The sequence below is a fragment of the Atractosteus spatula genome, chromosome 5 (assembly GCF_055471065.1).
Source record: "Atractosteus spatula isolate fAtrSpa1 chromosome 5, fAtrSpa1.hap1, whole genome shotgun sequence".
NCBI lineage: Eukaryota > Metazoa > Chordata > Actinopteri > Semionotiformes > Lepisosteidae > Atractosteus > Atractosteus spatula.
Genome location: NC_142710.1, coordinates 8,792,395 through 8,914,290, shown reverse-complemented (window position 1 = coordinate 8,914,290; position 121,896 = coordinate 8,792,395). Strand labels below are relative to the sequence as shown.

Sequence of the window (121,896 nt, the reverse complement as noted above, 5' to 3'; positions counted from 1 at the left end):
CAATGTTTCCTCACTGCTCCTCAATGCTATCCACTGCTCCCCACTTTACCTCACATCTCCCCACATCTCCCCACTCCTCCTCAGTGCTCCCCACGCGTCCTCACTGCTCCCCACTGTTCCTCACTGCTTCTCACTGCTCCCCTCTGCTCCCCATGTTTCCCCACTCCTCCTCACTGCTCCCCACTGTGAGGGGACAGTATGAGTGTGTGTGGGGGGACAGTGTGTGTGGGGCAGAGTGTGAGTGTGTGTGGGGGGACAGTGTGTGAGTTTGTGTGAGTATGTGTAGGGCAGTGCGTGAGTGTGTGTGAGGCAGTGTGTGCCCCTCTTGGGTGCAGTTGTGCTGTGTCTGCATTAAGAACAGGCGTGGCCTCAGGACTGTGAACAAAACACCAACAAGAGAGACTGACAGAACAGGTCTGTGTACCTGCTGACCCTTCCCTCCTCTGAAACACAGCACCGTCAGGACCACAAGCTGACACCCACAGACTCACACAGCAGAGAGACGGGACTAGTTCAGGAGGACTAGTACAGACACACTGACTGAACACTCCAGTACATTAACACTGCACTGAGAGAGAGGGGTTAATACAGACACACTGACTGGACACTCCAGTACATTAACACTGCACTGAGAGAGAGGGGTTAATACAGACACACTGACTGGACTGAGACTCAACATAGTAAAACAGCAAGGACGTTTAAGAGGTCAATACAGGACTCTGGGAAAAACAGACACAGGTAGAGAGTAAAGCGAGATAAAATCAGGCTGGTGTGACAGAATTCTGGAGAGATACCACAGCTCCCGGGTGGAGACAGAATCTGAGATCTCCACGGACGCTCACAGCAGGACACCCCCGACATGAGGACAGTGCTCTGTCTCTTCGGCGCAGCTCTGCTCTTCATGGTTGGTAAGTGATGAAAACTGTGCTAATGAACTCACTGACTCTGTTGAAGCTCTAGAGCGTCTTTCCTCTGGTGTCCTCCAGTCTCTCGACACCCTGCAGAACCACAGGCAGAGGAAGTGAAGGCTGAGAAGTTTATGTGCAAGAGAGGAAGCAGTTTTTCGGGGAGACTCCAACTCTCCCAACGTAGTCTTGAACAGAAAAGACCGTGAAGGGACATGATTCAAGTGTTCAAAGGCCTCGAGGGCAGTGACAAAATCAAGTCAGAGGATCAACAGTGACACACGAACCAGAAGGCACAGGGGGAAACCAAGTGCAGTTAAAACTGATAACAGGAGACGCATCTTTGCGCAAAGGGTGGTGGGGGTGTGGAACAAGCTGCCCAGCCCTGTTGTTGAAGCCGATACCCTGACGTCTCTCAGGACACAGCTGGGTGAGAAACTCCACTCAGGAGAGGACGCTATTCTTTACACAGATGGTGGTGGGAGTGTGGAACAAGCTACCCAGCCATGTTGTTGAAAACGATACCCTGGCTTCTCTCAAGATACAGCTGGATGGGATCCTGGGATCAATTAACTCCTAACTACCAAACAAGGCACTGGGTTGTTCTCAATTAAAATATACATAGATTTTATATTAGATATACATCGTTAGTTTCTCTATATAGCAGAATTGATGGGCTTCTTTCATTTGCTGATTGCAGCCAAAACGATTATTCAAATAATTAGATCAACTAAGTAATGACAGGACACGGGGACCAGAACTGGAGCTGTCCATCCTGGAGAGGGACAGACAGGCCCAGAGCTGGAAATCAGAGATAAACCCCAGCTCTGGGACAGGTGACCGGAGTCCTCGTCACAGGTCGTCAGTCGAGAACTTCAGCTCCTTCCCCGGCTGCCTCACCCACTGCTCTCCTACACAGACAGCGAGTCGGAGATTCCAGAAACACAGCTCGACATCAGGGTGACATGTGACACCGCAGAGCTTTGTATCCATCGGCACCGTTGACATCATTCATTATGTCTAATAGCAATACTGCTGCTCCTCCCACAGCTATTGACTACTACCACTGCTCCTCCTACAGCTATTACTACCACCACTACTCCTCCTACAGCTGTTACTGTCACTACTGCCCCTACAGATATTACTACTACTGCTACTACAGCTGTTACTGTCACTACTGCTCCTACTCCTCCTACAGCTATTACTATAGCTGTTACTGTGACTACTGCTACTACTCCTCCTACAGCTATTACTACTACTGCTACTACAGCTGTTACTGTCACTACTGCTACTACTCCTCCTACAGCTATTACTATAGCTGTTACTGTGACTACTTCTACTACTCCTCCTACAGCTATTACTACTACTGCTACTCCTCCTACAGCTATTACCTACACTACCACCACTACTCCTTCTACAGATATTACTACTACTGCTACTACAGCTGTTACTGTCACTACTGCTCCTACTCCTCCTACAGCTATTACTATAGCTGTTACTGTGACTACTGCTACTACTCCCCCTACAGCTATTACTACTACTGCTACTACAGCTGTTACTGTGACTGCTGCTACTACTCCTCCTACAGCTATTACTACTTCTGCTACTACAGCTGTTACTGTCACTGCTGCTACTACTCCTCCTACAGCTATTACTACTTCTGCTACTACAGCTGTTACTGTCACTACTGCTACTACTCCTCCTACAGCTATTATTACTACTGCTACTACAGCTGTTACTGTGACTACTGCTACTACTCCTCCTACAGCTATTACTATAGCTGTTACTGTGACTACTGCTACTACTCCTCCTACAGCTATTACTATAGCTGTTACTGTGACTACTGCTACTACTCCTCCTATAGCTATTACTACTACTGCTACTACAGCTGTTACTGTCACTACTGCTCCTACTCCTCCTACAGCTATTATTACTACTGCTACTACAGCTGTTACTGTGACTACTGCTACTACTCCTCCTACAGCTATTACTACTACTGCTACTACAGCTGTTACTGTGACAGTAACAGCTGTATTAGCAGTAGTAGTAATAGCTGTTACTGCTACTCCCCCTAAAGCTATTACTTCTACTGCTATTACTCTTCCTACAACTATTACTACTACCACTACAGCTATTACTTAACCTACTGCTACTCCTCCTATAGTTATACCTAGTGCTTTTACCACTGTTAATAGTTATTACTACTACAACAGGTATTACTTCTGCTGCAAATATTACTTTTACTATTCCTATTACTACTATTGATATCACTATAACTACTGCTACAATTATTACTGCTGCTTATATTACTATAGTTGCAATTATTACCACTGGTAATACCACATGTGCTACTGATAGTATTATTACTTCTGCTGATATTATTACCACTGCTGTAATTATTACTGCTGCTTACTGTATATTTATATTGTTGCAATTATTACTAATGCTAATATTACAACTGCTACTGATATTATTATTACTACTGCTACAGCAATTATTACTGCTGCTTACATTACTATTGTTGTAATCATTACTACTGCGAATACTATAACTGCTACTGATAGTACTATTACGTCTGCTGATATTGTTACTACTGACAATCACCACAACTGCTAATACTACAACTGCTACTGATATTATTACTCCTGCTAATATTACTATTACTACTGCTATAATTATTACTGCTGATTATATTACTAGATATTACTTTAAGTAGCTTTATCAAGCCATTATAAACATAGCCATTAGGGTTGAGGGATCAAGTAAGAAGGATCTGAGCATGAGCTCACAAGTTCAGCCAATGTTCCTCCATAGCCTGGTTCAGACTCCTTCCACACAGAGGGAGGAAAACAATGTAAGGCTGACTCATTCCCAGCATGCTCCACTGCTCCCAGCATGCAAGATGTGATGATGTCATTAACAGGCGGCCCTGCAGGCAGCCCTGCACTTTAGCTATTATCCACAGCTCAAATGGACTGCTGTGCCTCTGGATCGTGTTCTTATAGCAAACGTGGAGGTAATACTGCTGTTTGTGGCTCCAGTGTTTCACCAGCGGTTTGTCTTTCATTGTGTTTTTCAGGGACTGACGCTCAGAACAGTGGTGAGTCCTGACTCCGATGTGTTCAAAGAGAGAAACTGATGGCCGACACGCAGCGCACTTCAGTCTCTGTACTTGGAGACACTGAACGGAGCTGCTAGAATATCGTTTATTGCCCTTCATTTCACAACAGAGCCTTCTCGTACATGGTACACTATGTGAGAGTTGGGGTACAGCAGCTGGAGAACAGGAGAGTAGGGGTACAGCGCACAACGCAACGGGAGGTGCAGGAGATTTGGGGGACTGCACACATTACAGCTGGGGTATGGGATAGTTGGGGTACAGCACACACTGCAGCTGGGGTACAGGAGAGTCAAGGTACAGCACAATCACAGCAGAGGTACAAGATGTGGATTACAGCAAACTCTAAAAAGGGGTACAGGAGTGTCGGGGTACACAAAAGCTGGGGTACAGGAATCAATGCAAGGGGACAGGAGAGTCAGGCTACAGTGATCCCCTTCTATAGATGTCATGCTCACATCGTGAATTGTGAATTCATTTTGAAAAAACCAAGAGAAATGTCCAACTTCCTTCCAGTGTGTGGACGGGCACCCCTCAACACCCGCATCGTAGGGGGCCAGTCTGCCCTTGAGGGCTACTGGCCCTGGCAGGCCAGCCTGCAGCTGAGGGGGAGTCACACTTGTGGGGGATCTCTGATCAACAATCAGTGGGTGCTGTCTGCTGCGCACTGCTTCGCAGGGTAAGGAGACACAAGAACATCTTAACTAACCGTGAAATAAATGTAAGAGCTATTCTAACTACAGGATGACACTTGTCACTGACACTAACACTTTCCCTGTAGTATCATTGTCAACCCTGAGGAACCGGACCACTGGTGACAGGAGACAGACTAACACTGTACTGGGACATTAGACTGTAAAAAGGCGCCGTCCTTTGGATAAGACATAAAACCGAGGTCCTGACTCTCTGTGGTCATCAAAAATCCCAGGGCATTTCTCGAAAGGAGTAAGGGTGTTACCCTGGTGTCCTGGCCAAATTTCCCCCTGGTCTTTACCCATCATGGCCTCCTAATAACCCCCCTCTCTGAACTGGCTCCATCACTCTGCTCTCCTCCCCACTGAGAGCTGCTGTGTGTGAGCAGACTGGAGCTTCATCCAGGTGGGGGGACACACTGGTGGCAGTAGTGGGATTCCCCATTATCTGTAAAGAGCGTTGAGTGGAGTGTTTAGAAAAGTGCTATGTAAGTGTGAGAACTATGAATTATTATTATTTACACTCACAACTGCTCTCTCTGTGCAGAAGCAGCGTTCCCAGTAGCTGGGTGGTGTATCTGGGCTGGCTGAAGTTGTCTCTGGCCAGCACTAACAGAGTGGCCAAAAGTGTCCAGCAGATCATTGTTCACCCAAGCTACAACCCCACTACCTTCAACAACGACATCGCCCTGCTGAAGCTGAGCAGCTCCGTCTCCTTCACCAGCTACATCCAGCCCGTCTGTCTGGCCGATAGCGGCAGCTCCTTCTACACTGGCACCAGCTGCTGGGTCACTGGCTATGGCACGACTGCAGGTGGAGGTGAGTCCCCACTGCTGCCAGGGCTGAGCAGACCGACCAGACCCGAAGAACGGCAGAGCAGAAACAGACCTGCGCGCTGAAGACAGAACCAGAGCAGCACAGCAGCTGCATCTTGCAGAGTCTGTGTCACTTTAGGCCACTAGAGGGTGACCTTAGGACACTCCATCCATCCATCTATCCCTCCATTTTCTAAGGGCTTCATCCAACTCAGGGTCGCCGGGGAGCCAGAGCCCCTCCCAGCAAGCAACAGGCAAAAGGCTGGGTACACCCTGGACAGGACACCAGTCCTTCACAGGGCACACACACTCACAACAGGGCCAATTTTAACCAGCAGCCATATCACCCTGCAGCTCAGCACAGGCAGCGCCACTGGAGCTCAGCAGGAGTGAGTCTGGTCAGTACCTGGCTGGGAGACTCCTGGGAAAGCTGAGGCTGCTGCTGGAAGAGGTGTTAGTGGGGCCAGTAGGGGATCTAGGGTTGTTCCAGATATCTGCGCGAGAGACTGACTGAACCACCTGGCTCTGGGGTATTGAGACCCACATAGACTAAGGTTGCTGCTGGAAGAGGTGGTATTGGAATAGGCTGCACTTACCCTGCAGTCTATGTGGGTCCTAATGCAACAGTACAGTGACAGGGACAGTAGACTATAAAAAGGCGCCGTCCTTCAGATGAGACATAAAACTGAGGTCCTGACTGTCTGTGGTCATTAAAAATCAGAGGGTGTTTCTCGAAAAGAGTAGGGATGTTACCCCGGCATCCTGGCCAAATTTCACCCTGGTCTTTACCCATCATGCCCTCCTAATAACCCCCCTCTCTGAACTGGCTTCATCACTCTGCTCTCCTCCCCACTGAGAGCTGCTGTGTGTGAGCAGACTCATTCAGGTGGGGGGACACACTGGTGGTGGTAGTGGGATTCCCCATTTCCTGTAAAGAGCTTTGAGTGGAGTGTCCAGAAAATTAAGTGTGCTATTAAGTGTGAGAAATTGTTTAGTTTTCCCAGAAGCACCCACCCGCCTGTCTTTGGACTGTGGGAGTAAACTCAAGCGAATATGCAGAGATCATACAAATCCCACACAGACAGCACCCCGAGGTCCGGGACTGAGCCCGGGGCCTCGGCACAGTGAGGCTGCATTGCTAACCACTGTCCTCCTTGGGGACACTCCAGACAGAATATAACAGAACACATTCAACTCATAGACTCACAAAACAATGAGATGCAGATGGTTTTCTACAAGCTGGCCAAGCACACAACAGGGAGGGACTCCCCTGCAGATACCCTCAGCACTCGCTGGGGAAAGAGGTGACCGGGAGCCTTTCGTCTCTTGCAGGCTCTTTGCCACAACAAGGTGCCCTGCAGGAGGTGCAGCTGCCAGTGATTGGAAACCAGGAGTGCAGCTGCCTGAACTCTGAATACAACATCACCAGTAACATGATCTGCGCTGGACTGAGACAGGGGGGCAAAGACTCCTGCCAGGTAGCACAGGCACAGCCTGCCTGCCTCTGAGGTTCTGTCCTCTCTTATGCTTCTTACTCTTTCAGAACTGGTGTGATATTTAAATTGTAAAATGTGTATACGAGTCTGCATTAGTTTTAATAAAATCTATACAGTATTAATGTCTGTATTAATCTCTCTGTCTGAGGAGTGTCTCTGCGGTCTGTATTAATATATACTGGGGCATGAGGACCCACACAGAACTGCAGGGTGAGTTGTGAGGTGTGGGGTGACATAGGTGCTGGCTATATGACTCCTACTGTATATGTATTAGGGTCGGTATTAATCTCTCTGTTTGAGGAGTGTCTCTGGGGTCTGTATGAGGGTCTGTATTAATATCTCTGTGTGAGGAGTGTCTCTGGGGTCTGTATGAGGGCCTGTATTAATCTCTCTGTGTAAGGAATGTTTCTGGGGTCTGTATTAATCTCTGTGTGAGGAGTGTCTCTGGGATCTGTATTAATTTCCCTGTGTGAGGAGTGTCTCTGGGGTCTGTATGAGGATATGTCTGTAAGGTGTGTGTCTGAATTAGGTTTATATGTGGCTCTCTGAGTTCTGTTTGTCCCTTTGTCTTTTTAGTCTCTGTTTTTAGATTCAGGGAGTTTAGTTAATCAAAGATTAGTCAATCAATCATGACTGGAAGTTCATAATACATCATAATACCGTACTAGCAAAACTAGTGCTCACTTTAACATGCTGCACTTAACCCTGAAATCATTATTACTAGCGGTGAGAAAGTGACATACATAATGAATGTTTAACATAAAGATCGTGTAAATAACCCAAAAGCAGACTACTGTACATGCACCGTTGAGCTCAGCAGTTGAATCCTACACAGGCAAGATGACCTGAAATGAAAGACAAAGATCTGGAAAACCACCCGACAACCTCTCCTCCCACTCCCTCTCTCCGCAGGGAGACTCCGGAGGCCCCCTGGTGTCCAAGCAGAGCTCCGTCTGGGTCCAGGCTGGTATTGTGAGCTTTGGACAGGGCTGTGCCCGGCCCAATCTCCCTGGGGTGTACACCCGCGTGTCCCAGTACAAGGCCTGGATCCAGGCCCAGATCGGCTCTTCCCTGGCGCCGGGGTTCGTGACCTACACGTCCTCTGGCAGCAACACCGACAGCTCCTACAAGTGCACCGCGTGCTCGCCCGCCATCGCGCCCCTGGCACTGCTGCTGGCGGCCGGACTGCAGGCGCTGCTGTAGCTCACGCCGAACACCGCCGACGGAAGTGTACCGCAGTGTGCTGCAGTGAGCACTAGTGCTGCTGGTACTGTGTTATGATGGGTTCTTTCATCAGTAAACTTCAAATCATGATTAATTGACTAGTTTTGTTTTTATCTGCTGAGCTCCCTGACTCTAAAAAGACTCCAGGGACAAACAGAACACAGTGAGCCACATATAACCCTAATTCAGATTCACACCTCACACGGAGAGATTAATAAAGATCGACAATAAAGATAGACACTCCTCATACAGAGATTAATACAGACCCCAGAGACATTCCTCACACAGAGAGATGAATACAGACCCCAGAGATACTCCTCACACAGAGAGATGAATACAGACCCCAGAGACACTCCTCACAGAGATTAATACAGACTCCAGAGACACTCCTCACACAGAGATTAATACAGACCCTCATACAGACCCCAGAGACACTCCTCACACAGAGAGATTAATACAGACCCCAGAGACACTCCTCACAGAGATTAATACAGACCCCAGAGACACTCCTCACACAGAGAGATTAATACAGACCCCAGAGACACTCCTCACACAGTGATTAATACAGACCCGAGACGCTCCTCACACAGAGATTAATACAGACCCTCATACAGACCCCAGAGACAGTCCTCACATAGAGAGATTAATACAGACCCTAATACAGACCCCAGAGACACTCCTCATACAGATTAATACAGACCCCGGAGACACTCCTCACACAGAGATTAATACAGACCCCAGAGACACTCCTCACACAGAGAGATTAATACAGACCCCAGAGACACTCCTCACACAGATTAATACAGACCCTCATACAGACCCCAGAAACTTCTCACACAGAGATTAATACAGACCCCAGAGACACTCCTCACACAGAGATTAATACAGACCCTAATACAGACCCCAGAGAGACTCCTCACACAGTGATTAATAAAGACCCTAATACAGACCCGAGACACTCCTCACACAGAGAGATTAATACAGACCCTAATACAGACCCCAGAGACACTCCTCATACAGATTAATACAGACCCCAGAGACACTCCTCACACAGAGATTAATACAGACCCCAGAGACACTCCTCACACAGAGAGATTAATACAGACCCCAGAGACACTCCTCACACAGAGATTAATACAGACCCCAGAGACACTCCTCACACAGAGAGATTAATACAGACCCCAGAGACACTCCTCACACAGAGATTAATACAGACCCCAGAGACACTCCTCACACAGAGAGATTAATACAGACCCCAGAGACACTCCTCACACAGATTAATACAGACCCTCATACAGACCCCAGAAACACTCCTCACACAGAGATTAATACAGACCCCAGAGACACTCCTCACATAGATTAATACAGACCCCAGAGAGACTCCTCACACAGTGATTAATAAAGACCCTAATACAGACCCGAGACACTCCTCACACAGAGAGATTAATACAGACCCTAATACAGACCCCAGAGACACTCCTCACATAGAGATTAATACAGACCCTCATACAGACCCCAGAAACACTCCTCACACAGAGAGATTAATACAGACCACAGAGACACTCCTCACACAGAGATTAATACAGACCCCAGAGATACTCCTCACACAGAGAGATTAATACACATCCTAATACAGACCCCAGAGACAGTCCTCACATAGATTAATACAGACAGACACTCCTCACACAGAGAGATTAATACAGACACTTCTCACACAGAGAGATTAATACAGACCCCAGAGACACTCCTCACATAGAGAGGTTAATACAGACCCTAATACATATAGGAGTCATACAGCCAGCAGCTGTCACCCCACACCTCACAACTGACAGCCCCACTGGAGCTCAGCAGGTGTGAGCCTGGCCAGTACCTGGATGGGAGAATCCTGGGAAAGCTAAGGTTGCAGCTGGAAGAGGTGTTATTGGGGCCAGTAGGGGGTGCTCACCGTGCAGTTCTGTGTGGGTCCTCATGCCCCAGTATAGTGACAGGGATACTAAACTGTAAGAAGGCTCAATCCTTCGGATTAGACGTAAAACCGAGGTCCTGACTCTCTGTGGTCATTAAAAATCCCAGGGTGTTTCTCGAAAAGATTTAGGGGTGTTACCCCTGTGCCCTGGCCAAATTTCCCAATGGTCTTTACCCATCATGGCCTCCTAATAACCCCCCTCTCTGAACTGGCTTCATCACTCTGCTCTCCTCCCCACTGAGAGCTGCTGTGTGTGAGCAGACTGGAGCATCATCCAGGTGGGGGGACACACTGGGGGGGGGGGGGTGGAGGGGATCCCCATTACCTGTAAAGAACTTTGAGTGTACAGAAAAGTGCTATAGTGTAAGTGTAAGGAATTATTACAGACCCCAGAGACATTCCTTACATACATAAATTCAGTCTCCAATATATTGTTCAGTCTCCAATTTTATGCAAGAAATGTGCCACTAAGGGCTTTTAATTAATGCTTCCCCTTCTACACATATTCCAGAATTTAAATATCACACCAGTTATGAAAGAATAAGAAACAGGAGGAAAGCCACAGAAACACAGGGGCAGGCAGACAGACGCGCTCTCGTGCACCACGCTGGCCCCTGCATCCACCTCCACTCTGCTCTGAATCGTTTCTTTAGAGAAGGGAGATGAACAGGCAGGTAAGATAAGATCAGATCACTTTATCGGTCATATACAATCTCTTGCATTAGGAATGTGTCTTTTCGCATACCCCAGCTTGCTCTCCATGAGACACACAGACAGCTGAAGCTGGGGGTCAGAGCGCAGGGTCAGCCACTTATACAGCACCCCTGGAGCAGCTGGGGTGAAGGGCCTTGCCCAGGGGCCCACCAGAGTTGGATTCCTCGGGTGGTTGCAGGATTTGAACTGGCAACCTCCCAGCCACAGGCGCAGATCCTGAACCACAGTGCCACCGCCCCTTGAAGGGCGAGGGGTCAGGAGGACACGAAAGAACACTCCGGGAAAGGAGGCGTGCGTGCGTTAAATCCCCACGGGTCGCTTTCCGGACGTGAAAGCCGATATTGCTCTCTGGTGTCGCTTTACAGTGTTGCTACAGCCGTCGCCACAGGAACAGGGACACAAGCCACCGGAAGTCGTGCAGCCGTGTGGCCCCTTCGTAGTGGGTCAGCTGCTGGCTGACGAAACCCCAGCGCCCTCTCTCTGCACCGAAAGGACAAACCCCCTTCTTGGCTCATTCCAGAGCCCTGACCAACACCGTACCCGCTGAATGCGCTCTTGAAAGCCTTCCCCCGCTTCTCAGGAGAGGGTCTGGCCCCTCCTTATAAGATAGAGAACGTGGACCCTCACAGCAAAAACAACGGACCCGAGGGGTAATTGGGTTCCTTCTCTCCGTGCTTGATTTTAGCGGGCGTGACCCCTGCTGTGGCTATCACAGTTCTCGCTGCGGTGGGAGGGAGTGGTTCACAATTGCATGACTGGCCAGCAGTGGGGTGGGGGGAGGGGGATCCCCCAGTTGCTTGTCTTTATCCTCACCCATGTCACAGGGCTCAAATGAAGTCCTGGTCCCGCAGCACCCCCCCGCCGCCTCCCGTGAGCCTGTACCGGGTGTCGCACCCTGTGAGGTTTTCTTCGATGGTGCGGTGAGGCTTGCCAACAACTTCCGTCGTGTGAAACAGAGCAGTTACCTTCATCGCCCAGCGTGAGTCGGGAGGAGGCTTAGGGCTTGCTTTTCTGGAGCCGTGCGCTGGGTCAGCCCTGCCCAGTTCCATGCTTGGTCATTTCGGTCAGTGAGTCTCTTCTCACTTCTGTCGGCACCTGCAGGCATTTTCATCTCGGGGTAGATCCATATCTCCGCACCTGTGCCACAGTCTAGACTCTCTCACGCAAGAGCTCTAAAAATGGGGACTATTCTCTCTGGCAGGTTGCTGGGTAATTTTCTCTTACTTGTGGGCGGCTGCAGTGCTGTAGCAGTTCAGCTACAGAACAGCGTCCCTCTTACAATAGGGGCTGCTGGGATAGGCAGCTATAAACCAAATGATCAGGACATGACATGACAGACTTGTAGACCAGTCAGTGGGACAGAAGAACAGACAGCTGGGTGTTCAGCCTAACTGGCAAACTGCTCCTGCCTCCTCTCCCACTCCCAGCTTTTTTAGCTGTTGACTTCCCTTTCTCACACCCGGAGACGGTTCCACAGCCAAAACGTTTTCTTCTTTTCAGCATGGGGAAAAAAAAACCCTTTAACTTGTCCCTCTGCAGCCTACGCATGCTGATGCAGCTACCCATCAACTATCTTAGTTACCATTGTCCTACTCCCCACAGCCTTTGTGCAATTGTGGTCTCCTGTCTGCCCCCCCCAGGCTCTGGAATTCTATCCCCAAGGATGTCAGAGAAGCATCTGCCCCGAGCTCTTCCAAATCAAGACCCAAAACCTTCTTCAGAAGGGCTTTTATTGAACAGGTCCCACGTGGCCCCCAGCTCTCCTACTGTATTTCAAACCCCCCCATCTCCCACCTCCTCTCAGTGTTTATTTTTTTAGTTCTGTAAAGTGCTTTGAGAAGCACCTATATAAAATAAAACCTATTATCCTATTGAACCACAGAGGAGCACAAACATGAACACTTTGGGCAGGAGGAGGTACCCCACCCAGTGACGGGAACAAGTAAAGGTTTATTCCGTGATGAAAAGAGGAGAAAAGTGGGTGGGTGCCCCACAGCCGAAACGCTTTTCTCCTTTTCAGTGTGGAATAAACCTTTGTTCCTTTGCATGCCGACACAGCTCCCTACTTGAACTCCTCCATTAAGCGGCAGGCCAGCTGACTACATACTACGGAGACACAAAGGCCGCCTTACAGAGCCTGGTCTCCACCCCAGGGGTGTGTAGCCAGGTGGGATTAACAGACCTGCGCGATGGGCTGCCCAGCCCTGACCTCCTCACTGCGGTGCTTCAGAAACCAGAAACGGATCCTCTTAGGCCAAGGGAGTGGACTGCGGTGAAACCCACAGCTCTCGGGACTGAACCCCCCCCAGCCAGGACAAGGTCAACAGACCAGCGTGACCAACCCCAGCCAGCCAGAGCACAAACACCAGCACACGAGTTCTAAACGTCAGTTTATTTTTTTTAACTGATTCACGCAGCTGTTCCAAAACAGCGGGAAAATTAAAAACCAGCAAGTTTACAAAACACTGAACATCGGCAAAGCGGACGTCTGGACGAAAAGTTCTGGAGCCACAACTTAAAAACACGCGGTATAAAAAAAAAAAGAGGGGGGTAACTACAGAGGAGGGCGGTGGGGGGGGGGGGGGGGATACTGGTCCCGGGATCTCGGAGAGGCGGTCAGTACGGCCGGTCCCGGCGGTCCTGTCTGTGCTCGCCCCTGCGGAGATGGGAGACAAGCCAAGGAGGAGTGAGCCTCGCGCTCCACACGCAACGGGAAAGCTCATGGCGGCGGCACTTCTTCCCCACTCACCTGCCGTCCATCTTCCCCGGTCCGAATCCGCCTCTCTCGCCGCCGCCGCGCCCCCCCCGGAAGCCCCCCCGGTCTCCTCCTCGGCCACGGAACCCTCCTCGGTCGAAGCCCCCGCGGCCCCCTCGGTCACCCCCAAATCCACCTGCCGGGAGAGAGAGAGGAAGGGGGGGAGAAACAGGGTTTAGTGTCCTGCGCCGAGACCGATACTACAGTATACCGCAGTGCAGACACGGAGAGGAGGAGGAGGAGGGAGGGGGGACGGCTCTCTGCTGGACTGAGTCACAGGGAGCAGAAGAGTCAGTTTCGGCACCTGGAAGGCACTTTGCATGAAGGAGACGCAACAGAAACAGCGCGGTGAGCGGAGCGCAAAACCGGACACCGCTGAGAAACAACACCAATCCAGAATTAAACACCGTCATCCCACAGTCCGAAGGCGAGACTGGTCGTGTTATGAGTGTGTTCCCTGTCAGGAAGAGGTGGGAAAGGCCTCCAACACGCTGCTCAAGCCCCAGGAGGGGGGGGGGGGACAGAAAGAACGGCAGGAAGAGATTACCCCCACAGCCAGGCGCCCGGCGGTGCCACTCACCTCCCATCGGGGGCAGCCCCCCCACGCCCTCCGGCTTGGGCGCCTTGCACTGGTTGCACTCGTTCCTCCAGGAGAAGTTCAGGTTCCCGCACACCCTGGAAGACACGAGCAGGCCGGAGCGCTGAGCCAGCGGGCGGGGCGACAGCCGGAGCCACAGGAGGGCGCCCACGTCCTCTCAGCCCCAGCCCCGCTTGCAAAACACCCAGGCGAGCCTCCTTCCCTCTTCATACGCACGACGAAACTCATCACGCGCATCTTGAAAGTCATTCAAATTCTAAAGCGCTTTGGACGAGATTGGGAGTGAGTCCCGAGACTCCAGCAGAGCAACTGTGCTGCTTCGAAGCCTGTGAGCAGTTTTCTCTTCGGAGAAGAGCAGGAGAGCTTTCACTCTCCTCTGACTTTTCTCCACTTTGAACTGAAAGCCCCCGAAAGGACACGTTAACTCGGACCCGGGCCCGACCCGCAGCAGCCCAGGCCCAGAGCTCGAGCGGGGGGGGGGGGGGAACCACGCGCGACACCAAGGGGCTGGAGGGGACAGGGACGAGCCCGCCCGCCGCCGGGATCACGAGAGACTCACGGGTTCGAGCACTTCCAGTCTCCCGCCCTCTGCTGGCCGCCGCCTCCTCCGCCTCCATTGTTGCTGGGGTACCCGCCGCCCCGGCCCCCTCCGAAGCCGCCGCCGCCGCCGCGGCCCATGGGCCCTGCAGGAGAGAAGGGAGGGAAGGTGTGAGCGAGCTCGGCGGCGGCGCTCCCAGGACGAGCGGCGCAGGGCGCGGACAGGCCGGGCGCTCACCTCCTCGGCCGCGGCCTCCCCTCATGTTGCCGCCTCCCCTCCCGAAGTCAGCCCTGCGCGTCGCGAACGACACCTTGATCGGGTTCCCGTTGAACTCCTTTCCTGGGGACACAGAGAGACAGAGAGAGCGCTAAACGGGACATTTCTCCGACTCGGAAAGGGAATGTCGTCTTCATCTGGAAGAGACGCCAGAAACCCCCCCCACTGCAAAAGTACAGGGCATGATGAGCCACCCAGCCCCCGGACAAACCCACTCACCATCAAACCAGTCGATAGCCGCCTTGGCCGAGGGGGGGTCATCAAAAGAGACAGTGGCCTCGCCCTTCAGTTTCCCCGTCTCCCTGTCGGTGTACAGATTTATCATGGGCAGACCAGTCTTCTTATTGATCTGAGAGGGAAAGAGAGGGGTTAATACACACACTGACTGGACACTCCAGTACATTAACACTGCACTGAGAGAGAGGGGTTAATACAGACACACTGACTGGACACTCCAGTACATTAACACTGCACTGAGAGAGAGGGGTTAATACAGACACACTGACTGGACACTCCAGTACATTAACACTGCACTGAGAGAGAGGGGTTAATACAGACACACTGACTGGACACTCCAGTACATTAACACTGCACTGAGAGAGAGGGGTTAATACAGACACACTGACTGGACACTCCAGTACATTAACACTGCACTGAGAGAGAGAGGGGTTAATACAGACACACTGACTGGACACTCCAGTACATTAACACTGCACTGAGAGAGAGGGGTTAATACAGACACACTGACTGGACACTCCAGTACATTAACACTGCACTGAGAGAGAGGGGTTAATACATACACACTGACTGGACACTACAGTACATTAACACTGCACTGAGAGGGTGAACTGAAAACGTGGGGACAAGGCTACCTTGATGATACCAATCTGTTTGAAGAAATCAGCCACCGAGTCCACAGTGCAGCTGTCTCCCAGCCCCTGGACGAAGATGGTGTTGTTGTCCGAGTTATCCTGCTCCTGCACTGTAGGGGGAGACGGAGGCTCAGTCATTCAAATTCCAAGTGCTGGAGGGTCACACAACCGATGAGCTAAGGTAACGATTCCATACACGAGTCACAGCACAGGGTTTCCTCAGCACGGGGGGGGGGGGGGGTTTAAAGGGAGTACTTCCTGCATGCAGGTTTGTTTTGGGAGGGGGCAGGAGGTGCAGGGAGTGGTTTTGAAGAGCAAGAAGAGCTTCGACATAGCGAGATGATCAAGCTGCGCCGGGAGAGGACGTCAACATCTACCCATCGAAACCCCCCCCATCCCGTCCCGAGACGCCCGGACTTACTCGGGTTGGGGCCCCCGGGTCCCTGGTCTCTGGGTCCTTCAGGAGGAGACAGAAAAACAGAAGGTGAGCAGAGAAGCAGGGGGGCGGCGGGGCAGCAGAGTCCTCCACAGCTCCCCTTCCCACCCAGTGTCACACACTCACCCAGCCCACACCCTCGCCCCCACTCGCCACCCGCCTCCCCTTCCACTCGCTCCATCCACACCGCCAGCCTGCATGGCACGCAGCGCACCCGTTTCCGAAACAACCGCCCAGTAGGGGGGAAAGAAAAAAAAAAGATATATTTCCACGCCTTTTAAGAAGGCATCCGTTTTTCACTCTCCTAACGTATGGACACGAGACGCATTCCTGACTGCTGGCCAGCTCTTGCTCTGCGTACTTGGTCAACACCATGCCTCGGATCCACTCGTGAAGAATGGGTGCTCTCTGGCTAAACTATTGGTGAACCCACCCCTAATTGGGAAGGTCCGTAATACTTTTATATTTTACATAAGCCCCGTGTTTAAACGTTCCCAGATTGACACCAGCAGTGCGGAGCTCGGGGCAACCGTCCGCACCCCGAAGCCCTGCGGAGGATCATGCACTGGACTCTTCCAACAGGAACACCGTGTCGTTCGGGTCGCCACATGTCGAAAAGCAGCCAGTCATCAAGCAGGTTTTAACCGAGCCCATACACCGAACAAAGCAGGTTTTTTTTCCCCAAAACCCAGAGAGAAAAACGCCCCTCGCACGGGAACGTAGCCTTTAACGCTATTTCTACAGACACTGCGCAGAAAGATGAATTGGATCCAGCCATGAAACCAAACCAGGTGTGTTTTCTTTTCCATTTACGTCTGTATTTTGTAGATCTTGCACCAATGCTTTATCACACATTAAACTCCACACAGACCCTCTTAGAGCTACAGAATTATAAGAGACAAACAGACTATTTCTAGGTGCGGGTTTGTTAAAGAACACCTTCAGTTTCTGTTTTTACCTAACCCCGTGTTTGACTTTGACCCTGTTTTACAAGAAATGTTCAAAGGCTTTAAGACCCTGTAGGAACAACAACCATAAATCTTGTTTTTTTTTTAGCTCCAGTTTGTCACAACCATTCACCCGTTTGATAGTAAAACCTGCCTGAGTCAGATCTAAACCGTCACATTGCCACACCACCTCGTTTCTTTTATTGCAAGGTTTCCTGTCCGACTTGAACTCCAAACCCTTCGTGAATTGGCCCCACTCTGGGGACAGGACCCACCAACACACCAAACCAATAATTTCTTACCCCCAAACCAGGAAGATTGAATAGCTTAAAGAGCCGTTAACACACTTTAAAGGACTCCAAACTAGAAGACATTTGGGCTGTACACACAGAACTCATGCAGACCTTGAAGATCCATGAGGCGAATCATGCAGGCTGTGCACCGAGACCTGATCAATGAGACCCACAACATTCCCTCACATATGGCCCTGCCTATCCAGTGAGAAGTGTTCATTTCCACTGCACACCATGTGGAAGAAACCATCCTGCAGAGCTTCAGGGCAGTGAGCAGAGAGGTACCCCCCTAGATTTCACCAAACTCACTCCAAACCTTTGTGGGGAACTTCCAGTGTTGCACAGGAGCTACACCCAAACCAGTACCGAACGGGAAACCGGACCTCAACCCCCGCCGGCAGCCCCAGCGCTCTCCCTTTCCTCTGAGCGCGCTGCCGGCGCTTCTCCCAGCCTCCCACTCGTCGAGGGGACGCCCGCGCTGGACCTCCCTGAGGACGGTCCCATCTCGGGGCCAGAGAGGTGCCGGGGTGGGACCGGACGCGTTCGCGCCCGCGTGGAGACGGCGATCCAGCGGTTCGGCCTCTCCGCCCTCACAACCGTTTCCATCTGTCTGACGGGAGAGCAGCCCCCTTCCCTTCCCCCCCCCCCACCACAAAGAGGAGTCTTCGCCGGTGAGCCTCGAGTGGACAGTCCTCCCTGGGACACTGGCCGGCTCAGGCAGCGCCCTCACGGACCCAAATGGTTGGCGTTCACAGACCGTGCAAAGCGCCACACCCTCTTTTAAAGGTCCTACGTGCGGGCGGCTCGCGCTGTTACGCCACCTGCCTACCACCACCAGCCCGCTGGGGCTTTAAACCTCCCCACACCGTTCAGAGATCCCACGTTGACCGTACCACCTGAAGGAGTACCGACCCCCCCCCCCCCACACACACACACAAAAAAGTGGCATGCACCAGGATCCACAAACGGAAGAGGCTTTCGCACTTGTGCGCTGAAAGCGTCCAGTCTTGGGGCGTCTCGAATGGAGAAGTCCTGAACACACAGATCGCACTGAACTGACCCAGAGTGCATGCAAGGATGTGTGGAAGCCCCCCCACCGCCCTGTGACTTTCAGTGGGTGGCGTGACCCCAACTGCGGAGGGGCAGTCCGGGGGCCCAGCACCACCCCCCCACCTTGACTTCATTACCCACCCACCCCAGGCTGCTGTAGTAACCCCCCACTGCCCCTCACCCCTCACTCCCCCCCCCAACACTCATACACCCCTCCCCTCCAAACACAGTGAAATGTCGAGGTGTTGTTTCTTTGACTTACCACCGTACTTATTGAATCCTCCGCGATCACCCATGCTGATGGAGACACAAAAAGTGAGACGTTTTGAAGGCTGGGGCCGGTATTGGTACCATCTCATCTTTTCTTTTTCCTCACAACACCTCCTTGCGCTCGCCTCTCACACACTCTCTCTCTCTCTCTCCCTCCCTGGCCCTTAACTCTCTCCTTCCTCCCTCCTCCTCCTCCTCCTCTCCCCTAAACCGGCCTTCTCCTTAACCAGCGTGTCCCGGAGAAAGGGCGCAGGTGCTGTGCCGCACCGGAGACCAGGCACACGGGCCTGCGCCCCCACCCACCTCTGGCTCAGGTAAACGCTAACGGGAGGGGGTGGGCGGGGGGCTCTCAACCCTTCGACCCAAACCAGGAAGCTGCACGTAAACCTTCACAAGGGACGACCCCCTTTTAGAAATTGGTTCGTACTTTTGAGCCTTATTCAAGTAACCCGGCTTAATGCCTCCACTTCGACTGAGATGTGCGTTTAAGTGAGCATTTAAGGTATGGCGAGTATGTTTGTAACCAAAAAAAAAATACCATAACCCCATTTGTACTCATTTCAGGCTCCTACAGGGGTGTTCTGGATATTCACTGATACCATTAATAACCATTTTTACACATCTGGTACAGCACTTCTTTTCTTTAAACCTCAGTGGAACATTGCACCCTGAAACACTTTGAGACTGCCTTGACCCTCTGATTGAACCCCTTTCCCTTCTCAATCTCACTCCTCAAACCCCAGGAATCTTAGCCCAAGAGACAAGGAAAGGCTTTTGTACAACCTGTAGGGGAAAAAAATGGAAAAAATCCCTGCGACAAGAGATGTAGAGATTCATTAACAGAGCAAAATAAACAATACTGCATTGGTACTGAAACAAAGGGAGCTCTATATAGATCAGAAGATTACAGACGCTTCTAGGTTTTATTCCAATCCACCTGAGCCACTTGCGGTCTTAATCTGAACTCATGAACACATCTGTACCCCTGACTGGAGACACTACAGCGCTGAAGGACAAGGGCTCTCAGGGGCTGAACTGAGCCAGTTACTGTCTTCATGAGTCCAGACTCTCAGTGACCTTTAACCCCTGACTGAAGACACTAGAACACTGAAGGACTGGGGCTCTCAGGGCTGATCTGAGCCAGTTACCATCTTCATGAGTCCAGATTATTCAAAAAGGAATGAACTACATAGGAGCCACATAGAAAGAAAAACCCCAAAGACATCAGGCCCTGCACTGCCAAAACAGCAGCCACTACCTGGGCCCTGATCCCCTTCAAACTCTTAGTCTTCACTGACAGCAGGGGTGGTCAGCTCAGGCGCTCAGCGGCCACATTCCTGCAGCTTATCCACGGGCAGGCGATTCAGCAAACTGAGCCCCAGAGGTGGAATAAAACCCAGAAGGCTCTGTGAAGCTCCAGCACTGGAGTCACTCACCCCTCATCCAGGCAGGAGGGAGACGCTCAGCCTCAAGAAGTGGGCAGGCAGTGTCAGTCGGTGTGTGTGTGTGTGCGCGCATGTGCGTGCGTGTACGAGCAGGGTTCTTAACATCTCAGTTCTTACTGATCGACCACATCGGAGATTTCTCTCCCCCTTTCGTTAACACGCTATACAGAAACTGGACCAAGATGATTTTTAACAAGCCATCCCATGACCGTTTCATCAGGCACCGCCCTGTTCAGAACCGCAAGCTGATTCTTTCACAGCACCTTCGAACCCAGAGCAGACTTTACTGTACCATCGCTGGGAGCTGGTCATCAGAATTTCAGTATGATGGGTGGTTATTTGGTGTGTTCCCCCGAAAAAATACCAAAAGGGTTTCAGTACAGCTGTGCACAAGCAGTGCTGAACCAGTGTCTCTGCTGTGTAATTTAGGCCTCGTTCGCAATGAGGCACGTGCCCTTTCTTGTCAGCTACTGAGTTAACACCCAACTCCTCGACCCAGCGCACTCTCAACACACTGGACTTTTCAACATCAGGCTCTGGCAAATGGGGAAAAAACCTTAATGACCTGCTGGTCAAAACTTTTAAAAGTGGGCAGACCAGTGAGAATTTAAGCAGCCTGAAAAGCACAAGTACCCAACAGTGCATCACAGTGGGAGGAGAAAAAAAAACTGATAGCCTATGAAGAAAAAGGTAAAAGATCAAAGAACAACAAATCAATCCACAGATGATGGCGTTTTAGGTTTCAGAAGACATGGGTTGAATTTCTTCCCCCCCCCCAACAACGTTCCCTTTCAGAAAGTCTGAACCGCCGAGTTTAGATTCCCTTATTCTCCTATTGACGCAAACTCGTCCTGCAGACGGGCGCAGGGTTCAACCAGCTCTACTGAATCTGTTTCCCATGAAGGAGGCCAGTGTCTCCGAGACCACCGAAGCAGACGTGAGCGTTAAGACTCTTCTCCGGCGGGACCTCGGGTACCCCTCACTCTCAAGAGCGCGGGGGGGGGGGGGGGAGGGGGTTGACCGGCAGTTTCCGGGCTCTTCAGCCGTCACACTTTCCCTCACCGACACGGGGAACTCCTCCCCGAGGCGGTGTTCGGACGTCAGCCCCCCCCCCCAACCCGCTCCGAACTGAAGCGCGTGTAACTTGTCACGCTCGTCACCTCTCACAGCCCACGGTGTAAGGAGGAGAACTCCCAGGAAAAGACCAGGCAGCTGCAGCTGGACCCACCCGGTCATGAAGCGTATCTGAACCCCAGATCTGTGCAAGGTTACTGGCTGTGAACCCCAGTTTCCGCACAGCGCAGTGGAGTCTAAACCCTTGTGTGTCTTCTTCTCTTTATGCCCAGGATGCACCCCCTGTGGGGCCCGTCCCCGTCCCCCCCCCCAGTGTGGAGCGGACGCCAAGTGGACCTACCTCATCCCCCCACGGCCCCTGGGCCCGCCCCGGCCGCCTCGGTCGAACCCCCCTCCGCGGCCGCCGAAGCCGCCAGCACCGCCGGCGCCCCCGCGCCCACGGCCGCGGCCGTCCTGCCCGCCGTAGCCGCCGTCCTGCCCGCCGTAGCCGCCGCCGCCGCCACCCATCGGGGGGGCGTCCTGGCCGTACCCTGCGCAGGGAAGGGGAGGGAGAGTCAATACAGGCACTGGCAGGGCAGAGCAGAGCAGAGCAGAGCAGCAAGGAAACGAAGGACAGAGCTCACTGGAGCTGTGAAGGTCAACAGGCCCTGACCGGACACAGCTGGACTTCCAGGGGACACCACTTTTCTCTATCACTCAGACAGCGTCCTTGGATTCCCAAAGGAGCTTTGTACACTAAATCAGCATACTAGTGAACTCAAGAGTCCTCCCAGGAGGGGTGTCTCACTGGACACTACTGGACTCCCTGAAGAGGGACATGGACACTACCGGACTCCCTGAAGAGGTACGGGGGGGTGTACCTCACTGGACACTACTGGACTCCCTGAAGAGGTACGGGGGGGGGGGGGGGTACCTCACTGGACACTACTGGACTCCCTGAAGAGGTACTGGGGGGGGGGGTACCTCACTGGACACTACTGGACTCCCTGAAGAGGTACGGGGGGGGGGTGTACCTCACTGGACAGTACTGGACTGCCTGAAGAGGTACAGGGGGGGTACCTCACTGGACACTACCGGACTACCTGAAGAGGGACATGGACACTACCGGACTCCCTGAAGAGGGACGGGGGGGTGACTCACTGGACACTACCGGACTCCCTGAAGAGGGACGGGAGAGTGACTCACTGGACACTACCGGACTCCCTGAAGAGGGACATGGATACTACCGGACTCCCTGAAGAGGGACAGGAGAGTGACTCACTGGACACTACCGGACTCCCTGAAGAGGGACATGGATACTACCGGACTCCCTGAAGAGGGACGGGGGGGTGACTCACTGGACACTACTGGACTCCCTGAAGAGAGACATGGACACTACCGGACTCCCTGAAGAGGGAGTGGAGAAGGAGCCGTGAGAGAGAGAGCTCACCTCCGCCCTGGCCGTACTGGCCCTGCTGGCTGTAGCTCTGTGGCGGGGGGGAGTTGTAGCTGGGCTGCTGGCTGTAGGGGGCGCCACCGCCGCCCCCGCTGTGCTGGCTCTGCTGCTGCTGGCCGCCCCCGCCGTAGCCGCCCTGCTGGCTGCCGTAGCCGCCCCCGCTCTGGGGCTGGCCGTAGGTGGCGGTCTGAGAGCTGCTGCCGTAGCTGCAGAGGGAAGGGAGGGGTCAGGGTTCACACAGCCACGAGGACAGGACAGGACCGGTCCACACTGGACACTACTGCCCACAGCGAGCACCTCACACTCCCAACACTGCCCACTGCCCACAGCGAGCACCTCACACTCCCAACACTGCCCACTGCCCACAGCGAGCACCTCACACTCCCAACACTGCCCACTGCCCACAGCGAGCACCTCACACTCCCCACACCGCCCACAGCGAGCACCTCACACTCCCCACAGCAAGCACCTCACACTCCCCACTGCCCACAGCAAGCACCTCACACTCCCAACACTGCCCACTGGACACTACTGCCCACAGCGAGCACCTCACACTCCCAACACTGCCCACAGCGAGCACCTCACACTCCCAACACTGCCCACTGGACACCACTGACCACCCCACTGCCCACAGAGAGCACCTCACACTCCAACACTCCCCACTGGACACCACTGACCACCCCCACTGCCCACAGAGAGCATCTCACACTCCAACACTCCCCACTGGACACTACTGACCACAGAGAGCACCTCACACTCCCAACACTCCCCACTGCCCACAGCGAGCACCTCACACTCCCAACACTCCCCACAGCGAGCACCTCACACTCCCAACACTGCCCACTGCCCACAGCGAGCACCTCACACTCCCAACACCGCCCACAGCGAGCACCTCACACTCCCCACTGCCCACAGCAAGCACCTCACACTCCCCACTGCCCACAGCAAGCACCTCACACCCCAACACTCCCCATTGGACACCACTGACCACCCCACTGCCCACAGAGAGCACCTCACACTCCAACACTCCCCCCACTGGACACTACTGACCACAGAGAGCACCTCACACTCCCCACTGGACACTACTGCCCACATGCAGGACAGTACGTTACCTAGTTGTAGAGGCGGCAGTGGACGGCTGCTGGCCATAACCAGGGTAGGAAGACTGCTGGCTGTAGCTGCTCTGGGGGGGCTGGCTGCTGCTGTAGCCCCCTGAGCTGTAGGACTGGCTGGACTGGTTATACCCCTGAGAGGGAGGCTGGGCTCCATAGCCACCTGGACAGAGGGAAAGGGTCAGCGTCAGCAGCAGGCACAAGCCGGACACCCCATCATAAGCAAAAGTGAAAGAAAAGGCACCAGACATACCGGTCTGCGACTGGCCGTAAGTGGAGCCGTAGCCGCCCTGGCTGTAGGGGGCGGTGTTGCTCTCGGTGCTCTGGCTGTAGCCCCCATAGCCCTGCTGGCTGTAGGCCTGGGTGGCCGGCTGGCTGTAGCCCTGGCTGGCCTGCCCGCCGTACGCGCCGTACCTGATAGAGAAGCACATGGAGCGGTCACCCCTGGCCTCGGACACGGCACAGAGGCTGCACCCCGGGCAGAAGGCTCTACGGGGTCTGATTTCTTATCTCCCAACCTTCATTCGGCTGCCCCTGGTCTACTGCCCATCCCCACCCCCCCACACGAGCGACAGGGCTTCTTCACCCTGGGCGGGTGAAGAAGGGCGGAGCGGTGGCTCTGTGGCTCAGGGTCCGCGCCTGTGGCTGGGAGGTCGCCGGTTCAAATCCCGCAGCAGGCAGAGGAATCCTACTCCATTTGGCCCCTGAGCAAGGCCCTTCACCCCAGCTGCTCCAGGGGTCCTGTATAAACGGCTGACCCTGCACTCTGACCCCCAGCTTCTCTCCGTCTGTGAGTCTCTCATGGAGGACAAGCTGGGGTATGCAAAAAAACAAATTGCCAACCCCTGATCCACTACATTCTTAACCCTGGCTGTTCTTCCTTTTAGCTCCATTCCTCTTATCGTAAAACCCCCTGGATAAATCATTTTTAAAGTCACTGTATAAAACACTTTAATCAGCTGCAGGCTGCCACAGTTACAGTAGAAACGCAGAGTCACTCACCCCTGGGGCGCAGTCTGGGAGTAATCTGGAAAAACAAAGAGAAACGGGGGGGTCAGTCATTTAGCGACACTTGCACTGTTCCAGGTGTGAAATGTGTTTTTACAGGCAGAAAATTCACAACACGAAGCAGTCAACCAGACGTGCGAGTATGATGAGAAAAAAAGACAGACCTGGACCTCTTTTCGCGAACGTAATTCGTTCCCAGAAACCTTTTTTGCATAGTGAAAACTCATACAAAGAAAAACCCATTTCCAACATCTCCTACAAAGAAAAACAAGCCGTTCCAGACCCCCAAAAAAGTCCCCCTTCAACCATTTTCACCAAAAATGACAAAAGAAACACCAAGGACTAACGCTTTTTTTGTGGTTTACTTTTTATCTGATAAAATCCACTGCTTATCTAGTTAGACACCAGAAGGAGCACTTCACTTGCTTTGTGAGTAGTGACACACAATGGCCCTTTCCTCGCCCCTCCAGGGCCCGGGGGAAGCAGGAGCACACAGAAGCGAGCGAGCAGGCGAAGCCGCAGTGAGCCGCGGCGCTCCGCGGGCGCTGTGCTCGCTCCCACCCACGCCAGACCCGGCAGTGGAGCGCGACGGTGCCAGCACCCGATACCAAACCAGTCGCCCGCCTCCTTCCTCTCCCCACCTGCCCGAGGTTTCGAAATGTTTCTTTGCATCACGTCTCCATAGCTTTGAAGTGGCCTTTGCTACTCAAAACGCGCGTGACAATCCGCATGATTCATAGCGGCAAACCGTACGCTCGTGAAAAGGGGGGGGGCAGTCATGAAAAATAAAATACAATCCATCGAGCACACGAAGCAGGTCGATGGCCGCAGGAATATAAGAGAACTTAGTTGTACTGCTCTTGAATCCAGGTGCTCTAAATGGAGCTCAGTGACTATACCCCCGGTTGCTCGGCGGTGTAGGGGTGCTGCATGATCAATTTTGAAAAAGCATGTTGGGAGAGGGGAACACGCTGCCCAGCCCTGTTGAGACCAATACTCTGACTCCTCTCTTGACACAGCTCAGTGAGACACTCCACTCAGGACAGGAGGCTCTTCTGTACACAAAGGGTGGTGGGAGAGTGGAACATGCTGCCCAGCCCTGTTGTTGAAGCCAATACCCGGACTTCTCCCTTGACACAGCTGGGTGATGCACTCCACTCAGGACAGTACCCCGAGTTCTCTCAAGACAATGGGATGAGCACACACAGCCAAACAGACTAGACTAGACAGACTGTGCTGATTAAACTGTTCTCACTTGCAGCTGCTTTTCAGCATACGTATTAAAGCAGAACTGCAACAGGTTTTTTTTATTTTGGGGTTAGAAAGAATTTGCAATGAGTACATTTCTAACCACGTTAAAAGTAAAAGGCACACAACTTGTAAAACCCGCAATTGTATCACAAAATAGACAATTTCCAGGTCTGCGATTAAGAACGAGTGAGGGGGGGACACCCAGCGACGTGAAGCAGCCTTATTACATTGTAAACACGCGGGCTTGTAAACGCCCATTTTTATCCAACAGAAACATCGTTGACTGGACATTACTGCAATATCGCTCTCGGCTTTGAGATGGTTTTGGCGACAAATACTACTTGTTAACGCTGCACAAGGATCACTTTGGAACATCCCTGACGTGAATCGTCCGCTGGGCAAGCCTGTACTGATTTGCTCTTGCATCACCCTCGTCATCACGGTGACTAGTGAGCAGGAAGGGCCGCCGCCTCTCCACCGCAATTCACACGAACCCTCGACAACGCGGCGACCCGCCGTGTTCACGATTCCGTGCTTTAATTCGGAACTCCTGCATTTTTGTTCTTCCTTACACAACGCCGATGAACTCATGTCGTCACCGGGGGGTAACGAGCGGTCTGAGAAGCCGGGGCAGCAGCGCGGCGATCGCCCCCCGCCCCCCTCCCCATCTCCGCGCCGGCCGGAAGCGGAAGTCGGCGGCTCCATCTTGAGCGGGATGACCCGGATGGAGGCGCCGCTCCGCGCGGCATGGCCGGTTCCTCCCCGCCCCCCCGCTACACACACCTTCTTCCCCGCAGCAAATCCGGGGGGGGGGGGGCTCCCTCAACCCCGGGGCCCCCACAAAATCACACCCCGGCGGCCCGGACACCTCGTTCCCGGGGCGCGACACCCCGCGCCAGCTCGCGCACAAAAGGGGGAGACAAGATGGCGGCGGCGGCCGCGGAGGGGCGACAGCCCCGCTTTTGTCTCGCCTGCCTCTCCCCCTTCTCTCGGGGGGGGGGGGGAACAGCCGCCAGCTCTGCCCCCCGCCCGCCAGCCCAGCCACCCCAGCCACCCGGCCGGCAGGAAACGGACCCGATCTCAGCAACAAAAAAAGCGCACAACCAGACACACAAAGAGCCGGGAGGCCGGGGCGAGCGGACCGGGGTCTGACGACCGCCCCCCCCCCAGGCGGAGCCCCTGACGCGAGGAGAAACCCACACGCTGAGACCCCGAACGGTGTGGTTCTTACGCGTTTGTTTCCCGGAGCCACGACCCCGGCAGGCGGCCACCCGGCACCCGCGACCCGGCGGCCTCTTCAAATTCAGACGTCGAGACCTTTCATTTCCACACAGCGGAGAACCGGAGAAGCCCCTCACGGCGGACGGGGGAGGGAGACGCCGAGAGGAGCCGGACAGCGCAGGTTTGAAATGAATTAGACCCACCGGCTAACCGCCTCTTTCCCGCAGGCGGTTTAACGGCCACGAGTTCGCACAGCAGGCGGCGAAGGCTACTTTTTTTTTTAAAACAAATAAAACGATTGTATTTTTTTTAAAGAAAAAAAAAGGTAATAAAGTGGTGTTTTGGTTTTTTTTTTTACTTACCGTTGGACGCCATGGTGGTCGGGTCGTCTTTGTGCTCCGCGACTCTTTCGCCCGCGCTTTTCTTCCCTCAAACGCACAGACTGCTTCAGAAGAAAGTAAATACGGGAAATAAAGAAAGCCGATGAGGAGGGGGGGGCGGGGGAGGGAAGAAGAGAAAGAAATAAAAAGAAACTTCGAAGGGCGCCGAAGACCACACAGCTCCGCAGCTCGACACTGAGGACAAACTGCGTCAGTGGGCCGCCGCGCGGAGACTTTTAAAACCTCCTGCTGGACGAGACCACTTGCCTTGAATGCCTGGGGGGAGGAGGCGGTGGAGTTGGGAAACTACCCAAATCGAACAGTACCCCCCCCCCCTCCCGTCACCAGAAAAAAAGATGTCCCTGCTGTTCGTATTCCCGTCTGAGAACAACAATTCATTTTTTTTAAAGTTTGTCTCTTTTTAGACATTTACTGAAACGGAGCAGAGGGTGCCAGAAACCCCCTCACGTTTTTGCACAATAGCGCCGGTCTCCCTTAATCCGCCTCTCATTAAGAGATTGAAATAGGGTTTTGCGGTCCTTCGTATCGGCTCTGGGATGGAGGTATGTTTTAACAGGGCATCGCGGCTGTAAACGCCGGGTCTTCTCCTCTTCGTCTCTCTGCACTGCAACAGAACAGGATTACACCGCATCCTCATTCTATTAAATAGCTCACCCCAGTTATCCTCATCTGACCCGGTTTCTGATACATACATCACCTAAATAAAGAAAGCAGTCAAAATGTAATGTGTGAATATTGTAATATGTAATGTGTAAATATTTAAGGGCTGGAACCGCGTCTTTGTCTGAATGAGGGTCGTTTTTCATCTCCAACTGGTACAGCATTGACGCCCAATCCCAAATCCTTTTAGGAGCTGATGGGAAACCTAATAATATTCCCCAAATAGGGAACTGAATTCAATTCGTGGTCTTCTAGGATCTGGACTGGAAACCATTGAATGAAAGTCAGGCGGCACGGGGGCGCAGTGCTGGGGCACCGGGTTCAATCCCTGGGGCGCTGTCAGGGTGGAGTCTGCATGTTCTCACTGCCTTCGCGTGGGTTACCTCTCTGTGCTCTTTCCTGGTGGTGGTTCACCTACTCACACACGCAAGTAACAGACACACACACACTCACAGCTGGGCCAATCGGGGTTGAAATTGTGTGTCCGCCCTGGAGCTGCGTCAGGCCTCACAGTCGCGGGTAAACAAGGAGAGCAGCAGGGGGCCAAGCACACAGCCCTGAGGGACACCTAGATCAGCGGTCAGCGGGGAAGATAGCTTTCCATCGCCCCTCACAGTCTGTGGTCTGCCAGTCAGGAATCCAGACTCCAGCTGCAGAGAGACACTCAGATCAGATAACAGAGCTGATACCCAGATCATTAAGCTTGGTGATCAGTCTGGATGGAACGATAGTGTTAAAGGCGGAGCTGTAATCAATGAGTAGCATTCTGACGTGTGTCTTTGTTTTCCAAATGAGCCAGGGCAGCGTGAGGAGCCGGGGAAATAGCATCATCAGTGGACCTGTTACACCGGCATGCAAACTGCAGGGGTCTAAGCACTCTGGTATCATGGTGTCAATGTGGCTCATCACCAGCCTTTCAAAGCATTTCATTACGGTAGATGTGAGCGCTACCGGTCTGTAATCATTCAAAGTTGCAATATATTTATTCAACACACGTACAATGGTGTTTTTTTTTCTTAAAACACACTGGAACAGGGGACTTTAAAAGTAAAAGATTAAAAATATCCGTAAAAAAAATTGGGCCAAATCGTCTGCACATAACTTAAGGAATGTCAGGTAGGAATGAAAATCAAGAGACACAGTGTTCCTCCTGGATCAGGACTGAGATTGTCTGTGATAAAGTCAGTAAGAGCCCAGGCTGGAGCGAAGACCAGGAGACACAGTGTTCCTCCTGGATCAGGACTGAGATCCTCTGTGATAAAGTCATTAAGAGCCCAGGCTAGAGTGAAGACCAGGAGACACGGTGTTCCTCCTGGATCAGGACTGAGATCCTCTGAGATAAAGTCAGTAAGAGCCCAGGCTGGAGTGAAGACCAGGAGACACAGTGTTCCTCCTGGATCAGGACTGAGATCCTCTGTGATAAAGTCATTAAGAGCCCAGGCTGGAGTGAAGACCAGGAGACACAGTGTTCCTCCTGGATCAGGACTGAGATCCTCTGAGATAAAGTCATTAAGAGCCCAGGCTGGAGTGAAGACCAGGAGACACAGTGTTCCTCCTCGATCAGGACTGAGATCCTCTGTGATAAAGTCATTAAGAGCCCAGGCTGGAGTGAAGACCAGGAGACACAGTGTTCCTCCTGGATCAGGCCTGAGAACTGAGACGCTTTGCGCCCGAGCTCTTCCAGTTTCTTTGATAACCCCCTCTTTTGTCAGGAGAAGCTGTAAAACCCCACCAGTGTTTTTCACCCTGCAGTCCATCGCTCAGAACGCGGTCCGTGTGCCTCTGAGCTCACGCAGACCAGGGAATAGTGGAGACCCCCACTTTCACATAACCCCCAATGGGAAACGGGAGTGTGTGTGTGTGTGTGTATGAGAATTAGACTTCCCTCCTCTATCTCGCTGCGCAGAGCAAAATCCTTCTGTAACGCATACGGCCGACAGGCACTGTGTAGGAGCCGGCGTACCAGAGCAGGTGACGTCACCGCCCTTCCCAGTGATAGCAGGACCACAGCTACTGGGCTGTAGAGAGATCTCTCTTTGGCTCACCGGGCTGGGTCCCTGCTGAGTGACGCGGGAGTCCCGGGTTCGAGTCCCCCGACGGTGGGGGGGCCAACCTGATGCGGCAAGGGCGCCCGCCTGAGCCCCCCGTTGCGTTACACTTCTTTCAGAACGAAAATCAGCAGAGAGGCACATCAAAGGTACTTAAAGATTTATTTGGGGTTTTGCCAGAATAAAAAAAAAGTAACACTGATGGTCTCCTGTAACACTCCCCAGTCACACTTATTGATCAGCCACCCGTTCAACATGTCTCCGATCTGTGGGAGCTCGTGGCCGAATGGAACAGGTTTTCAGAATAAGCAGTGGCATATAAAACGGAGCACACGGATGGAAACTAGAGGAAGCAGCATTTAGAATTGAGAGCAGGAGGCACTTCTTTACACAGAGAGGGGTGGGGGTGTGGAACAGGCTGCCCAGCTGGGTTGTTGCAGCTGATACCCAGACACAGCTGGGAAAGGTTCTGGGATTAATTAGCTCTTAACTAACAAACAGGCTGGATGGCTCCTGCGTTTGTGACTCGTCCTGTGTTCTCATGTTCTTTCGTGAGTGTCAGTCTGTGAGTGTGAGTATATCAGTGTGTCAGTCAGTGTGTGTGAGTGTGTCAGTGTGAGTGTGTGTGAGTATATCAGTGTGTCAGTCAGTGTGTGTGGATATATCAGTGTGTCAGTCAGTGTGTGTGTGTCAGTGTGAGTGTGTCAGTCAGTGTGTCAGTGTGAGTGTGTGTGTAAATCAGTGTGTGTGAGTGTGTCAGTATGGGTGTCAGTCAGTGTGTGAGTGTGAATGTGTCAGTATGGTGTGTGTGTGTGTGTCAGTGTGAGTGTGTCAGTCAGTGTGTGTGAATGTGTCAGTATGTGTGTGTGTAAATCAGTGTGTGTGAGTGTGTCAGTATGGGTGTCAGTCAGTGTGTGTGTGTCTCAGTGTGTGTGAGTGTGTCAGTCAGTGTGTGAATGTGTCAGTATGGTGTGTGTGCCATTGTGTCAATGTTCATGTACAGCTCCTCTCTCTCAGCTCCGTTTGGCCTTGTCAGCTCTCAGTGCTCTCTGTCTGCGCAGGTTGACGTACATCAGGGTGAAGTTGAGCAGGTAGGTGCTGACACACACCACGCAGAAATCCCACAGCACGAACACCAGGATACAGGCCAGGTAGAGGGAGCCAGCCACAGACAGCCAGGAGGTCAGCACCAGCAACAGCGCCGCCCTGCTGGACACCGACTGACCTGCAGACACAGAGGAAGACTACTACTGCAGCACACTGATACACTCAACTACACAGAGAGAGAGAGGGGACATGGGGTTCACACACTGTCACAGAGAGAGAGAGAGAGAGAGAGAGAGGGGACGTGGGGTTCACACACTGTCACAGAGCAGAGAGAGATCGAGGACGTGGGGTTCATACACTGTCACAGAGCAGAGAGAGAGATCACACGAGCAGACTGAGACACACACAGACAGGGACAGGGGGAGTCTCGTACCCAGGACCAGCTGCAGCACGTAGAAGATGACCCCGAAGACACTGTTGGGCTGATTCGCCAGGCTGTCGACCCCGAACGCAAGCTCAACCAGGCCGAAGCCACGCCCCCACCTGGAAGACATCGGGAAGTGCACCTCACTGCCCCCCGCCCGTCGTCAGACCGGCACAGGCACGGACTGGCCAGCTCTCCCACGGCATGCATCTCGAGAGCTGTCTGTCCGAGAGTCTAGATCTATATCTGGAACTAGAGTTAGGCGGAGTTTTTCAGGTTGGCATGGTTACATAGTGGTTAATATTTCTGCCTCACAGCCAGGGCCGGCTCGGGGGGGGGCGCCTGCCCAGGGCCCCTCGCTTTGAGGGGGAGCCCCGCACCTCCCCGCGTAATACCTCGTCCCTCTTGACACACGCATAAAAATCGAAATGCATACACGATTCAAAATGTTAATAAAGCGACACCCGAAACTCTGATTTTAACTCCAGAGGCTCTAGTCAGAGCCATCGGGCCCTGAGCGACAAGCGACCGCGGCACCACTCAGCTAGCCTGGAAGACAGCGGGCATGAGCAGGGAGAGGGCCACATGTCGAAAACACCACAGCGGGGGCGAGGAAAGAACGAGGAGGCAGAAGCCGGGAGGATGCACGTGTGGCCCTTAAGGGGTCTGTGGAAAAGGTTCGTCGTAAAACCCAGGAGCGAAGAGGAAAGGGACAGGGGTGGCGATCTGGATGACGACGGGGACGCTGGGCGTGAGACACCTGAAGGGACCGATAGCAGGAGCAACACCGGCGAGTCCTGTGCGGTTCCGTGCGTCTGTTTGCGCCGGCCAGTTAGGGAGCTGTTTCATCACCTCGACGCTGCCCCCCTGCCGCCGCCGCCACCACCACCACACACAAGAACCCCCCCCCACTCCGGGCCCCGGCCACCCCTCGAGACGGCCCTGGTCACAGCACTGGGGCCCAGGATTCAACTCCTGGGGGGGCTGTCTGCGTGGAGTCTGGATGTTCTCCCTGGGCTCGTGCGGGTTTCCTCAGGGCGCTCCGGCTCTCTCCCAGTGCCTTCTGGGTAAATCAGAGTGTCTGTGTTTTTTTGTGGTTGGAGCGTCCTGCAATGGACTGAGATCCTGTCTAGATGGACTGACTGGACTGTGAGCTGGATTAGTTATTAACTGAGATTATAATCAGACTCCACTGACACTGACAGAGCAGTCTGAGACTCTCCAGGCTGGACTGGACTGACTGGACTGGGAGCTGGATGAGTTCTGAACTGGGATTATAATCAGACTCCACTGACACTGACAGAGCAGTCTGAGACTCTCCAGGGTGGACTGGACTGACTGGACTGTGAGCTGGATGAGTTCTGAACTGGGATTATAATCAGACTCCACTGACGCTGACAGAGCAGCCTGAGACTCTCCAGGCTGGACTGGACTGACTGGACTGTGAGCTGGATTAGTTCTGAACTGGAATTATAATCAGACTCCACTGACACTGACAGAGCAGCCTGAGACTCTCCAGGCTGGACTGGACTGACTTTACTGTGAGCTGGACCAGTTCTGAACTGGGATTATAATCAGACTCCACTGACAGAGCAGCCTGAGACTCTCCAGGCTGGACTGGACTGACTGGACTGTGAGCTGGATGAGTTCTGAACTGGGATTATAATCAGACTCCACTGACACTGACAGAGCAGTCTGAGACTCTCCAGGCTGGACTGGACTGACTGGACTGTGAGCTGGATTAGTTCTGAACTGGGATTATAATCAGACTCCACTGACACTGACAGAGCAGCCTGAGACTCTCCAGGCTGGACTGGACTGACTTTACTGTGAGCTGGACCAGTTATGAACTGGGATTATAATCAGACTCCCACTGACACTGACAGAGCAGACTGCACTGACTTCAGGATTAGCGATTACCTGGGAGTACAATCAGACTGAGACCCTCCGGGCCTGACCGGACTTGTCTTTTTGCAGCCTATATACACGTGGCAGACTCAGGAGCAGACAGAGGCTCTGATCCGTCTCTCAGCCAATCACGGGCCGGACAGCCTGCGGTCATGGAACGCGGACGAATTCCGACGGACCAATCGCGGCGGAGGGGCGGAAGGGAGGGGGCGGGGTTTCGGGGGGAAGCGACGATGGACGCGCCTCCATTCACAAATATTATTACTATTATTGCTAATAACGGCGGTCTGAACACGGTGTCCTCCCGCAAAAGCATCCTTTGACATTGTAAACACCGATAAGTCACATGCATACGCTCACTTTGCGCACTTTTATTAGCGCAGACAACACTTTTACCGACACTAATAAAAGATTTACAGCGCTACCGCTGCCTTTAAAGCGACGCTAGGTACAGACGAGCGCTGTCGGCGTCCCTCCTCCTGCCGCGACCGGCGCACTGCTGCTCGGGGAGAGAGGGCGACGTGTCTCACCGGGACGTGAAGACCTTGGAGCAGCTCACGGAGGAGCTGAAGTCGCACATGGCGCGGTAGCCGGGGTCCCTCTCCCGGGAGGTCTCGACGTGGTAGGCGTACACGGACAGCGCCAGGCCGAGCGCGCACAGCGCGATGCGGGCGCTCCATTCCCAGACCGGCACCGCCGCCGAGACCCGCCGAGCCGACATCGCTGGGGGGGTCAGAGTGCGCCCCTCTTTCTCCTTCTGCAAGCGGGGCTCCCTCTCTCTCTCCTGGGGCTCTGTGTGGGACAGAGCGAGTGTCTCTTTCTCTCTGTGCGGGACAGAGCGGGTGTCTCTCTCTCTGTGTCTCTCCTGGGGCTCTGTGCAGGACAGAGCCGGTGTCTCTTTCTCTCTGTGCGGGACAGAGCGGGTGTCTCTTTCTCTCTGTGCGGGACAGAGCGGGTGTCTCTCTCTCTCTGTCTCTCCTGGGGCTCTGTGCAGGACAGAGCCGGTGTCTCTCTCTCTGTCTCTCCTGGGGCTCTGTGCGGGACAGAGCGGGTGTCTCTCTCTCTGTCTCTCCTGGGGCTCTGTGCGGGACACAGCCGGTGTCTCTCTCTGTCTCTGTCTCTCCTGGGGCTCTGTGCGGGACACAGTCGGTGTCTCTCTCTGTCTCTGTCTCTCCTGGGGCTCTGTCTGTGCGGGACAGAGCCGGTGTCTCTCTCTCTGTCTCTCCTGGGGCTCTGTGCGGGACAGAGCGGGTGTCTCTCTGTCTCTCCTGGGGCTCTGTACTTCTCTACTCCACTATTACGGAATTTTATCTCACCTTAAAATCACCTGTACCGCTTGTCTCAGATCCCCGTTTCTTTTTCGGTCCGTGCTTCTCCTGTTATCTTCAGCCTTTCCCCCCCCCCCAGCGTGTCGCTTTTTTAAAAAACTTTCTTTTTGCCCAGAGCTCAGTCCTCGCTCTGCTCCCGCCGTGTCGCGAAGCTGTTCAAGTGGACACAAGAAAACAAGCACTGGCGACGTGTTCAAGACCCCCCCGCCGCCGCCTTTCCGCTTTCTGATTGGCCGGGCTCTCCTGCCCGTTACTCGGGAGAGGGGAGGGACTTCTGTGCGCGGAGGATGGTGGGAGTTGTAGTTCGCCGGTCAAGACAATTCCATAACGATGAAGGATTGAGTACTGTGCGGTACTGGTTCCGGACTGTGTTATACCGGACTGGGCTGGGCGTTCTCACCCTGAGGAGCTGTACTGTGTGGTGCCGGTTCTGGTGAGGGCTGATCATTCTCACTCTCCTCCCTCTGACAGTGCACCCCTTCTGTTTAAAAGTGCCGAACTGAATTGCACTGTGTTAAATCCACTCATGTTCCGAGTAACTCACTTTTACCTTTGAAATAACCCTTTGAAAGTCGACAGCGGATGATATCTGATCCCCGAGTTTCTTTCTTCAACTGATATGAAAACCACTGAAACATCACCGTATAAAATAGGTATAACCGTAGTTTTATCAACGCTAACGCAGTGGACAGGTGGACTTCGACCAGACAGGAGATAATCGTTGCTGGCTGGTCGTTTTTGTAGTGGAAAAACTCTTCTGAAGTTGTTTTTATGTGTCGAGTCAAGCGTAGGGGATTAGGCGTGGGCACTATAGTCCCCTAAAACACTTCCTGGGAGCAGAAAGCTCACCCTCTCCCGGCCTCCCACGCTGCGGTATCAAACGCACACTTGCGCCTCCACATAAACACGGCTCACACCTGACCCCGCCCCGGCCCCGGTGACCCTGGCAACCGCTCCCCCGCCCCGCCTCTCCCCCGCCTCCTCTGCACGCCCATTGGCCGGAGGACTCGGAGTCCCCGCTGCCATTGGCTCGAGCGGGTGCCCGTCAACGGCAACGAGGAAATACACCAGGAAGTGAATGGCGGGCAAGGTGCGTGTGTGCGAGTTTTTTTTCTTTTGGTAGGCGGCGGCATGTCGTTTCGCGCAGCCCGTGAGTACGATTCCTCTTATTCTCTTCGAGCAGACAATCGGGGCGCTAAGTAACACGTTAGGAGCGCGTCTTCCTCCTATAGGTCTATTTGTGAATGATTTGGATTGCTTTGTAAATTAACGGGCGCCCGGCGGTACCTCTCCAAAGCGGTCGATTTTGGGCGTGTGACAAAGAGGGGGGGGGGCGGTTCTAGTGAAGCATGCGGCTAACTTCGTGCAACTGGGCTAAAACTCATTTCGGTTAGTTGTCCGCCGAGCGAAGATGTGGGGCTTTTCAACGCGGATAAGCTGCTTAACGTCAAGCGCTGACGCCGGGTCAGGAGTAAGCTCTTTCCGAAACTCGCTCGGGTGTCGCTGCTGGGCTCGATCTCGTCGCGGAAAGTGCGAGGAAACACCCGCACTGTAGCTCGCAGTTACCGTCCGTGCAGCTCCGGGCTCCGTGAGGTTTCGGGTCAGCCTGGAGTACGGCCATCAGACCGATTAATACCTTTCCGTAACTCTAAAAGTCTAAAAGTATTGGGTTTTAATTGCGGCTTCATCCAAGTTACTAAATTAATTTGGAGAGTTTGTACTCCCCCCCCCCCTCTCAGTGCAGTGTTAATGTACTGGAGTGTCCAGTCAGGGTGTCTGTATTAACCCCTCTCTCTCAGTGCAGTGTTAATGTACTGGAGTGTCCAGTCAGTGTGTGTGTATTAACCCCTCTCTCTCTCTCTCAGTGCAGTGTTAATGTACAGGAGTGTCCAGTCAGTGTGTCTGTATTAACCCCTCTCTCTCTCTCTCAGTTCAGTGTTAATGTACTGTAGTGTCCAGTCAGTGTGTCTGTATTAACCCCCCTCTCTCTCTCAGTGCAGTGTTCATGTACTGGAGTGTCCAGTCAGTGTGTCTGTATTAACCCCTCTCTCTCTCAGTGCAGTGTTAATGTACTGGAGTGTCCAGTCAGTGTGTGTGTATTAACCTCTTGCTCACTCACTGTCTCAGGCTATGATGTCTGAAGCAAAGGAGAAGCCAGAGGTTTCCCAGGGAGGTGGGGCGGAGCCTGAGCAGGGTGTTGCTGCGGCGACGACGGTTGCCAGGAACCTGGCGCTGCTGAAGGCCCATATGCTGGACGTGAAATTCGAGGTGGGAGATGAGTATGACATCATAGAGACCATCGGCACGGGAGCCTATGGCGTCGTCTCCTCGGCCAGGAGGCGGGACACAGGTGGGTCTGTTCCACCCTCTCATTGGCTGTGTTGGAATTGTCATTGGTGCCACTAATTGTTCTTCTGCTGGGTTATAGTTAAAAAGCAGTTCAATTTTTTTACCAGCTGATCTCCAGCATTAACGGCCCTTTCTGTCCGTTTGTGAGCAGTTTCGCATGTCGGCAGGTGAGAGGGTTAGCAGCAGAGAGAAGAGTTACCTGCTGAATTGCGTTCCTCCTCCAGGCCAGCGGGTGGCGATAAAGAAAATCCCCAACGCTTTCGACGTCCTGACCAACGCCAAGCGGACGCTGCGGGAGCTGAAGATCCTGAAGCACTTCAAGCACGACAACATCATCGCGATCAAGGACATCCTGCAGCCCTCCCAGCCCAACTGTGCCTTCAAGTCTGTGTAAGTGTGTGCGTGCGCGTGCCTCGTGTGTATGTGCGTGCGCGTGCGCGCGCCTCGTGTGTTTCTGTGCGTGCCTCGTGTGTTTCTGTGCCACGTGTGCCTCGTGTGTTTCTGTGCCACGTGTGTCTCGTGTGTATGTGCGTGCGCGTGCCTCGTGTGTATGTGCGTGCGCGTGCCTCTTGTGTATGTGCGTGCGCGTGCTTCGTGTGTGTATGTGCGCACGTGCACGCCTCGTGTGTTTCTGTGCCACGTGTGTCTCGTGTGTATGTGTGCGCACGCCTTGTGTGTTTCTGTGCCACGCATACCTTGTGTTCGTTCGCGTGTGTGTTAGTTAGTTAGTTGGTTAGTTCGTGGGTGGGTGAGTGAGAGTGTGTGTGTGTTAGTTCGTGGGTGAGTGTGTGTGTGGCCTAATATTGACACTGACATCCGGTTTCTTTCAAGACTCAGTTGGACGAGATCCTCAGGCCGTTGGACTGAGTGAACCCCTTCTTCTGTTTCCTTGCACTAACATCTGTGCCCGTGTTTCTGCCTCCTCTCTCCCTCTCCATTCCCCTCCCTCTTCGTGCCCATTCTCTCCTCCCCTCCTTTCTCTCTCTCCCTTCTCCCTCCCCTCCTTTCTCATTCTCCCCTCTCCTCTCTCCTCCCTGTCCCTCTCCTATCTCTGTCCTCTCTCTTTCCCCCACCTCTCCTCTCTCTGTCCCCCTCTCTCTCCCATCTCTCCATCTATTCTCTATCTCTCCTCTCTCCCCCATCTCTCTCCTCCCCTCCACTCCCCTCTGTCCTCCTCTCTCTCCCCCATCTCTCCTCTCTCTTCTCCCCTCTCCTCTTTCTGTCCCCCTCTCTCTGTCTATTCTCTCTCTCCTCCCCTCCCCTCTCCTCTCTCTGTCCTCCTCTCTCTCTCTCCTCTCTCTCTCCTCTCTCTCCCCTGTCTCTCCCCTGTCTATTCTCCGTCTCTCCTCTCTCCCCCTATCTCTCTTCTCCTCTCCCTACCCCTCTCCTCTCTCTGTCCTCTTCTCTCTTTCCCCTGTCTCTCCTCTGTCTATTGTCTGTCTCTCCTCTCTCCCCCTGTCTCTCTCCCCTGTCTCTCCCCTCGCTGTCCCCCTGTCTATCCTCTCTCCTCTCTCTCTCTCCCCTCCCCTCTCTCAGCTACGTGGTGCTGGACCTGATGGAGAGCGACCTGCACCAGATCATCCACTCCCAGCAGCCCCTGACGGCCGAGCACACACGCTACTTCCTGTACCAGCTGCTGCGGGGGCTCAAGTACGTGCACTCGGCCAACGTCATCCACCGCGACCTCAAGCCCTCCAACCTGCTGGTCAACGAGACCTGCGAGCTGAAGATCGGCGACTTCGGCATGGCGCGGGGCCTGAGCGCGCGGCCCGACGAGTCCCGCTCCTTCATGACGGAGTACGTGGCCACGCGCTGGTACCGCGCGCCCGAGCTCATGCTGTCCCTGCACCACTACAGCCTGGCCATCGACATGTGGTCGGTGGGCTGCATCTTCGCCGAGATGCTGGGCCGCCGCCAGCTCTTCCCGGGCAAGAACTACGTGCACCAGCTGCAGCTGATCCTGTCGGTGCTGGGCACCCCGCCCGAGGGCGTGATCGGGGCCATCGGCGCGGAGCGGGTGCGCTCCTACGTGCAGAGCCTGCCCTCCCGCGCGCCGCTGCCCCTGGCCTCGCTGTACCCGGACGCCGAGCCCGCCGCCGTGGACCTGCTGGGCGCCATGCTGCGCTTCGACCCCCGGGAGCGGGTCTCGGTGACCGACGCCCTGCGGCACCCCTACCTGGCCAAGTACCACGACCCCGAGGATGAGCCCGTGTGCGTGCCGGCCTTCGACTTCGAGTTCGACAAGCTGCCCATGTCCCGCGAGCAGATCAAGGACGCCATCCTGGAGGAGATCCGCGACTTCCACTCCCGGCGCGAGGGCATCCGCCGCAAGATCTCCTTCCGGCCGCTCCTGCGCCCCGTCCCGCCCGGCGCGGCGGCGCAGGCGGAGGCGGCGGCGGCCTCGGTCTCGGCCCTCCCCGCGCCGGCCCCGGCCCCGGCCCCAGTAACGGCCCTCCCCGCCCCCGGCGACGGCTGCCACGACGTTGACATGCCCAGCGCCAGCTCCGACCCCGGCCAGCCGGAGACCATCGACCTGACCACGCCCCTCGGAGACCAGGCCCCGCCCCCGGTCCCGCCCCCCGTCGCCGGGCAGCCGGTCAGGAAGGGGGAGGGGCCTCCCTGCCCGGCGGGCCCGCCCCCCGCCCCGGCCCCGCCCCCTGCCCCTCTCCCCCAGCCACCCTCCCTCTCCCTGTCCCCGTCTCAGGCCCAGTCCCTCTCCCAGGCGCTCTCCCGCTCCCTCTCCCAGGCCAGCGCCGCCGCCGCCGTGCGGGGGAAGGCCGTCCGGGGGTGCGAGCCGGACGCCGGGGCGCCCAGGAAGGAGGGGGCGATCTCCGACGACACCAAGGCCGCCCTGAAGGCCGCGCTGCTGAAGTCAGCCCTGAGGCACCGGGGCATAGGTCAGCGCCCGAGTCCGGAGGGGGTCCGTCTCCCCAGATCAGTCCGGCCGGTCAGCGTGTCTCTGTATGAACCCCCCTCTCTCACATACACACTCTCTCTCTCTCTCTCTCTCTCTCTCTCTCTCTCTCTCTCTCTCTCTGTCCTCTCAAAGATGGCAGCTCTGCCGTTCTGGGGGCCGGGGGCGCCGAGGGGGGCCTGGGCTCCCTGCCCCTCTCCTCGGGGGGCCCGGAGGCCCGGCGGCCCGTGACCGCGCAGGACCGGCAGAGGGAGAGGGAGGAGAAGCGGCGGCGGCGGCAGGAGCGCGCGAGGGAGCGCGAGCGCAGGCTGCGGGAGAAGGAGAGGCGGGAGGGGAAGAAGGGGGAGTCCCTGCGGGGGGTGTTGCTGAGCGACAACGACAAGAGCCTGCTGGAGCGCTGGCGGAGGATGATGGACGGCCGGCGCCAGCCAGTCAGGGAGGGCGCCGCCCCCGCCGGGGGCGGGCCTAAGGAGCGGGAGCAGGCCCCGCCCCCCCCGGCCGGCAGTCACCCGGCCCCGGCCAATCAGGACCTCCCGGACCTCGTCAACGGCCTCCCGTCCGGCAGAACCGAGCCGCCTCCCGGGAAGCCCAACGCAGCCCGGAACCTGGCCCGGTTCTACCAGCCTGGAGCCCCGGCCGCGGGGCCTTTCGTAAACCCCCCGCTGCCCGCGCAGGCGCCCCCTGGTGGTCTGGGGGACAACAGCGCCCCGAAAGTGAAGCTCAAGTCCGGGACGCCCATCTTCCCCGCACAGACGCCGTGGCGCTGCCCAGAGGCGGGGAGCTCTGTCGCTGTCGTCGTCGGAGGAGGAGGAGGAGGAGAAGGAGGAAGAGCTGCGGGAGTCTGCGCGCAACACCCTTCCCAAGACCTCCTCCCCCCTTGCTCCCACCCCCACCCCGTCCCCCCCAGCATGCCCCCAGCCCAGCTCCTGCCCGCGGGCGATTTCCTCAGCAAGGGCCCAGGCTTCGGGCCCGGGCAAGGCCTCTCCTCGCGGGCTGTCCTGCTGAGCGACAGCACCGACACCCGGACCGCCCCCGCCCCCGGCACCGGCACCGGCACTGGTACCACCGCCGCCGGCGCTGCTCCAGCCCCGCAGCCTCCCTGCCGGCCCCCAGCGCCTGAGCCCGGGCCCCTGGTGCCCCCTCTGACCATCCAGGACCTCAGCTCTTCAGAGCAGCCCAGCACCAGTGTCCCCGACATCCACACTGTCACCCTGCAGCTCTCCAAATCACAGGTGTGTCTGTATTAACCCCTCTCTCTCTCTCAGTGCAGTGTTAATGTGCTGGAGTGTCCAGTCAGTGTGTCTGTATTAACCCCTCTTTCTCTCTCAGTGCAGTGTTAATGTGCTGGAGTGTCCAGTCAGTGTGTCTGTATTAACCCCTCTCTCTCTCAGTGCAGTGTTAATGTACTGGAGTGTCCAGTGTGTCTGTATTAACCCCTCTCTCTCTCAGTGCAGTGTTAATGTGCTGGAGTGTCCAGTCAGTGTGTCTGTATTAACCCCCCTGTCTCTCAGTGCAGTGTTAATGTACTGGAGTGTCCAGTCAGTGTGTGTGTATTAACCCCTCTCTCTCTCAGTGCAGTGTTAATGTACTGGAGTGTCCAGTCAGTGTGTCTGTATTAACTTCTCTCTCTCTCAGGTGGATGATGTGCTGCCCCCAGTGTTCTCCGTTACTCCAAAGGGCAGTGGCGCAGGGTACGGTGTTGGGTTCGACCTGGAGGAATTCCTCAACCAGTCCTTTGAGTTGCCTGCCGAGAGCAGGGACAGGTACTGAGGCCGGTTTTGACTCTTCTCATCTGCCTCGCTGTTTCTGCCAGACGGGCTCCCGCGCTGTCTGGTCTGGTCTTTCACAGTCCGCTCACCGTCAAACACCTCTGTCTCCCTCTCTCCCGCCAGCCACAGCGACTCCGCCCCCCTGTCGGCGTCTCTGCTCTCCGATTGGCTGGAGGTGCACAAGATGAGCCCCGCGGACCTGGAATCCCTTCAGCAGGAGCTGCAGCTGGGCTCTCCCATGATCCTCTCTGACACGCCCACCCTGCCCGACCCCTGACCCCCGACCCCTGTCCCCGGAAGGGGCCGTTGTGAAACCCTGCCCCGTGCTCGGCCGCCCGGATAGGCTAGGTCCAAGCTTTAGCTTGCCTCTGATGGGCTGGGGGCTTGGGTACGAGGGGGCAGGAGTTCTGTGAACAGGACAACGCCGACCGGTGGCTGTCGAGAAAGGGGCACCAAGCGACGATTGTGATCTTTCTTTCTCTGGCGCCCGTTTGTCACAGATTCCCTTACACCCTGAAACGGATGTGGCCGATTTGGCCCTGTCTTCTGGTACACTAACACTCCGGTATCAGCCAGCCGGTATAGTGTCCTATATTTCAACATGGAAATTGTTTTGTCCCCTTTCGGGGGCAGCCCTAGTCACGAATCGGCCAACTTACTATTCTTTTCGATTTGCATGCCGGAAATCTTGCATGCGACTATTTGCGCAGTAACCACTAGGTGGCGCTCAGGTGTGTAACGCAGCACTACCGGCCGACAACAGTTGCCGGTTTGGAAAATTAAAATGCGCTGCACGCAGTTCGCCTGACCTCTTTCAGAGCCACTCGACTTGTATGTTAGCAAATTCCCATTTTCAAGCTAACTCAGGAGCCTGAAATCCAGGTCTTACGGTGGCTCCTTGTGCCCGGTTTAAGACTGTGGGACTTAAACATAACAATTGCTCTCCCCTACCCCCATCGCCATGTCGTATATGGCATCGATCGCAAGCAGGAGTTTTTCCAGGCTTCAGCGTCTGTAAGGCAGCATGTGCCCAATGGTTGTATCACAACGCAGAGACGTAGTCCAAGCTGTAACCAGAAGGCTGTCGAAAGAGGTTGAAACACTACCCCCCCCCCCCAAATGTGGTACAGTATTTCACATAATAATGGAGGGCAACAGAGAGTCGAGGGGAGGGGGCCGGTGTCGGCGAGAGACGCGGAGGGTCGAGGGGAGGGGGCCGGCGTTGGCGAGAGACGCGGAGGGTCGAGGGGAGGGGGCCGGCGTCGGCGAGAGACGCGGAGGGTCATACAGAGGGGACCGGTGTCGGCGAGAGACGCGGAGGGTCGAGGGGGGGGGGGCGACGTCGGCGAGAGACGCGGAAGGTCGAGGGGAGGGGGCCGGCGTCGGCGAGAGACGCGGAGGGTCATACAGAGGGGGCCGGCGTCGGCGAGAGACGCGGAGGGTCGAGGGGAGGGGGCCGGCGTCGGCGAGAGACGCGGAGGGTCGAGGGGAGGGGGCCGGCGTCGGCGAGAGACGCGGAGGGTCGAGGGGAGGGGGCCGGCGTCGGCGAGAGACGCGGAGAGTCGAGGGGAGGGGGCCGGCGTCGGCGAGAGACGCGGAGGGTCGAGGGGAGGGGACCGGCGTCGGCGAGAGACGCGGAGGGTCGAGGGGAGGGGACCGGCGTCGGCGAGAGACGCGGAGGCTCGAGGGGAGGGGGCCGGCGTCGGCGAGAGACGCGGAGGGTCATACGGAGGGGGCCGGTGTCGGCGAGAGACGCGGAGGGTCGAGGGGAGGGGACCGGTGTCGGCGAGAGACGCGGAGGGTCGAGGGGAGGGGGCCGGCGTCGGCGAGAGACGCGGAGGGTCGAGGGGAGGGGGCCGGCGTCGGCGAGAGACGCGGAGGGTCATACGGAGGGGGCCGGTGTCGGCGAGAGACGCGGAGGGTCGAGGGGAGGGGGCCGGCGTCGGCGAGAGACGCGGCGGGTCGAGGGGGGGGGGGGCGACGTCGGCGAGAGGCGCGGAGGGTCGAGGGGGGGGGCCAGTGTCGGCGAGAGACGCGGAGGGTCATACAGAGGGGACTGGCGTCGGCGAGAGACGCGGAGGGTCGAGGGGAGGGGGCCGGCGTCGGCGAGAGACGCGGAGGGTGGAGGGGAGGGGGCCGGCGTCGGCGAGAGACGCGGAGGGTGGAGGGGAGGGGGCCGGCGTCGGCGAGAGACGCGGAGGGTCGAGGGGAGGGGGCCGGCGTCGGCGAGAGACGCGGAGGGTCATACGGAGATGGCCGGCGTCGGCGAGAGACGCGGAGGGTCGAGGGGAGGGGGCCGGCGTCGGCGAGAGACGCGGAGGGTCATACGGAGAGGGCCGGCGTCGGCGAGAGACGCGGAGAGTCGAGGGGAGGGGGCCGGCATCGGCGAGAGACGCGGAGGGTCATACGGAGAGGGCCGGCGTCGGCGAGAGACGCGGAGGGTCGAGGGGAGGGGGCCGGCGTCGGCGAGAGACGCGGAGGGTCATACGGAGAGGGCCGGCGTCGGCGAGAGACGCGGAGAGTCGAGGGGAGGGGGCCGGCATCGGCGAGAGACGCGGAGGGTCATACGGAGAGGGCCGGCGTCGGCGAGAGACGCGGAGGGTCGAGGGGAGGGGGCCGGCATCGGCGAGAGACGCGGAGGGTCATACGGAGAGGGCCGGCGTCGGCGAGAGACGCGGAGGGTCATACAGAGGGGGCCGGCGTCGGCGAGAGACGCGGAGGGTCGAGGGGAGGGGGCCGGCGTCGGCGAGAGACGCGGAGGGTCGAGGGGAGGGGACCGGCGTCGGCGAGAGACGCGGAGGGTCATACGGAGGGGGCCGGCGTCGGCGAGAGACGCGGAGGGTCGAGGGGAGGGGGCCGGTGTCGGCGAGAGGCGCGGAGGGTCGAGGGGAGACGCGGAGGGTCGAGGGGAGGGGGCCGGCGTCGGCGAGAGACGTGGAGGGTCGAGGGGAGGGGGCCGGTGTCGGCTAGAGATGTGGAGGGGGCTGGCGTTGGGGAGAGACGCGGAGGGTCGAGTGGAGGAGACCGGCGTCGTTGAGAGACGCGGAGGGTAGAGGGGAGGGGGCCGGCGTCGGCGAGAGACGTGGAGGGTCGAGGGGAGGGGGCCGGTGTCGGCGAGAGACGCGGAGGGTCGAGGGGAGGAGGCCGGCGTCGGTGAGAGACGCGGAGGGTCGAGGGGAGGGGGCCGGCGTCGGCGAGAGACGCGGAGGGTCATACGGAGGGGGCCGGCGTCGGCGAGAGACGCGGAGGGTCGAGGGGAGGGGGCCGGCGTCGGCGAGAGACGCGGCGGGTCGAGGGGGGGGGGCGACGTCGGCGAGAGGCGCGGAGGGTCGAGGGGGGGGGCGACGTCGGCGAGAGGCGCGGAGGGTGGAGGGGAGGGGGCCGGCGTCGGCGAGAGACGCGGAGGGTGGAGGGGAGGGGGCCGGCGTCGGCGAGAGACGCGGAGGGTCGAGGGGAGGGGACCGGCGTCGGCGAGAGAGGCGGAGGGTCGAGGGGAGGGGGCCGGCGTCGGCGAGAGACGCGGAGGGTCGAGGGGAGGGGGCCGGCGTCGGCGAGAGACGCGGAGGGTCATACGGAGAGGGCCGGCGTCGGCGAGAGACGCGGAGAGTCGAGGGGAGGGGTCCGGCATCGGCGAGAGACGCGGAGGGTCATACGGAGAGGGCCGGCGTCGGCGAGAGACGCGGAGGGTCGAGGGGAGGGGGCCGGCATCGGCGAGAGACGCGGAGGGTCGAGGGGAGGGGACCGGCGTCGGCGAGAGACGCGGAGGGTCATACGGAGGGGGCCGGCGTCGGCGAGAGACGCGGAGGGTCGAGGGGAGGGGGCCGGTGTCGGCGAGAGGCGCGGAGGGTCGAGGGGAGACGCGGAGGGTCGAGGGGAGGGGGCCGGCGTCGGCGAGAGACGTGGAGGGTCGAGGGGAGGGGGCCGGTGTCGGCTAGAGATGTGGAGGGGGCTGGCGTTGGGGAGAGACGCGGAGGGTCGAGTGGAGGAGACCGGCGTCGTTGAGAGACGCGGAGGGTCGAGGGGAGGGGGCCGGCGTCGGCGAGAGACGCGGAGGGTCGAGGGGAGGGGGCCGGTGTCGGCGAGAGACGCGGAGGGTCGAGGGGAGGGGACCGGCGTCGGCGAGAGACGCGGAGGGTGGAGGGGAGGGGGCCGGCGTCGGCGAGAGACGCGGAGAGTCGAGGGGAGGGGGCCGGCGTCGGCGAGAGACGCGGAGGGTCGAGGGGAGGGGACCGGCGTCGGCGAGAGACGCGGAGGGTCGAGGGGAGGGGACCGGCGTCGGCGAGAGACGCGGAGGGTCGAGGGGAGGAGACCGGCGTCGGCGAGAGACGCGGAGGGTCGAGGGGAGGAGACCGGCGTCGGCGAGAGACGCGGAGGGTCGAGGGGGGGGACCAGTGTCGGCGAGAGACGCGGAGGGTCATACAGAGGGGACTGGCGTCGGCGAGAGACGCGGAGGGTCGAGGGGAGGGGGCCGGCGTCGGCGAGAGAGGCGGAGGGTGGAGGGGAGGGGGCCGGCGTCGGCGAGAGAGGCGGAGGGTCGAGGGGAGGGGGCCGGCGTCGGCGAGAGACGCGGAGGGTCGAGGGGAGGGGGCCGGCATCGGCGAGAGACGCGGAGGGTCATACGGAGAGGGCCGGCGTCGGCGAGAGACGCGGAGAGTCGAGGGGAGGGGGCCGGCATCGGCGAGAGACGCGGAGGGTCATACGGAGAGGGCCGGCGTCGGCGAGAGACGCGGAGGGTCGAGGGGAGGGGACCGGCGTCGGCGAGAGACGCGGAGGGTCATACGGAGAGGGCCGGCGTCGGCGAGAGACGCGGAGGGTCGAGGGGAGGGGGCCGGCATCGGCGAGAGACGCGGAGGGTCATACGGAGAGGGCCGGCGTCGGCGAGAGATGCGGAGGGTCATACAGAGGGGGCCGGCGTCGGCGAGAGACGCGGAGGGTCATACAGAGGGGGCCGGCGTCGGCGAGAGACGCGGAGGGTCGAGGGGAGGGGGCCGGCGTCGGCGAGAGACGCGGAGGGTGGAGGGGAGGGGGCCGGCGTCGGCGAGAGACGCGGAGGGTGGAGGGGAGGGGGCCGGCGTCGGCGAGAGACGCGGAGGGTCGAGGGGAGGGGGCCGGCGTCGGCGAGAGACGCGGAGGGTCATACGGAGGGGGCCGGCGTCGGCGAGAGACGCGGAGGGTCGAGGGGAGGGGGCCGGTGTCGGCGAGAGGCGCGGAGGGTCGAGGGGAGACGCGGAGGGTCGAGGGGAGGGGGCCGGCGTCGGCGAGAGACGTGGAGGGTCGAGGGGAGGGGGCCGGTGTCGGCTAGAGATGTGGAGGGGGCTGGCGTTGGGGAGAGACGCGGAGGGTCGAGGGGAGGAGACCGGCGTCGTTGAGAGACGCGGAGGGTCGAGGGGAGGGGGCCGGCGTCGGCGAGAGACGTGGAGGGTCGAGGGGAGGGGGCCGGCGTCGGCGAGAGACGTGGAGGGTCGAGGGGAGGGGGCCGGTGTCGGCGAGAGGCGCGGAGGGTCGAGGGGAGACGCGGAGGGTCGAGGGGAGGGGGCCGGCGTCGGCGAGAGACGTGGAGGGTCGAGGGGAGGGGGCCGGTGTCGGCTAGAGATGTGGAGGGGGCTGGCGTTGGGGAGAGACGCGGAGGGTCGAGTGGAGGAGACCGGCGTCGTTGAGAGACGCGGAGGGTCGAGGGGAGGGGGCCGGCGTCGGCGAGAGACGTGGAGGGTCGAGGGGAGGGGGCCGGTGTCGGCGAGAGGCGCGGAGGGTCGAGGGGAGACGCGGAGGGTCGAGGGGAGGGGGCCGGCGTCGGCGAGAGACGTGGAGGGTCGAGGGGAGGGGGCCGGTGTCGGCTAGAGATGTGGAGGGGGCTGGCGTTGGGGAGAGACGCGGAGGGTCGAGTGGAGGAGACCGGCGTCGTTGAGAGACGCGGAGGGTCAAGGGGAGGGGGCCGGTGTCGGCGAGAGACGCGGAGGGTCATACGGAGGGGACCGGTGTCGGCGAGAGACGCGGAGGGACGAGGGGAGGGGGCCGGTGTCGGCGAGAGACGCGGAGGGTCATACGGAGGGGGCCGGCGTCGGCGAGAGACGCGGAGGGTCGAGGGGAGGGGGCCGGCGTCGGCGAGAGGCGCGGAGGGTCGAGGGGAGGGGGCCGGCGTCGGCGAGAGACGCGGAGGGTCGAGGGGAGGGGGCCGGCGTCGGCGAGAGGCGCGGAGGGTCGAGGGGAGGGGGCCGGCGTCGGCGAGAGACGCGGAGGGTCGAGGGGAGGGGGCCGGCGTCGGCGAGAGGCGCGGAGGGTCGAGGGGAGGGGGCCGGCGTCGGCGAGAGACGCGGAGGGTCGAGGGGAGGGGAACAATGTTGGTATGACACAGAGAGGTCCGAGCTGAGGGGACCGATGTCGGTCAGATGCTGAAGGTCGATCGGTGGGGACAGATAAGTGACCGTCTTTGGCAGCAGGTTCAGTTGGCTTTTAAAATCTGCAAGAGGAGCGCAGACACTGCCCTCATCTGTCTGCCTTCCACTCTCGTCCACACCTGGTCACTGGTACTTCCTGTTATTCCACTGGATCATGACTGCAATAATAACACTCAAGTGTTTTTTTTTATACTCCTGTTTTGCCCCTTCAGTTTTTTTTTAAAGATGTTTTAATAAAAACACCTTGAGAAAGCAGAGTGAGTGGTGCGTCTGCCTGCTAAAGCAGCCAGTTGAGACCCAGGACATGAGCGAAGGATTGAGGGTATGGAGGAGAGGATGCTGGGAAAAGTGGGAGTAGGGCAGAGTGGGAGTATTCTGGGCAACAGATGGGAGAGACAGGAAGAGATCAGCTGTAGAGGAGAGGATGTTGGGAGAGGGAGAGGAAGGGAGACAGTGCTGTGTGATGGGTGAGACAGGATGAGATCAGCTGTAGAGGAGAGAATGCTGGGAGAGGAAGGGAGACAGTGCTGTCTGATGGGCGAGACAGGAAGAGATCAGCTGTAGAGGAGAGAATGCTGGGAGAGGAAGGGAGACAGTGCTGTCTGATGGGCGAGACAGGAAGAGATCAGCTGTAGAGGAGAGAATGCTGGGAGAGGAAGGGAGACAGTGCTGTCTGATGGGCGAGACAGGAAGAGATCAGCTGTAGAGGAGAGGATGCTGGGAGAGGGAGAGGAAGGGAAACTGCCGTGTGATGGGTGAGACAGGAAGAGATCAGCTGTAGAGGAGAGGATGCTGGGAGAGGAAGGGAGACAGTGCTGTCTGATGGGAGAGATAGGAAAACCCCATTCCAGCACAGATGAGACTTTGTAAACCCCCCGTCTTCCTTCCAGGACCCCCGAGACACCGCAAATGACCACTACAAGACTGCCACAGTGCGAACCCCCACTCTAGCGAGAGGCACGGTGAACTCTGTGAAGACAAAACGATGCCCACGTCTCCCACGACCAAAAAAAACAGAAGAGACTTTTCACTCGTGTTCAACATTTATTCACACTCCTTCATAAAATCACCTCTGCTGTCCATACAATGGATTCTTTAAAAAGAGAAATAGTTCCAGCACTCATCGTTTATTCTAAAATGATTCCAGTTCATGAGCTGGTTTTAAAAATACCAACGAGAGAACCCCCTCCCCCCCACCCCCAAAGCCTGCCCATCGGCCGATTCATCAACCCGGCTCCTCCTTTGCTGAAGGGCACTCGGACTGCGACCCCAGATGACCTCGGGTCAGGTGATCTCGCTGGGAAGAGCAGATCAAACGGCGACCTTTGGAACGTCTTGGACGGGGGGGCACCCCAAGACGCCCGACGGAGACCCCAACCCCTTACCCTGCCGTCCCGAGGCGGGGTGGGGGTGATATTAGGTCGTTCCGGATTGCAGGCGATCCTGGCACCCTTTCCGACACGGAGGTTGGCGGCTCGCGGGAAGATCGAAACTGGCCCTAACGCACCTACGGTCAAGCAGGACCCCTGCCAATTGGTCTTCCCACCACCCCCCACTCTCTCCACCCCCTCCCCCTCTATCTCAGCATGGTGGCGAACAGCACGGACATCAGCCCATGCGCCAGCACCGCCAGGGCGGGGCCCGGCCTGTGGGGGGCGCCGCCGTACAGAGCGATGTCCGGCACAATGGACTGCACCCAGCTGGAGTACGAGGTCACCTTGGTGTAGACGCCGGGGCGGTTGGGACTGGCACAGCCATCCCCGAAACTCACGATGCCCGCTTGGACCCAGGTGTGATTAACCATGGCACAAACAAGGGGTCCCCCAGAGTCTCCCTGTGAGAGAGAGAGAGAGAGAGAGAGAGAGAGAGAGGGGTTAATACAGACACACTGACTGGACACTCCAGTACATTAACACTGAGTTCCTAAACTTTGTTGAGCTCTTATCTCCAGATGAGACAGTAAGGCTGCTGATGGGGAATGTACACAGTAAAAATCATCATCACAAATACCTGACAGGAGTCCTTTCCTCCCTGCTGGAAACCAGCACAGATCATGTCCGAAAGGATCTGGGTGGTGGTTGGAAAGGCAGCCGTGGGAGTCTGGTACATGTCATTACAGGTGGAACTGCTGATGAGGGGCACCACGACCTCCTGCAGTGTCCCAGGATTGGGAAGACTGACTGAGAGAGAGAGAGGGGTTAATACAGACACACTGATTGGACACTCCAGTACATTAACACTGCACTGAGAGAGAGGGGTTAATACAGACACACTGACTGGACTCTACAGTACATTAACACTGCACTGAGAGAGAGAGGGGTTAATACAGACACACTGACTGGACACTCCAGTACATTAACACTGCACTGAGAGAGAGAGAGGGGTTAATACAGACACACTGACTGGACACTCCAGTACATTAACACTGCACTGAGAGAGAGAGAGGGGTTAATACAGACACACTGACTGGACACTCCAGTACATTAACACTGCACTGAGAGAGAGAGGTTAATACAGACACACTGACTGGACACTCTAGTACATTAACACTGCACTGAGAGAGAGTGAGGGGTTAATACAGACACACTGACTGGACACTCCAGTACATTAACACTGCACTGAGAGAGAGGGGTTAATACACACACACTGACTGGACACTCCAGTACATTAACACTGCACTGAGAGAGAGAGAGGGGTTAATACAGACACATTGACTGGACACTCCAGTACATTAACACTGCACTGAGAGAGAGAGAGGGGTTAATACAGACACACTGACTGGACACTCCAGTACATTAACACTGCACTGAGAGAGAGGGGTTAATACAGACACACTGACTGGACACTCCAGTACATTAACACTGCACTGAGAGAGAGGGGTTAATACAGACACACTGACTGGACACTCCAGTACATTAACACTGCACTGAGAGAGAGTGAGGGGTTAATACAGACACACTGACTGGACACTCCAGTACATTAACACTGCACTGAGAGAGAGAGGGGGGTTAATACAGACACACTGACTGGACACTCCAGTACATTAACACTGCACTGAGAAAAGGAAGTGGACAAGCAGACATTGACTGCAGGACTCTGCAGACAGAGGATTAGACTCACGATCTTGCCCAATGTTGCCCCAGCCAGTGACGTAGCAGTTCATGCCCTCTGGGAAGACCACCGCAGGGTCAGGTAGACAGATGGGCAGGATGTAGTCAGTGTAGGTCACAGCACTGGCCATCCGCACCAGGGCGATGTCATAGCCCAATATGGCCTCCGTGTACCTCGAGTCCACTATGACCTGTGTGATGGACCTGCTCTGCTCATACTGGTTAAGACCACCCAGCTGGTACCGACCCAGATAAAGGATATAACTGGAGACTGAGGCGGGCCTATGACAGAGAGAGAGAGAGAGAGAGAGAGAGATTAACACAGACACACTGACTGGACACTACAGTACATTTACACTGCACTGAGAGAGACGTACTTGGGGAAGCAGTGAGCCGCAGACAGGACCCAGGTGTCGCTGATGAGTGACCCTCCACAGATGTGTTTCGCGTTGTCCTGGATGTCCACCTGCCACGGCCACGCCCCCTCCTGGGCGTTCTGTCCTCCCACGATCCGATTGCCCAGGGGTGGGTTACCGCACACTGAGGGCACGGCACAGAGGGGGAGAGAAACCGAAAACACGGGATTAGCCCCTCTCGCCTCCAGACGGCACCAGAGAGCTGCATAAAACTCAGGTTTTGGCAGGTGTGTTTATCCTTTGATCAAGGGTTAGAGACTAGAGTTCACATTCCTTCGTGTGAAGGATCAGTGACGTGTTCAAGTGACAAAGGGACTCGCACGATACGACAGTTGTGCGCCAGGCAGTCTGGGCACGAGTCCTAGGAATTTTATAAGTGAAATGAATTCTTCAACACCAAATCCACCATCTTTATAACCCTTTGTGTTATGACCTTGTGTTACTCAGAGTTAAAGTACAGCCAGGAGAGGCCCTGGGAGTGGAAAGAGATGTTTAACCCCACCTAGAGGCAGAGCTGTGTCACACTGTTTACAAGTGAGGAATGATGCATAAAATATGTCACTACCTTGAGCGTCACATGTCCAAAGACCTGCAGGAAAAGCAAAAAGAAAAAAACATCATATAAGCTCCTGATCTAAACAATGCATTGAACACACAACACAGAGGTCACTGTACAGCCCCTGAACACAATATACACAGTGCACTGAACACACACTGCGGGGAACTCAGTATACTCACTGAACACAGTGCACACTGTACAGAGAGCCACACACTGACCCCAACCACAATCACTGTCACCCCTGACACACACACACCCTGTACAGAGAGACACACACCCTGCACAGAGAGACACACACACTGACCCCTGACACACACACACACTGACCCCTGACACACACACCCTGTACAGAGAGACACACACACTGACCCGTGACACACACACACACACACACACTGACCCCTGACACACACACACACACACTGTACAGAGAGACACACACACACACTGACCCCTGACACACACACTGTACAGAGAGACACACACACTGACCCCTGACACACACACTGTACAGAGAGACACACACACACCCTGCACAGAGAGACACACACCCTGACCCCTGACACACACACACTGTACAGAGAGACACACACACCCTGCACAGAGAGCCAGACAGACTCGCAGACAGCAGGAAGGTCGAAGGTCCTGCGCTCACTCACCCACAGTGAGCAGCAGTGCTGTTGCTGCTGGCCAGCACACGGTCCTCATTGGGCCTACTGGTCTCTGTCCAGAACCCGAGGCTTGAACCCTCCTGCCCAGCCCGGCCTGTCCCGCAGGCTGTCGGATCTCAGAGAACCTGCAGAGACACACGCGGGCTGTGAGGACAGACCTCCCCCAACCACAGACACACAGACACAGATCTGCTGTCAGCACCAGGCGACGAGGCGGAGAGATCAGCAGTCTGGCCAGGGGAGTAGAGAGTGGTCGTGTAGACCCGCAGAAAAACCAGCCACAACGGAGGTCGGGGGCAAAGTCACGTATTTAACCCCCTGATATATCCACCCCGACCTCTGTTCACCAACATGATTCGTTCCCACAGACCCTTAGGTGTAGCACATATCCGTACACAGAAACACCCATTTCTCTCACAGAGAAAAAGCACAACCTGTTCCGGACCCCCCCAAAAAACGACCCCCCTACTTTGACCATTTTCACCAAAAATGACAAAAGCAGCGCCAAGCACCAACATTTGTTCTGTGGTTTATTTTCTTGATCTAATAAAATCCACTGCTTATATAGAAACAAGCGATAGGTTTATTCCAGCTGAAAAAAAAAAGAAGAAAGAAAACGCAACGTTTCGGCCGTGGAGCCTTCTCCACAGGTCCCTTCACCCCCGAAGGAGGCTCCACGGCCGAAACGTTGTTTTTCTTTCTCTTTTCAGCTGGAATAAACCTGTTACTTGTTCCTCTGCAGCCTCCGCATGCCGGCGCAGCTCCCCACCGGAACTACACCGCTTATCTAGACCTCAGAATGACCACTTCGCTTGTTCTGCGGTTTACTTGTTATCTGAAGAAATCCACTGCTTATCTCGTGAGACACCAGAACGACCACTTCACTTGCTTTGTGAGTAGCGACACACAGTGGCCCTTTCCTCGCCCCTCCAGGGCCCGGGGAAGGCAGGAGCACACAGGAGCGAGCGAGCAGGCGAAGCCGCAGTGAGCCGCGGCGCTCCGTGGGCTCTGTCCTCGCTCCCACCCACGGAAGAGTAGGGGTCCCCCAGTCCAGTACAGTCCAGGGGGTCCCCTCCCCTCCCCTCCCCGCTGGGCTAAAGGGTGCTAAAGGGGTCCCTTGCCGGACCACGAGCGCGGCCAGGCTGGAGGGACGCGTTCAGGAGCTGCCGGGGGATAGTAAACCCGCGAGCTTCCCGTGGAACCTGCCACCGGGCTCCTTCACCGGGCGCCCAGGCAGGCAGCGCAAAGGCCAGAGTGGCGAGGGGGGGCGGGAGGGGGAGTCCCCCAGTCCCCCAGTCCCCCAGTCCCTCTAGCCAGGACGGCGACTCGCCCCCGGCCCCCCGCCAGGACGACCTGTGTGTCCCCTCTGCCCGGGGACGGTCGCCCGAGGAGCCGATGTCCCGACAGCGATGTTCTCTCGATTCGGCGTGAAAGGACAAAGTAACAGCGGCGCGCGGCTTTCGTCCACCCAGGGTGGGTGAGTGAGTGAGTGAGTGGGGGAAGACGGAGGCGCTCCGCTCCGCTCACCTGCGCTGAATCCCGTCTGGGTTCGGGTTCGGGTTCGGCTTCGGCCGCTGGGACGACGCGGGATTCAAGGCGTCTCTTCTCGTCCGGGTCGGAAGACGAACCGCCGCCGCCGCCGAAACGAAACGAAACAGAACAGAACAGACTCCGAGCGCCGTGAGCCCCGCTCTCCGCCGTGCAGGTGACCGGGGAGTGTGGTGAAACCGCGCTTCGGGTTTCTGTCTTGTTGTCCTCGCCCTCTCTCGGTTTCAGCCGCTCACATCAGCCAGGGAAGAGAGAGCGGAGGCAGGGGGGGGCGCCTCACCTGTAGCGCAGGTAAACTCGCGAGCTGCAGCCAATCGCCGGCGCCTCCGAGCCCCAGTCACGGCGCGGGGGGGAGGGGGGGCCCTCCTCCCTCCTCCCTCTCCCCGTCCCCCAGGGAAACCCACTCCCGTGGGGCTCCGCTCCGGCTTCGTGACTCCGGGTCCTAACGCCGCCTTCCGCCCCTGAAACGGGGGTCTCCAGGAACGACAGCCGAAGAAGACCCCCGCCCCCCCAGTTTCATCTCCTCACCCGTCAGCAGGGCGGTGAACCTTCACCTGGTCCCAAGTCCCGCTCTGATCGCTGTATTGTCGTTCTGCGCTCATCCCGATGTACAAGAGGGAACTGCGAAATGCAGTGTCTCCCGGCCCGAGGTGCGCAGCACACCCGCAACAGCCAGCACGGTGCCGCGGCACAACACACAAAAAACACACACCCGGCCGAGAATCGTGAGCAGCTGCCGAGGCAGTCTGGGTATACGAGTAAAAATGTGAAGATGTAATGTAAACAATGTAAAGAGTAACGTGCAAGTCCTGAAGACCTTCGCGGCTGTAGATCAGGTTGGTCAGCACTCGTCCCCGTGGAGTGACAGAGAAGCAGATAACACACAAGCGAAAATAAACAAGACGCATCCGACGGGCGACTGGCGCGCCGCGGGCGGCTCCCAGTCAAGGGGGAGACGAAATCACAAAACAGCACGGGTCAGAGCGTGTTCGCTTCAACCAGAGCGCCGTGAATGAAGATTTTACACACACACACACATATATATATTGTAACGCTTACGGCCATCAGGGTGTGTAAGAGCCGGCGTACCAGAGCAGGTGACGTCGCCGCCCTTCCCTGTGATAGCAGGACTACAGCCAGTGGGCTGTGGAGAGATCTCTCTTTGGCTCACCGGGCTGGGTCCTTGTTGAGGGACGCGGGAGTCCCGGGTTCGAGTCCCCGACGGTGGGGGGGCCGACCTAATGCGGCAAGGGCGCCCGCCTGAGCCCCCGTTGCGTTACAATATATATGTGTGTAGTTCGGGGGGTTAGCTGCGTCAGCATGCGTAGGCTGCACAGGGACCAGTAAAGGTTTATTCCAGCTGAAAGGAGAAGAAAGAGAACACAATGTTTCTGCTGAGGTGTGACACCCGAACAAGGCTCCACAGCCGAAACGTTGTGTTGTCTTTCTTCTCTTTCCAGCATGGAATAAAACTATGTATTGTCCCTATATATATATACTTGTTCTGAGAATATGTCTCCCACTACCGCGGCGCACCCCAGACAGTCTGAACGGCCCGCGTGTAATGGCGGCACCTGCAGGCCGTCGGTGTCTTTGCGGGCACAGCCGTCGCTAAGGGGGGGGACGGGGCATTAGGGGGCAGCACCCTCCCCCCCCCCCCCCAAAAAAAAAGAATTTTCTAATACAGTGGGGGGGGAAAAAGATTTTCGTTTATTTATTTACTTTTTTCGAACGATTGAAAAATATTGTACAGTATGGCACTCATCTAACTCTGCAATCAAACGAAATTTAAAAAAATTAAGAAAAGCGTCGCTAGGCTCCGCGCCCCATCGGGGGTCCCGGGACGGGATTTATGATGCGACACGCCAGGCGGTCCGGTAGCCAGACACGGTTTAATCTCATCCCGTGCATCAGAAAGCCGGGCTAACGGCAGTCTCTCAGACAACGGCTCACAGGGCCGTCACACGCAGTGTGTGTGTGTGTGTGTGTGTGTGTGTGTGTGTGTGTGTGTGTGTGTGTGTGTGTGTGTGGGGGCAGAGCGGTGGCACTGTGGCTGGAAGGTTGCCGGTTCAAATCCTGCAGCCGGCAGAGGAATCCTACTCCCTGAGCAAGGCCCTTCGCCCCAGCTGCTCCAGGGGTGCTGTATAAATGTCTGACCCTGCGCTCAGACCCCCAGCTTCTCTCTCCCTGTCTGTGTGTCTCAGGGAGAGCGAGCTGGGGCCTGTGAAAGGACACATTCCTATTGCAAGAGATTGTATAGGGCCAATAAAGCGATCTTATCTTAAAAACGACATAGACCTTGCCTCCGATATTGTAGCGTTGATGAGGTAACTATCCTCTGGAGAGTCACGTGTCTCAGACAGGCGTTCAAACCCGCCCCCCCCTCCCGGCGGCGGGTTATTCAGCATGAAACGTCCCAGCTCGCACCTCCCGTGAACGCCGTGAAGACGCTCACTCGTGTCCTGGAGCCGAGCCCGCCGCCTCAAGCCGAGAGCCGGGTCAACGGCCGCGCAGGGACCGTGGGATAGCTGTGCTATCGCGTGCTGATCACACACATGCGCCGTCCCGTCATGCCGAGCTCACTGGATACCTGCTTCCGACTGGACACCAGGGAATTTATTTTTTTCTCTCTCTCCCTCTATCGGCATCAGCGCGCTCCCGTCCCGCCCCGGTGCGTGACTCTCAGATTCACTAGCCGTGCATGCTGTACGCGTTTAACGCGCTGACGCGGCGCCGCCGCTCGGACCGTGAAGCGAGCGGGACACGCAGGACCAGACCGGCTCCATCACTCTGCTCTCCTCCCACCTGAGAGCTGCTGTGTGTGAGCAGACTGGAGCTTCATCCAGGTGGGGGGGACACACTGGTGGGGGTGGAGGGGATCCCCCTGACCTGTGAAGAGCTCGGAGTGGAGAGTCCAGAAGAGCGCTATAGAAGTGTCCGGGTATATTTATCGCTGCACTGTTCCTAGAGAGGAGGGCGGCGCGATAACAGGACGTCCAGCGCTGTTCCCCCCCCCCCCCCCCCCGCTCTCTGCCGGAAGCGAGTGGACGTCAGCACTGACAGCCCACTGGAGCTCAGCAGTGTGAGCCTGGCCAGTACTTGGAGGGGAGACTCCTGGGAAAGCTGAGGCTGCTGCTGGGAGAGGTGTGAGTGGGGCCAGCAGGGGCGCTCACCCTGCGGTCTGTGTGGGTCCTGATGCCCCAGTATAGTGACGGGGACACTACTGTAAACAGGCGCCGTCCTTCGGATGAGACGTAAAACCGAGGTCCTGACTCACTGTGGTAATTAAAAATCCCAGGGCGTCTCTCGAAAAGAGTAGGAGTGTCACTCCGGTGTCCTGGCCAAATTCCCCCCCTGGTCTTCACCCATCATGGCCTCCTAATAACCCCCCTCTCTGAACTGGCTTCATCACTCTGCTCTCCTCCCCACTGAGAGCTGCTGTGTGTGAGCAGACTGGAGCATCATCCAGGTGGGGCGACACACTGGTGGGGGTGGAGGGGATCCCCCTGACCTGTGAAGAGCTCTATACGCTATATCAGTGTGAGGATATTATAGTATAAGATATCAGAATATCTATAGGAATATTTAGTCTTGAACAGATAAGATTGGTAGGTCAACCTTTTATTTGTAACGTCTTATGCTCTATAAAAGGGGGGTCCCAGACCTGGTTTTTGGGGTACCCTATGTCAGGCGGAGCTTTTTTTGCTTCCCAGGCTCACATTCTTCCTGTTTGTGGAAAACTGAGCTTCACAGTGAAAGCAGACAGTGAGACCTGAAACACTGCCATTGAATCGCATCCGGAAAGTTAAGGGTTAAGATCCAAGGAGGTGTCTGGGGGTTCCCGGGACCAGAGCTGGGAACCCCTCCTCCCTCTGGAAGGAGCAGTTCTCTTCCCCCAGCTGACATCACCAGAGGCGGAATGGCTCCTGTTTTCTACACAAGTTGCTCTTCCACATTTCCCAGATGACAGTCATCGCAGCTGGGCAGCCTTCCAGCCCAGAATCCGACACTTAGCATGAAGTGATACCCAGCTGCTTTTACCCAAACCTGCTGGACGGGTCCAGTGAGGGGCACCCCTCCCCGATACTGACGCTGCAGGCCTCTCTCACTCCCTCCCCCTTCGTCCCTGCCTCCCTCTCTCCCTCCCCCACCCCCTCCCTGTGGATCACTCCCTCTCTCTCTCTCCCCCTCCCTTTGGATCACTCTGTCCCTCTCTCTCCTCCTCCCTGTGGATCACTCCCTCTCCCTCTCTCTCTCTCCTCCTCCCTGTGGATCACTCTGTCTCTCTCTCTCCCCCTCCCTGGGGATCACTCCCTCTCTCTCTCCCCCCCTCCCTGTGGATCACTCTCTCTCTCTCCTCCTCCCTATGGATCACTCTGTCTCTCCCTCTCTCTCCTCCCTGTAGATCACTTTCTCTCTCCTCCTCCCTATGGATCACTCTGTCTCTCCCTCTCTCTCCTCCCTGTAGATCACTTTCTCTCTCTCTCCTCCTCCCTGTGGATCACTCTTTTATTGTGTCCCGTACTGTGCTGTCTGCAGCGTGTGGCCCTAACTGCTGTGCTGTGTGTCCCGAGAGAGCGCAGCACGAGGAAGAGTCCCAGTGTACGTACACACACACACAAGGCATATGAGCTCCTCTCTCTCTCTCTCCCACTCTCGCTGGGCCCCTCAGGCGCTTGGATGAGCGCCCTGCCGCAGCTGGGCGTGGAGCCAAGAGCCACAAGCAAGCAGGGACTGTGGGACTGCCGGAACACTGCCCCCTTGTGGTCATTACAGCAGCCAGCAGCTGTGTCCCCCCCCCGCAGCTCAGCACCAGCAGCCCTACTGGAGCCCAGCAGTGAGAGCCTGGCCAGTACCTGGAGGGGAGACTCCTGGGAAAGCTGAGGCTGCTGCTGGAAGAGGTGTGAGTGGGACCAGCAGGGGGGGCTCACCCTGCAGTCTGTGTCTGTGTAATATACTTCTGAAGAAAGATACAAAATGTGAAGAAGGGGTTAACTGATTCCTTTCTGTACAAGGACTGGACGTCCTGTGACAGGCTAGAGTTATGGCAGGAAAGGGGGATAACTGATAAGGATTCCTGATGCCAGCTAGGAAGCCCCCCAGGGAAGGAAACCTAACACTGACCATTAAGAGTGACCAAAGTCTGTGAACTGGCCAGACACCGTGACCTCCCCTCATTACCATGGTAACGAGCTACGTCAGAAGCGGTAGAAAAGGGCTATACTGTATAAACCGGAAGTTTTGTACCGGTACATTGATAAAACTCATCTGTTTAACTTCATCTCGGGATCCAGAACTTATTTGTCTGTTACAGAACTTCAGATGAGGGGATCCCCATGACCTGAGAAGTGCTTTGAGTGGGGTGTCTAGAAAAACCCTATACAAGTGCCGAGGAATAATAACCAATAATAACCCATTCAATTAGCCGCCCTTTCTCCAGTTAACACTGCCCCCTAGTGGCCCATACCAGCCATTACCCCACTGACATTGACAACCACTATCTCAGACTTCAGCACAGGAAGGAGCACCGATAACTAACAATTACACACGGAAAGAAGCAGGAAATGAGATCTCAACTTTTTTTTAATAAAAATACACAATGCAAAAAATAGTGAACGTATGTACAGAACAATATTTTACAGGAAATGCAGCCAGCTGCCTGGGACAGGGAGGGGGGCGAGTGTGATCGGGACAGGGCGGCTAGGCTGGACTCTTGGGTACAATAATCTCTCGGCCTCGGGCACTGCGACCTCTCCGTCGCCCCCTCCCTCCCCACGCTACTTCTTGGAGAACTTGGCCTGCTTGTGTTTCGGGGGAGCCCACTTCAGACACAGGCTGTCCACTGGAAAGGAAGAGAAAAAAATCGCACCCAGTTAAATCAAAGCCGCGCCGCTCCGCCCACACAGGGAGGGAGTCTGGGATCTGGAAGAGGCAGAGGAGGAGAGGGGGCACACAGGGGAAGAAAGGGAGACGCAGAGAGAGGCGGGGAGAGGTGTGGGAGAGGGATCGGGAGAGAGAGAGAGAGAACGAAGGACAGTGAGTCTGGGGCACCTGTGATGGGGGGCTTCTTGTACTGGGCAGATTTGAGGTGCTCCTCCACCAGCTTGGGGGTGACGCAGATCACATGCTGCCCCTTCCAGTACTTGACCATGTTGAGGGACTGCAGCGTGCTGATGATGTCATTCTGAGTGATGCTGGTCATCTGGCTGAAGGAGAAGGGGGGCGGGAGTGAAATACCGACACTGATCACCTTCATCCATCTCTGGCATCTGTCTCTCTGCTCTCTACATGAGGGTCTGTATTAATCTGTGTGAGGAGTGTCTCTGGGGTCTGTATTAATCTCTCTGGGTGAGGAGTGTCTCTGGGGTCTTTATGAGGGTCTGTACTAATCTCTCTGTGTGAGGAGTGTCTCTGGGGTCTGTATTAGGGTCTGTACAAATCTCTCTGTGGGAGGAGTCTCTGGAGTCTAGATCAGTATAGAAATATGCACATACCTGAGATCTTTAATAGACAGTGTGCCTCTGAAGTCTCTCAGGATCTCCAGTAGCACCCAGGACCAGTAGCTCCTGTAGCTCAGCTTGCCCAGGTCAGACAGGGGTTTCTCTGGGGAGCCCACTGTGCTCTCCAGCTTCGACAGCTCATAGCCTGACAAACAGAAAAACAGAACAGTCAGTAGAGACACCCTGTCTGGACACTCCAGTCCATTAACACTGCACTGAGAGAGAGGGGTTAATACAGACACCCTGACTGGACACTCCAGTACATTAACACTGCACTGAGAGAGAGGGGGTTAATACAGACACACTGACTGGACACTCCAGTACATTAACACTGCACTGAGAGAGAGGGGTTAATACAGACACACTGACTGGACACTCCAGTACATTAACACTGCACTGAGAGAGAGAGGGGTTAATACAGACACACTGACTGGACACTACAGTACATTAACACTGCACTGAGAGAGTGAGGGGTTAATACAGACACACTGACTGGACACTCCAGTACATTAACACTGCACTGAGAGAGAGAGGAGTTAATACAGACACACTGACTGGACACTACAGTACATTAACACTGCACTGAGAGAGAGGGGTTAATACAGACACACTGACTGGACACTCCAGTACATTAACACTGCACTGAGAGAGAGAGGAGTTAATACAGACACACTGACTGGACACTCCAGCACATTAAATGCAAATGAAAAAAATGCAGGGTTAAAACACAAATCAGAATGTGCAAGTGAAAGCATGTACAGGGGTGTTCACACCACTCACTGAAAGCTATGAGGAATTTCCCATATCCTCTCCTCTGGTAGGGGGGCAAAGTCAGGATGCAGGCCACGTTGTTCCCGTCCGGAGACTCCTTCTCCTGAAGGGAAAAGACGGGTGACGATAAACGCACTCACGAATCGGAGCCGAACCGGCCGGACACGCCCCTCCCTTCGCCAGGACGATATTTTCTCACCCCTGGCCGTTGCCCCAGCGGCCCAATCAGCCACAGTGCGCAGCTCAGAGACCCAGCGGAGACGCACAGCTCCACCGGCTCCTCCCAGCGAAACTGCCCCGAAACCCCTCTCCCGCAGAAGCTACCGGGCGGCGCCCTGCTGCTGGCCCACAATGCCGAGGGAGGGTGTGGCAGGGGAGTCAGTTTCTCTTTAAATCGGTGAACTTTGTACTGTACTGCTGTCTTCCCAGCCTGTTTATCACGAGGATGGGGGGGGGGTGGATTAGAGGAGTTTAATCTATCACTGAAAGTCCCCTGAAGAACAGTCTGGGAATGAAACACGCCCCCTTGTGGCTGGTCCTGCGACCAGCTGGACCTACAGCTCCTCTCCCCCTCGCTGTACGGAGAGCCTCACCTACTGCAGAATTACAGGTGGGGAGCTGCGTCAGCATGCGTAGGCTGCAAAGGAACAAGTAATAGGTTTATTCCATGCTGAAAAAAAGAAGAAAGAAAACACAATGTTTCGGCTGTGGAGCCTTCTTCAGGTGTGAGAAAGACAGAGACAGACACTTCTTTCTTGTTTTTTACAGCATGGAATATTACTTGTTCCTTTACTACAGAATTACTATTGTTATTATTAATAATAACACTGACATTTATATTGCGCTTTTCCGGACTCTCCACTCAGAGCTCTTCACAGGTCATCGGGATCCCCTCCACCCCCACCAGTGTGTCCCCCCACCTGGATGAAGCTCCAGTCTGCTCACACACAGCAGCTCTCAGTGGGGAGGAGAGCAGAGTGATGAAGCCAGTTCAGAGATGGGGGTTATTAGGAGGCCATGATGGGTAAAGACCAGGGGGAAATTTGTCAGGACAGGAGGATCTTCTTTACACAGAGGGTGGTGGGAGCGTGGAACAAGTTGCCCAGCCCTGTTGTTGAAGCCGACACCCTGGCTTCTCTCAGGACACAGCTAGATAAGCTCTTCCTTGTCTGTGCATTTCAATTAGCTGCTAACTACCCAACGGGACGATGGGCTGACTGTTCCCCTGTTGTTTCCGATGTGTTTAGGATGATGTTCACGAGTCCAGTCCACTGTCAGTGCTCTTTGTGCCAGAATGAATCGATATAGCTCCCTGTGTTGTCAGCATACCACAATCCTGAGACCAGGAGTCTTTAATAATTAATTAATAATAATTGCTTACACTTATATAGCACTTTTCAGGACACTCCACTCAAAGCGCTTTACAGGTAATGGGGACTCCCCTCCACCACCACCAGTGTGCAGCCCCACCTGGATGATGCGACGGCAGCCATAGTGCACCAGAACGCTCCCCACACATCAGCTATCAGTGGGGAGGAGAGCAGAGTGATGAAGCCAGTTCAGAGAGGGGGGTTATTAGGAGGCCATGATGGGTGAAGACCAGGGGGAAATTTGGCCAGGACACCGGGGTGACACCCCTACTCTTCTCAAGAGGCGCCCTGGGATTTTTAATGACCACAGAGAGTCAGGACCTCGGTTTTATGTCCCATCTGAAGGACGGCGCCTGTTTACAGTATAGTGTCCCCCGTCACTATACTGGGGCATTAGGACCCACACAGACTGCAGGGTGAGCGCCCCCCTGTTGGCCTCTTCCAGCAGAAGACTTCGCTTTCCCAGGAAGTGTCCCATCCCCATTACCTGTAAAGCGCTTTGAGTGGACAGTCCAGAAAAGCGCTATATAAGTGCAAGGAATTATTTTTTTAACAACAACAATAATAATAATATCCAGGTACTAGCCAGGCTCACACTGCTGAGCTCCAGTGGGTTGCCAGTGCTGAGCTGCAGGGGGGATGCAGCTGCTGGCTCTTACTATCACATCACCACAACACTTTCAATAACTGCTTTATCCAATACAGGGTGGTTGGGGAGCCAGAGCTTATCCCAGCATCCAACGGGCTCAAGGAAGGGTTCCCCCTGCACAGGGCAGACACACAATAACACACACTCACACCAGGGCCAGTTTTCCCAGAAGCCAATAAACTCACCTGCATATCTTTGGACAGTGGAAGGAGACCCATGGGTTTCGCAAGGGAGCGATGCTAACCACTGAGCCCCAAAATTGGTGTCTTCTGATTATAACATCAGAAATATGTTTAAAACCCAAGAGCAGGAAACACTTCTTTACACAAAGGGTGGTGGGAGTGTGGTATAAGCTGCCCAGACATGTAATTACGACAGGACGGGTTAGTGTTAATACTGGTGTTACTGGTGCAGTTCCCCACAATGAGCCGCCCCCTGCCTCCCAGTGCTGTTAGTACTGGTGTTACTGGTGTACTACCCCATGAGGAGCGCCCCCTGCCTGCCAGTGCTGTTAGCACTGGTGTTAAAAGTGCAGTACCTTGGAGAAGTACCCCACTATGTGCGCCCCCTGCCTGTCCACCTCTGTCAGGATGTAGAAGACGAAGGGCTCCACGTCGAAGTACAGCGTCTTGTGGTCCAGGAACAGCTTGGCCAGCAGACACAGGTTCTGACAGTAAATCTGCCACAAACACACGCTAATCAATCACAGACCAGCGGCACACAACGATCACGCACAGAACACCCGTTAATCAATCACAGACTGGCACAACGCAATGATCGCGCACAGAACACGCTAATCAATCACAGACCGCCACAACGCAATGATCATGCACAGAACACGCTAATCAATCACATACCGGCACAACGCAATGATCATGCACAGAACACACTAATCAATCACAGACCAGCACAACGCAATGATCGCGCACAGAACACGCTAATCAATCACAGACCGGCACAACGCAATGATCACGCACAGAACACGCTAATCAATCACAGACCAGCACAACACAATGATCATGCACAGAACACGCTAATCAATCACAGACCAGCACAACGCAATGATCATGCACAGAACACGCTAATCAATCACAGACCGGCAGAACGCAATGATCGCGGACAGAACACGCTAATCAATCACAGAGTGGCGCAACGCAATGATAACACACAGAACACGCTAATCAATCACAGACCAGCACAACGCAATGATCATGCACAGAACACGCTAATCAATCACAGACCGGCACAACGCAATGATCACACACAGAACAAACACTAATCACAGAGTGGCACAACACAATGATCACACACAGAACACATGCTAATCAATCACAGACCGGCGCCACGCAATGATCACGCACAAAACATGCTGATCAATCACAGAGTGGCGCAACACAACGATCACACACAGAACACATGCTAATCAATCATAGACCGGCGCCACGCAATGATCACGCACAGAAGACGCTAATCAATCACAGAGTGGCACAACACAAAGACCACACACAAATCACAGACTGGCAGAGAAAGAAATTCAGGCTGCACTGCTTTTCCAACACAACGACTGACACAACACATGACTCCTGTGCCCCCACTGCGGAGGAGTGCCGGGGCGACAGGGCCCCCCAGCGGAGGAGTGATGGGTTATCCTCTCCTCTAACTGCTACGACACCAGTTATCGCAGTGCACCTTGTCTCATTAGGACGCTGTGGATGCGCTGCTGAGCAGCCCAGCTTTTTGCAGAGTTTGGTCAAGCCGGTATCACTGTTTTACACTGTCAGTACTCCGGGACAGCGCGACGTCACTGCAGGTACCTTGTGGTCTCGGCCGTCCACCTCGTACACAGAGATGTTGCTCTTTCTGTAGATCTCCTTCCCTGGGGGCTGTCTCCACTGGCACTGCGTCTGAAAGAGAGAGAGGTGAGGGTTTGAGCTGGTCAGCCCCATGACCCCCATGAGCGGGTGACGTGAGCTACTGCCTGGCCCCTGTCCATCTGTACTCAGACCCTCACTTCTCCTTTTTCCTGCTCTCCCATCCTCCATCCTTTAGTCCCTCACCAGGTGGTCTTTGCCTCCTTCTCCCCCCCTCTCTCTGTCACCAGGTAGTCTCTGCCTCCTGCTCCCCCTCCTTTCCTCATCAGGTGGTCTCTGCCTCCTGCTCCCCCCCCCTCCTTTCCTCATCAGGTGGTCTCTGCCTCCTTCCTACCCCCCCCTTTCCTCATCAGATGGTCTCTACCTCCTGCTCCCCCCTCCCTCCTTTCCTCATCAGGTGGTCTCTACCTCCTGCTCCGCCCTCCCTCCTTTCCTCATCAGGTGGTCTCTGCCTCCTGCTCCGCCCTCCCTCCTTTGCTCATCAGGTGGTCTCTGCCTCCTGCTCCCCCCCTCCCTCATCAGGTGGTCTCTGCCTCCTGCTCCCCCCCTCCCTCATCAGGTGGTCTCTGCCTCCTGCTCCCCCCTACCCCCTCCCTCATCAGGTGGTCTCTGCCTCCTGTTCTCCCCTACCCCCTCCCTCATCAGGTGGTCTCTGCCTCCTTCTCCCCCCTACCCCCTCCCTCATCAGGTGGTCTCTGCCTCCTTCTCCCCCCTCCCTCATCAGGTGGTCTCTGCCTCCTTCTCCCCCCTCCCTCATCAGGTGGTCTCTGCCTCCTTCTCCCCCCTCCCTCATCAGGTGGTCTCTCCCCTCCCTCACCAGGTGGTATCGGAAGGTCTTCTCGTACTTCATGTACTTCAGACAGTACTCGCAGATCCACAGCTTAGGCTGCTTGCCGTAGTCCTCCGGGAACGGGGAGAAGTACCAGGCGTCGATCTCGAAATTTCCAATCTGGATTTTATCCACATACTTCACCTTCGTGATCTGGGAGAGGGGGGCAGAGGGAGAGGGGGATCACTCACATGGACTGGTGAGACCAGAGGGGCACATCCACGGGTCCCCTCCACACCGATGCACACAGCCGCTCTCTCTTACCGCCTCGTGCTCCTTCTCCAGGGCTGCTGTGGTCGGGTCCATTTCCGCATAGGTCTGAAACACAGGAGAGGTCCAGTCAGTCACAGCGCCGTGCAGCCCGGACAGCCCCGGTCACAGTGCAGTACAGCCCAGACACGCCCGGTTACAGTGTGGTACAGTGTGGTACAGCCCAGACAGGCCCGGTCACAGTGCGGTACAGCCCAGACAGAACCGGTCACAGTGCGGTACAGTGTGGTACAGCCCAGACAGGCCTGGTCACAGTGTGGTACAGTGTGGTACATCCCAGACAGAACCAGTCACAGTGCGGTACAGTGTGGTACAGCCCAGACAGGCCCAGTCACAGTGTGGGACAGTGTGGTACAGCCCAGACAGAACCAGTCACAGTGAGGTACAGCCCAGACAGGCCCGGTCACAGTGAGGTACAGTGTGGTACAGCCCAGACAGGCCCGGTCACAGTGAGGTACAGTGTGGTACAACCCAGACAGGCCCAGTCACAGTGTGGTACAGTGTGATACAGCCCAGACAAGCCCGGTCACAGTGTGGTACAGCCCAGACAGGCCCGGTCACAGTGTGGTACAGTGTGGTACAGCCCAGACAGAACCAGTCACAGTGAGGTACAGTGTGGTACAGTGTGGTGCAGACCAGACAGGCCCAGTCACAGTGTGGTACAGTGTGGTACAGCCCAGACAGGCCCGGTCACAGTGCGGTACAGCCCAGACAGAACCGGTCACAGTGCGGTACAGTGTGGTACAGCCCAGACAGGCCCGGTCACAGTGTGGTACAGTGTGGTACAGCCCAGACAGAACCAGTCACAGTGAGGTACAGTGTGGTACAGTGTGGTACAGCCCAGACAGGCCCAGTCACAGTGTGGTACAGTGTGGTACAGCCCAGACAGGCCCGGTCACAGTGTGGTACAGCCCAGACAGAACCAGTCACAGTGAGGTACAGTGTGGTTCAGCCCAGACAGAACCAGTCACAGTGTTTCACAGCGTGGTACAGCCCAGACAGGCCCGGTTACCTTCTGCACATGGTTGATCTCGTCATGCTTGCGCTTCTGGTTGCGCGTGATCTTCCTCTCAGGCTGCTCGCCCAGCTCGCCCCCGCACTCCACACTCTTCCTCACCGCGTCCTTCACTGTCTTCGTCAGGGCCAGCCGGTTCTTCCCCACCCACTCGTCCAGGCGCCGGTTAACTGGGGGGCAGAGGGAGCACCGTACTACAGCGACACACGAGACCACAGCGGAGGCACTACTGTACACAGAGGGCAGTGGGGGTGGGGAACAAGCAGCCCAGCCATATTGCTGAAGCCAATACCCTGAGTTCTTTCTTGACACAGCTGGAAGAGACAATCCAGACAGGACAGGAGGCTCTACTGTACACAGAGGGGGGTGGGAGAGTGGAACAAGCTGCTCAGCCCTGTTATTGAAGCCGATAACCGCTGTGTCTTGAGAGGAGCCAGGGATGAGACACTCCAGTCAGGGCAGGTACTGGGGTACAAAGCTTTAGGGAACAAGGCCTCTAAATTTGTTGAATGTTCTCACCTTGCTGGGATGTTTTCTTGAGCTCTAAATGCTGCTCTGTGCTGACTGTGCTGCAGGTATACAGTGGGGTGTAGGTGTACAGTGGGGTGTTACTGCAGGTGTAGGTGTACTGGGGTGTACAGTGGGGTGTTACTGCAGGTGTAGGTGTACTGGGGTAGTGCAGGCGTAGGTGTACAGTGGGGTGTACAGTGGGGTGTTACTGCAGGTGTAGGTGTACTGGGGTGTACGGGGGGGTGTTACTGCAGGTGTAGGTGTACTGGGGTGTACGGGGGGGTGTTACTGCAGGTGTAGGTGTACTGGGGTGTACGGGGGGGTGTTACTGCAGGTGTAGGTGTACTGGGGTGTACAGGGGGGTGTTACTGCAGGTGTAGGTGTACTGGGATATACAGTGGGGTGTGCTGGGGTGTTAATGTAGGTGTAGGTGTACTGGGTTGTTACTGCAGGTGTAGGTGTATTGGGGTGTACAGGGGGTGTTACTGCAGGTGTAGGTGTACTGGGATATACAGTGGGGTGTTACTGCAGGTGTAGGTGTACTGGGATATATAGTGGGGTGTACTGGGTTGTTACTGCAGGTGTAAGTGTACTGGGATACAGTGGGGTATGTAGGTGTACTGGGATACAGTGGGGTGTACTGGGGTGTTACTGCAGGTGTAGGTGTACTGGGATGTACAGTGGGGTGCACTGGGGTGTTACTGCAGGTGTACTGGGGTGTACAATGGGGTACTGCAGGTGTACAGTGATAATAAAGTCACACTCACAGCCCACATAGTGAACGTAGAACTCCTCTCTGCCCTCCTGTTCGTTCAGGCGTGACTGGATGACCTCCGCAGAGTCTGAGAGGGACAGGAGAATAGAGAAAGATGACGTTAAAGCTCTAGCAACACACTTCTATCAATTCACAACGCTGCAGACGCAGTCTGATTCACTCTGGAGTGAACAGTATTGTTACTCAGATTCCCACTGCACAACAAAATGATCCACTCCAGGATTTTACAGGAATGCCAGATAAAATCCCACTGCATAGCAGAGTAATCCACTCCAGGAGTTACAGTGACATCAGTAAGAATCCCACTGCATAGCAGAGTAATCCGCTCCAGGAGTTACAGTGACATCAGTAAGAATCCCACTGCATAGCAGAGTAATCCGCTCCAGGAGTTACAGTGACATCAGTAAGAATCCCACTGCATAGCAGAGTAATCCACTCCAGGAGTTACAGTGACATCAGTAAGAATCCCACTGCATAGCAGAGTAATCCGCTCCAGGGTTTACAGTGAAGTCAGTAAGAATCCCACTGCACAGCAGTCTGATCCGCTCCAGGAGTTACAGTAACGTCAGTAAGAATCCCACTGCACAGCAGTCTGATCCTCTCCAGGGTTTACAGTGAAGTCAGTAAGAATCCCACTGCACAGCAGTCTGATCCGCTCCAGGAGTTACAGTTACGTCAGTAAGAATCCCACTGCACAGCAGTCTGATCCTCTCCAGGGTTTACAGTGAAGTCAGTAAGAATCCCACTGCACAGCAGTCTGATCCGCTCCAGGAGTTCCAGTGATGTAAGAATCCCACTGCACAGCAGTCTGATCCGCTCCAGGGTTTACAGCAACGCCAGTAAGAATCCCACTGCACAGCAGTCTGATCCGCTCCAGGTTTGTAATGTTCTCAGTAACATTCCCATTGCGCAGCAGTCTGATCCAGAATAATCCTCTCCAGGTTTCACATTGATTTCAAGCAGATTTCCAGGGCACTGAGTAACCCAAAGATCGCAATCATTGCATTGACAGATTGCTTGGCTTCACAGTGCTGTTACTAAGACTCCCAGTGCACAGCAGCCTCACCCTTTCCAGGTTTTAATAATAATAACAACAATAATAATTTACTAATGTATATAAAGCACTCTTCCGGACTCTCCACTCAGAGCTCTTCACAGGTCAGGGGGATCCCCTCCACCCCCACCAGTGTGTCCCCCCACCTGGATGAAGCTCCAGTCTGCTCACACACAGCAGCTCTCAGTGGGGAGGAGAGCAGAGTGATGAAGCCAGTTCAGAGAGGGGGGTTATTAGGAGGCCATGATGGGTAAAGACCAGGGGGAAATTTGGCCAGGACACCGGGGTGACACCCTGACTCTTTTCGAGAGACGCCCTGGGATTTTTAATGACCACAGAGTGAGGACCTCGGTTTTACATCTCATCCGAAGGACAGCGCCTGTTTACAGTAGAGTGTCCCCGTCACTATACTGGGCCCCCCTACTGGCCTCTTCCAGTAATAATAATAATAATAATAATAATAATAATAATAATTGCTTACACTTATATAGTGCTTTTCTGGACACGCCACTCAAAGCGCTTTACAGGTAATGGGGACTCCCCTCCACCACCATCAATGTGCAGCATCCACCTGGCAAACTTAGCTTTCCCAGGAAGTGTCCCATTCCCATTACCTGTAAAGCGCTTTGAGTGGACTGTCCAGAAAAGCGCTATATATGTAAGGAATTATTTTAACAACAACAACAACAATAATAATAATATCCAGGTACTGGCCAGGCTCACACTGCTGAGCTCCAGTGGGGGGGGTTTCTTACAGTATAGTGTCCCCATCGCTATACTGGGGCATCAGGAACCCCACATCAGCGCCCCCTACTGGCCCCACTAACACCTCTCCCAGCAGCAGCCTCAGCTTTCCCAGCAGTCTCTCACTGCTGAGCTCCAGTGGGACACAGCTGCTGACTGGTTTTACAAGTGCTTTCCGACCCCAGCCGCGCAGCAGTCTGATCCACTCCGGTCTTTCCCCAGTACCCTTTCCCCAAGAGCACACCGGCACGCCTGTGTTCACACGCGGTTATTTAAAAACAAGACCGGCGGCGGGAAAGGAAAATCCGGGGCTGGGTCAGGCTGCCGACAAGGTAGAGAGGGGGGTCTCGTTTCTATAATAGCTGCAGTGGCAGAAATAAACCCACCCACGCGTGGAGGCGCCCCAGTGACCCGCCTCCACAACAACAACAGCAACAACAACAGCAACAGCAACCGAACACGATCGGACTCGGACCCGCGATCCCGGTACCAGCACCGGCGCCACAGCACCGATCAACGGCCAACTCACGCCAGGTCTTGTCGGCCCGCTGGCACAGGTAGGTCTCCCCGATCTCCACCGACACCTCCTGCTCCCTGCCGCCGGCCGCCCCGCCTCCCTCTCCGGGCCGCGACGGCCCCTCCGTCCGCTCCCGGGGCTCCGCTTCGTCCTCCTCCCCGCCGCTGCCGTTGGACGAGGAGGCCGCCCGGAGCCCGGCCTCGCCCTCCGACCTGTCACCGGGGCCTCGCTGGTCCGGGTCGGTGTCCATCCGCTCCTCCGAGGCGCCGGCGCTGTCGTAGCCCTGCCTGCCGGGCGACACCGCCACCACCGCCGCCGCCATCTTGTCCGCTCGCTGACTGCGGGCGCCCACCGCGAGACTGTTCGAGAACGAGCGCGAGGGTGAGCGCTGCCCCGTAAGGTCTGGTGTACGGGCGCCCTCCATTCCGCGCAGCCGCTACCGTAAGAACGCGTATATAAGCACCGCTCTGCATTGAAACGGTCTTGCGGTTTGTCTTGTCGGCTTTCACTTAAAATGTTATTATCCCCTGGGGGGGGGGATTCTTTGCGGTTTTTGGGCAGTACGTCAGTTGAACAAAAGCAAGCGCCAGCGCCAAAGAGTGAAGTACGGAAGCGCGTTGCTGTTACCGAGAAAAAACAAATCATGAATCATGATAAATGACTATAATGTGACTGCATAATCCTATAATTATAATAGTAATGATAACAATAATCATATTTTTATGAATGGTATAATTTTAATAGTATTGTAACGAATTCGGGTTCGGCGAGGACGGGCACAGCGACTCAGACTTCGTGGCGTGGGAAAAAAAAACACGGCGCTTTATTTATTTCGGCACAACCAGCCAGCACAGCACCCACGCGCGCGCCAGCAGGGGGAGGGAGAGAGAGAGAGAGAGCAACACTGGGGTCTGTTCGGGTCGCTACACGGGGATGGGGTGTCAACTGGGTACAGGTATAACAGGGGTGCGAAACCAGGGAACTATTGACACGAATCCGGGCGATCTCACCACACTGTACGCCTGTTTCTCAGTGGGTCAGCTGCGCTGGTCAGCGGCTCTCCTCGTCCCCGCCCTGACCAGTACTCCTCCCGTCCTGCCCCTCGCCGCGCACCCCAGCCTGGCGAACGCGCTGCAGTATACTAATGTAACGCTTACGGCCGACAGGTACTGTGTAAGAGCCGGCGTACCAGAGCAGGTGACGTCACCGCCCTTCCCTGTGATAGCAGGACTACAGCTACTGGGCTGTGGAGAGATCTCTCTTTGGCTCACTGGGCTGGGTCGCTGCAGAGAGACGCGGAAGTCCCGGGTTCGAGCCCCGGACGGTGTGGGGCCGACCAGATGCGGCAAGGGCGCCCGCCGGAGCCCCCGTTGCGTTACAATAATATTAGACAGTACTGAGGTGGCATGGGGCTTCATCACTCTGCTCTGCTCCCTGCAAAGAGCTCTGAGTGGAGTGTCCAGAGAAGCACTGTGTAAGTGTGAGGAATTATTATTATCATCATCATCATCATCACCATCATCCACACTGCCACGCATTCGTATTTCCTTTGTTCACAGAAACAAATATGAGGAAATGTTTCCATTTTATTTTTGGTCACCTGACATCTGACACACTGGCTGACGAAGCTGGTCTCGGAGAGGCTCCTGGGCAGGAGAGCAGGGGGCCAGCAGCAGAGAGCACCTCTGGGCGATAGCGTCTGCCTTTACACTTCTCAACTGCTGCTGAAAAGCTGAAACTGTGGCTGAAAAGCTGATCAACGCCTCTGTCTTCTCCCGAATCGACTTCTGTAACGCTCTGCTCGCTGGGGTTTCTAAACCCACACTGAACAAACTCCGGTGCGTCCAGAATTCGGCAGCCAGAATCCTGACCAGGTCTAGTGCAAGTGATCACATTACTCCTGTCCTGGAGTCCCTGCACTGGCTTCCTGTCATGTTTTGTTTTGACTTCAAAATCCTCACGCTCACTCCCAGGCTCTGGAATTCTATCCCCAAGGATGTCAGAGAAGCATCTGCCCCGAGCTCTTCCAAATCAAGACCCAAAACCTTCTTCAGAAGGGCTTTTATTGAACAGGTCCCACGTGGCCCCCAGCTTTCCTACTGTATTTCAAACCCCCCCATCTCCCACCTCCTCTCGGTGTTTATTTTTTTAGTTCTGTAAAGCGCTTTGAGAAGCTACTTTTAAAGTATATCTTTTAAAGTATAATAAATAGGTAATAAAAAGTAATATAAATGATTAATACACGATCATTTAAAAATACTTTTAAAGTATAAAGTATACTATAAAGTATATAAATGATATCAGATAAAGTTCATGATTTTCCTTGTTGCTTTTGTTGTCACAGCTTTAGGCGACTGGGAAGTGTCTCTTAGACTTTAGACTTTAGCCCTGCACTCTCCCTCACAAACTCCGATACATCCCCAAACCCAGTGTTTCACAATCTCATTCCTAAACTGAACCCACCACATTCCCAGAGGCACCAAATTCCACAGATTCTCACTCCCGGACTAATTATCCAGCTAAGTCCCTCTCCCTTCGGTATTTAAAGTTCCCTCAGGCCCCAGCCCAGGCTCACTATTGAGAAGCCTCCTGTAGTATTCTCTTGTGCGCGTTTCTGACTGACCTCCCTGTTCCTCATCTTTGCTCCTGCCCTTTTTGACCACGCTCTTCGGATCTCGTTTTTCGGATTGTCTTTCTCGGATTTCCCTGGATACCGGACTCGTTGCTTCTCCAATCGACCGAGCCCCTGGATTACGTGTTTCGGATATTGTCCCTGTGCTATTCCACGTGCTGCAGGATTCATGGCTACGCAGAAGGATCCTCCTACTCTGCCTGTCGCTTCCCTGACGTTAGATCAAGTCTGTGACTCTCGGCAGAGGGAATGCTTCTGGCTTCGAAGCAGAGAGGATGTTTGTTGAGATGCGGGGGGGGGGTCCCCAGATCAAAAACAAATGGAAAATGTACCTTGGTATACCTAGGTAATTTACTGTAGTCCCTAGATAATTAAGTTGTGGGTTAATGATCGTCAGTGTGCTGTACAGGAACACACCACATCAGATCATGTTAATGGCCAGCAGCCACATCAGCTCAGAACTGGCAGCCCACTGAAGCAGGTGTGAGTCTGGCCAGTACCTGGATGGGAGATACTGGGAAAAACTAAGGTTGCTGCTGGAAGAGGTGTTAGTGGGGCCAGCAGGGGGCGCTCACCCTGCAGTCTGTGTGGGTCCTAATGCTCCAGTATAGTGACGAGGACACTCTACTGTAAACAGGCGCCGTCCCTCGGATGAGACGTAAATCCGAGGTCCTGACTCTCTGTGGTCATTAAAAATCCCAGGGCGTCTCTCGAAAAGAGTAGGTCACCCCGGTGTCCTGGCCAAATTCCCCCCTGGTCTTTACCCATCATGGCCTCCTAATAACCCCCCTCTCTGAACTGGCTTCATCACTCTGCTCTCCTCCCCACTGAGAGCTGCTGTGTGTGAGCAGACTGGAGCATCATCCAGGTGGGGGGACACACTGGTGGGGGTGGAGGGGATCCCCATGACCTGTAAAGAGCTCTGAGTGGAGTGTCCAGAAAAGCACTGTGTAAGTGTGAGGAATTATTCTTATTAAGAAGAGAAAGGTCAAGAACAGAGAGGAGAGACACGAGTCCGGAGGAGTTGGGACTTGACACTTGCGCCAGGCGAGAGCCCCGACTTCGTGATCATCCAAACCAAACCTGACTGCAGCTAAGAGTGTGAGCCTTGCGAGAGAGAGCGTGCTGTTCTGTGTTTTAGGGAGCTTGGGTCTCCTGGGTGAAAGGCACCTCAGTCAGAGCCGTCTTTCCTGTTAGAGTGCATTTCTAGAACAGGGAGTTTGGCTGTTCCGGGTTTGCAGAGAGAGGGATTGAGCTGCATTGATTTAGAAAGACAGTGTTTCTCCTATTTGGCCTCTGAGTTTGAGTAAGTCTGGGGTTTTTCTGGGTGAGTAAGAGATGTCAGGCCTCTGAAAACCCTTGTTTGTACGTACTGTACGTAGAGTAACCAGTAGTGTTTGCCTTGTGCTTGCTCATACACATTTGTTCTGAACCAGGCGGGCCTGGAGCATGACTCCTCACGCCAAAGCTGTGCCAGAGAACACAGACTACACGTGGCTCTAGTCCTGCTGGCCGCTGGGGACATCTGGAGACCTCACTTGCACGTGGGGAGTTCTGAGTAATGATTTGACTTTTTGACTGAACTGCTTGGTCAGTTTCTGAAATTCACCATTTTCGTGATTCCCTCCCTGTGACATCATCAACGTCTTCATCATCATCATTATTATTGTTGTTGTTATTATTATTTCATGAATTCAGGACAGGAGGTGTGGAAATGAGGGACAATCGGAGAACAACAGAGGAGAGGAGGCGACACACACCCGGATCCTCGCGGTTCTCGCACAGCAGCAGCCCTGAGGCCCCGCTGGGAGTGTCTGCCAGGCAGAAGATTAAACCCGACGTATCGGAATGTCATCCAGCGTGAGTTTTTGCCTGAATGCACCCCCCCTCCCCCCCCACACTGCCCAAAACTGCAAAGCAATTCGTTCTTCGCCGTCAGCACGGGCGGGTTATTTTCCGAGAGCGCTTCTTCTTCGTCAACTGAACCGAAAAAAAAACAACAGGTCGCCAACGAACATTGCTACACCTAAAAAACAGGAGTGACCAGAACTCCTACCACCACAAAGCCCAAAACAGAGCCCCCTGAGCCAGCTGGTCCTGAGGCTCACTGACCTGAGCCACACCGACACTAACCAGCCTCAGGACAGCACTGCTAGAGCACCACAACCCAGACTCAACCACATCACAGCACAACACACACAACACACAACCAGCCTCAGGACAGCACTGCTAGAGCACTACAACTCAGACTCAAGCACATCACAGCACAGATCAAACAGCAATATCTCACACACTGGGACACACACACACAAACACAACATAAACTGGAATGCTACAGAACCCTAAACAGACAATACACACTAGCCGAAATATCTAATCAAGATAACAGCAAACAGAAACAGACCCTGATGAAGTACAGGCTCAGTGACCACAGCCTGGCCATAGAAACTGGACACAGACAGACCTAGCTGTCCAGAGAGGACAGGCTCAGTGACCACAGCCTGTCCATAGAAAATGGACACAGACAGACCTGGCTGTCCAGAGAGGACAGGCTCAGTGACCACAGCCTGTCCATAGAAACTGGACACGGACAGACCTGGCTGTCCAGAGAGGACAGGCTCAGTGACCACAGCCTGGCCATAGAAACTGGACACGTGCAGACCTGGCTGTCCAGAGAGGACAGGCTCAGTGACCACAGCCTGTCCATAGAAACTGGACACGGACAGACCTGGCTGTCCAGAGAGGACAGGCTCAGTGACCACAGCATGGCCATAGAAACTGGACACAGGCAGACCTGGCTGCCCAGAGAGGACAGGTTCAGAGACACAGCCTGGACACACACACTGGACACAGGCAGACCTGGCTGCCCAGAGAGGACAGGTTCAGAGACACAGCCCGGACACACACACTGGACACAGGCAGACCTGGCTGCCCAGAGAGGACAGGCTGTGCTCCCACTGCCAGCGAGGAGAAATAGAGACAGAGGTGCACTTCCTACTGCACTGTGACAGATACTCTGGGATTAGCGAAACATTCTTCCCTAAATTTACAAATCTAATCCCAGAGTTCCCACACCTGCCAGAATCACAACGGGTCCCAATCCTACTGGGAGATTGGGGAGGGAACTCAGTTGAACTGGCAGCCCAGTATGTGATCTCCTGTCCCAGCCTGAGGAACAGTGAGCCTGTCTCCCAGTAATGCCCCATCTGCCTACAGGACATGTCAATATTTTATGATATTGTTCCAGAATAGTAGTGAGGACCCTGTGCAGAAAACCAGGGCGATCTCCGGAGGCGTAGCCGAGAGAGCGATCCGAGGTCGGAAAGCCGCAGGTGGACAAGCCGGTGCACAAGTACAAAACCAGGAGCGGAGCCGTGAGCCGCGAGGTAGCCGAGAGTCCAAACCAGAGCGATCGGTCCATTCTCAAGGACCCCAGTCATCCCAGTCACAAACTGTCTTCCCTCCTACCGTCCGGTAAACGGTACCGAAGCATTCGGTCCAAGTCCAACAGACTACGGAACAGCTTCTACCTCCAGGCAATAAGACTGCTAAATAGCCAACCTGCAGCTCCTTTAGCAAATCACCTGTAATGGCTACATGGACACAACGTTTTCACTGTATTCAGCATAACTGCACTACTTGTATATATTGCACACACCATGGACACATAACAGCTCTACTCATATCGAGTTTTATTCAATTTCTATTACATCTATTATTACGTAACCTTATTTTTTGTAACCTTAATTTTGTGATTGTAACCTGAATTTTGTTATTCTTGTGGTTTTTGTGATTCTTGTGAGCTCGCAGAACAGACATTTCATTGCCAGCAGCTACTGCTGCACGCTGTATTGTTGTGCATTTGATCAATAAACTTTGATGTGGTTTGATTTCATTCGGTAAAGAGCCAAAACTGAAACCAGGAGACGTAGTCCAGGGTCAGGGAGCCAAGAACCAAGTGGTAGATAACAAAGAGACTGGGAGCAGCTCCAGCCAGGAAAACCCTGATACTGAGCACAGAGGAGTGTGTGAAGCAGCTTTAAACAGGCTGGGGGAAATGGGCTAACTGGGAGCCGTGCTGGAATGCCGAGTCCTCCAGTGGCTTGGCGGAACAGATGTGTCTTTGTTGTAAATGTCTGTAGATGGTTTTGCTTTTGTTTCATGTTCATTTTATTTGGATTTGCTTTGGCAGCGCTGTTGGTACCCGTCAGTCATGCCAATACAGCACCTTGCATGGAACTGAACTGAGAGAGGGAGGGAGGAGGGGGGGGAGAGAGAGGAGGGAGGAGAGAGGGGAGAGGAGGTATGCCAACAGGTGGGAGTGCCGATCTTCGATCTTCGTGAGGGGGTGGGGATGGCAGGAGGAGACGAGGATAAAAGCAGGGGATGGTGGAGGCAGGTCCCATTGTAAGCCATGGCACTGCTCTCCCTGCTGACCCTGCTGCTGTCAGTGACAGGTAGGCTGCAGTTTCTCTCTCACCTGTCTGTCAGTGAGTGTGTGTGTGCGCACCTGTCTGCCTGCGCACCTGTGTGTTTCTCTGTGGGTCTGTTGCCCAGTCAGTGTCGGCGTGTCTCTGAGTCCGCCAGCCTTCTCTTCAGTCCTGACCTGGGCCGATCACTTCAGATCTGCAGCAGATCCACCTGAGAGCCAGTCACAGACTCTGCCAGCTGTGTCTGTGTCTCACTGAAGTGATCGGCACTCAAGAGCTCATCACAGTGTCACAGAAAACACAGCCTGGTTGAATGTCTGAAGTGCAGCTGTCTCTTGTTCCCTGGGGTGCTCTGTTCCTGTCTGTAACTTCCTGTACTGAGTCCTGGTATAGAGTTTTATTAACAGGTTAGTCACCGATTGCTATTGGAGCTTCCTACTAATACTACTGGGATAAAGCACTGTGACAACAGGTTGAAGTGTAATAAGGTCTTGTGAAATCAAGGTAAAAGCACAGTACAGTGCAGTAAAGCCCAGTGAGATCAGGATAAAACACAGTACAGTGCAGTAAAGCCCAGTGAGATCAGGGTTAAAAACACAGTACAGTGCAGTAAAGCCAAGTGAGATCAGGGTAAAAGCACAGTCCAGTGCAGTAAAGCCTGGTGAGATCAGGGTAAAAGCACAGTCCAGCACAGTAAAGCCCAGTGAGATCAGGGTAAAAACAGAGTATAGTGCAGTAAAAATACAGAAATTTGTGGTAGGCTATAAGGAATAAGAAAGAGGAAACATTAACTATAGAAGAGGTAGTAGGAACACAAAACACAGTAAATGGAATAAAGTTTAGGAAAGACAGAATCAAGTATCTGGAAATGGACATGAGGAATAAGAGTGAACAAAAGGAAAAAAATAAACAGAAGAGGGGATCAGAAGAAAGACCGGAATAAAGCAGGGAACTGAAATTAAAACAGGATGAGGAATAGGCACTAGGATAGAGGGATGTAGGAATCGAGACAGGGGTTCGAACGAGCCAAGCCCTGTCCACAGAGCTGGCCAAGGAAAACAGACTTGGTCATTTGTCAGTCTCTGTGTTGTCGTCGTACAAGAAATTCCTGCTCACACCTAGCCAAGAAGGCATCTATCTGCTGCCCCTGAGAGCAGGGCTCTGTTAGGAATTCACGTCAGCCCAGCAGAAGCCTTCAGGTTAGTTACCTGCCCGCTGGGAAATTCCTAGATTCCAGCAACCAGTTCTTCAGTTTCGGCTGCCAAAAAAAGCGGAGAGGCCATTGAACGCCTGCCGCCATCGTATTGCGGCGCAACGCGGCTTCTCGCGCGGGTTTCTGTCCCCGCCCCTCCTGCCTCAGTTCGCCCCTCTGCCGGGGGGGCTCGAACCCGGGTCAGGCAAGCGGGACCTTGCCGGCCGAGCTAAGGGAAGCCTCCCGCAGCCCGGGCGACAACGTCCCCGGCTCGCTCCACCTGTGCGGCGGCTGTATCCGGTACAGTGTGCTCACCGACGTCGGCGGCTGGGAAGAATGACAGTGCGCCGTCTGTGTGGAGTCTGCGTGTTCTCTGGGTGTTCACGTGTTTCTCCTGGGGTTACAGGCAGAAACCAGCAGCGTGTGTCAGGACCTTCGGGGCTCAGCTTCACAACTTTCCAGACAAGACCCCTTACTCACACTTACTGACCTTCTGTAGTCCTTTGTTTCTGTTTACCAAGATTTGTAGCCTGGGAAAGAACATGTCGTACTACAATAAACTTAAATGGGGATTTTGTTTTATTCTGGATCATAAAAATGAGTGGCTGTATTATTTTCTGCTACAGAACTTGGATTTGATGCAGTATAACCTTTAACCCGAAAGATTCACATAGATATACATGGAGATATACACACGGAACAAGTAATAGGTTTATTCCATGCTGAAAAAAAGAAGAGAGAAAACACAACGTTTCGGCCGTGGAGCCTTCTTCAGGTGTGAGAGAGACAGGGCAGTAGGCAAAGGTAATGTAGCAGGAGAACAAAGGCTGGGAGGGAGGAGGAGTGAGAGGCGGGAGCAGGGGACAGAAAGAGAGGCCAATCGAGAGGTGTGAAGTCAGAACAGGTGTCGAGAGGTGTGAAATGAAACGTCCAATGAATGGAGAAAATTTAGTAGAATAGTAGTCTGTCGTTAAGAGAAGGGGTAAGGTGTGATCCTAGCTGCAGGATAAGTTTGGATTCAGTAGTCTTTCTGATGTATGAGTTCGGAAAACCATCTTTGAGAACACAGATGGAGAGATTAGAGTGGTCGTGGCCGTCAGAGGTGAAATGAGAAACAATGGGCTTGGAGAGATCTTTAATCTTCACAGCCCTGACGTGTTCTCTGAAGCGGTCTCCGAGTCTCCTTCCTGTTTCTCCAATGTAGAGAGAAACTGGGCATTTACTGCAACAGATACAGTAAATAAGGTTGCTGGAGGTACAAGATGCTGTCTGGGTGATCCGGAATTGTCCTGAGGGGCCTTGAATGAGTGTGGTGTTATGTGGCAAGACAAAAAAAAAATACGGTAGTGGCAATTTCCCTAAGGAAAGAAATACTCCACATTAGTGTGATGCCACATTCTTCATTGGTCCCATTACATCACAGAAATATAAAAACAAAACTACTCACTCTTTAATCTCGTCTAATCCAAGATGCACAGAATATCACAGTCTTCTTTTAACACGCTCTGAACAAGTTAAACAGAATAAGGTCATTCTCAAAGAACAAAACACATCATTTCCTCCACAATGGTTAAAGAAATGCAAACATCTAACAAAAATGTATGACCATTTACCGTTACAGACATGATTCCCGCGAACCCACCCACACAGCACTGGAACCTCATGGGAGTCGGGATCACTTCATCCCTAAACATCCACCAATTTTGTCTAACTAATAAGTCACCCTCCCCTCATATATCAGCAATATACATCTCTTTCAAGGATTTCCAAACTTCATTTTTGATAGCTACACAATCAACTAAATTCTGAACATTTACCTCTGCATTCACATCACACGTAGCCACACACCACACTCAACTTTATGATGTCCACTCTCACAAATTACTGGCGCACTGACGTCACTCATACGTGTGTATCTTAAAGCGACAGCTACCGATTTCAGTGTCAGATTTCAAATATCCACTCCGTAACCACCCGGTTACACTCTCCCCTGCTTATGCGTCAACGTCCTCGGTGACGCCATACATCATTTTAAGCTCCTTCAAACCTGTTTCTGTTTCTGTGTTGATGATTTTGCCATCAGTTCTCTCAAGAACTCTTCTTTTATTTCAGATTCGGAATCACAAGCCCAGCCTGGTAAGAATACTGTTCTTCATAGAGGAGCAACATGACTTAAACATCATACAGCTCAACGCTAAGAATCTCCTGGTAATAAATAGTCACAGCAGGACAGGAGACACAGTGAGAGAGGAGATCACAGAGAACCCCTCAGTGATAAACACACACAACAGGACAGGAGACACAGTGAGAGAGAGGAGATCACAGAGAAGCCCTCAGTAATATACTCACACAACAGGACAGGAGACACAGTGAGAGAGAGGAGATCACAGAGAACCCCTCAGTAATAAACACACACAACAGGACAGGAGACACAGTGAGAGAGAGGAGATCACAGAGAATCCCTCAGTAATATACTCACACAACAGGACAGAAGACACAGTGAGAGAGAGGAGATCACAGAGAATCCCTCAGTAATATATTCACACAACAGGACAGGAGACACAGTGAGAGAGAGGAGATCATAGAGAATCCCTCAGTAATAAATGTACACAACAGGACAGGAGACACAGCGAGAGAGAGGAGATCACAGAGAACCCCTCAGTGATAAACACACACAACAGATAATTGAGCAAATTTCCACAAATTAAATATCAAAGCAACCAGTGATTAGGCTTGCCAGCTATGACAAAAGATTGTAGAAATACCTACAGTAACAGAATTTACTCTTTCTTTTTCTGTTTCATCCTGTAAGCCTGTGGGCAGGCACCCCTCAGTCCCAGGATCGCGGGGGGAGAGTCTGCCCAGCTGGGGTACTGGCCATGGCAGGCCAGCCTGTTTCAGGGGTCCTACTCATGTGGTGGAGCTCTGATCAACAGCCAGTGGGTGCTGACTGCAGCGTACTGCGTTAAAGGGTAGGGGAGACAGAGGTCCCCCTTTCTCAGTATCTACTGTACTGACAGCAACTGCAGATGGAGATGACTCTGGACTCTGTGACACAGATGACTGGGGAAAAACAATGATCAGCTAGCTCATCTACTGTAACAGTAACGATTTCGACTGTATCAGTGTTCTCAGTGATCACTGCAGATTGAAGCTGCTCACAGTGTAACAGTGATGATTTAGACTGTATCAGTGTTCACAGTGGTCACTGCAGATTGAAGCTGCTCACAGTGTAACAATGATGATTTAGACTGTACCAGTGTCCACAGTGATCACTGCAGATTGAAACTGCTCACAGGGTAACAGAGGTGATTTATACTATATCAGTGTTCACAGTGGTCACTGCACTTTGAAACTGCTGACAGAGTAACAGGGGTGATTTCTGGCTGATTCACAGGTGACGTACTATTAACAGTAATGATCCATGAAGCTTTGGGATTAGGGCAGGTGACCCATCCCCATGTCTCTTTTATATACTTCCTGTTTCTTCTCCTCCCTCTCTCCCTCCAGCCTTGATGCGAGTCAGTGGACAGTGTACCTGGGCCGGCTGACACAGTCAAGCTCTAACCCTGACGAAGTGTCCAGGGGGGTCCAGCAGATCATCGCACACCCAGAGTATTACTCTTTATACCGTAACAACAACATCGCCCTGTTGAAGCTGGACAGCCCCGTCTCCTTCACCAAGTACATCCAGCCCGTCTGTCTGGCCGACAGCAACAGCTCCTTCATCAATGGGACCAGCTGCTGGGTCGCTGGCTGGGGAGAAACACTTGATGGGGGTGAGTGTGTCTCATTGTCAGCTAGCAAAAGCTGCATCTTCCTGCTTTGAGGCTGGGCTATACCAGCCTGCTAAGATCAAGACTAACCTCAAATGGCCCTACAGAAGGGGCTGAGTGTCTCAAAGTTGGGGGCAACCTGGGAGGACTGGTTCTACTGGGATTGCGGCTGCACAGCTTGTCACATGCCTGTGTGCACACAACAGGCTCCCAGTGAGAGCCACACCACCACTCTCAATGCCGAGAAGGGATATTTGTACACCAGGCCCTGCACTCTGCCTCCACAGCGAGAATCATACGTTCTGGGACTGCGAAGTGACTTTTGTCATTCTTGCCGTGCGCTATTGAAATCTGTATATCAGATCAATAAGGTAAACTCGAGGCAATAGTACAGGACAGTCAGCTTTTATTTCTGGATATTTCTGGGCGTACTTTAAACCATTGCCAGCCCCAGAAATGTTTTTGTGTGCTCAGTCTTCCCAAATTCAATACTGGGACTAACCTAAAGTTAAACCAGTGTAAAGCTGGCATGCGGTCGTAAACCACTTAAATGCTATGACTGGTTCAGGCCTGTAAACCATTCACATTAACAGACTGCGAAGATGTTCCTCTGAGTGGCTTGGTTAAGCCCGACTTGCAGCCTCTTTCACCTGTTGCCTGTTTGTTGTTTTTTTCCTGACATTAGCTTCCTCTTCAAATGGAAAGGTTTCTCCTTCTTTTCCCGATGAGCTCCTTGGTTAAGTGTGCTGTGGGTCAGTGGGCTGTCCAGTGGGACCTGAGGCACTTTTCGGACATGGGCAGGCAAGACGTTTGCTGCGCATTTCTGTTTCCATTCTGTCCATCATCAGATACGTCATCAATAAATTATAATAATTCCTTCAACTTATATACTTATATAGAAAACGTGATTTTATCTCAGGTGGGGAGCTGCGTCAGCATGCGTAGGCTGCAAAGGAACAAGTAACAGGTTTATTCCTTTCTGAAAAAAATAAGAAAGAAAACACAATGTTTCGGCCATGGAGCCTTCTTCAGGTGATTTTATCTCTGTACGGAAAGCGTGTTGCATTTGCAAAATTGAAGTGTTTCAAATGTTTAATAAAGAAGTAAAAAGAACTTACAGCTTACACAAAGACTCAAACTACTGTGTGGACAAACAAGTGTTAAGAAAAAACAGGACATCTGATTGCTGGTTGCCTTATATTTATTTAAAAAAATGAAATGAAAAATAAGATACAATGAGGTGTTCCTGCCTAAATCAAACACTGTGACTTTAAAAGCTGTAAAAAATGGTTTCGATAGCAGAAAGTCACCTTGCTCTTTCAATGGCCTAAGCCATTACACCACACACGTAATCACATGGCAATGAGTTAAACTGATGCAGGCATTTACAAAGAAAGTGTACTACTGTGATAATCTGAACTATATGGATATAATTATATCATTATTAATTTCTACACGATTCCATATTATATTCCCTATTAATTAAATTCTAAAAAGTATGCGTTTTTTTCCTGTGGAAACAAGCGCAAGTATTCACAGAAAAGGTTAAAACATTGTAACTTTTTACGAAGACTATAAACTTAATATAGTCAGAAGGAGCACCTAAAAACTTTTCCGACATAACCACAGTGTGTAACTGAATGCAAGACTTGATGCTTAAAATGTTTAGGAAGAAAGTGGAATACAGGTGTGTATTTTTATTTCAAAATAAATACTAATAACAGCCATATACAGTTTACATAATATGTTTATGTTCCTAAATTAATATTGTTTATGACCTTCAGATGCGTTATGCTCCTCTTCTTTTTATGCTCAGCCACTAAAATTTCCTTTTAGTTGTAAAATTCCATATAAATATTCAATATTAAGCGGATTAAAACATGCACAGTAAAGAGATTAAATGATTAAGACTTTTCACCAACAACCAATGCACCATGAGCTCCCGTCGGTCATTTTGGCCAGCCAAGCACGTACTGCGGTACAACAGGGTGAACTGTGGGTAATTTTGCACGGTACGGGGTTGTACGGTGCATTTTGAATGGCTGCATCTGTTCCATAATTTCAATATATTCAATTTGGAGCTCATGCTCATGAAAATATAAAGTGTGCGTCCTATACTCTGAAAGTAACCATGACAACTTGCACGACCACTCATGACCCAAATGCAACCTGTCAAACCAACGTCACCAACTGTTCTGCGAGATATGATAGCTAGCATTACGTATTTTAGTTAATAAACCAGCAAAATGAAGACATTTCTTCATCCAGTCGCCTGCACCTTGACACCGATATCTGCCAGTGAAACCGAAGTCGAACCCGAGATGCCGAAGTGTAAACGAGCAAGGAAATATGACAAATCGTTTATTCAGTATGGATTTACAAATATCCGGGAAAACGACGAGGAAAAGCCTAAATGCCTGCTGTGCAGAAATGTACTCTCCACAGAGAGTATGAAACCAAACTCAAAAGAAACTTTGAGACCACTCGCAAGGAATGCTTGGCCAAGACAAAATCATTTTTTGAAAGAAAATGCGATGAGCTGAATAGGCAGCATGCGCAGTTTAGAAAAGCCATGATAGTTAACGAGAGGGCTTTGAGAGTGTCTTTTGTAGTTAGCTACCGCATTGCTACAGCTATTGACATGGTATCTGCATATTGACAGCGCATGTTTGATAGATCTTGCTATCCTCCTAAATTGCTAAATTACCTGATTAACATATACCTTCATGATGCTATAGTAAAAATGTTTTATTTTCTCTCTATTTATGGATGTGGTTTGAAAGCACTGTGTTTGGTTGGTTTGGGAAATATATGTCATGCTTTCTGAGCTCTGCCTTACCTGTGTTTTGTGTGTGGGATGGCTACTTATGTGGAATTGTTATTCATGACACAATTAAAATAAAAAGAAAGGGATAAACATCCTTTTATACATGTAATAACAAGTCTGTAATAATATAATATTGAACTATTATCTATAGTAGCCTTTTGTTGACAAAGTTGCGAAACCTACAGATTTTCCCATTTGGCCTACTTGTTAGTTAAATTGAGTAGCCCTGCTCTAATTAATGGGGTCGCAAGAATTTTGGGACCTAAAAACGGGGTCACTGGCCAAAAAAGGTTGAGAACCCCTGTTTTAAGGTTTTTCTGCACAGCTCTCAGGATGTTGCAGTCCTGAACTGCTTGCGTCTCCCTTGGACAGCCTGGTCTAGGCCCAATTATTACTCTTCCAGTGGTTTTTGGTTCAAAATGTTCCACTTTTTGTGATGCCCAATGTCCCTGCAATGTTTTCCCTTTCATCTTTACAGTTTCTTGCTTTTCTATCACAGACACCTCTCTTGTTGTCATCTACCTCACGCATCACTTTACTACAAAAGGAAACCCAAAAAGTGAACTCCAACGGGCTAAAACCAGGGCTACACTTTGTTGCAGAGCTGATTTGGCTCACCTTTGTACTTCTATGCAAATCCTAATCTGGCATTTCTGTAATCTGGCAATTCACAGCTCTTTTATGGTTTCACAATTAATTCAACATGTCAAATCTGAGGAATTAGAATCACTTGTACTCACATATACTCACATAAAGAGGGGGGGAATTAACATAACAATTGACATTGATTTAACCGGGCTAAACACGTATGCAAAACACCCAGAAATTTAATGCCTCTGCCCCATTTTAATCTTTTGATCTGAAATCTTAATTTCATTAGTACACAGCAAAAATAATGCATTTCACTCCGCTGTCCCAAAACGCGTGCTTTTCACTGTACGTTTCACCCACTCCTGGCAGGGCTATAGGATGCAGAGCTTTTTCTTCAGATTGAAATAGACAGTCACTCTAAAGAACTCACAAAGGTGTGAAGCATAAAGAGTTGCAAACTTTTAGGGTGTCGGGTCGATTGGGGTGAACAGAGCTCCTTGACAACTGATGAACCCTATATTTCTGCATGAGACAGGCAAGCCTCAGAGATGGCACATTAGTGTTTTAGAAGATATGGGACAGCATATTCCCAGTTGGGACCAGTTGCTGTCCGCCCCCCTAACAGAAACATGGTTGTCAACATGTGGGTACATGCCTTAGGTAATAATAAACTCTCGTTTCACAGTGCCTCTATCAGAGAACCGGACCCTACAGGAGGTCCAGGTCCCCATCATTGGAAACAAGCAGTGTGTGGATATTTTTGGGCAAAACTCCATCAATGACAACATGATCTGTGCTGGAGGGTTGCAGCAGAGCAAAGGCCCCTGTCAGGTAGGTGGATAAGCCTGATCTCAAAGCATCTCATTGGTTGACACAAGTGCAACGCTGAACTACTCAGCATAGCTTTCTTCCTTGGTCAGTGGTTTAGTTGCCTGTGGTCCGGTGTCGGACAATTCCTAACAGTATTCTCTCTGTGTGTCTCCAGTTTGACTCAGGGAGTCCCCTGGTCTGCAAGCAGGGTCCTGTCTGGATTCAGGCTGGTATTGTTAGCTCTGGAATTGCCTGTCAGAATCCCAATCTCCCAGGGGTGTACACCAGGGTGTCCCAGTACCAGGACTGGATTAATGGACATGTGGGCTCTGGAATCACAGGCTTTGTGACCTTCACCTCCAGTGGCACAGATGCTGGAAGCAGTTCAGCACCAGTCACCACTGCTTCCTCTACTACTACAGCACCAAGGTCCACTGCTACCTCTACTACTACAGCACCAATGTCCACTGCTACCTCTACTACTATAGCACCAATGTCCACTACCCCCTCTACTACTACAGCACCAGAGACCACTGCTTCCTCTACTACTACAGCACCAATGTCCACTGCTACCTCTACTACTACAGCACCAGTGTCCACTGCGTCCTCTACTTCTCCAGCACTAATGTCCACTGCTACCTCTACTACTACAGCAACAGTGGCCACTCCTTCCTCTTCTACTACAGCACCAGTGACCACTTCTCCCTCTACTACTACAGCACCAGTGACCACTCCTTCCTCTACTACTGCAGTCCCCAGTAAGTGCAACGCTAGTTATTTCTGACAGGAATGTAAGAGGTTCACAATTAGTGAAAAACTTTTAACATAGCTACTGTATACTCCTCCATGTGACCCAATTTTCCTCTCCATCAAAGCTGGGGCACCAAATTGCCTAAACTTTAGTACTTTATTTGGAATATGATTGTCTTCTACACTGAGTGAATGTAATTTAAAGTGAATGTAAAAAGACATGATGTGATATTGCAGGGCTGGATGTGGGAAATCCGTCCAGTCCTCTAGGTGACTCTGCTGTCTCACTGTGTCTTCCAGCCGAAATCTGCGGGAGGCCCAGACTCAACACGCGCCTTCTTGGGGGTCAGTCAGCTGCAGATGGGTTCTGGCCATGGATGGCCAGCGTGCAGAGGAACGGCAGTCACGTGTGTGGAGGGACCCTCATCGCCAGCGACTGGGTGATGACAGCTGCACAGTGCTTACCCAGGTACAGAGCAACCCCACCTTTCCCTCTCACCCAGGTACAGAGCAACCCCACCTGTCTATCTCACCCAGGTACAGACCAAATCCCACCTGTCCCTCTTACCCAGGTATAGACCAACCCCACCTGTCCCTCTCACCCAGGTATAGAGCAACCCCACCTGTCCCTGTCACCCAGACACTGACCAACCCCACCTGTCCCTCTCACCCAGGTACAGACCAACCCCTCCTGTCCCTCTCACCCAGGTATAGAGCAACCCCACCTGTCCCTCTCACCCAGACACTGACCAACCCCACCTGTCCCTTTCACCCAGGTACAGACCAACCCCACCTGTCCCTCTCACCCAGGTACAGACCAACCCCATCTGTCCCTCTCACCCAGGTACAGACCAACACCACCTGTCCCTCTCACCCAGGTACAGACCAGCCCCACCTGTCCCTCTCACCCAGGTACAGACCAACCCCTCCTGTCCCTCTCACCCAGGTACAGACTAACCCCACCTGTCCCTCTTACCCAGATACAGCCAAAGAAGACTCCACAGCTGAAGCTTTGTTTCTTTTCTTCTCTTATCAGCATGAAATAAACCTTTACATGTTCCTTTGCAATTGATGCAGCTGCCTACTTGACCTAATTCTGAAATGTCATTTTTGAATAATAATGGCTCTTGAATTGCAGTGATAATTCAAGAGTTGTAAAAGTTTGTAACCTTATGTGTTGTGATAGTGGTGAATTTTGTGTTAGTGTGGGCAGTGCTCATTGTCATGTCATCAAGGCCTGTATTAAATATTCAATTCAAAATACATTATTCATCCCTAAGGAAGGCAATTTAAGCAGCACCCTGCAACGTGCAACATACAGTATATAAAAAAAACAGAAATAGCAGATGGACCATAAAACGATTTTGAAAGTAACAGTGTACATAGCAAGGACTCTGTCCTACACTACAAAATAAATACAAATCAGATCATAAGGTATTTAAGAAAGTTATTAAAGTACATATGCATTTGTAGAGATTGCTTTATCCAATAGAGATCATACTGATAAAACATCTTTACACTCGTTGTTTCTGAGCCCCCAGTGGCCTCTGAAAAGTTACAGTACATTTGTTTTGCACTGTGGATAGCAAAAACATCTTTCTGAAGGCAAAAGTACAGAAGACTGATGAGATGTGTCTTCAGTGATGGCTTCGGGCCTCCCTCAGGATCTGATGGACATACAGCTGTGCCAGAGGTCTCAAAGGCTCAGCAAGGATTTTAGAGCTGAGTTTGAAGGAGGTTTTTTTCTTTTTTGACTGACTGATGTGTAACAACAGATAAAGGAAAAAGTTAAAATACTTCTGATAAAAGAGGTATGGGTGTTGATAGACTTCCTTTTCGGACTTGGAAGGAACTCAGGTTTCCTCAGAACATGTGAGCGCTGCTCAGATGTCTTCACAATGACATCTGTGAACTTAATTTTATCATCAAGCACAGCGCTCAGATATGTGTAACTGTGAACTATACCAACAGACGCACAACAGGATTGCTCTTGCTTTGTTTTTTTTTTAAATCAATCAATCATTTATCTTGTTTTAAAAACAATAATCTCGAGGTTAAGATGTATCCCACCGGTTGACCAATCCGTCCAAAATGGGTCCAACAGCTCTCTCTTGGTCATACTGATCTCTCTGACTCGTTTCCTTCTAATTCTCTCTATTCATTTGCAGGTTTTGACTTCACACCTCTCTTCATCTCTCATGACTTCATGCCACCCGAGTGTCGATACTCCTTCTCTCCTGCTCCCGCCTCTTTTCCACTCCTGGTTTTGCTTTCCTATGCTTTATTAACTACCAGTTTTCCTCTGTCCCTCACACTAGAAGAAGGCTCCACTGTTGAACCTGTCACGATCGCTACTGCGTCTGGCTCCGTTATTATTTTAACCTTCTGTTCCTGATCCCCCCAGCCGGTTCCGACCCGGTTCCCGTTCTTTATTCCCCGGGATGGATCGCCTGGCCATGGAATTTAGCTTCTGTCTTGGATTACCCGTTCGGACTTCTACATGGATTGTTCACCCCGGAATCACTCCCCCTGGACACCTGCACCCCTTGGACACGCCCCCTGTCTCCAGACCCTCTCCTGCATGAATTTTTCACCAGTGTTTCATCACTTATCCGGATCGTGTCATCTGCATAGGGCCCAGAACGGACTGTTCGTGACAGAAACATTTTGTCTCTTTTTAGCACAGAGCAAACCTTTGCTTGTTCCTATTACAGTGCAATGTTCTCAGACTCTGTATTAAACCCTCTCTCTCTGTCTCCTTCTCTCTCCAGCTCTGTGAACACCAGTGAATGGAGAGTGTTCCTGGGCAGGCAGAACCAGACGAGCTCCAACACCTTAGAGAAATCCACTGGAGTCCTGAACGCTTTCACCAGCAGCCTTAGTGGCACCAATATCGCCCTCCTGAGACTGGACACTAATGTCTCCTTCACAGACTACATCCTGAGCGTCTGCCTGGCAGGGGCAGGAATCACATTCACCCCTGGCACTCAGTGCTGGGTCACCGGCTGGGGCAACACAACTGCTGGTGAGTCAGGCTGGAAACTTCCCCTTGAAGGTCTATGAGGAGTCCGTTTCTTGATTGCAAACATGATCAAGGTGTTTCACACAGCCTGAACCAGCTGCACAAATGGGGACCAGTGTTTTTTAGCGGGGAGTAAAGTGGGGTATCGTGTTCTAGAAGATGCTAAAATTGCTGTGCTTCTCTGTTCCTTTAGCGCTCCTCCAGGAAAAAAGTACAACAATCGTCCAGTGTAACAACGGGTCTTCAGCTGACACCATCTGTACTTCTCCTCTGGACCTGGAGCAGGTGAGCACACCTCCATCACAACTCTTCTTTCAGTTTCAGACTTTATAGATATGATTAGAAATGGGCAGTTTTATTATTGTAACCCCACTACCCCACGACTCTTGACTGGGATGTGGACAACACACACTGTCGAAGCACAGCATTGGGAGCTCCGCAGGGCCCTGGTTGGGCTCTAGGAATGATGCAGCTGTTTTCAGCAAAACTGAAGTTAATGGGGGGATAGGGGGGGTCCTTTTGCACAACCACCTGAGGAAATTCTTGCCAACGAAACCCCACACAACTCCAGTGGCACCCGTCCAGCTCTGAACTGCTTCTCGAGGGAATCCAGGTGACAGCTGGCGAGCAGCCTCGCAGAGCTCCTGCTTCCAGGCAAAAGGGTTGGCACACGCCTGGACTGTGAGAGTGCGGCACCCTTGTCAAACAGTGATGGGGCACCAGGCAGGCAAGAAGTGGAGTGTTGGTGTTTGGGTATGCCCAGGGGCCGTCCCATGTTTCCCCTCCCGGGTTTGTAACCTGAGGTTCCCACCCTGACCTGCCGGGCCTCTGTCAGTCGGGATGCCTACCTTCAGTCTGTGTTATCGGTGGCTTTCTTCCTGCTGGTTGGTGGGAGCAGTCCTTTTAAGGAGAGCAAAACTACACTGTTCTGTGAAATAAGAGCACTTCTATTCCCGATCTTCTGTGTGTTTGTGGCCTGTGCTACAATATTATCTGTTGGCAATATCGGCCGTAACAGCCGTCCATGAGGTCTCCCAGTGTCGTCCATGAGAGTTGCGATGCTCCTCTTATCCATACAAACTAAATGCAACACTGTGTGGAGCTCAGAGTGTCATGTGGCAAGCTGCCAGGACATGGGATCTGTGGAAATTCCTAAAAAGGGAAGGTGAACGCTGAAAAATAAGGAGGAATTCCAATCTTGAAACAAAAACAAGTTATTCTCCGCCTGACTCAGTTAAATCTTAATGGCCCATGTTAATGAGATGAGCGGAATTCCTGTCCTTCCTAATGTTAACCGCAATCTCTCTTTTCTCTGTCCAGGGAAACTCAGGGGGTCCCCTGGTCTGCAAGTGGGCCTCCATGTGGACTCAGGTCGGCGTCCTTGTCGTCGAAGACCCCACTGCCGTGACCAAAAGTGGCAACCGTGCGGTCCAGTCGAGTGCGTTCGTGAAGATACTGCGGTTTGTAAATTTCCTGCAGAAGAACGTGGGTTCCAGGCTGCCTCTTGTCTCCTCTAACACCAGCACGGCGACGACGAGCAACAGCGCCACTTACACCCCCCTCCCCCACAGCGCCCTCCTCCTGGCTGTGCTCCACCCTCTGCTGACTGCCTGGACCTCTGCACTGTGACCCCCTGTGCACTTATAGGAGAACTGCAGTTCCATTGTCCCAGACTGGTTATTAAATCGTGGTAACAAAATACATTTGTTGACGGCATATAAAAAAATGTACAGATTTCGAATTATATAAAATAAGATATCGCTAACTATCACTAACTTTGTGAAAGTAGTGCGCTTCGCCATGTTCCCATTTGAGTTCCCACGAATTGTGACATGAAGCGGCCCTTCCTGCTCACTAGTCACTGTGATGACTGATGTAATGCGATGTACAAGCAAATGAGTCCAGGTTGTGTAGCAGACATTTCACTGCAGAAATGTTACCACGTGATCTGCACGCCGAGTTAAGAAGTAGTATTTGTCGGTAAAGCTGTCTTGAAGTCAAGAGCAATATTTCTATTGGATTAAAAGAGATGGATTCACAAGCCTGGTTGTTTACGGTGTCATAGGGCCGCAACATCACTTCGTTCTGAATCGCAGAACATGGCGCTGCTCACACCTGAAAATGAATTCTATTTTCTGATGTAAATGGGCGGTTTCACAAGTTACCGTGTGCATTTTGACTTTCGTTGCTGTTTGAAATGCGCTCAGCGATGCTATTTCTTCCTAAACCCAACATATGTGTCCAGATCCAAGATCTAGAACTGCTGTCTTACCTTGCAAGAGCTGCAAGTCCCTGCAAGTGAGTACCAAACCCACTCTGCCTGATACCACGGGCATTCGAAGTCTTATCGGCCCAGGGATGAGAAGTCGGGGAAACTGGCCTATCTCAGGCTATGAGCCCTCCCCCACTCCTCCTCTGCTGATCCAGCCTCTTCAGGGACTGACGAGCTCCAGAGCACCCTGATCCACACTGGGCTCCCCCCCCCCCAGATTTCCACAACCAGGCGGTGCTTCTGAATGTACAAGTCACACAGATCAAGAACAGAGCCAGGATCACTCAGGTCCCCACTGGGGATATATTGTACTTTGCTGTCTCCAGTGGGCAGGTTCACGGGAGCGTGTACTGTAGTAGACCAGCTCAAGAAGGGGAGGTATTTACAGCGACCTGCCACTAGAGGTTGCTTCAGCCTTCTAATCTTGATAGTCTCACAAACTTTTGATTATTCTGTTTAGATGGGATCCGGGGTGCAGATTGTTCTTGCACATGAATTACATGGGTGTAGTAAAGTTTGGGTTTGGTATATAAAGGGTGTGCACGGTGCTAGTGGCGATTGGGACTTTTTAAAGCTTTTCTCTGCTTGCTATCTGGAAAAGGGCATCTTGGACTTCAAGCCTCTTGCACTTCACCTTCCTTGGCCATCATGTGCTTTTGTGTGCAGACCCTTGGGGCAGTGTAGGGGCAGCCACAGAGAGCTTTCACAGAGGCCTTTCCAAACTGGTCTTCCTCAGCAAGGTCTGTAAAAGTGTTTTTGTGTTTTGAATGACGGATACACAATTTCTGTGTACCTCCCGGACAGGAAGGAATCTTATCGAGCTTTTATCTTGCAATTTAATTATTGTAATTGAAATTGCAAGGGATTTGAATGTACACAAATATATTTTCAATTGCTGTCATATGTTATATATGGTTAGCATATTTTCCTGCATTGTACATTGTTTCAAATAAAGTTAACAGGTGGGGCAGCACAGTGGCCCTGTTGGTGAGATTTCTTGCCTTATAGCTCTTGGGTTAGCAAAGCACAGCAGTAAGGCCAGGGTGAGCACAGTGGTGAGATCAAGTGTGATACAGCACTCCACAGCAGTAAGACTACAGTGAGCACAGGGGTGAGATCCAGTGATACAGCACACCATAGCAGTAAGACTAGAGTGAGCACAGGGGTGAGATCCAGTGTGATACAGCACACCACAGCAGTAAGACCAGAGTGAGCAGAGGGGTGAGATCCAGTGTGATACAGCAAACCACAGCAGTAAGACTATAGTGAGCACAGGGGTGAGATTAAGTGTGATACAGCACTCCACAGCATTAAGACTACAGTGAGCAAAGGGGTGAGATCCAGTATGATACAGCACTCCACAGCATCAAGACTACAGTGAGCACAGGGGTGAGATCCAGTGTGATACAGCACTCCACAGCATCAAGACTACAGTGAGCACAGGGGTGAGATCCAGTGTGATACAGCACTCCACAGCAGTAAGACCAGAGTGAGCACAGGGGTGAGATCCAGTGTGATACAGCACTCCACAGCAGTAAGACCAGAGTGAGCACAGGGGTGAGATCCAGTGTGATTTCAGAGGAATTCGATTTTTTTCTTTACAAGATTTCCAACTACATAACCTACTGAATTAGTTTAATTGAAATGCCTTTACTCAAAGCAATAATCCAGTCTCATAACAGAAATTACTATTTTTTCTCTGTGAGTTAAATGTTACCTAACAAATCAACACAGCTCTTGCTGAATAAGAAAATACATTTATTTAAACTTGTTTTTACTTTTAAAGTACAACGGCTACAAATTACACGAGATTTCTTTTGAAATTTGCACAATCCACTGAGTTCAATGGCGACGATGTTAGACAGCTATTCCTACGTGATGCATTTAGCTCTTTTTCTTGTTGCACCCTAGTTAACAAACATCATTTTCAAATAAGAAATAAAAGCCGAAGAGTTCAGAAAATACAGAACTGCCATGTTGATACTGATCTATGATTTTCATTAAGTTGAGGAAGACGAAAAGACTAGTAAAAGAAAGAAGTAAAAGATAACCATAGCTTCAAGCCTGCGTTGATTTGTACGGCTTCATTTGGTGAATTCATAATTATGCTTTTAACTGCTGTGAAGAGACAAATAAAAAATGCCATTACCTCTGTTCTAAAAACAACAACAGCAATCATAATAATACAATTATTTAATTGTTGGCGCTTACATTACTGTCCGTCCTTGATGTAGCACTGGAATCACCCTCCTCTCACTAAAAAGTGCGACCAACGGACCTAGCAGTTTCAAAGTGGTCACCACGAACAGTGTTTTTAAAAAAAAAAGTTTTTTTCCCCGCGTTTCCTATAAAGGAGTTGTTAGACACGTCCCACACCCAACCAGGCCTGGGAGTTGCCATGACTCCGCGCCGCGAAGTGTCGTCATGGCAACGGGCGACATCCGGGCCAATAAAAGACGTGCTGCACGCTTAAAACGTTCCCGGAGTTGAAGGAACGGAAATGGCGCAGCCGTTTAGATCGCTTTCGGCGCCGGCCGCTGGCTCAGGTGAAGTAGGCGACCGCCTAGTGTCCCACGGCCCCCTCACCAGGCGGCACAAGGTATATTGCTTAATAGGCACGTTTATAATCCCCTCCAGTGGCTCTTTCTGTCGCCATTGTGCTGATCTAGGCTGTTAAAGTTTGTAGTCCATAAATCGTGATATTGTAGCGTTTTTAAGTTCCCACAGGACAAAGGACAAGTGGGGACAAAATAGCAAACCCAGCCACTGCTTCTATTCTCGCATTAAAAATACACACCAAATCTAAACAGAGGCTGGGTACACACGCACACATAAGGAGACCGACGGAACACGTACACATGTTTAGGGTGGTAACTCGTTAACTACTACTCGTTAACTTGCAAAACTTCTGTGAGTGTCCTGTGTCTTGCGTGTTCCTTTGCTATATTCCTTTGCTATATTAAAGTCTGTATAAAATGAGAAGTGTAACTATGGTCAGGCAAGCATATTGACTGAGTGCTAGAAGAAACGCTGAGTCTGGGCTATGCTCCCCTTCAGCTGATTAAATAAGAGATCTCTGCTTGACAATCTCTTAACCCGAGGGAAGACTGAGTTTTCTTTGACACCAGGGACTCCTAGTAAACTAAACACGTAGTAAATATTACTAGCTACCACTAATCACTGCCCTCAGCCTGGTCGTGTTCTGTTTTTTTAAATTTTGTTTTTACTTAGAAATTAGTTTAAAAAAATATTTTTTTAGAAACAGAGATCGGCACAGTCATTACATGGGCAACTCCTACGACCTCTCTGCCACACCCTAACCCCCTAAAGGAGGAAAAAGAGAAAAAATATACACATATACACATACATTTACCTCTCGGAAAGTATGTATATATATACACACACAAATCTGAACTCCAAGTAAGTTAAACATGTAGTGAATATTACAAGGTTCAACCAATCTCTGCCTTCAGCCTGGTCATGAATATTTCAGAAAATATTCGAACCGAAAGACACAGAGATCACCTCTCTAAGAAGAGCACACTCACTGGGCGGGCTACTCCGGCGACCCCAACCTGAAGCGTACCGAGTCACATAAAAGCCGAGGCCAGACATCCGCAAATCCCCCCGTCTCGCAATTCCAGCACCCACATCCCACCCCCCCAGTTCAAACAACCCAAAGGGATTAAAACTGGGAAACACAATAAAGGGAACAGCCCGCCTCCTCAGCACGCACGCGTGCCCCAGGCAGGAGGAAGGACGATCCGGGCCGGTGTGACTTAATGAACGGTCTCTGCCCAGCTGCCACAAGTTTGGCGACAGTAGAAACTGTGGGAATCATTTGCAAAGTTATCGTCATTTCAATTTATCCACCGGGATGTAAAATATTCCAATACAAAATCTCACCCCAAACTTAACCACATCGCATTGATATTAGCATTGAATTTGCGCCCACTCCCCCCTCCCTCCCCGCTGGGAACAGTGTTAATGCCATCGCTCTGCAAAGAGCCCACTGCTTCACAGAAAACTATTTACAGATCCCTTGTAATACAGTGGACCAGATTCACTCTGTACCAACCAGCAGTCAGGACGCCCCTACTCTTACTGACAGTGTCCTGGGATCTGTACTGACCAGCAGTCAGGACACCCCCACTCTTACTGACAGTGTCCTGGGATCTGTACTGTCCAGCAGTCAGGACACCCCCACTCTTACTGACAGTGTCCTGGGATCTGTACTGACCAGCAGTCAGGACACCCCCACTCTTACTGACAGTGTCCTGGGATCTGTACTGTCCAGCAGTCAGGACACCCCCACTCTTACTGACAGTGTCCTGGGATCTGTACTGTCCAGCAGTCAGGACACCCCCACTCTTACTGACAGTGTCCTGGGATCTGTACTGTCCAGCAGTCAGGACACCCCCACTCTTACTGACAGTGTCCCGGGATCTGTACTGTCCAGCAGTCAGGACACCCCCACTCTTACTGACAGTGTCCCGGGATCTGTACTGACCACCAGTCAGGACACCCCTACTCTTACTGACAGTGTCCCGGGATCTGTACTGTCCAGCAGTCAGGACACCCCTACTCTTACTGACAGTGTCCTGGGATCTGTACTGACAGGACACCCCCACTCTTACTGACAGTGTCCCGGGATCTGTACTGACCAGCAGTCAGGACACCCCTACTCTTACTGACAGTGTCCCAGGATCTGTACTGTCCAGCAGTCAGGACACCCCTACTCTTACTGACAGTGTCCTGGGATCTGTACTGACAGGACACCCCCACTCTTACTGACAGTGTCCTGGGATCTGTACTGTCCAGCAGTCAGGACACCCCCACTCTTACTGACAGTGTCCCGGGATCTGTACTGACCAGCAGTCAGGACACCCCTACTCTTACTGACAGTGTCCCGGGATCTGTACTGTCCAGCAGTCAGGACACCCCTACTCTTACTGACAGTGTCCTGGGATCTGTACTGACAGGACACCCCCACTCTTACTGACAGTGTCCTGGGATCTGTACTGACCAGCAGTCAGGACACCCCCACTCTTACTGACAGTGTCCCGGGATCTGTACTGTCCAGCAGTCAGGACACCCCTACTCTTACTGACAGTGTCCTGGGATCTGTACTGACCAGCAGTCAGGACACCTCTACTCTTACTGAAGGGTAAGCCCCTCCTGCAGAGCTCCTGAGGTCTGATGAGTTCAGTCTACAAGGTGGGACGGTTGCAGTGTTCATAGCTCTGAGTTCAGTAAATGCGCCCCACGGTCTGTGTGGGTCCCGATGCCCCAGTATAGTGACAGTGACACTCTATTGTAAAAAAGGCGCCGTCCTTCAGATAAGATGTAAAACCAAGGTCACGCTCTCCGTGGTCTTTAAAAATCCCAGGGCGTCTCTCGAAAAGAGTAGGGGTGTCACCCCGGTGTCCTGGCCAAATTTCCCCCTGGACTTTACCCCTCATGGCCTCCTAATATTACCCATCTCTGAATTGGCTTCATCACTCTGCTCCTCCCCACTGAGAGCTGCTGTGTGTGAGCAGACTGGAGCTTCATCCAGGTATGGGGACACACTGGTGGGGGTGGAGGGGATCCCCATTACCTGTAAAGTGTTTTGAGTGGAGAGTCCAGAAAAACGCTATATTAAGTATGAATAATTATTACTTTTATTATTAACTGATTATTGTGAACAAGCAGAACCTACAGTATACCATCTTTTCCATATCACAGATCAGTGACACAAATGTTCTGACTTTTTTGGTAAAACAATCATGTTTACATATATTGCAACTAGAGGATACAGGAGTAAAACGACTGCCAATAAACTCTACTGTTTACACATGCAGATGCAGTCAAAGTGTACCCAACACTTCACCCTGTTTGAATATAGTCCTTAATCTGAGACCTACTGATACAGGCCCTCACAAACTGAAGACCAGGCTCCACACACTGAGCAACATTGTCTCAGTCTGCTGAAGACCTGGCTCCACACAGTGAACAACAACATCGTCTCACTCTGCTGAAGACCAGGCTGCACACACTGAGCAACATTGTCTCACTCTGCTGAAGACCAGGTTGCACACACTGAGCAACATTGTCTCACTCTGCTGAAGACCAGGCTGCACACACCAAGCAACATCGTCTAACTCTGCTGAAGACCAGGCTACACACACTGAGCAACATCGTCTCACTCTACTGAAGACCATTCTCCACACACTGAGCAACATCGTCTCACTCTGCTGAAGACCAGGCTACACACACTGAGCAACATTGTCTTACTCTGCTGAAGACCAGGCTCCACACACTGAGCAACATCATCTCACTCTGCTGAATCAGGCTCCACACACTGAGCAACATCATCTCACGCTGCAGAAGACCAGGCTCCATACACTGAGCAACATTGTCTCACTCTGCTGAAGACCTGGCTCCACACAGTGAACAACAACATCATCTCACTCTGCTGAAGACCAGGCTGCACACACTGAGCAACATTGTCTTACTCTTCTGAAGACCAGGCTGCACACACTGCACAACAACATCGTCTCACTCTGCTGAAGACCAGGCTCCACACACTGCACAACAACATCTCACTCTGCTGAATCAGGCTCCACACACTGAGCAACATCGTCTCAGTCTGCTGAAGACCTGGCTCCACACAGTGAACAACAACATCGTCTCACTCTGCTGAAGACCAGGCTGCACACACTGAGCAACATTGTCTCACTCTGCTGAAGACCAGGCTCCACACACTGAGCAACATCGTCTCAGTCTGCTGAAGACCTGGCTCCACACAGTGAACAACAACATTGTCTCACTCTGCTGAAGACCAGGCTGCACACACTGCACAACAACATCGTCTCACTCTGCTGAAGACCAGGCTCCACACACTGCACAACAACATCTTCTCACTCTGCTGAAGACCAGGCTCCACACACTGAGCTACATCATCTCACTCTGCTGAAGACCAGGCTCCACACACTAAGCAACATCGTCTCACTCTGCTGAAGACCATGCTCCACACACTGAGCAGCATCGTCTCACTCTGCTGAAGACCTGGCTCCACACACTGAGCAGCATCGTCTCACTCTGCTGAAGACCAGGATCCACACACTAAACAACAACATCGTCTCACTCTGCTGAAGACCAGGCTCCACACACTGAACAACAACATCTTCTCACTCTGCTGAAAAACAGTGCTCCACACACTGCACAACAACGTCTTCTCCATCTACTGAAGAACAGTGCTCCACACACTGCACAACAACATCTTCTCAGTCTACTGAAGAACAGTGCTCCACACACTGCACAACAACGTCTTCTCCATCTACTGAAGAACAGTGCTCCACACAATGGATGACAGATCCTTCTCACTCTGCTACAGATCAGGCTCCCACATTGGGGATAAGTCTTTCTCACTCCGCTAACACGTTTCGCTGTGTTCTCACACTCCCATTGTTGAGGAGTCTGATCCCCTCCACATTTCAAAGTGCTTGTGTGTGCCCTCAGTGTGTTTTTTCACTTCCAAGGAGACAAACAGTGCCATAATCTTAACAAATACTTTAATTGCAAGTGTAGAGAAATGCCTGCATGCCTTCTGTTTTAGAAGTTGAGAAACCGGTTTTTCAATGTCATGCTCTGCTAAATTGCAAAAGAGCTGCGAGGCTGGGGAAGGGAGAGTGTGTCTGTGATGGTGGGGGCAAGGATCGGCTGAGACCCCTTTGAAATTGTAATTGTATATATGATTGTAAAAATGTAACTCAGTTTATCTGCCTCTGCTGGTGCACAGTGTGAACACAACAACAATTTAATATTTACATTTGAAACGGTGACCAGATGGGTTTGTTGATTGTTTGAGTAGCGCTGTCGCTTAGATTTGCAAAACACTGAGCTGAAGTCATGTGATTTCACAGAAGCTGCAGCGGTTATCTGAAATCTGAGTAGAAATTAGTAATTTCTCTCACTGATGGGTTTCGTTCTATCATTTGGCTGACCTGGCCGAAGACAAGGCCTGGAAAGGCAAGGACTGTCGCACTTAATCAAGACAACCGGCGATGTGGTAGTTGTGTGGCGATGTCTCCTTTAACACAAGAAGAAGGCCTCTGGTGCAGACGGGTCATCCTCGGTGCTGAGTCACGCATTGGCAAAGTCCCCGAGTCACCAGTTTTTCCTTTCCCAAGAGTCAGTCTGGCCATGTTGATCTCCCAGCAGGGCAGTGCTAGACCACGTAGTGCAAGGATTACAATAGCACAACCAATTAAATTAAAAAAACAACGCGGGAATTTTGTTGTGGCCAGATGTTTCTCCTGACCTGAGTCCAGTAGAACATCTTGTGGGACCAACCCGCCAGTACAGCCCACAGGAAGTGCCCTTGACCTGCCAGCTCTCAGCAGTTGGGAAGACTTGTAGACATTCCCACAGCAGTCTGTCCAGAGGCTGATCAGGATTGTGTTCAAGTACCCAAAACAGACTTTGACAACGCGTCACGTTTAATACCAAAAACGTACCCGTGAAACATCTGTGAATCTATAATCAGAAAGCCTCTTATTGCAGGTGAATGTCCTGGCAACTTGGAGTCTATCACAGAAGGTGCACGACTACACCCTAAACAAGGGGGAGTAGCCCTCCCATACATACAGTACAGACTACTGGTGTCCATTAATCTCATCAGCTTTTCTTTTGGAGGAACCAAAGTACTAGGAGAAAGCCCGGAAGGACCTATGGGATACATGCAAACTCCACACCAATGGCACCCCAGCCTGGAGTCGAACCCAGGAGCAGTGGCAGCGCTAACCCAGCATACCACTGTGCCACCTGTTTGACATCATATCCACAACAAATCATTGAGGCTTGAGTGATGTGTTTCTCTTGTCCATTGGTGTGCAAGAGCTAATGTCTCCAAGGACTAACGGATCCTTCAGGACCCGGGTTCGAATCTCGGTGATGGATTGAAACCAGTAGCGTATTCGCACAGTCGAAAAACAGGTCTGATTTCCAAAAGTATATACTGTAAAAAATCTTATCAGTCACCTTACATCAGGGGTCTCCAACCCTGGTCCTGGAGAGCCCCAATCCAGTCACTCGTACAGGTCCCCCTAAATCAAGGGTGCCCAACCCTGGTCCTGGGGAGCCCCAGTCCAGTAAGTCTTATAAGTCAGCTGGTTTTAAAGACGGAAGCCACTGATGAATGAAGCAAGTAATACAATCAGTTAAAAGAACTCTGGAGCAGAGCACTTAAAAAGATTTTAGCACTAAATGCAAATTCTTAACTGACGTTCAGCTGGAGACCAGGCTCTGACAGGCAAAGCCAATTTCGCCCAGATGTTTAAAACAGCAATAATTAGTGACTTATACATTTTATTTTCTTATATATAATATATATTGAATATAATAAAGATCTTTATTTATATTTCTCTTGCACCTCCTCTCTCATTTAGTCTTCTTCATTCCTCTTATACCCACCTCCCCCTTTGCAGTAACCCCTGGTCCCTCCCTCTCTAAATGGGGGTCCTGGCTCCCTTTTCCCACAGCCAGGAGGCTGCCCCCTTAACCAAGGGGGGGTTCTGTTAAAATTGATTGTTCTCAAAATACTCAATGAAGCGCCTGATTCCTGGATGTCTTTATTCCCGGTAAAAATCTCTCTCAGTTATTGAATTGAACAAATCACCTGTCTATAATGGATCACATTGGGAATTGTACCACACCTTTCAAAACTGGTGATTTAATGGTGACCCCACAAAACCTGCAGGACTGAGGCTCTGCAGGAAAGTGTGTAGAAAAAGACCTGGATTTACAAGGAACTAAGGCAAAAAAAAAATAAAAACCTGCCCTTTCTCAGAATTAGATAATACAAGACAATGCAATAGAATGGAATTAGTACGGAAAATGTTTGTCACGTCACTGGTCGGACAGCATACCCTCACTGCAGAAACAATGGGACTTTTAATCTCAGTTTCTCTTGCAAAAGTTAAACTACTGCTAAAAGCATAACTCACATTTAAAATGTCGTGTATCTCTGACAAGCTCTTGATGAATGTAGCATTAAGGCTTAAAAAAGAATGCGAAACTTATTTTAAAATACAGAGGGGCTGACAGAGTTTCGGGAATTGTCACTTTGAGCTCCACCAGTAGTGTGAGCCCTGTTTTTATCTGTTGTCTCCACTCTTTCACTGTGTCTCCTGTCCTGTTGTGTGTGTTTATTACTAATAGATTCTCTGTTATCTCCTCTCTCACTGTGTCTCTTGTCTTCTTGTGTGTGTTTATGAAGGATGGATTCTCTGTGTTTATTACAAACACACTGACTGGGTGAGTAGTGAGAAGTGGGAGATCACTAGAATCTGGATCTGCTTCGAGCCTCAGTAAGGAAGTTTGAAAGAGAGCAGTAGAGAAGGGGAGGGTGAGAAGAGGGAGGGTGGAGTGTGTCAGGCAGGTGATAGGTGACAGGCAGGGATAAAAGCAGGGGACAGTGGAGGCAGGTCCCATTGTAAGCCATGGCACTGCGGGGCCAACTGCTCTCCCTGCTGACTCTGCTACTGTCAGTGACAGGTAGGCTGCGGTTTCTCTCTCACCTGTGTGTCAGTGAGTGTGTGTGTGCGCACCTGTCTGCCTGCGCACCTGTGTGTTTCTCTGTGGGTCTGTTGCCCAGTCAGTGTCGGCGTGTCTCTGAGTCCGCCAGCCTTCTCTTCAGTCCTGACCTGGGCCGATCACTTCAGATCTGCAGCAGATCCACCTGAGAGCCAGTCACAGACTCTACCAGCTGTGTCTGTGTCTCACTGAAGTGATCGGCACTCAAGGGATCCAAAAACCAAGTGTCAGCCAGATCAATTAACTTGACTGGCTGAAACAACGCCATCCTTCTCGTTTCATGGTAGCTTCTGTTCCTCTGGAGGTGGTCATCTGCCACAGTCTTCCTCTACAAGTTAGTCGTTTCTTACTGCACTTTGTACTGACTTTATTAAGGGATCCAAGGGTTTTGCAATAGTTTTGCCAAGCGAGCACTGTGTTTCACTGCGCTAGACTGGTGGAAATCATTTCAAGGTTCAGATCCAGAGCCTTTACACCTATAAAGCTGGTGGCTGACATCTCTAGGAAAGTACAAGAACAGTGCTTGGAGTACTGGTTCCCAATCCTGTTCCTGGGTTTCAGTCCAGCCCACCTTCATGAAATAATTGAAGACTTAATCGATCTAAGAAGTTGCTTTGTTGGAGTGTTTGCGTTTTGTTTCTAGTCACAAGTTTGGGATTTTATTTCATTTACAAAATACGAAGGGCAGAGCTCCAACATGTGTAAGAGCTGGGAGCAAACAGTTCAAATTAACCTTAAGTCAATGAAGGGTTTGATTGTGTCACTGTGGGCTCTGCTGGAGCAATAACCAACAGGTATGTGGGTCACCAGGGCCAAGACTGGGAACCCCTGTTTTAGATGTCGAGAGAGTGTATCCAGATAAACACACACAGCAGTGTCTGAACCCGAGATGGATTTCTCACTAACTCTGTCATCGGGCTACACTGCTGCCAGTCGCCTTCTGAACGAGCGCTGACTCCAGGGCTCTGTGAAATCAGGGGTGCTGGAGTGCAGTGTGAGCTGTGGGGGAGAACGCTGACATACAAGGGTAACAGAGGCACTGGAGCGCTGCACCGCCACTCAAGCAGAACATCAACATACTGTACTGCCAATATCTTACTGCACGCTAGCAAGGTGTCCTGGAAAATATGTTAAGTTAAGATCACTGCATTCCACGATTCGCTGCTATCTGGCCAACTTGATCAGCCTGCTTACACCTGCTCTTCAATAACAATCAAGCAACTTTTTTGTTGAAGCAGGTACCCTCATCCTGCCTAAGCAGGAAACAGATTTTTCCTTGGTTTTGAGTAAATGTGTTGCTGAATGGTTGAGAACAGCAACACTGGAACACAAGATCCAGTCCACTTCGATCCCGTTCATTTCCCGACAAGCTGAACTCTGGCACAAGAGAAGTACCTGTTGGTTTTTGTTCCAGCAGAGCCCTCAGTTCCACAATCAAAACCCCTTAATTGTCTTTGTTTGTTCCCAGAAGTACAACATGTTGGAGCTTAAACCATTGTATTTTGTAAGTGAAATAAAATCCCAAACTTGTGACTAGAAATACTATGCAAATATTCCACTGAAGCAACTTCTTAGCTCAATTAAGGCTTCAATTATCTAATTAAAGGGGGGGAGGAAAGTAACCCAGCAGGTGTGTGGGGGGGCACCTGGACCAGAGCTCCGAACCACTGCTCTATGGAAAACAGTTACAGTAATGATACTGAGATGTGATATATATAGATATATGCACATATAGATGTGGTGAATAACGTGTCCAGAAATCAACTACATACAGTTGACTTATTTCTAAACACTCTTGATATTATTTTCTATTCAGAGTACAGCATCAGTAAAGTGGCAGTAAAAGGCTCTAGATACAATGTGATATAATACAAACTATCACAGCTCTCTGTAGCCAAGGTAATGTGGGTACAGGAAGTACCGAATTACAAAGGGCTTGTGTTCAAATTTCATGTGTAAGCAGGCTTCTAGGAACCCAGAGTGCATTTCCCCCTAGAAGCAATGTGAGAAATGGTGCTGATGTACCTCAAAAGCCTTTTGAACCCACAATGCCGCTGAACTCTGTCTGATTGTCGCAACCCTAGGACAATTGACCCAGATCTGACTTGGCCATTCTCTCTTCTCTGATCAGTTTGTCATGCTGTCATTCCAAACTGGTGGCTTTTCCTTCATACAGGTGTGTCGCTAGCATTGCTCTACAGCAATCAGCTTAGCCTCCATGATTTGGGTTGTATTCTGGATCAGTAATGGGAAGAGAAACTGCTTTACTTAAGAGGGCGACACACAAACAGTAACAGCTAAGTTAGCACGGCTGTCAAAAGTAAGTCAAAAGTAATTCCCGAGAGCAACAACTTGTCTCAATTAAATTAAAAAAATCCTCCTGGAGCTTTATTCCACTGTACAAATGCACCAGCAGATGTTCAGATGTTCAGAGGGAGTATTTCTGTGCCTGTTACTTAAGGAAGCAAAGACATTACATGAATATCTGCACTTCGTCAGTCAGGAACATGTCTTTCCAAAATAACAGCATATTTCTATCTAAAACACACAAAGTGCTAAAATTTCAGACGGATTTTGTAGGAAAAGATTTGTAGCTGCCCGGCAGTTTCTGCTCTGAGTCAGCTTTGTTTGAAATGGTATTGTAAAGGAACACAGAAGTCAAAGGCTCAGCCTGTGGGGGAGCTCAGAGGAATGGGCAAAGATCTGAGGTCAAAATGTTGCCAACAGCTCCAGTACCTGCTAGAAAGATTCTACATCCCTCCCCGTTTTCAGCTGTGGTTTGCCCAGTCAGGAAAATAGTTTGGAAGGCAAACATGTAACCAAGGGCGGGGATTGGAAATATTCCCAAAACTCCGGTGTCGCAGGGGGGGTCAGTGTCCCCGAGTCCCCAAGACCACACGATTTTGAGCTCTGCAGCCACACAATCTGAACAATCTGAGGTCGTCGAACAGCAGCCAGGAAAATCACCTTCCTGAACTTACAAACGTCATAGATACTACTGATAATAATAAAAATAAAAATAATAATAATACAGATTCCTGTCACATCCTGAGGAACAGACAGTGAATCTGTCTCTCAATAATAATAACAATTAGTTTTCAGTGTTTCTCCAGATCCGAATTGAAGGACCCTTAAACGGGAAGTCGAACCCGGGTTCACACTGGGAAAGAACGGGAAAAAATAATACCTATGAAGGAATGTCATCATATACTTTAAAACGTAAATGAAATTATTTAAAAATAAAATATTGATTTTTCCTAGTGTTTTCAGCAGTATCGTTGGCACTGAGGGTTTTGTATACTTGTATACTTGAGTCAGGTCATCATCAGCGCAGGAGATTCATTCAAGCCCTGGAGTATTGCTGATCACTCTTCTCTGTAAAGATTCGAGCTCTTATGTGTAAGATTGAGATCCAGGCTGTATCTGTGCCAGGGGTGGGCCCAGCGCCTGAAGCGACTTTGTAGTGACATTTTGTTGGCACCCAGCCTCTCGATTGAAACCTGTTCTGGCAGTTCCCTTCTCCTAACATTTTAATCCACCCTGCATTCTCCCCTTGAACCAATCTGTTATTTGATCTGGAGAAAGGCATGCAGGCCTGCACGAGTATCACGTATAATCAGTATGTATAATCACATGTGCGGGCTTGTTCTCACTCTCGTCAGGGAGATCATATCTCGGCTCGTTTCCCTGTTACTCCTGATTTCACTCCCACTGGAGACACTGACAACCTCTCCAAACCACAGGCGAGGAGGATGTGCTCCTTCTGCCAGCTGATTCGCTGCTGAAGTGTCTCCAGCTGACGGTATAACAGCTGTCGGGGATTCTCAGGAGCCAAGTCGCCTATTAGCCCCCGACTGAAGTTTTATGTTCATTTAGAAAATGGAAAAATGGAAAAAAAAGACTGAATCAAGTCTAAGGCGTGTAAAAGTTAAACTTATTGCCAGTCCACAGACAGAGATGTCAGCATATTTCTTTTTTAAAAGCAGAATGTCTTCTCTGGCCTTTTGCAAAATTGGACTAATTAATTCTTTGTCGTTCTTGATTCCTGTAAACTCTCACGTCACATGTGGATGTCAGGTGACGGGTGCCAGACCAGCCCCAGTGGGGTGCTGTCCTGAGGCAGAAATTACCCTAGTTTACTGTGAACCCCTAAATTCAGCACCACCTCTTGGGGTATTCACAGCTATCCCATAAAATGGAATATGGAGAAGTGAGGTCAAACTAGATTAGGGGAAGAAAGGAACAGAGAAACAGGGCATAAGCAACACAAAAAGAGAATAAAAAACAGGATCAGGAAATCCAGAAAAGGACTTGGGAATAAAAAGGAACATGGAACACAGACGTTGGAATAAGGATATAAATGTATAAAGCGTAAATGGAACAAGAACATGCAGAGGAAGAGTGTGAGTAAGGATCACGGCTAAAGAAACAATAGGTGAAGACCAGAATGATTAAAAGAGAATGATTAATAAGAAATGAGATAAGATAAATAAGAAATAAGAAATGAGAATCGGCCTATAAGGAAGATGGCGGCATGGTGGCGCAGTGGGTAGCATCCGCTAATTCCGGGTGTCTTTGTGGACGTTCTCCCAGATGTTTGTTTTGGGTTTCCTCCAGATGCTCCGGTTTCTTCTCACAGTCCGAACAAGTGCTGGTGGGTTGATTGGATTCTGGGAAAATTCCGCCTGGTGCGAATGTGCGTGCATGTTTGTGTCTGTTCCGCAAGGGACTGGTGTCCTGTCCGGGCTGTACCCAGACTTGTGCCCCCTGCTTGCTGGATTAGACTCCAGCTCCCCTGTGACCCTGTAGTGGTTGTAAAATGAACGGATGGATTTAAGAAGGAATATGGGCATGGGATCAAACCAGACAAACCCTGCTGGTGTCAACAGAGCTGGACAGGAAGTGGAGGTTACATGCTCAAGGTTAGGTGGTCATGACTCACTTGTCACTCTTATTCAATATAAACCTTCTCCTTCTCCATTTCCATTTCTCCCAGGAGACATTCACAGAGGAAACATTTCCTCATTCGTGAATCTGGATTTCTTTAATATCTACATGTTTTGTGAACGCAGATAAAGATATCAGCTTAGTCCACAAGTATATGTTTCATCATGTGACCAAACTGGAGAAAGAGGAGGTGAGACTTATGGTTCCTGATACACTGGGATAACTGGAAAAACAGCATAATTAATCGTTATTCGATTCCTGACACACTTGGGTAACTAGAAAAACTGCCTGATGGTTCTTTATTAAATTCCTGCTTCACTGGCATAACTGGATAAAAACGTGATGAGTTGTTGTTACTAGTTTGGCCAGCAGAGGGAATCCTTGATTACTGCAGCACAGGAATCAGCTCAGTTGTGCTCTAGTACTTGGGAAATCAGTTATTGGCTGAAAAGTGGAGTGTGTTTGGACTACAGGAATCAACTCTGCTCCAGACAAGAACTTTTACTTACCTTCTGTAGTCCTTTGTTTCTGTTGTAAATTTAATAATTTTGCATTCATTTCTCTAATGAGCCTTTTCTTTTTCTTCCTTTCAGAATCACAAGCCCAGAGTGGTAAGGATACTATTCTTAAAAAAGAGCAGAAACTCTTAAAAATAATGCAGCTAAATGCTAAGAATCTATTTGTAATAAACACAAACAACTATACAGGAAACACTCAGAAGGAGAGGAGATCACAGAGAATCCCTCAGTAATAAAAACACAATGCAGGACAGGAGACACAGGGGGAGAGAGAGGAGATTACAGAGAATCCCTCAGTAATAAACACACACAACAGGACAAGAGACACAGTCAGCCCAAAATACAGAGCAGCCAAGATCCTCTCCAGCTGCTTCCTGAAAGTTTTCATGATATGTATTCAACAACACGATAGGAAGGTACATCCAGCACACAAAAACTGTAGTGTAATTTCAACATAATTACCCAATTGCTAAGTTGTCTTTGCTGAATCAAGAAACAGCACAATCCACACTAACCAAGCTCCTCCTTCTCTCTAAGCTCCAGTTTGTGGACAGGCTGTCCTCAACACCAGGATCGTTGGGGGCCAGTCTGCCCAGCCAGGGTCATGGCCCTGGCAGGCCAGTCTGCATCTGAATGGGGGTCACACATGTGGGGGGACCCTCATCAACAGCCAGTGGGTGCTGACTGCAGCGCACTGCTTTTCAGGGTAGGAGAGAAACAGGACCCCCTCTGTCAGTATGTACAGTGCCGACAGGAACTGCAGATTGTTATGACTGTGAAAACTGATGAGCTCTTAAAGTCATCAGTGTCAGAGTAAATCTGATCTGGTTAGAATTGATAAATTATATCTGTTTCTCTTTGTATACTTCCTGCACTGTGTATTCACAGTGGCTAGTCAGAAACTATTTGTGCCATCAGAAATACTTCAACTCTTCTCACATTCTCCACTCTTTCACTCTTCAGCTCCACAACTCCAAGTCAGTGGACAGTGTATCTGGGAGTGACAGACACAGGCTCTAGCACCAACACAGTGTCCAGGGGGGTCCAGCAGATCATCAAGCATCCAAACTATGACTCCTCAACCAACAACAATGACATCGCCCTGATGAAACTGAGTAGTTCTGTCTCCTTCAACAACTACATCCAGCCCGTCTGTCTGGCTAATACCAGCAGCTCCTTCTACAATGGGACCAGCTGCTGGGTCACTGGCTGGGGAGACACAGTTGAAGGTGGTGAGTATCTTTGGCAAGAGCTGCTTATTCCACCTTTGAGGCTGGACTATTCCTTTAGCTTACTGAGATCAAGATCAACTTCAAATGGCCCTACAGAATGAGTCATGGATCTCAAGGGTTGGATAGACCTGGGATGACTGGTGACTGATCGCTGCTCCATTGTGACCAGTATAATCAGCACCAAGAGGGCAAAAGGGTTAGGTAGTAACAAACTGTCTTGTCTTCCAGGGACAACTCTACCCTCGACCCTGCAGGAGGTCCAGCTGCCCATCATTGGGAACAGGCAGTGTGGGTGTCTGAACGACGTGGCCTTCGGAGCAAACAGTGTCACTGGCAACATGATCTGTGCTGGAGTGCTGCAGGGGGGCAAGGACTCCTGCCAGGTAACTCTTTTCTTTCTGTATCTACATCATATATGTTACCATGCGGCCTGTGTTTGTATGACTGGCAGAGGAATCCATCTGCTGAGGTCCTGGTGACTGTCAGGCTGCCGGGCTGTTAGGCGAGAGCTGGGGATGCGCTGGGCAGGCAGATGGACAGGTGGACAGAACAGGGAAGCTGTGCGATGCAGCCAGGCAGGTCTGGTTGGCTGCTAAGGATGCATAGGGATCTGGCTTGCCAACAGGTTCCATCTTGATATCAGGATCGGGGAGGCTGGCTGATTCAGATAGAGTCCTTCATGCCTAAATGGCTGGTTCATGTGAGGAGCACTTCCATTGGCGCGTAGGCTCAATGACAGAATGTCTGACTGTAGACAGGGCAGGGTTTACGTATCCTGAAGCTGGCGAGGTAACTACCCATTAAGTGGGGACAGGATGTACAGACAACCTTCCCAGTCGAGATCTCACGACAGCAGGAGGTGTTCAACTTTGTGTGTGAACACAGCCGGGTGCCAGGCAGACCGGAGACTGTGAGCTATGGCCCACTTCACTTTCTGGACGTCTATGTTGTCTTTTTTTCAGTTAGTGGACAGTACTGGGCTGTGTGTCAGTCAATTCCTGTTCTAACAGTCTTCTCTCTCTCTGCAGGGAGACTCAGGGGGTCCCCTGGTATGCAAGCAGGGCTCTGTCTGGGTTCAGGCTGGTGTTGTGAGTTTTGGAGAGGGCTGTGCCCGTCCCAGTCTCCCAGGGGTGTACACCAGGGTGTCCCAGTACCAGGACTGGATTAATGGACAAGTGGGGTCGGGAGACACAGGTTTTGTGACCTTTACCTCCAGTGGCACAGACGCCGACAGCAGCTTTACCTGTGGTCCGGATCCTACAGTTACTACAAGAGCACCACTGACCACTCCTGTCACTCCATCAATCACTTACCCGACCCCTCCACCAGCCCCCATAGCACCAAATGGTAGGTAAATGTTCAGTTGAGTTCAGTGTATTTTCATCTCCACATGTCCAATGAAATGCTTATTTGCATGTATGCTCCCATACAGAGACATTAAGGAAACACCAAAAAAAACATAAACACAGTACAGAAGCAGTAACAACAAGTTAAATAACATACAACTTTAAAAAAATGTTTGCCTTATTCTTCGATGACTGAATTCTTTTTGGTATCATTTGGACTCATCAGGTCTTTCTTTCTGTCCTGTTCCTCCAGAGTGTGGGAAGGTGCCCCTCAATCCCAGGATCGTAGGGGGGAACCCTGCCCAGGAGGGGTCCTGGCCCTGGCAGGCCAGCCTGCATTACTATGGGCAACACATGTGTGGAGGATCCCTGATCAACCACCAGTGGGTGCTGACGGCTGCACATTGCATCCCAGAGTACGTAGAAACAGGATTGTCGTCTCTGAACATCAACGTCTCTAGCTTCAAGCACCTTGATGTTGGCCTACCAGTATCCCCTTTAAAAAGTAAAACTCAAGTTTCTTTATACAATTCACAGGAAATGTTATGGTTTAGTGCTTTATATTATTATATTAAGGTAAAGATGGTGATTACCATTTTAAAAAACATGCTACCAAAGATGGCTCAAACTTTTAGGCACTTCTTTAAATCTGGTTTCCCACACAAGTCTGACTTGAGTCCCATGGTAGTGAAGGTCAGTGTTCTTCTGCTCCAGAATAAACATGACATTCACACATTTTACTACTCAGACCCCGAATTTGACACAGACTCTCCAGCACCTCTGAGCACCTGACAGTGACAAGTCCTCTGCCCACAGAGGGAGAGGTAAAAACAGACTGACATGCTCAGTGCGCTCCTATTGCCTGTATACAAAAAATGCATCTACTGTATATATTGAGACATAAAGGAGAAAAATTCACTTCCTGAGTCTACTAGTCACCCCAAGAGGGCCCTGGGGATGAGAAAATTAACCCTCTCGCTCTTCCCTGACAGCGGAGTGAAGATGTGTCGGTACTAACGCCGGTAAAATTAGAGGAGAATCAAAGGCTCATGTGGCTAATCAGGTGATCATGCCAGAGTCACGCCACAAGTCCTTAACTAAGGCGCATCCCTTCCTCAAATCTTTTACACAGCCTAAATGCTCACCTAAGCCCTCTGATAAGAAGATCCGACAATGGAGCAACTTCACACTGGCTCTCTATCTCCATCAGAGATATATAGGACTTGGAGCTGGTGAAAAGGTGCAGTCTAAAACCCGTGCACTCTCACAATATTTACAGCACTCCAGCTAAGCTGAGCCAAGAGCCACAATTGGTCCAGATAGAATTCTGCCATCGACCGATTAAAACACAGAAATGTTGAACGTTTCACGATCAGACAGCATGACAGACTTTAGACATTGAGGCAGAACTTATGTTCTCGTTCTCTCTCCAGCCCCCTGAACGCCTATCCGTGGACAGTGTACCTGGGCCGGCTGACACAGTTTGGCTCCAGCCCCAATGAACTGTCCAGGTCGGTCCAGCAGATCATTGTGCATCCTGCCTACAACTCTGTCACCGAGGACAACGACATCGCCCTGATGAGACTGAGCAGCCCTGTCTCCTTCACCAGCTACATCCAGCCCATCTGTCTGGCTGACAACAGCAGCTCATTCTACAATGGGACCAGCTGCTGGGTCACTGGTTGGGGCTACACAGCTGAGGATGGTGAGTGGATCTCATTGGCATCGCGCTTCAAACACTCCTGCTTATAGGCGTGACTGTTCTATGAGCCTTATCTCCCTGTGCCAACACAGACCACTCAATTTCAACCATATAAATATATACAGATGCAACCACTCAGAATGTGTGGCAAAGGTCTTCTCCACAGCAAGCTCACCACAGCATGCCACAGCATCATTCGGCACACCGAATGTAACTCTTCACTGCCTAGAGAAGACCACTGCCTAGGTGGCACCTGTGGTGCATTAGAAGTTAAAGAACCAATGGCTTTATTTAATCTGTCTTAGTACAGAACTTCTCTAAATCCACTTAATAAAAAAAATAAATATGGAATCATGTAACTAAAGGGAAATTTCAGTAGCTAAAAGTAAAAACAACCAAAGTATAATAAAGTATAATAATGCCTCTGAACCTCATTAACTATATTTATAAATATAAATATAAGATACAGAAATAGCTGGGAGTGGTGGCTAAAAATATTAAAATAAGGTTCACAACAGTGTACCACCTACTTCATAAACATTCAAGTCTTTGCATCAAAGACTTAAACTCGGTCACTTTCTGTAATTATTTTGGGAAAGTTCTGACATGCTTTTTTATTACAAAAAAAAATTACAATTTTTATTACAATTTACACAATTCATATTGCAGAGAACCACTTTCAAGCAAGGCAGCATAATATTCGTCTATATGCACCTATTATTATTAATAATAATAAAGCCTGGACACTCTACTCACAGCACTTTTCAGGTAATGGGGACTAACCTCCACCACCACCACCAATGTGTGGCCCCACCTAGATGAAACCACGGCAACCATAGTGCACCAGTACTCTTACCACACATCAGCTCTTAGTGGGGAGGCGATTACAGCGATGAAGCCAGTTTGGAGATGGGGATTATGAGGAGGCCATGATTAGTAAAGGCCAGGGGGAAATTTGAGCAAGACACCACAGTAACACCCCTACTGTTCTTGAGAAATTCCCTGGGATTTTTAATGAAGGAACTTGGTTTTATGTCTCACCTGAAGGACGGTGCCTTTTTTCACTATACTGGGGCATCAGGACCCACACAGACTGTAGGGTGAGCGCCCCCTACTGATCCAACTAACACCTCTTCCAGCTGCAACCATAGCTTTCCCAGGAGTCTCCCATCCAGGTACTGGCCAGGATCACACGTGAAGAGCTTCAGTGGGTTGCAGGGTGATAAAACTGTCTAGAGTCAGTCAATGAAATCATGCTTCCCGGATGCAGATGTAACTTCCTGACACTTAATGATCTGTCCTGTCTTTCAGGAGCTAGTCTACCCACGACCCTGCAGGAGGTCCAGCTGCCCATCATTGGGAACAGGCAGTGTGGGTGTCTGAACGATGTGGTCTTCGGAGCGAACAGTGTCACTGGCAACATGATCTGTGCAGGAGTGCTGCAGGGGGGCAAGGACTCCTGCCAGGTTAAGACACTTCTCATTGTTCTGTTGCTGTCCATATCCCTCTCAGTCAGTGCGCGAAGAGTTGACGAATCTGACAAAGTCTCTTGGGTGCCCTTGCAATTCTCTTTCTCCATCTTTTGCATACCTACTGTTGAGTAAAATATGTTTCAGTCTACAAAAAAATGATTGTTTTGTCCAAATAATAACTTGGGTCCTCGCATCTCTCTGTCTCTCTGCAGGGAGACTCAGGGGGTCCCCTGGTCTGTAAGCAGGGCACTTCCTGGGTTCAGGCTGGTGTTGTGAGTTTCGGAGAGGGTTGTGCCCAGCCCAATTTCCCCGGTGTGTACACCAGAGTGTCCCAGTACAAAGACTGGATTAACACTCAGGTGGGATTGGCCACTCCAGGCTTCGTGGCCTTCAGCTCCAACGGCACAGACCCTGACAGCAACTTTACCTGCACTCCATTCAAAATTACTCCAGTAGCTTCCAGTGGTAGGTGATAGTATGGTTAAATCAAATGCAAAGTAATCATTTTCATTTAGACACTTAAGTTATATTTATCTATCTGTCCTGTGCCTCCAGAGTGTGGAAAAGCCCCTCTCAGTACCAGGATTGTGGGGGGTGCCTCTGCCCCAGAGGGGTACTGGCCCTGGCAGGTCAGCATATATTACTTTGGGTATTACAGATGTGGAGGATCCCTGATCAACCAGCAGTGGGTGCTGACAGCTGCAACCTGTGTCTACTCAGCCTGGTAAGTCTGTTTGTAACCTCATTGGATTTTCATGCGGTTTCATCATGCTGTAGTACCGTACTGTAACTGAGGCAAACTGAATACAGTAATGGGGAAACAGAGCAATATGACCTTTCTCTCTACAGGGTCAGTGAACTGAAAGTGTACCTGGGCAGACAGACACAGGCGGGCCCCAACTCCCAGGAATTATCCAAGAAGGTTAAGCAGGTGCTTCTGCACCCTGACTATTCTAGTTCAAACAACGACATCGCCCTGCTTGAACTGCGCAGTCCTGTCACCTTCACCAACTACATCCAGCCCATCTGTCTGGCAGCCAACAGCAGCTCTTTCTACACTGGGACCAGCTGCTGGGTTGCTGGCTGGGGCTTCACAGCTGAATTCAGTGAGTTTATCCCCTCTAATCAGTCACACACACTGAAGAGGCTTGTGCAGGGAGCTGTGACAGCTTGCAAACTGCAAAGGAACAATTTGAATCAACCTGTAATTCCGCAATGAAAGGGAAAAAGAAAAATCAGCACTTTGGTTGAGTAGTCTCGTCATGTGTATAGGGGGCAGAGAGTAGGAGTATTGGACGAATAAACATGGGGCGAGGCAGATGAATGTGAGACCGGGGAAGTGAAAAGGGGACAAAAGAGATGTTAGTCAGAATTGGGGTCTGCTAGTGAGGAAAGATCTCCTATCCTCACTACTGCAACACTTTCTCCAAAATATGTCTTTTGCGGCTGTAAATGACAGAAATCGCTTTCTGCAACAGAAGCAATAAATTGTATTGCGGGAACAAAAGAGATGTAAGTCAGAAATGGATACCGGGGGAACTGTGGGAGGCAGAGATCTCCAGATGTTTTGAGAGATTAGAAAGAAAAAAATCGATTGTTGAGTACTCGGAGATTGGCAACCAGATTTGAGTCTTGTCTTGTCTTTGTGGTATTTTTTAAATCCCAGTGAAAGGACACAGACAGAAAGGTCAGTGTGATAATGGACTGAAGAGGAATTATAGGGAAAGATCTCCTATACTCACTACTGCAACACAATCTCCGAAATATGTCTTTTTCTGATGTTCCGATTTTGCAGATGTAAATGACAAGAGAAGCAATAAATTGTATTGCTGGATGAGCACAATACCCTCTGGGTCTAGATGTGTAACAATGTGTGTTTACAGGCTTCTGTTGTAGCACACAGATGTGCTATGGGCAATTAAGAGATTTGGATCTGGTGGATCAGGTGGTCAGCAACATTAGATCTTTGTGTATACTGTACCCTTTTGTTAAAACAGAAAAGGCTTAAGGGTGATAAGGAATGAGCAAAAACTCAGTGGCCCCTTTAGTCCAACCTCTTCACATACGTTTGGGGTCACTGACAACAATGTTCTTAGTGGGTGGACAATGATAGGCTGAGTATAGTGGCGATGACTAGGAGATCCTGCTATAAAGGATACCAAACCATCATTCTGGATTTCAGCCACCAACTGGGTACAAAATCTGTCAACCTCTTTTCCAGTGTCTCTGCCAGGGAACCAGACCCTGCAGGAAGTGCAGCTGCCCATCATTGGGAACAGGCAGTGTGGGTGTCTTTATGATTTGAACTATGGACCAGGCTCGGTCAATGACAGCATGATCTGTGCTGGACAGCCGAATGGAGGCAAGGATACCTGCTGGGTACAGACACTCCTTCTGCATATATTGCCAGGTTCATTTTTGTTCAATTCACAACATTGTCAAGAAATGCTGATTTCTTCAGACTCTCCCAATGCTTATTAGATCTTTTTCTCTCTATGCAGCCTATTGTATTAGCCCCCCTCTCTCTCAGTACAGTTTTAATGTATTGTAGGGTCCAGTTGGTCAGTGTGTACTTACTCCCTCCTTCACTATCCTTGCCTCCAGGGAGATGAAGGGGGACCCCTGATCTGTAAGCAGGGCTCTTCCTGGGTGCAGGCTGGTATTGTGAGGCCAGGAGAGGGCTGTGGCCAGACTGACATTCCTGGATTGTATACCAGGGTGTCGCAGTATGAAGACTGGATTTATCAGATGGTTGGGATGGCCACTCCAGGCTTTGTCACCTTCAGTTCCAATGGCTCAGATCCTGAGAGGAACTTCACTTGTAGTCCACCAAGCAGTACCCCAATATCTTCAAGCGGTAAGTGATATTTTACCTCAATCATCAGGAAGCAGAGAAGTTTACTATCATACAGCCTTTCAATAGATCATCCTCCCCATCTTCCTCTGTCTCCCTGCTGTCGATCCAGAGTGTGGGCGGGCACCTCTCCGTACCAGAATTGCAGGGGGCCAATCTGCCCAGGAGGGGTACTGGCCCTGGCAGGCCAGTCTGCATTACTTTGGGTACTACATGTGCGGTGGGTCTCTGATCAACCACCAGTGGGTGCTGTCTGCTGCAGGCTGTGTCTACAGGTAACTGGATCTGTTTAACCTTTTTCCTGGTTTTGATTAAATAGGTGTTTACAAAATGTGATAGATTAATGCTATCCAGGGCTGCTAAGGACCTCTATTCTACAGCAACATTCTCTTTTTAGCTACTTTCACTCCAGTCTTCTGAAAGTATATCTGAGTAACAGAGTGTAGTTTAGACATAACAGTGATAATGATCTCTCCCTCTCTCAGGATCAGTGATAACAGACAGTTGACAGTTTATCTGGGCAGGCAGAACCAGATGAATTCTAACCCCAGCGAAGTGTCTAGGAAGGTCACACGGGTCATTCTGCACCCTGACTTCAACTCTACGACCTTCACGAATGACATCGCCCTGCTGAGACTGCAAACCCCTGTCAACTTCACCAACTACATCCAGCCCATCTGTTTGGCTGACAACAGCAGCTCTTTCAGCACTGGTACCAGCTGTTGGGTCACTGGCTGGGGCAACACAGATGACATATATAGTGAGTATCCTTAATATTTAAAGAACAATTCATAGGGACTTTACTGTTCAAAAACTGAAATATTGAAGGTTGTTCAGTGTAAGATGCACATATGAGCCTGCTTCACAGGTCAAAGACTATACCGCCCTGATGACCAATAATAATATGGAAACAGCTGTCTATGGCTGCTAACTTATACAAAGCAGATGTTCTTCTTTGTAGAAATGGCAAGTTCATATTAATTCCCAGAACTTACAAATATAATATAAACAACACTTTCATATTAATGTCTTAAGATATTAAACAATACTAGGTCATTTCAAAGAACTGTTCCCTAATGAGTGGGAAGCAGTTCTTACAATAAGAAGCAATCAGAGGCTTGAGGATGGATCCAGATTCAGACAAGGGTAAGTGGTCAGTCAGGCGAGAAGTGCAAAGCAGGTGAAAGTAAAACATGGTCCAGAGTCATAATGAGAAGGCAGGGAAAGCAAGTCCGAGACCAGAGGACAGAAGCAAAAGAACCGCAGGGAGAATCACAGGCAGAAACCAGAAAGTCCACACAAGGTAAACACCACAGAGCAGGGAGATACAGAAATGTGTAAGTCAAGCAAACATTGTCAAAGCATAGAGGTGAATAACAAGAGGATGCCAAGACAAGCAAAGGATAACTATAGCTGCCACAGCATGAGATTATTTTAACTAGCCCTAAACTGAATGTGAGCAGGTGGGATCTTCTTCTACATCAGGTGGTCAATGGCTGATCAGGGAATCCACCTGTGGGATAAGGGCTCCTGGTGAAACGCAGAGACCTTTAGTGTGAGCAGGTATGACAATGACAGGAAGGTTTTTTTAATAGTTTTATTATGGTCTTTACATTTGTTATTGTTGTCATTATTGTGAAGCTTCAACACACCTTCACTACAATTTACTTCCGTGAACCATACAGACACCCTGCAGTAAATATTCATAATAAACATCCATTTGTCACGGTATTCCCATGGTCCAGTGTAGTGAAGCACGGGAAATAATTTTCAAACCACCCCTCTCTACCCCGCATCATGGCCAATATCTCAACATCCTGTGGTATATTTACAAAGATAAACTTAGGTAATGGTCTCCTGTAAGTAAAGGACAGCTCTGTAACTGCTAGCTTAGTGCTAGCAGTGCTCCCTGTGGTAGGGACCTGTTGGGGTAGGTGTGGCAGAATTACCTGGAGGGAGGTATACCTGGGGGGTAAGCAATGACTTAATGACTAATTTGAGCCATAAACTGGGATCACGGCAGAGAGAGAAAGCTGACGATGACTTGACTTGTCTTTCAGGTTTTTATGCTGAGATTCTACAGGAGGCCCAGGTGCCCATCATGGGAAACAGACAGTGTGGGTGTCTGTATGCTGAGGCCTTTGGAGTAAACAGTATCACTGAAAACATGATCTGTGCAGGAGTACCGGATGGGGGGAATGCCACATGTCTGGTACACACACTTCTCTTCTTTTGTCTCCTCAACTCTCCTTCTCTTCGGCCGCTTAGTGCCTCACATCTCATATCGTCAGATCAATTTTGAAATGGTTTACCCTCTATGAAGAGTGTGAATGTTCTCCTTAAGTTCACCTTGGTGCTTGCCAGGTGCTCTGCTTTCCTGACAACTTCCAAAAACATGTAAGCTAGGTTAAAGGTTAACTGGTTAAATTGTCTCTCTGAGCATGTCTGGTGCGCACATGGACTGCCTTCTGGAATGTTTCTGGAAAACACATAGGGTTGCAATGACCGTTAATAATGTAATGGATGGCTACATCTCACTCTCACTTGGAATCGGGACAATAAGGTAATAAGGAGATAGATTGAAAATCCTTTAGCATGTTGTCTGTATCAGTGTCTGGAACCCCCCCTCTCTCAGTGCATTGTTAATGTACTGTAGTGTACAGTAAGTGTCTGTATTAACCACCACACCTCTCCTCTCTCTCCAGGGAGACTCAGGAGGTCCCCTAGTCTGCAAACAGGGCTCTGCCTGGATTCAGGCTGGTGTTGTGAAATACAGAGATGGCTGTACTCCTTCCAGTCTCCCTGGTGTGTATACCAGGGTGTCCCAGTACCAGGACTGGATTAATGAGCTGGTTTGGTCAGCCACTCCAGGACTGCTTACCTTCACTTCAAATGGCACCGACACTGATGGCAATTTTACTTGTAGCTCATTGGGCACAACTCCAATTATGCCAAGTGGTAAGTAAATTAAGGAAAAAGAGAAGTATGATTTTTATTCAGATCTTTCAAAGT

At 52.2% G+C, this 121,896-nt stretch overlaps 8 protein-coding genes across 11 annotated transcripts in view; 4 read left to right on the top strand and 4 right to left on the bottom strand.

Moving 5' to 3' along the window:
* The first annotated feature begins 440 nt into the window (after window positions 1-440).
* LOC148833992 (serine protease 33-like) lies at window positions 441-8,339 on the top strand. Of its 2 annotated transcripts, none has more exons than XM_088916258.1 (6): window positions 441-908; window positions 3,985-4,005; window positions 4,540-4,702; window positions 5,263-5,534; window positions 6,863-7,008; window positions 7,939-8,339. In XM_088916258.1, the coding sequence occupies exons 1-6, from the start codon at window positions 860-862 to the stop codon at window positions 8,227-8,229; spliced, it is 942 nt and encodes a 313-aa protein (XP_088772384.1). In that variant the 5' UTR covers window positions 441-859; the 3' UTR covers window positions 8,230-8,339. The 2 variants fall into 2 exon arrangements, with proteins under 2 accessions (XP_088772384.1, XP_088772385.1); XM_088916259.1 differs by having other exon boundaries at window positions 476-908; window positions 5,266-5,534.
* Window positions 8,340-13,306: 4,967 nt separating this feature from the next.
* On the bottom strand, window positions 13,307-29,570 carry fus (FUS RNA binding protein). Its single transcript, XM_088916231.1, has 15 exons — window positions 27,874-29,570; window positions 25,034-25,058; window positions 24,285-24,445; window positions 24,032-24,194; window positions 22,914-23,125; window positions 21,825-22,014; window positions 18,958-18,992; window positions 16,391-16,426; window positions 15,970-16,079; window positions 15,317-15,446; window positions 15,059-15,160; window positions 14,843-14,966; window positions 14,266-14,360; window positions 13,680-13,821; window positions 13,307-13,586 (listed from the first exon to the last, which is right to left on the bottom strand). The coding sequence occupies exons 1-15, from the start codon at window positions 27,884-27,886 to the stop codon at window positions 13,547-13,549; spliced, it is 1,578 nt and encodes a 525-aa protein (XP_088772357.1). The 5' UTR covers window positions 27,887-29,570; the 3' UTR covers window positions 13,307-13,546.
* A 1,195-nt stretch (window positions 29,571-30,765) lies between these two features.
* vkorc1 (vitamin K epoxide reductase complex, subunit 1) lies at window positions 30,766-35,509 on the bottom strand. Its single transcript, XM_088916268.1, has 4 exons — window positions 35,316-35,509; window positions 34,530-34,791; window positions 32,101-32,210; window positions 30,766-31,845 (listed from the first exon to the last, which is right to left on the bottom strand). Exons 2-4 carry the CDS (start codon window positions 34,718-34,720, stop codon window positions 31,634-31,636), a joined length of 513 nt encoding a protein of 170 aa, XP_088772394.1. The 5' UTR covers window positions 34,721-34,791; window positions 35,316-35,509; the 3' UTR covers window positions 30,766-31,633.
* An 888-nt stretch (window positions 35,510-36,397) lies between these two features.
* Window positions 36,398-43,840, top strand: mapk7 (mitogen-activated protein kinase 7). Of its 2 annotated transcripts, none has more exons than XM_088916213.1 (7): window positions 36,398-36,477; window positions 37,455-37,677; window positions 37,901-38,066; window positions 39,213-40,573; window positions 40,726-41,822; window positions 42,226-42,353; window positions 42,483-43,840. In XM_088916213.1, the coding sequence occupies exons 2-7, from the start codon at window positions 37,458-37,460 to the stop codon at window positions 42,634-42,636; spliced, it is 3,126 nt and encodes a 1,041-aa protein (XP_088772339.1). In that variant the 5' UTR covers window positions 36,398-36,477; window positions 37,455-37,457; the 3' UTR covers window positions 42,637-43,840. The 2 variants fall into 2 exon arrangements, with proteins under 2 accessions (XP_088772339.1, XP_088772338.1); XM_088916212.1 differs by lacking the exon at window positions 36,398-36,477 and adding an exon at window positions 36,725-36,798.
* A 5,945-nt stretch (window positions 43,841-49,785) lies between these two features.
* LOC148833988 (serine protease 27-like) lies at window positions 49,786-55,827 on the bottom strand. The gene is made up of 7 exons (XM_088916260.1): window positions 55,038-55,827; window positions 53,499-53,635; window positions 52,846-52,869; window positions 52,242-52,404; window positions 51,875-52,146; window positions 50,765-50,934; window positions 49,786-50,588 (listed from the first exon to the last, which is right to left on the bottom strand). The coding sequence occupies exons 2-7, from the start codon at window positions 53,545-53,547 to the stop codon at window positions 50,331-50,333; spliced, it is 936 nt and encodes a 311-aa protein (XP_088772386.1). The 5' UTR covers window positions 53,548-53,635; window positions 55,038-55,827; the 3' UTR covers window positions 49,786-50,330.
* A 4,796-nt stretch (window positions 55,828-60,623) lies between these two features.
* kat8 (K(lysine) acetyltransferase 8) lies at window positions 60,624-72,357 on the bottom strand. The gene is made up of 11 exons (XM_088916232.1): window positions 71,946-72,357; window positions 69,611-69,685; window positions 68,331-68,503; window positions 67,313-67,366; window positions 67,037-67,201; window positions 66,163-66,252; window positions 64,887-65,027; window positions 62,339-62,432; window positions 61,553-61,703; window positions 61,110-61,264; window positions 60,624-60,900 (listed from the first exon to the last, which is right to left on the bottom strand). Exons 1-11 carry the CDS (start codon window positions 72,355-72,357, stop codon window positions 60,836-60,838), a joined length of 1,575 nt encoding a protein of 524 aa, XP_088772358.1. The 3' UTR covers window positions 60,624-60,835.
* Window positions 72,358-78,904: 6,547 nt separating this feature from the next.
* LOC148833986 (uncharacterized) lies at window positions 78,905-95,210 on the top strand. 2 transcript variants are annotated; one of them, XM_088916214.1, is made up of 10 exons: window positions 78,946-79,022; window positions 82,300-82,323; window positions 83,000-83,159; window positions 83,698-83,966; window positions 88,067-88,212; window positions 88,367-88,949; window positions 89,242-89,410; window positions 91,713-91,966; window positions 92,157-92,248; window positions 93,284-95,210. In XM_088916214.1, exons 1-10 carry the CDS (start codon window positions 78,980-78,982, stop codon window positions 93,590-93,592), a joined length of 2,049 nt encoding a protein of 682 aa, XP_088772340.1. In that variant the 5' UTR covers window positions 78,946-78,979; the 3' UTR covers window positions 93,593-95,210. The 2 variants fall into 2 exon arrangements, with proteins under 2 accessions (XP_088772341.1, XP_088772340.1); XM_088916215.1 differs by lacking the exon at window positions 83,000-83,159 and having other exon boundaries at window positions 78,905-79,022.
* Window positions 95,211-110,882: 15,672 nt separating this feature from the next.
* LOC148833985 (uncharacterized) overlaps window positions 110,883-121,896 on the top strand; it is a 22,561-nt gene continuing 11,547 nt past the window's right edge. The window contains exons 1-17 of the mRNA XM_088915716.1: window positions 110,883-110,926; window positions 111,242-111,510; window positions 111,739-111,893; window positions 112,539-112,758; window positions 113,110-113,345; window positions 113,673-113,680; window positions 114,290-114,561; window positions 115,870-116,024; window positions 116,243-116,495; window positions 116,586-116,754; window positions 116,880-117,136; window positions 118,252-118,409; window positions 118,635-118,887; window positions 118,997-119,159; window positions 119,370-119,644; window positions 120,945-121,096; window positions 121,590-121,842. Of these exons, the coding sequence (XP_088771842.1) occupies window positions 110,883-110,926; window positions 111,242-111,510; window positions 111,739-111,893; window positions 112,539-112,758; window positions 113,110-113,345; window positions 113,673-113,680; window positions 114,290-114,561; window positions 115,870-116,024; window positions 116,243-116,495; window positions 116,586-116,754; window positions 116,880-117,136; window positions 118,252-118,409; window positions 118,635-118,887; window positions 118,997-119,159; window positions 119,370-119,644; window positions 120,945-121,096; window positions 121,590-121,842 (3,292 nt within the window). The remainder of the gene's footprint in view (window positions 110,927-111,241; window positions 111,511-111,738; window positions 111,894-112,538; window positions 112,759-113,109; window positions 113,346-113,672; window positions 113,681-114,289; window positions 114,562-115,869; window positions 116,025-116,242; window positions 116,496-116,585; window positions 116,755-116,879; window positions 117,137-118,251; window positions 118,410-118,634; window positions 118,888-118,996; window positions 119,160-119,369; window positions 119,645-120,944; window positions 121,097-121,589; window positions 121,843-121,896) is intronic.

Coding starts and splice junctions, on each gene's coding strand:
- LOC148833992 (XM_088916258.1), top strand. CDS start 860: ATGAGGACAGTGCTCTGTCTCTTCGGCGCAGCTCTGCTCTTCATGGTT. Junction 4,006..4,539: donor GACTGACGCTCAGAACAGTG/GTGAGTCCTGAC, acceptor ACTTCCTTCCAG/TGTGTGGACGGGCACCCCTC. Junction 5,535..6,862: donor TGGCACGACTGCAGGTGGAG/GTGAGTCCCCAC, acceptor CGTCTCTTGCAG/GCTCTTTGCCACAACAAGGT.
- fus (XM_088916231.1), bottom strand. Junction 18,993..21,824: donor AGGGGCCGTGGGGGGATGAG/GTAGGTCCACTT, acceptor TGTCTCCATCAG/CATGGGTGATCGCGGAGGAT. Junction 16,427..18,957: donor AGGATTCAATAAGTACGGTG/GTAAGTCAAAGA, acceptor CTCCTCCTGAAG/GACCCAGAGACCAGGGACCC.
- vkorc1 (XM_088916268.1), bottom strand. CDS start 34,720: ATGTCGGCTCGGCGGGTCTCGGCGGCGGTGCCGGTCTGGGAATGGAGC. Junction 32,211..34,529: donor TCCAAGGTCTTCACGTCCCG/GTGAGACACGTC, acceptor GATGTCTTCCAG/GTGGGGGCGTGGCTTCGGCC. Junction 31,846..32,100: donor CGTGCTGCAGCTGGTCCTGG/GTACGAGACTCC, acceptor CTGTGTCTGCAG/GTCAGTCGGTGTCCAGCAGG.
- mapk7 (XM_088916212.1), top strand. CDS start 36,739: ATGTGGGGCTTTTCAACGCGGATAAGCTGCTTAACGTCAAGCGCTGAC. Junction 37,678..37,900: donor GGCCAGGAGGCGGGACACAG/GTGGGTCTGTTC, acceptor TTCCTCCTCCAG/GCCAGCGGGTGGCGATAAAG. Junction 42,354..42,482: donor CCTGCCGAGAGCAGGGACAG/GTACTGAGGCCG, acceptor CTCTCCCGCCAG/CCACAGCGACTCCGCCCCCC.
- LOC148833988 (XM_088916260.1), bottom strand. CDS start 53,547: ATGAGGACCGTGTGCTGGCCAGCAGCAACAGCACTGCTGCTCACTGTG. Junction 52,870..53,498: donor AGCACTGCTGCTCACTGTGG/GTGAGTGAGCGC, acceptor CTTTTCCTGCAG/GTCTTTGGACATGTGACGCT. Junction 50,935..51,874: donor GGGCAACATTGGGCAAGATC/GTGAGTCTAATC, acceptor TCTCTCTCTCAG/TCAGTCTTCCCAATCCTGGG.
- kat8 (XM_088916232.1), bottom strand. CDS start 72,357: ATGGAGGGCGCCCGTACACCAGACCTTACGGGGCAGCGCTCACCCTCG. Junction 61,704..62,338: donor GAAATTCCTCATAGCTTTCA/GTGAGTGGTGTG, acceptor TCTGTTTGTCAG/GCTATGAGCTGTCGAAGCTG. Junction 60,901..61,109: donor CAAGAAGCCCCCCATCACAG/GTGCCCCAGACT, acceptor CTTCCTTTCCAG/TGGACAGCCTGTGTCTGAAG.
- LOC148833986 (XM_088916214.1), top strand. CDS start 78,980: ATGGCACTGCTCTCCCTGCTGACCCTGCTGCTGTCAGTGACAG. Junction 79,023..82,299: donor CCTGCTGCTGTCAGTGACAG/GTAGGCTGCAGT, acceptor CTTTTATTTCAG/ATTCGGAATCACAAGCCCAG. Junction 88,213..88,366: donor AGAGCAAAGGCCCCTGTCAG/GTAGGTGGATAA, acceptor GTGTGTCTCCAG/TTTGACTCAGGGAGTCCCCT.